This window comes from Peromyscus leucopus, chromosome 6, assembly GCF_004664715.2.
Source record: "Peromyscus leucopus breed LL Stock chromosome 6, UCI_PerLeu_2.1, whole genome shotgun sequence".
Lineage (NCBI taxonomy): Eukaryota > Metazoa > Chordata > Mammalia > Rodentia > Cricetidae > Peromyscus > Peromyscus leucopus.
The window spans coordinates 71,682,323-71,826,501 of NC_051068.1; the positions used below are offsets into that span (position 1 = coordinate 71,682,323).

General features: G+C 43.3%; 3 protein-coding genes and 1 long non-coding RNA gene across 4 annotated transcripts; 1 reads left to right on the plus strand and 3 right to left on the minus strand.

Annotated features, from left to right (window-relative positions):
• Positions 1–6,957: 6,957 nt before the first annotated feature.
• LOC119088201 lies at positions 6,958–78,935 on the plus strand. The gene is made up of 4 exons (XR_005091809.1): positions 6,958–7,287; positions 74,304–74,385; positions 77,776–77,989; positions 78,521–78,935. It is a non-coding gene; the product is annotated as an uncharacterized LOC119088201 (long non-coding RNA).
• Positions 78,936–79,262: 327 nt separating this feature from the next.
• LOC114680905 (olfactory receptor 5V1-like) lies at positions 79,263–80,285 on the minus strand. Its single transcript, XM_028854080.2, has one exon. It carries the CDS (start codon positions 80,220–80,222, stop codon positions 79,263–79,265), a length of 960 nt encoding a protein of 319 aa, XP_028709913.1. The 5' UTR covers positions 80,223–80,285.
• Positions 80,286–95,253: 14,968 nt separating this feature from the next.
• LOC114680904 (olfactory receptor 5V1-like) lies at positions 95,254–96,213 on the minus strand. Its single transcript, XM_028854079.1, has one exon. The coding sequence runs from the start codon at positions 96,211–96,213 to the stop codon at positions 95,254–95,256; it is 960 nt and encodes a 319-aa protein (XP_028709912.1).
• Positions 96,214–112,784: 16,571 nt separating this feature from the next.
• LOC114680903 (olfactory receptor-like protein COR9) lies at positions 112,785–114,792 on the minus strand. Its single transcript, XM_028854078.1, is given in 3 exon segments — positions 112,785–112,816; positions 114,097–114,609; positions 114,612–114,792. Coding segments are annotated over 3 exon segments (726 nt in total).
• Between the last annotated feature and the right edge of the window lie 29,387 nt (positions 114,793–144,179).

Consider the following 144,179-nt stretch of genomic DNA (forward strand, 5'->3'; position numbering starts at 1 on the left):
CTTAACCAATCCCAGGGGCTCAACAGTTGACTGAGTCCGGTTGATCTGGATTTTCCCCAGAAAGACAGCGCCACTGGGGAATAAGCTGAGGATGGAGCTAACTTGGCAGATTGCTTGCCTAGCAGCCAGGACGACCTGAGATCAAATGCTGGCATTGCATAAGCCAGGTAGATGATGCACACCTGTAACCCCAGCACTCCGGAGGTATGATCTGGAGTGCAAGGCCATTCTCTGCTACATAGGAAGCTTGACTTCAGCCTGAGATACCTGAAGCTCTGTCTCAGAAAACAAAAGACAGAAACGAGTAAGCGGAGAGCACAAGCTCACTGGAGGAGAGATCCTTCTTGTGAAATCCTTTCTTTCGCTCCACGTGGCTCCGTGGAGCTTCTCAGTAAAGACTGAACTGCGGCCCCCAACCTTTCCAGGCAAGCATTTGACAAGGGAAAGTGTATTCAGTGCTTGCTGAGTGTTGGAGGGGTCCAAGCTAATTGCTACTTTTCCTCACTGTTGCAACAAGATACCCCACAAAAGCTACTTTTTAAAAAAAAAAAAAAGAAAGGTTTATTTTGGCTCACGTCTGTGGTGGAGAGGAAGTTGTGTGAGGCTGCTGGTCACATGGCACCTGCAGATGGGAGGCAGAGAGAGATGGATGCTGCTGCTCAGCTCCTTTCTCCAGTCCGTGGAATGGTGCCACTCACATTTTGGGTGGGTCTTCCCCCTGGCATTGATTCAACCTAGCCATGCCCTCACAGATGTGCTAATAGAAGTTCGTGCTCTAGGAGATTCTACATCCTGTTGACAGTCCATGTGAAGCAGAACAGGGAAGTTGCTTCTGGAACTCCCTTCCAACGCCAGCGTCTTTGAAGGCCCTTACATAAGAGCATAGTATTTGCGTGTGAAGTATGCACACCCTGTTATATTTGTTGATTCCTCTCGAGATTATTTGTAACACCCAATACGAAGTAGATGCCACGCAAGTTGATGCTCTGCTGCATTATTTACGGAATACTGATGGAAGTCTGTGCATGTTCGGCACTGAGAGTTATTTTTCTCAATACATCTGAGTCACGAGTAGTTGAATCCATGAATAAGGACGCCTGGATCTCAAATTAACGAAGAATTGAAAGATATCTTAGTGTGGACCCAAGTGTATCGGAGATTTTTGTGGAGCAAATCTGTTCTAGTCAAATGGTTTGAAAGATTCAACTGGGACCAGGGAGATAGCTTCGTGTGTAAAGAGACTTGGCACTGTGTCTGACGACCTGAGTTTAAGCCCCAGAATCCACATGGTGGAAGGAGAGAAGTGGATCTCACAAGGTGTCCTCAGACCTCCTCACTCAAACTGTGACACACATGCACCCACATCCACACGCACACGCACACACACATACACACACACACAATAATAATAATAATAATAATAATAATAACGAATTGGCCCCCAGCAATCTCACTCTCTCTGAGAAGCTGCAAATGTTCTGACTTGGGACCAGTCAGATCTTTAACTGAGTTGAGTTGGGGCTGGAGAGATGGCTCAGCAGTCAAGAGTATTTCCTGCTCTCCCAAAGGACCAGAGTTCAATTGTTGGGTGGCTCACAATCACTTGTAACCCCAGCTCCAAAGGATCTAATACCCCTTTCCAAACTCCAATGGCATACACTCATGCATATACAGATTGACACACATGCAAATAAAAAGTAGTAATAATCTTTAAAAAAATGAATTAAGTTGTAGAAATGCTAATAACCATGGTCACATTAATCTAGTTCTTTTTTTTTTTTTTTTTTGGTGGGGCTGGGGGAGGGGTTGAGACAGGATTTCTCTCTGTAGCCCTGGTTGTCCTGGAACTTGCTTTGTAGACCAGGCTGGCCTTAACTCAGAGATCCACCTGCCTCTGTCTCCAGAGTACTGGGATTAAAGGCATGCATCACCACTGCCCAGCTTTGTCTAGTTCTCAGCAAAACACAAGAGATAAGAAGTTAGAGTCACCTTGATCAGAAACCCTCAAAAGTGTTTAGAGTTTAGGGAAGGTTGAAGAAAATGAAAAGGCCCCCAAAAAGTCAAGATTGGGAAAATGAGGGAATTTGATCGACTAGAGAAATTATTAAGCTGGGCATAAAGGAGAGCTGGAGTGTGGATGAAGAATGCATGCTCTTTGGTCCTTTGGCATCTATTGAGGGTGATGTGGCAAAAAGCATTCTGGCTGCCGATGTGTAGATCATTCCCATTACCTGGCAGCACTCATTCCACCTGCGAAGAACACTAAGCTGCTCCATGTTGTTGGTTGTTTTTGCTCTTTTGGGGGGCCCACCACCAAACTCCCAAATAAATCACACATGGAAGCTTATTCTTAATTATAAATGCCTGGCCTTAGCTTGGCTTGTTTCTTGCCAGCTTTTCTTATCTTAAATTATCCCATCTACCTTTTGCCTCTGGGCTTTCCCCATTCTCTTGCTTCTGTAAATCTTACTCTTACTCTGTGGCTTACTGTGTAGTTGGGTGGCTGGCCCCTAGAGTCCTCTTCCTTCTCTGGTTCCTTCTTTCCTTGATCTCCCAAATTTGCACACACACACACACACACACACACACACACACACATTCTCTCTGCTTGCCAGCACCGTCTATCCTTTCTCCTGCCTTGCTTTTGGCTGTTTAGTTCTTTATTAGACCATCAGGTGTTTTAGACAGGCACAGTAACACAGCTTCACAGAGTTAAACAAATGCAACATAAACAAAAGTAACAGCTTAAAACAATATTCTACAACAGCTCCCTTTCATAGAAGCTTGCTGAAGATAAGAACTCTTGAGTCCCCACTGAAGTGACACTTGTGTTCCCTCTCTCTCCACCAACACTCTGTCAGGTCACCCTGCAGCCAGGCCAGTGACCGATGGTTGGAACTGGAGGAAACAAAACCTCATTCCTTTGACTTCAACGAGGTCACATTTAGGATGATTTGAGCTTGAGAGCCCCTCCTGGGATGAGGATGGGGCTGGACCCTTGCCCACTCCTGTATCCCTTACTTCTACTTGCTCTGTCTGCGAGTGTCCCCCTAATAAATCACTGCTGAGTATCCCCAAGGCACTGCCGAATCAATCAGGCAGCCTCCTCCTCCCTGAGGCTTTTCTGGAATAGAGAGAGACAAGCCCGCAGGGATTTACAGTGTCCAGCAACAGCGGCTCAGACTGCAGGAAGGCACACTGTGCTCTGGGATGGGAGCGGTTCACTGTGTGCACGCTCCTTGGAGGTGAGAACTGAAGTGTGACTAGGCACTGGCTAGGGGAAGAGGTGAGGGAAAGGGTCCCCCGGGCAGAGGGAAAAGGACAAATGGAAGTCTAGATGGATGCTACGAAGGTACCGCCCTCAAATTGCATAATGAAGCTAAGGGTGGCCGTGGCAAGAAAAGAGAAGCTTAATGCTGTGAAGGTTACGAAAGGCTGAGGGACCCGTCACAAGCTTGCACTAGATCACCAAGCAAAGGAAACATAATGAAGAGTTTTAAGTGGACATTACACAATAAGACTTTAATTAAAAAAAAAAAAAAATCCCGGGTGTCATATGCAGAAAGGAGGCAAAAGTAAAGGCTGATGGAAGGATGCAGTCCTGGTTAATGTCCCCAGGGTGATGCCACGTTAAGAGCTACCGTATTGTCAGTAGAGAGAGACAGGCTAAATGTCAGCTCCGAGGCTGGCCAGCCTGCGCAAGCTCTCTCTAAACTTCAGCTCCCCTAACCATGAACGGGGTAACTAACAGAATCGCTAGGTCAGAACCAGAGCAGGTGTGAGCGCCAGAGGAGCCAGTGGGCAGAGGGCTTGGCTGTGTTTTCACAGCACTTGGCATGCCAGGGGCGCCGTCGTCGGAATGATGTCACCCATGTGATCTGAAGTTGAGCAACAGTTACGGAAATGGAAAACCGTAGACGGAGTCAGGGATTGTCAGAAGCGGAATTAAAAGGATTCGATGACTGGCTGAAGTGGAAATAGGGGCAAGAGAAGCATCAGGGATTTCTGTCTTGGCAGCAGATAAATTGAGACGTCGCGAGGAAGAAGTGAGGATGACTGACTTGGGTTTCTGACCTGTTGATGTTGAAGAGCCTGTGAGGTACCAAGGGTAGCACTGTCTGGCGAGTGACTGTGTGGTGTGAGCCCGGAAGTTCCAGAGGTCGGAGCAGGGCAGAGCGGGGAAGGATGGAGGAGAGAATCCACGCAGAGTGTCCTGAGCTCAGAAAGGACCAGCAGAGCTGCGTTAGACCCAGAGAGCAAAGGCCGTGATGGGATGAAACCCCCTGTCTCAGGAATTCAGCCTTGTTAGAAAACAGATAATTAGATTATTAGAATATGGTGGATATATTTGCACTGAAGCTATCCTGTGAATCACAGAAATTGAGGGAACCCAGGGTAGACAAGGACTCTGAAGATCAGAGATGAATAGAGATAGCCGGCAGGGTGGGGAGAGGCCAGGGAGAAAGGATGGACCAGCTGGGAGAGGGGAAAGGATGTCTTGCTTGCTTTTTTTTTTTTTTTTTTTGGTTTTTGAATTTACGAGCCAGGATCTTATTGTATAGCCCAGGTTTACCTTGAGCATGAAATCCCCCTGTCTCAGTGCAACTGGAAAGTACTTTTCTTTTTAAAGACGCTTAACCCAGAAACAAAATAATTGACTGTAACATCATAACATCAAGAGGAGGCCTGACTGTAACATCATAACGTCAGGAGGAGGCCGTAGTGCTGAGGGTTCTGTGCCTCTCAAGCTGTGCCACATGGAATCGTCAGAATTCCAAGGGGTCCTTATAATTGGAGGCCCCCTTAGTGGGGAGGGTGGAAACCAAGCAGATGCCTCACTAGACCGGAGTGGCTGACTTCCTTTGCAAATTGGGACTGTGTGCATGCTTTCTTTTAAAAGAGAGAGAGAGAGAAAGCTCTTGACTTGAGGTAAATGTAAAGGAAAAGAATCTGAGCCCAGAGATACCAAGTGACTTGGTGAAGGTGGTCCTGACAATTAGGGATCAAGCTGGGTCCACACTTAAGGTTCTGATCCTCAGGTCAGTACTCTTTCTTGCTGTGGCTGAGAATGTGTACTTTTAATTTATGTGGTTGATGTTTCTATCTTCAGATTTTTCTGAACTGTAGTAAAAGAGAGATATGTACTCGCCGGTGTCATAGAAGCAAAGATCTGTCATGGAACAGGAATTCAAATCATTATCCAATGACATCCTTTCCTCCTTTTGATTCCTTAACAAGCAGCAGCAGAAAGTTGACCCAGAGAGAAGCCCTTCAGGCTTGCTAACACCTAAGCTTGCCTTTATGTGGAGGGTCCTGTTTCATTACACTTGACCTAAGTCTGAACAGACACTACCACCTCATGCTGGAACACTCCACCACCATCTGCGTTAAAAGGGAATTAAAAAAAAAAAAAAAAACTCAACTCATACAGATTTAAATGAACATGTCTGAAAATTGATTTAACTCAATCAATGAGGGAACTAGGCAGATACTATAACTGATTCAAGGAAGAGCCAAAGAACAGACTCATTGACCATCAGAAATACTGAAGTGAATGTACACAAAAGGGCAAAACTGGTGTCTTCCACAGAGGCAGCCGATGGCCACTGTGCCACAAGGGGCAGGATCTGCATGTCTGCAGACAAGAATTATTCTGCAAAGTTATCAGTGATCTGCAATTTACGGAGTTGTAAAATAGCTCGTGTGGAAGCTAAATCAGATACCGTGGATAAAGCACACCCCGGACAGAGTACAGTTTCCCAAAGATGCACACATTTCTACCTGCACTGGCTAGGAAAGCAGAGCTGTACTTGACAGATGAAACAGGAGGCGCTCAGGCCCCCTTCCTGCAACATATACCAAGATATACAAAGCGTGCCCACGCAGATGTTACATACACTGTTCCAAATGAAGGTTTGATAAAACAGGACTCACTTTACTACATGTGATACTTTCTATTTTGTCCTTTTGTTAATGCTTAATTTGTTTGTTTGTTTGTTTTCTAGACAGGGTTTCTCTGTGTAGCCCTCGCTGTCCTGGAACTCACTCTGTAGCCCAGGCTGGCCTTGAACTCACTGCAATCCACCTGCCTCTGCCTCTTGAGTGTTGGGATTAGAGGTGGGCTCCACCAAGCCCAGCTTTTACTGCTCAAATTTTGTATCTACTAAAATTAATTTCATAAGTCATTGTAAATTTAAAAATATTTATCATGGTGTGTGTGGGGGGGTAGGCGTTCCTGTGAGTGCCAAAGCTGGTGTGTGGAGGTCAGAAGACAACATCTGGGAATTGGTTCTTCCTCCATGTGTTCTAGGGATTGAACTCGGGTCAGTTTGCTTAACAGGCAGCTTTACCCACTGGGCCATCTTGCCTGACCTAATTTTGTAACTCACCGATGCATTGCTACCCACTAATGATCAAGGGTTCTTGTTTGAAAGCAAGGGGCTAGATCAATGTTCCTCAATCTGTCTGCTGGGAAGCACCAGCTTTGAAATATTTTATCACTTCGAGTTTTTCATATACTGATTGATACTTTCTAAAACATAAAAATAAATTACTACAAAAATGAAGGGGAAAAGCTCCAACAGACTTACAAAATTTGAGTTCAATTTTTTTCTTCTTATTAGATCAACTAAACATAAAATTGGATGTAGAGGCAATGTGCAATGCCATATTTCCTTTTTTTTTTTTTTTTAAAGAAAAAGATTGATTTTATTTTAAATTGCAGGCGGGCATGCATGAGTGCAGGCACCCAAGGACGCCAGAGGCATCAGATCCCCTGGAGTTGCAGGTGTTTGTGAACTGCCTGATGTGGGTGCTCGGGACTAAACTTTAGTTCTCTGAAAGAGCAGTGTGTGCCTTTAACAGCTGGCTGCCTCTCCCGCCCCCGGCCCGCCGCCATATCTCATTTCTATTTGAATGTTTCCAAATGCCTATTCTCAGAGTCTGTATTTAGTTCCTCCCACACTGAAACGGTAGTAGATCCACTGCGCCTTGGACCACACTTTCAAGTATCCCTGGCTAGATGACCCCTAGGGCCCCAACCAATGCCGACAGTACAGGGGTGTTTCGTTTCCCAGTGAAGCCGCTTGCTCAGGCTACCTCAGTCACTGAGGGCTTATTGTGGCGTAACTGGGGGCGTTTGGAGGCACATCACTAGAGATCCCTGGTAGCAGTGGCATCTCAGTCAATGAAATGCCATGCGGGCACAGGATGCGTCTGACCCTGGGAACCGTCTTTCATCCCTGTGCGGTTTGCCTAAAGCATGGTCAGGCGGCTCTTCTTTTGCAGGTATGCCTGTGGAGGGGGGAGGGGCAGGGCAGAGGTTGACTTCAGGCGTCTTCCCTTGATCCACCCTGAACCTAGAACTCTTCCAGTTAACTAGACTGGCTAGCTAGCAAGCCCCAGGAGCTCTCCTGCTCCCATCTCCCCAGTGTTAAGGGCACAGGTGCCAGCAGCCATGCCTGGCTTGTGCGCATGTGCGTATAGGCAGCAGGGCCCATCTCAGCTGTCGGCGCCGCAAGCACTGTGCGAGCCCAGTCATCTCACCAGCCCCTCAAGCCGTCCTCCCGTGCTAACCCTCATGTGCCCAAGAGTATTGTTTCATCTGTCTGTTTCTCTCCCCTCTTCCCGTCTGTGAGAGGACGCCATTGCTTGCCTTAACCATCCCTGCCGATGTGCAGGTTGTGGTGTACAAGGGTTACCTGCTACCATTCAGATAGGATGCTTGCAGCCCAGGGGTTGACTGTGTGCCCAGCCGGAGGCTAGAGAGCAGGCTTGTGTGGGAGAGCAAGGGCCTCCTTCCTGCCGGGAACAACTGTGAGATTGTGCTGTCAGTACAGCGGACGATGGAAGGGAGCAGCCAGTGTGAGTCTGCCTTTGAAGAGAGCTTTTGGGGGAAAAAAAATGGGTCCAGAATACCGTTTGCAAGTCTCTATTTGCAAACTTTGACTACTCCCTGGAGATCACTCTCTGGGAGACCGAAGCTGTAAGGCTGGCTGCCACAGCACATGGGAAATGGAACCGTGGGGACATGCCCTCCCGACTCTAATTCTGTCTTAGAGTAAGACTAAAAGGGAGGTGTTGGAAAAACCTACCCAGAGCAACTGGGTGCCTTCGCCATTCTCTGAAGTCAGGGGAGCCTCGGTCTTTGTGAAGCTTCCTTCTGAAGGTATTTGCAAGCCTTCAAACTCTCTGTTAAACAGGAGGACTTTTTGTTTTGTTTTACGTATTATGTGGTGTGTACGTTTGCATGTGTGGGAGTGCATGTGCATGCATGTGGGGGCCTGAGGTTGATGGTGGGACTCATCCTCTATCATTCTTCCACCTTATTTATTGAGGGTCTCTCAGGCAAACTCGGTACTCAAGGGTATGAGCAGTCTTGCTGGCAGCTTGCTTGGGAGATCCTCTTGAGGATAGAATCGCAGCCAGACGGCTACAAACACCTGGCATTTCTGTGGGTCCTGGGGATCTGAACTCTGGTCCTCATGCTTGCAAAAACAACCACTTAACAACCGAGACATTCCACAGCCCAGGAGTTTTCACTGGGGCAGGGTAGCTTGGGCTCATAATCTAAGCGTGTGAGAGCAGGCAAGCCATCACCAGATCAAGACCAGCTGGGGGGAGGGGTACACAGGAAGTTCAAGGGTAGCCTGAGCTACAGTGAGTGTCCTCATTATCCACCTGGCAATGAAATAAAGCAGGATTTCAAAGGACTGACTACCAACTCAATGGGTAATAAAGGCTTATTGAGAGTCAACGATGGACAACAATTAATTTTCTCCTAAGACTGAGAGAGAGTCATTGCCCGCCGTCAGTCAGTCTTGAGTCTGGGAAAATGAACCATGTCCTACCCTGTAAGGGATGCTAGTCACAAACTAAGTTGTGACAAATTCTATACTGCTGGATTCTGTTGGTAATGCCTCTACTTCATCTCCGTTCATTTATTTCATTCCATACCAAAATGAACTGCTGTATTACTTGATGTTTAGACTTTCTAGGCTCATCCACATTTCCCATATATAAGATGTAATGTATATAAAGTACTTCATACAAGGCCTGCTGCATGGTGAGCACTCAGGAAGTGTTAACTCTGACATTCGTATATGTATATATATTAAACCTATGCTATCCGGATTGCACAAGTCAGCTTTCGTGCTTAGGGCTGTATTGATGCCTGTGTGGGTGTCAGGTGTTCTCATTATCCAATATGCTTCTGCTTTCCTAGTCGGCTCACCGAGGTGTTGTTTGCAGTGGTCTCTACTAGTCTTCAAGCTCACCGTGGAAGGTCTTTCATAGCCTCCCTACTGCCCTTACAGCTATTAGCAGCAATAACGTTTCCACATACGCTGGGCACCGGGCAGATGCTGCCGCCTGGCTGACGCGTTGGCTGACGATCACCTCCCCTCCATCCTACTCTAAGCTTTCATCATGGCAAACATGAGAAGCTCCTTTCCTACCTCTCCTGGTACCCAAAACAGTCTTGATCTCCCTGCCTCACTGCCTCGCCATCCCATTTCACCCTCTTCCTCTCTCTACACCGTTTCATTCCGTTCTCCTCCCCAGACTATCATTTTGTTTTTAAGCTCAGCACACAGACATTTGTCAGTTTTAGAAAATATCTCCCCCTTGCTTCTATACCTTAATTTAGCTGTGCCCATTTTCTGTGCTACCTACCGGTATAAATGAGGCGATAGTTCAAAGTGTGACATGTTAAAGATGAAAAGCCCCATTCAGGGTAATTGAACACACACTCTAGAAGGCAGGCGCTGACTCTGTGGAGAGAGACTTGCTTGGGGCCTCTTGTCTGTGACGCTGTGTTGAGGTAGAGGTTGTTCAAGGCACTCAGCAAGAGGAGTGAGTAGGCTGGGTGGGATGAAGCCATGGCCGTCTTGAAGAGAATGGTTCAGCTGAAACACACCTCTGGAGCTAATGAACTTCACAGGCCTGTGCCCTTCCTATATGCCTTAGTCTCCGTCGTGGATCAGACGCCTGGAGTGAGCTTTTCAAGTGACAGGCGTCGGCAGGGAAGTGCAGAGGAGATGAAGCTGATGTCACGCCAGCCCTCGGAGGGAAACAGGTTCCTCCAGCAGCCTCGGGGGTCACTTCCACTCTTGCAACGGTAAACCAAGTCTGCCCTAATTAGAGTATTTTGTTGTATTTTCATACATATAATAATCTAGTTTATCTGCAAGTGATTCATTTACAATTCAATGAAACAACCAAGGAGAATCAAACGTTAAAATAAACATGTGTTCAAATAAGATACACTGTGTATAATTAGACACAACACATAGGCCTGTCTTAGCGTTTCATTTGCATGATAATACAAATAGGTCATTTGAGGCTATGCCAAATATCAGAGATTAGCTGACCTCTGTGCTCCTGCCAAGCTGGAGAGGACGATTTTGTGATCTGAATGAAAAATGAAAAAAAAAAAAAAAAATTCAGTGTGCTATCCAAATGTTTACAAGAATCCAGCTGTTTGATGTCAGGTAGACAGAACACCCGGATAACTGACAGAGACGATGTTTCTGCATTGTGTAGATTTAGCCCGACACATAGCAAAGTTAAGTCACTTTCTCAGGATTCCTGACGAAATCTTCTTAGTATCCTGGCAGAAAAACTGCTTAGAGGTTTGCTGTTCGGGTGTCGCCAGCACAAATGCTTCGCTACTGCCCCAGACGTGAAAACCGCCCATTCATTTCTCTTCATTGTCCAGCTCTCTGCCTACCTCGCTGCCCACCACCCAGGGTCTGTGTTAACCTGAGCTGTGACCCATGACAAAGTGGACTCCTCCATCACACGACTGTGCCTTTGTCTTCGAAGCTGCTTCTGTTCACAGCAATCACTGCCTCTCTGGAACATCGCTATCTGGGCCAAGGGCTGGTCGGATCAAGATTCCTAGCCATCTTTAAAGGTTGATTGCAGTATAGGCAATCACGGCCACCATTCATCCTCCCATTATCATGGTCAATAATACAACTCATCTAGATTTGCCTGTGATTCACAGGCCTGGCTCAAGTGATGGATGCTGACCCCAAAGTCCTAGCCGCACACCCATAAATCTCAACGCTGTCCTTGACTTTGCAGCTGGAGCTACTATATGCAGAGCCTGTGATGTTTGCAAATCAGCCTCTTTGACTCAGCTTCTTCCGGTTGCCTTGAGGCCGGGAGAATCTACCAGTGCTTGATTGCGGCCTGTCTCCAGCCCCTCTGGTACCTCTCACCGCCCAGATGTCTTAAGCTTGACCGGTCAGCTTGAAATTGTACCTTCCTCTGTCCCTGGCTTCCTTGCTCCCCTCCCCTGCCCCCCAGCACCCAAAACCTCGTTCCCTTTTGCATTGCCTCCCTCGGGTTCCTGCTCAGGTTCTGTTGTTGACCCTCAGGCCCCTGCATCTACCCAGAGGCTACAGGTACAAAGGGCTCAGGTTCTAGAGCAAGCTCCCCAGCTGACACTGAGCACATTACAACACCTCTGGGGCGGCACTGTCCTAATCCTGATGTGATAGTATTGGACTAAATCAGGTCTGAGGTCCCCTCTAGTTCTAAAATCACATTATCTTCCGAATACCACGAGGCTGGCTGCCTTCCAAGGCACCAGTGCTTATCATTTTATCTAGTTATTATTCAGAGAGAGTTGGAGGGTGGGGTGAGGATGAAAAACCAAGGCACCAGGATTCGTGTCTTGAGAACTGAGAAAACTCGTCTGCTAACTTTCTCATCTTTCTGTGCCCCCTTTCTGTGCTGAATCTAAAACTCAGCTTAACCGTGTGCATTGTCACGGGGCTGTCACTTCCTCAAGTGCACAGTGAAGGGAGACACACAAGAAAAACCCTGCATGCTATACAAGCAAGGTGCTTTGAATCCAAGATGCAGTGAAAATAAAAGACTACCTGAACCCAGGAGCCAGAGGAGCGAGAGTGGACGGGTAAGACAGACCCGACTAGGGGAGGTGCCTGTGCTTAGGCGACCGCCAGGAAAGAGTCTTTATGCAGGTAGCACACAGTCAACCCTTCCTCTGGAATTTAAATATGCTAATTACACACGGACTAAGGAAGGAAGGGAGGAAGGGAAAAAGCAAGCAAGCAAGCTCTAGCTTAGTATGCAAACTGGAGAAGCTTCCAGAGTTGAGGTCTGCAGAGAAACACTCTTGTGTGGTACTGCACTTGTCCCTTCCTGGCTGGTCCAGCACAGATGATTTCAACTGCTTTCTCCCAACCCCTTAAGACAGGTTACATCAGGGTAATGAATAGTTAGTGAAGTTCTCCAGAATTCTCAAAGGGTATTAGTCTAGAAAGTAAAGAGAAGGGCATTTATATGCTCTCCTTATGTGAATAATTTAATGGTCCTTTTCTGTTTTGATTGTGGTTGTTATTATAATTTTAAACCACAGGCTGATTCAGTTGATTTACTCCTGGTAGTGATAAAAATATATATATCACTAGAGATGATCCCTGGTTTTGGCTTCTAAGCTCAGAAACAGTTCTGAATAAGCAACCCAGTTTCCAAGCTGAGTCATAAGATAGCAAATGAGTGTTGTGTGGGATTATACTGGTTAGGAAAGGAGCATCCATTGCTATTTAGAGTGGGCTGGAGTTGTCCTGCTTTGGCAAGATGGGCTGTCACTGCAGGAAGAGAGTGTGTCCAAGGAGGGTTGATTCATTCTCTTTTTTACCTAGTAACTCCTAGTTCTTTTTAAGGAATATTTGTTACTCATTCTTTGACAACTTCACACTTTTATACAGTGTGTCTGATATTCATCCCTAACTCCTCCCCCAGCCCCCTGAGGGCCTCTCAGAGCACCCCCTCCCACTTTCATGTCCTTTCTTTTCTTTATAATCTACTACTGAGTCCAATTAGTGTGGCCTATAGGGGGGCCATTCCACCAGAGCATGGAAAAATCTACCAGCAGCCTCCTTCTCTCACGAAGAAGATGGCTCCCTGTCCCCCAGGGGCTCCTCAGCCAGGGGTGCTGCCTCACAAGCCCTTCCTCTGTCTGTGCTAGAGTGTTCACTGACTTGGTCTTGTGCATTAACTGCTTTGCACTACTAAAGACGTTTCTCTGCTTAAGGTTGAGGCTAGCACTAATGTATACCCATGGACACACATATTTAGAAGGCAGTTTGACAACAAGTTCATTTCGCAAAAACAGCAGTGGCAGGTTCCCCGCTGGGGCCTATGTCCTCCCCAGTCATGTGGTGTTGACCAGGTTTGCAGCACCAGGCATGAATTCCTTCCTATGGAGCAGGTCTCAAATCCAATCAGAAAGTAGCTGGTTATCCCAAGAACAGTCATGCCACTATTGGAGCAGTGAGCACGCTCTGCCTTTTGTCCAGTAATTCTTTACTCTCAGATGAACTCCTGGGTTTTCTGTCTCCCCTTTTCACACTCAATTCAACTTTCCTCACCCAGCAGTCCATTGATAGAAAGTTTGCATTTCAAGACTGTCAGTGTTGGCCAGGAGGGTCTTATACCGACATATCCCGTAACCTAAAGTTTTTGTAATGACTTAAAAAGCAAGCGGGACAATTAAGGTAGATAGAATGTGGGCCTTACCCTTAGTGCAGAGACAGGCCCGAAGAGTTCTGCTGAACTTGTAGGTAGAACAGGTGGGAAGAACTGACCTTTAGGCCCAGATTGGATTAGACGATTGGAGAAGCTTAAGTATGGAAGGTTGCATGTAGAATGAGTGTAGTGTTTTGAAAGCAGTTGCTTATTGAGCCCCCCAGGGAATGGAACTAACAGAGAGTATGGAAGATGATGGTCTAAATCATTCCTGGATCAGAAAAGGACCTCAGAGTGAGAGAACAGGGCACAAATCTCAGTGGGAGTCACATCCTGGGACTTCATTTTGAATCCAGCAAGGAACAGAATATGTCCAGGAGGGTAACTAGGCAGACCACTTCCCACCAAGGGGAGGGCATTGAATGGAAAATCAATAAGTATGCCAAACACCATTAAAATGTCCACATGAGGGTCTGTAAATGAAATGAGCATAAGGAGGATAGATATCTGCTTCCAAGGATAAGATATGCCCATGTGGAAGACTTAAGTGTGAAATGGTTGTTAAAGGCAACAGGTGAAGACCTGCCTCAAAGCAGGTAGATTATAACATCATCAGGTGGATTATAGCACATAGTGAATGGGCAGATTCTTTAGACCTTGCCAAAGGCTCACCTACTTTCATTTGAATGAATGAGCCCCACTCACAGGGGAGGCACTGTGTAGAGAGAAAGTTGTCTAAATGGATCAAGCGGGGCCTAGAACTGAGCTTTGAGAGCAAAGTGTTGCTTGCTTTCTCAGGCTCTCTGTCTCTGTCTCTTTCTAGTGGCTGGTCTGTCTCTCTATGCTCTCCCGCCCCCGTGTGTGTGTGTGTGTGTGTGTGTGTGTGTGTGTGTGTGTGTGTGTGTATGTGGTGTGTCCAAAAGATGAAGAAAGATGTAGAGAAGCCAACACACAGTTACAGAGACATAGAAGAAGGCTGGCTAAGTAAACAGAAAGACTGTCCAGTGCACAGCCATTCACTGGATGAGTGAACAGCCAGTCCGAGGAGACTTCAGATAAGTGTGTGAGTGAGCCTGAGCCACCCACGGGGAAAAATTTAAATTAGGTCCAGCTAGGTTCTTTTTGCCTGCATAGACCCAGGCAAGGTGACTTCACTTCTCTGAGATTCCTTTGGTTTTAGGCAGGAAGAGCAGCCCTACTTTAGCAGGTGTGGTGAAGCCACAAAGGGATACCAGACATACAAAGATCCACCGGGAAGCCGTATTTAAAATCAATACTCAATAGATGCCAGTTGTCAATGACAGTTCGAGGTGCTTATGGCCTGTCGCCTTTTGCTGAAGAAGTGCTACAAATATTAGAATGTGAAGCTTCACGAGACACTGAAAGTGTGAAAAACATCATCTCTCTTTTAAGCATGGGATATCTTCGCAGCACGGACCAGGGTTTCGACAGAGGAATAATCAATGCTGTGAGAGGATCGGGGGAGGAGGAGGAGGAGGCGGCAAAGCCTTCAGAAGACTTCCCCCACCCCGCCTGTCTTCCCCACGCACCTTCAGCCAGATCTCCAGCTAGCAGGCTGCTTAGTTCTGCTCTCCTCTGCCTGAGCAGTCCAGACTTGGGCCGGCTTGGCTGGTGAGTTAGGAGGCAGTGTAACCTGGGGCATGCATTTCTCAAAGCATCAGGCAGTGTTAAGGAGGACGAGCTCTGATCTAACCCAACACTGGTTCCTTCTGAGACTAGCCTGTGGATATGACTCCCATTGGCAGTCTTTTCCCACCTTGTCTGTGGCAGTTTGGTAATAGTCTGGTGGTGAAATTTTCTCTCCCCCGGCATCTCTGCAACTGAGTTCCACGGCTCTTTCAAAACCCAGGCAGAGTCCAGAACCTCCAACGGCGTGCTGTCTCAGTGCTGCTGGAGTTCCCGGGCGTGCATGCCATCTCCTGCGAAAGTGGCCCGTCTGGGGGAGTCTTCTCTTTCACTTACCACTACTTTCAGCACCTGAGAAAGTAGAGGGGAACTATCGCTGTCACGAGATGTACACCCATGGACAAAACTATGCCTCATACAGTTCCATGGTTCTTTGAGAGAGAATGGGCTCCCAGTTGGTAGAATTGTTTGGGAAGGATTTGGAGGTGTGGCTTCATTGAAGGGGGGCGTGTCACTGAGAGTGGGCGTCGAGGTTTCAAAAGCCAAAGCCATTCCAGTCAGTGATCTTTGCCTCGTGCCTGTGAATCAAGATGTAAGCTCTCAGCTGTTGCTCCAGCACCATGTCTGCCTGCCTGCTGCCACGGTCTCAGCGGCTGTGACGGTCATGGACTCTAACATTCTTGAACTGTGAGCCCAAATTAAATGATTTCTCCTCTAAGTTACCTTGGTCATGGGGTTTTGTCACAGCAATTGAACAGTTGTGAAGACAGGGTTAGAAGGGTGCCAGCCAGCACACAGTAGGTACTCAGCAAGTGTGGGCACGTGTGGAAAAACAGGAGCTGACAAGCACAAGGATGCTGTAAGTACTAGGCTCCTGGCTCTCATGAGTCACTGGAACTTCCTCTTCACCTTTGGTCAAGTCCCCACGGCAGTAGGTCAGAAGCTGTTTGTATTACACAGCTCCGCAAAGTAGGGGCCGCTGTCCTTCCCTTTGCAAATCTGCTAGGCACTTCTCAGGAAACGTCTCCCTCCTACATGGAAGCCAGCCTGTCTTTTCCAATGGTGCGGTATGTTGGGTTTCTTAAAGATCTCCAACACGCAGAAGTCCTGGGTATGCTTGCCCCACCCTCTCCATACTGCCTCATCTCAGTTCCTTTAGTGCTTCTTGAGGCTCTTAAAACCCTCCATTTACATAATCCATTTGCTGCCGTCACGATTCCCGGCCTCAAATAACAACAGATACGATGAGGAGATGCCAGTGTTGGTGCGACCAATGTTTCCTGTCACTCTGGTTTCCATGCACCGACTCAGAAGTAGAGGCAACGGGTCACTGATACCACTCTCCCCACGTGCGGGTCATACGTGTTTTATTTCAGCTTGTCCTTCAGCAATCTTATGAAGACAGTACTAATGCTGTCCCCTAATCATAGCCAGTGAAATGAGGCCTGGAGAGACTGAGTGACCTGCTCAAGGTCACACTGAAAAGCGGCTAAGTCTGGATCTGAACTTGAAGTTGTCTGATGGCAGAACTTTATATTCCCAGCAAACCCAAAGCAAGCTCAGATCTGCACGTGGCATTTTCTCAGCAATCCCCTGGAGATGCATCCCTAATGACAGGTTTGAGTGTGATGATGATGATGATGTGTATGTAGCATTTATGGCATTCCATGACACACACATAGCAGTCATAGGCCAACCTTAAAAATACTCATTTACTATTTCTATTAAGTCTTTGAGAATTTCATGTGTGCATGATGTAGTTTGATCATATTCACATCTCATTCCTCCCCTAACTCTTCCTAGATCTACTCTTCACCATCAACTCCTGTTGGTTGTTTTATTACTCTTTACTCTTTGGGTGCCCCCACCCAGCTCCCAAATAAGTCACATGGAGTCTTATTCTTTCTTATGAATGTCTGGCCTTAGCTTGGCTTGTTTCTAGCCAGATTTTCTTAATGTAATTATCCTGTCCACCTTTTGCCTCTGGGCTTTTACCTTTCTCTATTTCTGCATATCTTTTCTTTCCTTCTTATTCTGTGTCTGGCTGTGTGACTGGGTGACTGGCCTCTTCTTTTCTCACTCCTTCATCTCTCTTGTTTTTCCTTCTATATATTCTCTCTGCCTGCCAGCCCTGCCTACCCTTTCTCCTCCCTAGCTATTGGCCGTTCAGTTCTTTATTAGACCATCAGGTGTTTTAGACAGACAAGGTGACACAGCTTCACAGAGTTAAACAAATGCAACGTAAAAGAATGTGACACATCTTCGCATCATTAAACCAATGTTCCACAGCGTAAACAAATGTAACACCTCTTAAAATAATGTTCCACAACAGACTCCTCCCAACCTCATGTCTAGAGGTCAACTTAACTTCTACCTTGTTGAGTGAGGCAAGGTCTCTCTTATCTCTGCTGTGCCTAGTACTCTAGGCTAGCAGGCCCATGGACTGATGTGTAAGCTTTATCACTAAATCCAGGATTTGAGACTGGGTCTCTATATGTAGCCCTGGCTATCCTAGAATTTCATATATAGAGAAGGCTAGCCTGGAGCTCACAGACACTCGAGTGCTTCTGACTCCAGAATGCTGTAATTAAAGGCCACTATGCCCAATCCTTTTTTCCTCCATGAGGATGTCTGTGGGATCAAACCTGGACTTCAGGCTTCCACAGCCAAGTACTTTTCCCACTGAGCCGTCTTGTACATTCATGAGCTACAGATTTACACTGTTTTCTGCTATGTAGCAATCGTTTTCATATGGAAATAACTATTTTGTTTTTCTTCTGTTATTTTTTTCCTTCATACATCCAATTTGCCCAGCTCCTATTTCCTGATTGCCTCCTGGGCTCTTGTTCTGTGCTAAGGCTATGGGAGTTTGTTCACATGGCATCTTCTAGAGCCCTGGGTCTTCGGTCTGCTCTCTCTCTTCTCATCTCTCGCCCTTCTTGACCTGATTCCCAAAGAAAACCAGATCAAGAAGTATTATCAGCATTCGGAATTTAAAATGTCTTAGAAGCTATGGACCAGGCTATTTCCTTTACCCACCAAGGCCTAGATCTACAGGGCTAACTGTTATCTTGTTCTAATTAAAACCCACTCTCCACTGCAGGCCACTTAGCCCAAGTCAGGTAACTCGTAGGTAATAAGTGATATTTGGTCCTTTATGCCCATCAGTGAGTCTGTAAAATACTTATCTCTTCAGGGTCTAATGAAGAGGAAACAAATGAATACACATGAAGTTTCATGCTAGGATTGTTGTTGTTTGAAATTTTACTTCAGCATGCTTTTCTCTAGTTATAAGCCACAATTGCTAAAAACTTGCTATAGTTATATTTGGTTTGGTCCTAAACATGACTTTTAAAAATGAACTTCTTCCCTGGGCACTGGTGGTGCACATCTTTAATCCCAGCACTTAGGAGGCAGAAGCAGGTGGATCTCTGTGAGTTCAAGGCCACCCTGGTCTACCGAGTGAGTTCCAGGACAGTTGGGACTACACAGAGAAATCCTGTCTCCCAAAAACAAACCAAACTGAAACAAACAAACAAACAAAAACAACAACAAAGAAGAGAACTTCTTTTGTTGATCTCAGGATGCCATTATGGAAGAAATTCTGTATAGCAATAAAAGCAAGCACTGTGGAGTCTTCCGCGCTTTCCCCTACAGGGAAAGGTTGGCCAGGTTGTGCTGTATATGTTCTCTTCCACCCCAGCTACTCTAAATGTCGGTCATAACTGCCCTCTGCTCCTACTGCTCTACACTGTAGGCAGTTGCAGGCCTGGCCTGGTCCTGCTCTTCTTCAGCTCTATGCCCTTGATCACTAACTAATACACCATATGTATTCCATACATATTTGTTACTAAGTGAATGGATAGGTCACAGACTTTTGTTCTTCCCTCTCTTGACTGTCCTTTATTATTATCACTACCAATTTACTTCTATTATTATCTATGTATGGATTCTGGACTAATTCACTCTTACCTTGAATCAGCCATTAAATCCAAAGCAAACGTGGAAAGCATCAAATGCAGCCAAGACTGACGGCTTCCATGGAGACCATCGGAAGGACCACATAAGCAAACATTAGCCAGAGTGTTCAGAACAACAGAGGCAGAAGGTAGTGTGAGGTGGACAGAGGATGGCAGAGGCCTAAGGAGCTCTCATGCTAGAGAGACAGGTAAAGGGGATGCTTCGGCAGGTCGGCTCTACAGGTACACACACCATATCTGAGTGGGACACTGACCTCAATGAGTCTCTGCTTTACCACCAGCAGAATGAGGATGATAAACTTTTCTCACGGGCTCTTGCAAGGACCAGGTGAGATCATTCCTGTCCAGTGCCTGGTGCAGAGGAGGGGTGTGGAAAGGCAGCATACACAATCATGTCGCCTGGAAATAATGACGGTTTTACCTCTTCTTTTTCAATTGTAGTGGTTTTATTTTCTTTTTCATATCCCATGGTTCTATAGAATGCAATGATGAACAGAAGTGGTAAGATTTGGTATCTTTCCACTTCCTGTCTTGTTCTGTGTGTGTGACATCTATTTTCAGAAGAGGGACATTCTTTGCATCTTCAGTTCTTAGCATAGGAATGGGTAGTGTTATCTCCATGTAGTGTTTGGACTAGAATAATCATATTTTTTGCTCTAGGTGGGTGCAATGTTTCTCTGAGAATATCCTGAAATGTTTCTCTGTGATGTCAAGACATCTGATCTCCTGAGGGGACTTGCCAGCTGGGAGGAAGGGCACCATGCCTCAGTGCAATCTTGTAAAGACCGAGCTGTCTCTCTTTGTCTGTGGGAATGTGTTTAAATTCTGGTTTATCAGGTATCTCTAAAAGCCATGTATCTCCTGAGGTTTGAACCTGAGGAAGTTTAGGAGCAGATGGTGGACCTGTGGTGACTTTTCCCCTCTTCTCCCTAAACACACACACACACACACGCACACGCACACGCACACCACACATGCAACCACACACACACACACACACACACACACACACACACACACACGATGCTACCACCTGGAGAGACTGCCAGAAACTGCCAGTCATACAAAGAGCAACAGGAGTCATTGCGTTATGCCCATCAACCTCATGATAAAAGGTTAATAGTACTTGTGCTTTAAGGACAAATATGACCCTTAAATATAAAATAATTGAAAGGAAATAAGATCATTCATTGAAACTCTACCTTCCACTCTCCTGAGCTTCGCTGAAATTACACAACCAGCCAAGCGGCAGACAGCCCCCCCCCACCCCCCAGTTGAATACTGTTCCCAGAAAAACTCCGCGCCTCTCTACTTTGCCCTGTGATTGGCTGCTTGTCTCCTGAGGGCCAAGAGCTTTGTAAGCAGCTGGTGCAAACGGATGCTTTTCTGAAATTAACCAGTTGATGAATGTCACAGGCATCAGGCTCCATTCCAGGGTTAGGCCGGGCTGTGCTCAGACTGCATGTTTCCCTGCGCGGCCTTCAGGGTGTGTGACTAATGAGGAGATGGATGGTCCAGTGTGGGTGAGGGGCAAGGAGGGTGGGAGGCAGTCCGAAGAACTGCTGGGTGTCTGCCCTGGGGGGCTGGTACTTCTCTGTTCATCTCTGTGCGTGCAGTCGCTGCCAGGCCTATCATTTCTGCATGTTCGTAAGAACAGCCCCAGTCAAGGGGATGGCATCTGTGGTTGGGGTGTGGGGCGGAGAATCTTCTGAACAGAAACTCGACCCTGTCTCGGGTGCTTGTTGACCATGTGAACTTGGGCCAATCGAGTTTCCGTTTCTTCACCTGTACCAGGAGACAGTAAGACTTGTGTCATGTGGCATTGGACACACGTACACGGAAAGCACTTTTTACATCACATGAAACACGCTGAGTGCTTAGTAAGTGTAGGTGGAATTTATTATTCTTCTCCATGGTGTTTGAAAGAGCCAAGAGGGCCAGCAGATTCCGTCTATCACAGAATAACCATCAAACAATCCCTAAACATTCTATTATTAGAGACTTATTCTTTGGATTCTTCTTTTGGCAAGTCTGCTTTGAAAAAAAAATAGATAAGGATTTGATAAATATCAAAGTATTAATAATAGATATTGGTAAACATTCTAAGATTTTTTTTTTGTCTTGGTTTGAAAGAGGCATATAGGGTTTTAAGACTATATCTTCGCTTTCACTGTGATTTTGTCCGAGGTTAGACCCAGGCTCAGATGCCAGTAAAACGTGTCTAATGTTTCTGGGCTGTACTGGTTAGTGTTTTGAACGAAATCTCCACTTGGAAGTGCTTCACAGCCCTGACTGAGTAGGACCTGACAGACCACCCACATGGGACCCGGAGGCTGGGCTGGTCCCAGCTCTGCTACCTACTGTGTGGCTCTGCTCTTTGGATTTCAGTTTCTTCACTTGCAAAATAAGAGGGTCTGCTCATTAGTGATGGACAAGCAGCAAACAGATGAACTTCTCTGGCCATCACGGAGAGTGAGGAAGATGAAGGATGAAAGAACAAAGAGCCAAGGCCAAAGCTGCCGAGGGGGAAGGGCAGGGACCAGTGGGTTTGTTTAGGAAGAGTAATTGCTACTTCCCAGAGGACCAGCACTTGGGAAGCTAGACTAAATATCTTGGAGGCTGCTTTGCGAATGGTACAGCCCACTCCAGGGTAGGCAAAACTGTACCGAAGCCTAAAGCAGCAAGGAGCAAGGTTCAGAGGCTGCTAAACAGCTTCCCAGAGAGGGGATTGGATTTCAAAGTCTGGGTTGCAGCCCTCGCCCGAGATGCACCTGTCAGTGCCTTTCCTGTGAACACAGGCTGACACCCCCCCCCAACACCTATTGACCATTAACTAATGGCCGGCAAAGCGGCCACCATGCGAGCGCTAACTATTCTGCTAAGAGTGTGCAATAAATTATGTTCTCCTTAGGACTCAGCATATCCTAGGGCCAACTGCTGATCTCTGCACAGCAGTCTCTTAAATATCTCCTTACAGTTCTGGCCACAAGGTTGTCTAGAAAATCCTCGAGGAGAGCAGTTAAGCGAAAGAGGAACAGATAGATCAACGTGAGCTTGGGAACAGCAACGGGCACTTACCGGTTGGTGGATAGACCCAGCCGCCCGTCTTTTTCCTTTGGCTGTGACCTTGCCTTGGCGCAGTGATACACATCCCCGAGTCTCTTTTCCAAGTGGATCCTTAAAGCGCTGCCTAATGGCAGGAACACAAGAGTCATGGGATCCGGAAACCCCGTTCCTCAGCAGCGGCTGCTTGCTGGCTGCGGGTTGTTGGACAGTCATACACTTCCGCACCACCCCCCCCGCCTGTGACGTATGCAAAGCCCTCTCAGTCTTCAGGTGAAGATGATTCAGAGTCACCCCCCAGAAAACACAGGCCCCGTGGAAGCCCCTCTGCTGGAGGCCTGGCCTGTTTTGCGTTGTTTCTAATATGGAATGGTTCTCACCACATAAGAATCATCCAGCGAACTTTTTAAAAAACACAGAGGACTGGGCTCCACTCCCAGGTAATCTTTTTTAATTGGTTTTTTTTTTGGGGGGGGGGGTGAAGTTGCGGTGGTGTGGGTCCTTTTCCAAAGTGCCCAGGTGAATCTAGTATGCAGCCAGGGTCTAGATCTACTAGGCTGGGGGCTTGGAGGCTCGGTTCTTTTGGATGAAAGAATGATGCTAATTAGGACTTCCTCTCCTCCTACCCCTTAGAGGAGCCTGCTTTACACGCATGGAAAGATGTTTCCCGTGTCGGGTTACACTCAGGTGCTGGCTATTTCTAGAACTGCGTCTGAACAGCATCTGGACATTCTTGTACAGAAGATGTGCGCATGCCTGACCTGCTGGTAGGCAGCGCCCCAGAAAGCCGGTGGAGGCGCAGAGCAGCTGCTGCGGGCGCACGCACCGGGCTAGTATCTTTAGGTGGCAGTCTGCCAGCCCGGGGGAGGCAGAGGGAGCTGGGATTCCCTGGTCTCCTTTACTCCTGCCAATTAGGTCAGGTCAGCCTCTGGCTGTGTTAAATGCTTCGGGAAGTTCCTGGAACCTTTCACCTTCTTTACCTCGCCGAGTCACTTTGGTCAGGGTTTTAAAAATAGAACTCAACGTGAAGCTAATTTCTAGAAGCTGCTGGTGGTGAGGAGAACTGCAGTTTCCGACTCTGGCTTCAGAAACCTTAGTTTTTGACCTTGCTTCCTTTCTGGAAGAGTTGGTTTTTAGAACTCAAACAGCCGAGAACAGAGAGATTCTTACCCACCAAATACATTGATACATTGGATACATTGTTACATTGGATACATTGATACACTGGACTCAGTACTGATGAACCCGTCAGTCCCCACCCACCCCTGGTCTCCTAACCCCACCCACAGGCCAGTGTGAGCAACCTCTGGGATGTCCCCAGGGCCCCAATGGGTATTCTCGGGGTTGCAGCAGCCGCTTAAGCGCTCTGGCGTCTGGGTAGCCTTCTTTCCGGTATTACCATGATACTTCCTGGTCCTCGCTTACATGTGGTGAGAGCCTCAGGCAAAGAAGACCAGCAGGCTAGCACTCAGGCTAGGCTGGCCTTGAACTCTGAGGTTGCCACTTAACTTTCTGAAAGGCCTTAGACAGATCATTTGACTTCTCTGAGGCTCAGTTTCCTCATCTCTGAGATGAGGCTAATGATGCTCGACAGAACAATAGTGAGGGTAGATGAGGAAGACGGAAAAAGTGACTGGGCACGGGCCGGTGGTTATTGCTGTGCCCTCCCATCAGACACCACCCTCTTTGTTTCTAATGGCGCCCAGTGGACATCCGCCAATGAGTAGTGGGTGAAAAGAAATAGTGGGGATACCAACCTAGACAGAGGCAAGAAAGCTACTTTCTTACCCTCGACTCCTTGTGGGATTAAAGATATATACCCTTCCTGTGATTGATTTGACGGCCTCTTCAAAACAATATGTACTTCCTGTCAGCTGTTCTTCAACATGTATCAAAGGGCATGGCCAGACAGAACCCTTGGGGTTCATTCTTGAAAGTCATTTCATGAAGTTGAGGTATGAGAGAGAGAGAGAGACAGACAGACAGACAGACAGACAGAGAGACAGAGACAGAGACAGAGACGGGGCCCCCCCCGCGTTGAAGGCCTGAACATTTGATGAGTGACCACGAGCTGCTGGGTCTCTCAACTATGCTACTTCCAACAGAACACAATACTGGCACAGTTGAAGTATTCATATCTCATAAGACAGTAAGGTTCAGAGAAATTAGGAAATTTGACCAGGGAATATAAGATGAGTTACAGCACATGGGATCCTTGGCTCCCAAGTTTCCAAGATATCACATTGGAACCCGAGTGAAAACTCTAGTGGAATTGTGACTTGGCCACGTAGTAGCAAAGGGGACATGGGGAACACCATGCCTGGGGAACACCATGCCACCCCCCGAAACTCCAGTTTCCTCAGCCTTAAAGGCCTGGTCGGACCCTAGACAAGGTCTGATCCGGGCTTCAGAGGGCCTCCGATTCCCTTGATTGCGAGTCTCTGCAGCCCTCTAGTGGTCCTTTGTGGGAACAGAGTGGCGCCTCTTTTGCTGTGAGGACACCTGAGACATAGATTTTTATCCGCCAAGATTTAAAAGTAAGCGTGACTTAGAGGAGCCTTCTGAACAGAGAGGCACTCATCAGCTCCCAGAGGCAGCACAGGTTTTATAACTTCCAGTCCTGTCTGTTCTGCGTTGTGCTGGAACTCTCACAAGCCTTGTAGAATAAAGGGCAAGAACTAAAATATATGAATGATAAAGGATTAGAACACTAAAATATTTCAAATTTAAACTAAAAAATTTAACTTAAAGCCAGTTCACAGCATGTGCCCACGCTTGACGTCAGTCCCTGGCTGTGCTGTGGCTCTGTACACGGCATCCCTGGCTCTCTCTCCTCTCTGCACCCCACATTCATCATCCATCAAATCCCGAGATCCGGACTCAGAACCTCACGAGGCTGAGATCTTACACATGTGCCCGGGCTGCTCCTTCTCTAGAACAGCATGTTCTCACCACCCTGATCTGCCCTTCATTTTATAATTCTTGCCAGTGGACCCAAGTCTTTCTGAGAGGCGAACGGGGAGTTTTAGGTAACGGTGTCTTGTGTTCTGAAGCAGAGTAAGGCAAATAAACATGGCCTTGGGAGCCGTCTACACACTGGCAGTCTCAGCTCTCCATCTTAGAGCTGGGACTCCAGTATCTCTCTGTCCACTTCCAAATGGAAGTGGACAGACTTCAGCCCTAACACGACCAAACGGAGATATGGATTGTCCATTCCTTCTAGGCATTTCCTTCCACCCTGCCTTTCTTGCTCTGCAAATGATAACACTATCTACCCCGTTGCTCGTGGAGTCCTGCTTGGTATCTTACTCCACACACGAATCTCCACAGCTGGCGCTGTAGTAACTACCCTGCATCCACTTACAGACACAGTCTATCTCAGGGCTGACAGTTCCCGCCATCTCCACCGTCTGATACAACACATCAACCTCACTCCAGCAGAGTTTTTCAGAGGTCTTGGACTTCTACACTTCATGCTGTGGGTCCTCAGAGTGGGCGTTCACAAGACCAGAGGAGACTTTGTTAGACCCTTGCTTAAAACTTTCTAGTGCTTTCTAGCCAGGCTTCTTCATCTTAACCCAGTTTTAAGTGGCTATTGTCTAAAGGATGGTGACATGCTGGTGAGATGTTGAGAAAGGAGAAGTCTCAGGATGGTATTGGTAGCATTGCAAATCAGCACAGTCAGAAAGTAACACAGACGCTCCTTAAAAACTAGAAACAGCAGCACTCGGGAGGCAGAGCCAGGCGGATCTCTGTGAGTTCGAGGCCAGCCTGGGCTACCAAGTGAGCTCCAGGAAAGGCGCAAAGCTACACAGAGAAACCCTGTCTCGAAAAACCAAAAAAAAAAAAAAAAAAAAAAAAAAAAAAAAAAAAAAAAAAACTAGAAACAGAACTACAATAAAATCAGTCGCGCATGGGGCTGGAGAGGGAGGAGGCTTAGGGGTTAAGAGCACTGGCTGCTCTTCCCAGAAGACCTTGGTTTAATTCCCAGCACCCACATAGCAGTTGACACCTGTCTGTAAGTCCAGTCCCAGGGGATCCAACACACACATGGTGTACAGTCACACATATAGGCAGGATATCCATTCACAAAAATTAAAAAAGGGTTCAAAGCAGCGCCACTACTGGGTATATAAACAAAGAGACTGAAATCAGTATGCTGAAGAGGCATATTCCCATGTTGACTGAGGCACTATTCACCACAGCTAAGAAATGCAAAAATCCTATCAGTAGGCAAATGGATTAGGAAAACCCATCATGTATGCACAATGGAATAGTGTTCAGCTGTAAAAAGAGTGAAAGCCTGTCTTTTGTGGCCAGGGGCCTAGATGACATTCTGTTATATGAAATAAGCAGAAAGACAAATACTTAACACTCCAAACTTACAGGTAGAAGCTTTGAAGAAGTTAGTTTTGCAGAAGTACAGACTGAACACAGCAGTTCTCAACCCGTGGGTCGCGACCCCCTTGGGGGTGGCATGTCAGATATTTACATTAGGTTTCATGGCAGTAGCAAAATTGCAGTCATGAAGTATCAATGAGAATAATTTTATGGTTTGGGGGTCACCAGGACATGAGGAACTGTATTGAGGGGTTGCAGCATTAGGAAGGCTGAGAACCACTGGTCTAGAACAACGGTTACCTGATGCTTAGAAGAACAAAGGAGGGCTGGGGGGTGATGAGGAATAAGATAGGATGAGGAAGTTTTAGGGCTTCATATTACCATGGGGTAGTCATAGTTAATAGTTAATTGTAAACTTCAAAATAATCAGAGAAGTGTTTGTCTGTTCTTGCCGCAGAGAGATGGTAAAAGTTAGTGGTGATCACGCTTAGGAGAATCACCCCAATCTGATCTTTACACACTGTGTGTTTTCACATCTGTATATATGTATGTTCATGTGCATATGTATATTCTGAAGTATCACATACCATAAATATGTATTATCATGTATCAATTAAAAATAAAAACGTTTTAAATTAGAGTCCTGATAGTGATGGCTTATAATCTTAGCTACTCAGGGATCTGAAGCAGGATTACACATTCGAGGCCTGTTTGGCTATAGAGCAAGTTCAAGGCCAGCCTGGGCAGTCTAGTGAAACCCTGTCTCAAAAGGAAAACTGTGGTGGTATTCTAATTGTACTGAAATGTGATTTTGATTGTATGTTAATAAATAAAGTTGCTGGGGGTCAGAGCTATTAGAGCCATAGCAAGAGTGTGGTGGTGGTGGTGGCGCATGCCTTTAATCCCAGCACTTGGTAGAAGAGCTAGGTAGATCTCTGTGTGTTCAGGGATACAGCCAGCATTGGAGACATATGCCTTTAAAACCTGGGGGGCTGTACATACAGACAGTGATGAGGCAGTCACGTGTTTGGGTTTGCAACCAATGAGAAGGCAGAACAAAAAGACTATGAAAAGACTTACACACAGGAAGTAGCTCTCTTTCGGGGAGCTAGGACCACCACAGGAGGAAGGGTGAGATCTTAGTTCTGAGCTCTGACCTCTCAGCTTTCTCTTTTATATTGGTTCTGTGTTTCTTATTTAATAAGACGATTGGTTACATCTACAGAAAACTGCAAGAAGGGCTGAGTGGGTGAGCACTTTACTAGTGTGGGTAGGGCCTTAGGCTCAACCCTTAGTACCCAAACCAGACATGCAAATGAGTAAAATCCCTGTGGTGATTTCTTTTGCCTTTGCAGAAATGGTTGTATCTCACCCTCGCTGATGATGCTTGGACACAGAATCCCCAGGTGCCCAAATTTCATCTATAAGATGATGTAATATTTGCATATAGTCCACAATATCTGCCTGTATACTTTAAATCAGCTTTAGATTGCTTATCATACCTACCATGATGTAAACACTACATAAATATTTGGTTCACTGCATTATTTAAGGAATGATAAGGGAAATCTCTGTACACGTCCAGAGTAGACTGAACTTTCCCACATCTTTTGATCTGAAGTTGGTTAAATCTGAGGGTGTAGAACCCACAATGGGGAGGCCGAACAGAATCAAATCATAGCTGTGATGAACAGGGGCCTCCCGGTCTGGCTGAGCACACTCCCTGGCCTCACTTCTCCTCAGAGTCCGCTCACCTCAGCGCTCACCTCAGCCTAGCATCTCCCCTTCGCCTTGTGCTGCTGGTTCTCCCTTGCTGAAATGGCCTTTCTCCAATTTCAACGCGGCTCCATGTCTCGATGTCAGCATGGCCTCCCTTAGTGTTTCCTCAGACTGGAAGCCTCTGATTCCTCATCTGAATGGATCTCAGCTGAACTGCTGCTAAAAGCCTAAAAGCTTAACCAGCATCTAATTCTTGGTTTTCACGCCTTATATACCTTTCTGTTTCCTGCCATCACTTCCTGGGATTAAAGGCGTGTGTCACCATGCCTGGCTGTTTCCAGTGTGGCTTTGAACTCACAGGGATCTCTGCCTCCAGAATGCTAGGATTAAAGGTGTGTGTGCCACCATTTTCTGGCCTCTATGTCTATCTAGTGGCTGTTCTGTTCTCTGACCCCAGGTAAGTTTATTAAGGTGCACAATATACTGGGGAACACAATATCACCACAGGGACTTTCTTGAACAGATTATTTAAAGCAGGAGGATCCACCCTCTGTCCGGGGGCACACCTTCTGGTACAAGGACAAAAAGCAACTTTGTTTTTTTGCCTGCTTGTCCTCAGTCTTGAGGGCAAGTTCACCTACCTTGCTACTGAGGCATTCCTTCACAGGCATTAGAACAAACTTCTTTGGGATTCTAGTGTAGACTGATGTCCCCATCTCGCCAGGATCCAAGTCTCCATCAGTTGGAACTGCTGAGACATCCAGTCTCATGGCCTGAACAACTAAGAGAGTCTCAATTCCTTCAGTGTGAGATAGCTATTGTTGGACTACCTGAGCTGATTTCTGTGAGCCAATGTAATAACCAACCCCTAATAACACACACACACACACACACACACACACACACACACACACACACACACACACACTGTTCATCCATCTTACCAGTTTTGTTCCTTTAGAGAACCCTGGTTAATCTTGATTGTCAAACTATAAAATGATTGCTTGACCCATCTAAAAATCAAATCTTTGGTTAAACAAGTTCTTTTTTAAAAATAAAAGAGATGGCTCGGCTGTTAAGGGCCAAGTTCACAATCAGAATGTCAATAAAAGAAAATTATTGGCGATGATAAGATGATGATCCAAACCCAAGTTCATTACACACAACTTCGCAAGATTAACGAGATGGTAGGCTCTGGTCAAGTCTCTTTGCCTTAGTGACTTTGCTAAAACAAAACAATATCTCAAGTTTGGAAGGTCCTGCTATCCCCTAGCCACCCGCAGCCATCCTGGACAATTCACTAGGTTCTTCAGCATTGCAGATGGTGGCAAGCCCTTGGGCCGTCTTTGGGCTCTTTGCAGACAAAGTTTCAAAAACATCAGAAAAGTTTCATGCTCTGAGCCCTGGCGAGAAAGGATTTGGCCATTCCTCTTTTCACAGAACTGCTAAAGGATTTATGTGACAGACAGGTGACCTTGCACACTGCAGTCTGTCTAGGGAGACACTCGATAATGATGTCATCTGGAAACCTGCAGGTCCCGGCATTTGACCACGACAAATAGGAAACCAAAGATGAGGGTTTCTAGTTTGTCATCTGTGCTGCCAAGACCAAGGGGTCTCTGGGAAGGTGGGAGATGGAATGAGCAGCCTGGAAGTCATGGAGCACTCTGGGGCTGGGAATGACAAGACCAGCAAGATGCAAACAGGGTTGACTTTACCACTCGTGACCTTGTTTTTACATATAGGCTTGCACTTCCTGTGTCTTTTTAATGTTCTTTTTAAAAATATTTATACATATTTTAGAAAATAATTTTTTTCACCAAGTGTAGTGGCACACACTTTTAATCCCAGCACTCAGGAGGCAGAGTCAGGCAGATCTCTGTGAGTTTGAGGCCAGCCTGGTCTACAGAGTGAGTTCCAGGACAGCCAGGGCTACATAGTGAGATACTGTCTTGAACAAACAAACAAACAAAAAAAAAAAGAGAGAGAGAAAGAGAGAGAGAGAGAAAGAGAGGAAGAAGGAGAATGAGAATGAGAAGGAAGAGGAGGAGGAGGAGAAGAGGAAGAAGATTTTTTCATATAATACATTCTGATTACAAATTCCCCTCCCCCAGTTCCTCCCAGATCCTCCATGTCCTTCCAATTCCATATCCTTTCTTTCTTTCTTCCTTCCTTCCTTCCTTCCTTTCTTTCTTCCTTCCTTCCTTCCTTCCTTCCTTCCTTCCTTCCTTCCTTCCTTCCTTCTTTCTTTCTTTCTTTCTTTCTTTCTTTCTTTCTTTCTTTCTCTCTCTCTCTTTAGAAAACAAACAGGCAGCAGGCACATACACACACACACACAAAATTGGAAACCATAATATATAAGCAAAAGACTGGTAAGACAAAAAATATGGTAAGCAATATGAGACAAAAGTCTACAAGAATACTACTGAGTTCAACATATGAACATCTCTGGGGGAGTGGAGAAAGGGAAGAGGTCCAGTTTTGTATTGGCCATCTACAGCTGGGTATGGGGGCCAGCCCTTAAGTGTGGTTAATACACTCAGTGAGAATCCATTGGAGAGGACTACATTTTCCTTTGCCAGCAGATGTCAGTTGGAGATTCCTTCTGGGTTAGGGGTGGGGATTTGTGTCTAATTCCCCATCTCAGTACTGGGACCCCATCTGGCATGGACCTGCGCAGGCCATGTGCATGCTGCCACAGTCTCTGTGAGTTCATCTGTGTGTCAGTCCTGCCCTGTCTGGAAGGTGCTGTCTCCTCGGTGTTATCCATCCCCTCAGGCTCTTCCAGTTTGTCTACTCCTCTTCTTCATAGTTCCCTGACCCTGAGGGGAGGGGTTTGATGGAGACACCCCATTTAGGACTGAGTGTCCCAAAGTCTCTCACTCTCTGCACATTGTCCAGTTGTGGGTCTCTGTATTAGTTCCCATCTACTGCAGGAGGAAGCTTCTCTGAGGATGGCTGAGAGAGACACTGGTCTATGCGTGTATCAGAATGTTGTTAGGAGTCATTGTATTGCTTCGTTCCTTTAGTGTTTGGTTTTCCCCTAGGTCTATGGCCTATCTGGTCTCGGGTTCACCTTGACAATCTTGCTGATATCTTCAGGTTCCATGTATCCTTTATTCCCTTTTCACTGTAGCTCGGTTGCAGAGTTAAGTTTATTATTATGAATAAAAACACACATTATATGCCGCATTAACTTAATGTGGCCAATTTAAATGGCCTTTGGTTCTATTTGTTGTGGATCTGGCTTTGTAGTTGCTCATATGGTCTATAAGCATTAGGAGCGGACTTTAAACCTAGTTAAAGATGGCTCTATTTGTGTAACTTTGTAATAAATGTTACCTAAGTGAATATTTTACATGTCATGTAATAGGTGTGAGAAACACTCCTTTGGATCAGATTTTCCCAGCGATGGTTCTGTGAAATGCTAGTCCCAAGAAATGGACAAGAAGGATGAAATACATTAATCAACCAGTAGGTTCTGGGAATGTGCTGGAGCTCCTTTGCAGGAATCTATAGTATAGTAACATATATGCATATAAGAACATCATTTAGTTTTACCTATAGCTTCCCACAATCATCTCTGTAAAACCACTTTTCATGGACGAATCACTAAGTCTTACGAAGTTCCAGAGAACATGATAAAGACAAGTTGCTGTAGACTAGAGACCAGTTAATTGTGCTTTCTTTGATGGACTTGAATATGGCTCTAGAAGATGAGAGATAGGAAAACATAGATTTTGTTGTTGTTGTTGTTGTTGTTGTTCTGCATCTCTATAAGGAATGTGGTGAGAAAGAAAGAGTTAGAGAGTGCATTGCAAGGGTCTGGAGTAGCACAGGATTACATTTGATCTGCAGCCAAATCTGAAGAAGATTATTATAAAAGAGAGACAAGGACAGGAATGATTTCTTCAGTGCGGTCCAAATGAGTGGGTTTCACTGAAAATTACCACAGAGCAGATTTTACTATACAGAAAGCAGAGCAAAGATGTTCAAAGATAAAATGGAGAGCCTTGGGATATAGCATTTACCCTGATGCTAGCAGGACCAAACCAAGGTGGGATGGTCATGCTGATGAAATTCAGGTTGTTAGTGAAGAGCTTGGACTGAATGATTTTTAAAATCTTGAATTTCTGTGAGCCCATATATATGTAGACATAAATATATAAAGAATAAGCTGGGTGTGGTGGCACACACCTTTAATCCCAGCACTCAAGTGTCAGAGGCAGGCAGATCTCTGTGAGTTAAAAGCCAGCCTGGTCTACAGAGTGAGTTCAAGGACAAGCCAAAGCTACATAGTGAGATCCTGTCTCAACAAACAACAAAGTATATAATTGTATTGTAGATGTAACCAACCGTCTTATTAAATAAGAAACACAGAACCAATGTAAAAGAGAAAGCCAAGAGGTCAGAGCTCAGAGCTAAAATCTTACCCTTCCTCCTGAGGTGCTCCTAGCTCCCCGAAAGAGACCTATTTCCTGTGTGTATGTCTTTAAATAGTCTTTCTGTTCTGCCTTCTCATTGGTTGTAAACCCAAACACATGACTGCCTTGTCACTGCCTGTAAGTACAGCCATCTAGGTCTTAAAGGTGTATGTCTCCAATGCTGGCTGTATCCCTGAACACACAGAGATCTATGGGATTAAAGGTGTGCGCCACCACCGCCACACTCTGTCTATGGCTCTAATAGCTCTGACCCCCGGGCAACTTTATTTATTAACATACAATTAAAATCACATTTCAGTACAAATAGAATACCACCATATCGTATACCCTCCAAGATAAAAACAACGAAGGATTACTAAGTGATACCATGTGCCAAGTACATTACACAAGTTAAAGTATTTAATTCTCACCCCCCCCACCATAACTCAGTGAGTGAAGTGCTTATCTTCCCCCATTTTATAAATGTGTATCTGTAGTGAAGATGCTGGTCATGCCCATCATGCCCATTGTAGACTAATACACACACAACACATACAACACACACACACACACACACACACACACACACACACACACACACATGCACACACACCACTCATGTGCTGCAGTGCCATCCAGATATACTTCATCTCTTCCCACTTACTTCCTTACTCTCCAAGATTGCTTAAAAACCTCAGTTCTCTCATCACAAACCTCCCCTCCATCCTTATTCCCAGCCAATACTGGAGATTCCTGCATCACAGAAAACTGAATTCATCAAAAGAACATCCCCGATACTCCCACCAGCTCTCACATACTCTTGTTACTCTGGTTGACAGGACTGTGCTCCCGACTGACGGAGCTTGTGCCTGTGTGCCTGATCTCACATCATCTGCTTGAGACTACCATTCCAGCATCATCCCATTCTTCACATTTCCTCACATTATCAATTTGTGTTGTTTTATCTTTAACACAGTGGCTGTGCCTTAACCTACCGCTGTTTCAGCCAGCAATCTCAACTCTGCAGTTACCAGCCAACTTCTCCAGCTGCCCTAGTGAGAATTCTGTTTCCACAGGCACAGGCTCTGTTGCTGCCACTAAAGGTAGCTTTAACTAAATCTCTATCGTTCTATTTATAAATAAGACTTGAGATTCAAAGGCTGGGGTGAAAACTTGCAATCTCAGAGAGGCTGAGTAGCAACTAGCTAACCTTCTTCCTTGCTGGCATCTCCCAAAAAGCACATCTTTCTGCTCCACCAAACAAAAAACACGAAAAACTGCACCACTTTGTTAACAGGCTTTCTTGGATTGCTAGACCCCAAATCATGACATGGAGACTTATTAATTATGAATGCTTGGCCTTACCTTAGGTCTTGTTTCTAGCTAGCTTAAAAAAAAAACCCTTAAACTAGCCCATTTCTATTAATCTGTGTGCTGCCTTGAGGCTCATTTACCTCATCTATGTACTGTCCAGCCTGATTTCCTACTTCCTTTGTGTCTGTCTGTCTGGCTCCCCTTTTCTCTCTGCCCACCAACCCCACCTATCCCCTCCTCTGCCTAGCTATTGGCCATTCAGCTTTTTATTAGACCAATCAGGTGCCTTAGGCAGGCAAGGTGAAACAGCAACACATCTATCTTTAATAGTTAAACAAATGCAGCATAAACAAAAGCAACACATCTTCACATAGTCAAACAATTATTCTTCCACACAAACAAATGCAACACATCTTTACACAGTTAAACACATGTTCTAAGCCTCAACACCACTCAAAATCCCTCCCTACTACCTCCGGTGCACCTCTCTCCCTCTTCCAGATGCCCTCTGATGCTCTATGATTACTTTCTGTCAACCAGTGGCTAACTCAGCCTCCTGACCAAAGTTAATTTTATTTAATGAACTCAAATGCTAATTCGGGGTTCACAGTGTGGTTGAATGTCCCCCAACACGTCTGTTTCTTGTGGCTAACCGTTTTCATCACATAAACACATGCCATTTCACCTGTGTTTCCAAATTGCTTAATCCTGTGTCCCCTCCAGGCCATGCTGTTCCCCTTTTCCCTCAAGAGCAAAGCTTAGCCAGTTTGCTCATTGTCAATGCTTCTAATCCTCTCTTCCACTCTCTATAGACCGATAAGTCAGGTTTTCACACCACACTACTCTACCCAAACTATTCTTGTCAAGATAGCCAGTGGCACTCACATAGTTAAACAGGACGATACTCACCTCCCTGGACCTACCTGGAGTGTTTGATATAATTGGTTATTTCATTTTTCTGGAAACATTCTTCGCTTGTGGCTTCCTGGCCCCACGTTCCTAGTGTTCTCCCCACCTCACTGGCTGCTACTTTTCAGTTACTTTGATTTCTTCTCTTCCCCTTCTCAATACCTCCTCCACCCCCTCTCTCCCCTCCCCCTCCCTTCCTCCCCCCTCTTCTTTCTCTTCTTCTCCCTCCCTGTTTGTCCATTACTGGAGAGTGAACCTAGGGAATCCCATGCAAAGAGGGCAAGCATTCTACCACCGAGATTCTCTCTCTCCTCCCTCTCCCTCTCTTCCTCCCTTCCTCTCTCTCTCTCTCTCTCTCTCTCTCTCTCTCTCTCTCTCTCTCTCTCTCTCACACACACACACACACACACACACACTTTTAATTTTGAGACAGGATCTCACTAAGTTGCCAGGATGGCCATGAAGTCCCTTTGAGTCCCAGGCTGACTTCAAACATTTGATCCTCCTGTCTCAGCCTCTTAAGTAGCTACAACTATAGGCTTGTGCCACTAGCCCAGCTTGAGTCTTACTCTTTTTCTTCTTTTTTTCTTACTAGTTGAAAAGAAACTTTATTGATTCACCTGGGGAAGACACATATGAGGATTGGTTGCTCAGTATCTTAAGCTTCCTCACATTTGCATAAATGTGCAAGATAACCCCAAGACCCAGTGGGGAATACACACACACACACACACACACACACACACACACACACACACACACACACACACGTTCTACACATATATGTGGAATAACAGAGTTTTCAAAAAGAAAGGTTTGGAAATACATCACCATCTGTTTTTGTTTTGTTTTGTTTTTAATGTGTGATGATTACTGACTAACTTGCAAGCATTTGGAAAAATGAATATTTTGAGATAATTGATAATTGAGGTAACCTGAATATTTACTACCTCCAAACTTGTTTATTTTGTATACTTTACAAAGTCCTAGGAAATAAATTAAATTTTTCCCTTTTTTAAATGTATTCTTTGTGTCTTTCCCATTCATTTCCCCATCCCTTCATACTCACCCTCTGCCCTTGCAAACTCTCCCCCCCAATAAAATAAAATAAAATAAAACTTAAAGAGAAAAAAGAAAAAAAAGAGAGCGAAGGGAAAAATCAGTCTCATCATGGAAGCTGTAGAGTGTGACACAGTGAGTCACACAGTGTACCCTTTTGTCCATTTATCTTTACTTGCAAATGTTCGTTGCATAGAGTCATTGGTCTGGTTGGAGGCCTCTGGTTTCTGCTGCACTATCGATGCTGGGCCCTCACTGGGACTCCTCTTGGTTATCCTGCTGTTGTATTGTGTTGTGGAGATCCTGCAGCTTTAGGTCTGCAAAACCAGTCCCTTCACGTGCTCCAGCAGATCACAAATGGGGTGGATGTTGGGATGGGCCAACACACAACCCTGGTTCTAGGCCTGGGTAGTTGCAGGGTTGGTCAGCCAGCCAGCTGTCTCTTGTCCTCACCACCACAGTGAGCTTTCCTGTATTACCTTGGTGAGTTCACCCCTTGCAGTGATAAGCAAGGGGCAGGGCCAGTTCTTCTGCTTTCACATCCTCAGGGTTGGTTCTCCACACCCACACCTTCAGGGCCAGCTCTGCTGTGTTGCCCAGGTGTGGTGTAGGGTCCACTCTCCTGAGTGCTGCAGCTGGTGAGGGGCAGGGCCAGCTCTCCCACCTGCCTCAGGTGTTGATGGGTAGCTTGGGGGTGGCGGGGGCACCTCTCTCCTGCTCATGCCATATGACAGATGAGTAATGGGAACAGCTCTCCCATGATCACAATATCAGTGCTGACTCACTCACACCTCTGCCAATGAGGTGGCTCTATTGTGCTGCTCACTCGAGGTGCAGGGCCTGCTTTCCTGAGAGTTGCGGCTGGTGGGGTCCTACTCTTCTTACACTATTTACTTTGAAGTGTTCCAAGGGCCTAGGTTTGGAATCACTTCTTCTTTTTTTTAATCTCATTTAGTCTTATAGTTTTAAAATATCACCTGTCTTAGGCATTATATTCATATATACAAATGGCTACTTAACTAGGCTTCAGCTCTCATGCAGTAGATGCTGTGTTAACTGGCCACGTCCCCCTTAGCACTGTCTAGGAATTGCCCTTAGCTGAAGAAATGCTACCCTGCTCAAGGTGACCTCCTTCCTTGAGGCGGCTCCTATCCAATGCTTCCTTAAGGTGGGAGGTCCAAGGCCAAGTCCCATTGCCTCATTAATAGACAACCGCTCAGACACATTGCACATCGCCCAGGATCGGTAGAAGTTTTTATCACGTAATGTTCATCCAGTCCCAGGAAACACGGGTCTCTGTCTCCGAGTCTGTTTCCTGGGGAACTTGACTCAAAATAAAATCTATCACTATCTGGGAGCCTGGGTCTGGGAAGGATCATGGAGATGGATCACTTGCACATTAGCTGGGACTGAAGTTATGTGCCCAGCTGGTACCTGGAGTGTTGGGAGCACTTGGCAGTAATTTTAAAAGCTGTCATCGTGGATTGTTCTGTGAGTGACTGAGCCGTGTGTTGAATAGACAGCACTACCTGGATATACAATAATTCATGCATTCATTTTTCTCTATAGATGTACATGGGATATGATTGCTTCTCAAAGCAGTCTTTCAAATGTGTACTTATGCTGTCACAGAACAAAGAAAATCACAAGATTGTATTTCTAGGGAAACAATGCTAAGTGTATAAATTCCCCTCTCTCACCATTTCCACAGGATATCTCCTGAGTAGTCAGTTATCACTTAATGTTGTCTGAAGGTAACCATTCCCCCTAAAGAGTTAAGGACAAGATGACTTTGGAGTTTGTCTTATAACTCAAGAGATTTTGTAAATATTTTTCTTTTCTGAATGAGCATTGCAAGAAAAATGAAAAATATGTCTGCAGAACACTTGCACACAAATATTTACAGCAGCATATTTTTAATAACTCTAAGCTGGAAATAACCCAAATTTCTATCATCAAAGTTAATGGATGGACATATTGTAGTGTATTTATACACCAGAATACTAGTCAGCGTTAAAAAAAAATGAACTATTGGTACATAGAAGCCTCAAAACATTTGCTCATATTTGGAAGTTCCATGTTTACATGTCCATCTTCATTAGATTGTGAAGATTAGGTAACTCTAAAGGGGGACCCGGGTGGAAAAGGGGCGGTTATGTCAAAACGACACGCAGCCTCCATGAGCAAGGACCATCTTTATTGTCATTAATTTTTCAAAACAGGATTTCTCTGTGTAACAGCCCTGGCTGTCCTGGAACTCACTCTGTAGTCCAGGCTGGCCTCGAACTCACAGAGATCCGCTTGCCTCTGCCTCCCAAGTGCTGGGATTAAAGGCGTGTGCCACCACCGCCCAGCTTTGAGGAAAAGGATTTTAGGTTGTGAGCTACTATGTGGGTCGCTGGGAATTGAACCTTGGTCCTTTGCAAGAGCAGCAAGTGTCCTAAACTGCTAAGTCCTCTCTCTAACCCCTATTTTTATTATCTCAATATTATATTAACAGGAACATTTTAAAGAATTTCTAAAAAAAAAAAAAAAAAGTATGGCCATCTTAACACAAAGGATTGGATTTCCTCTTAGAAAATAGAGCATCAGTGAACATGGATGAACAAGTATCTGTATTAGGATGTAGAGTCCTTTGGATATATGTCCAAGAGTGGTGCTGTGGATCTTGAGGCAGATCTATCCCCAGGTTCCTGAGGAACTGCCATATTGATTTCCATAGTGGCTGTACAAGTTTGCTCTCTCACCATCTCACCAGCAATGGATGAGTGTTCCCCTTGCTCCACATCCTCACCAGCATGAATTATTTATTTATTTTTTTTTATCTTGGCCATTCTAATTGGTATAAGGTGAAACACCTCAAAGTAGTTTTGATTTGTACTTCCATAAAGGTTGTTGAACATTTCTTTAAGTGTTTCTCAGTCATCTGAGACTCCTCTCTTGAGATCTGTACTGCATTTAAAAATTGGAGTCTTTGTTTTCTTGACGTCCAGTTTTTGGAGTTCTTTATATATTTTAGATATTATCTCCCTATCAGCTGTATAGTTGGTAAAAATCTTTTCCCATTCTGTAACCTGCCGTTCTGTCTAAACGACGGTGTCCTCTGACAGGCTTTTCAGTTTCATGTTGTCGTGAGTGCTCTGCTATCAGTGTTCTATTCAGGAAGTATTTTCCTCCGCCAGTGAGTTCAGGCCTATTCCCCACTGTCTCTTCTGTCTTTTTTATCATCAATTTTTTCACTTGCTTTTTATTTATTCTATGTGTCTTTTACATCATGTATCTCGATTCCATTCATTTCCCTGCCCCTTTGCATCCACTCTCTGCCCCTGCACACCCACTAACAAAACAAACTTTAAGAGAAAAAAGGAAAAATTAAGTATCTCATCATAGAAGCTTCAGTGTGGCACAGTGAGTCACATCGTAAATCCCGTTATCCATATATCTTTATTTGCAAGTGTTCATTGCAAGGAGTCATTGGTCTGGTTCGAGGCCTCTGGTTTTACTATGCTATGGATGCTGGGCTCTCACTAGGACTCTTCTTGGATATCCTGTTGTTGCCCTGTGTTGTGGAGATCCTGCAGCTTTGGGTCTGCGGGTCAGGTCCCTTCACGTGCTCCAACAGATCATAGATGGGATAGATGTTGGGGCTGGCCAAGTCATAACCCTGGTTCTGGGCCTGGGCAGCTATGGGTTGGTCTGTCTGCCAGTTCTCTCCTGTCCTCACCACCAGCGTGAGCTCTCCAGCATTGCCCAGGCTAATTCACCTCTTGCCGCAATGAGGGAGGGGTGGGGCCGTTTTCTCCTGTTTTTAAGATCCCAGGGTCAGCTCTCCCACACCTACACCATTGGGGCCAGCTCTATTGTGTGCTCAGGGGAGTTATAGAAGTCACTCTCCAGAGTGCTGCAGCTGGTGTGTGTGTGTGTGTGTGTGTGTGTGTGTGTGTGTGTGTGTGTGTGTGGTAGGGACAGCCCTTCGGCTGTTATGACCCCAGAACCAGCTTCTTCATCTGTCTCAGGCATTGATGGGTGAGAGGTGTGGGGGAGGGCATCTTTCCTCAGCCCATGCTACCACATGTCATATGAGTAATGGGGACAGCTCTCCTTTGCTCATAACGTTGGGGCTGGTTCACCCTCACCTCCGACCACTGGGCAGCTCTACTATGCTGCCTAGGTGAGAAGCAGGGACCGTTTCCTGAGTGTTGTAGTTGGTAAAGGGGAGGGCTAGCTCTCTGTTTGCAGGCAAGGAGTAATGGGGGCATCCAGCTCTCCCACACTTACAGCTTTGGGGCTGACTTACCCGTACCTGAGCCAACAGGGGTGGCTGCATTGTGTTGCTGAGGCTAGGTGCAGGGCCTGCTTTCCCGAGTGCTGCGTGCAGCTGGTGGGAATCGAGGACAGCTCTCCCACTTTTATGACCACAGGGCCAGATCTCTCACCTGCCTCAGATGTTGACTGCGGGCGGCAGGGGGCATCTTTCCCTCACCCATGCCTCCACAAGACAGACGAGAAATGGGGACAGCTCTCCCATATTCACAGCTTCGGGGATGGCTCACCCACACCTGCGCCAAAACAGGGTTGGCTCTATTGTGTTGTCCAGGTGAGGTGCAGGACCTGTTCTCCCAAGTGTTGCACTGGTGGAGGTCAGGGACAGCTCTCCTGCTCCTATGACAACAGGGGCAGCTCTCCCATCTTCCTCAGGTGTCCACTTCCTTTTCTATCACGTTCAGTGTATCTGGCCTTATGTGGAGGTCCTTGAACCATTTGGACTTGAGTTTTGGGCAGGGTGATAAGTATGGATCTATTTGCATTCTTCTATATGCAGCCATCCAGCTTGGCCAGCACCATTTGTTGAAGATACTGCCTTTTTTCTACTGTGTATTTCTGGCTTCTGTTTAAAAGTCAGCTGTCCACATGTGTGTGGACTAATGTCTGGGTCTTCAATTTGATTCCATTGATCAATGTGTCTGCTTTTGTGTCAATGTGATTTTATTACTATAGCGCTGTAGTACAGTTTGAGACTGGGGATGGTGAGGGCGCTAGCAGTTCTTTTATCATTCAGGATTGTTTTAGCTGTCTTGCTGTTTTGTTTTGTTTGTTTTTGTTCTTTGTTTCCGTGTGAAGGTGAAAAGTGTGCATTCAATTTCGGTAAAGAATTATATTGGAATTTTGGTGGGGATTGCATTGAATCTATAGATTGCTTTTGGTAGGGTGGCTATTTTTACTTTGTTAATCCTACTGATCCATGGGCGTGGGAGATCTTTCCATTCTTCAATTTCCTTCTTCAAAGACTTGAAGTTTTTATCATAGAAGTTTTTCACTTGCTTGGTTAGACTTACCTCAAGGCATTTTATATTAGTTAGGCTATTGTAAAGGTGTTGTTCCCCTGATTTCTTTCTCATTCCATTTGTCATTTGTATATAGAAGGGCTGGTGTATTATTTTTTAAATTAATCTTGTATCCAGTCACTTTGTTGAAAGTGTTTATCAGCTGTAGGAATTCCCTGGTGGAATTTTTGGATTAAACATATATACTTATTTATTATATCATCTGCAAATAATGATACTTTGACTTCTTCCTTTCCAATTTGTATCCCCTTGATCTCCTTTAGTTGTCTTATTGCTCTAGCTGGAACTTCAAGTACTATATTGAGTAGATACAGAGAGAGAGGACAACTTTGTCTTGTTCCTGGTTTTAGTGAAAATGCTTTGAGTTTCTCTCCATTTAATTTGATGTTGGCTATAGGCTTGCGGTATATTGCCTGTATTATGTTTAGATATGTCCCCTGTATCCCTGATTACTCCAGGACTTTTATCACAAACTGGTGTTGGATTTTGTAAAAGGCCTTTTCTGCATCTGATGAGATGATCATGTGTTTTTTTTTTCTTTCAGTTTGTTTATATGGTGGATTACATTTACTGATTTTCATATATTGAACCATCTCTGCATCTCTGGGATATAAAGTCTACTAGATAATGGTGGATGATCTTTTTGATGTAATTCTCGGATACAATTTGCAAATATTTTATTGAGTATTTTTGCGTCTTTGCTCCTAAGAAAAATTGGTTTGTAATTTTCTTTCTTTCTTGGGTCTTGTGTGGTTTAGGTATCAGGGTAATGTGGCCCTGTGAAAGAAATTCAACACTCTTCCTCCTGTTTCTATTTTGTAAATAATTTGAGGAGTATTGGCATTAATTCTTTTTGGAAAGTCTGGTAGAATTCTCTGTTAAATCCATCTGGCCCCAGACTTTTTCTCAGTTGGGAGATTTTTAGTGATTATTTCTATTTCACGAGGGGTTATAGGTCTGTTTAAATTGTGTGATGGCTATTATTGGTTGTCAGGTTGACCACATCTGGAACGAACTATACAATCCAGAAATGGAGGGCACACATGTGAGAGATTTTCTGCTTGGTTTGAAGTGGTGAATCCACTTCTAGTCCGGACCTTTGAGGAAGGAGGACACACATCTTTGATCTGGATCTTGAGGCAGGAAGACACACCTTTAATCTGGACCAGACCTTCTGCTGGAAGTCTATATAAGGATATAGAAGAAGAAAGCTATCCTCTTTGTCTGCTTGCCCTGACCTTGCTATCCATTCTCTCACTGGAATTAGAGCCTGTTCTTCAGGATTCCAGCACATTCTGAAGACCAGCTGAGACATCCAGCCTCGTAGACTGGATTCTTGGACTTTCTGTTCACAGTCATTTTTGGATTATCTGGCCTATTGTCTGTAAGTTATTCCAATAAATCCCCTTTAAATAGAGAGAGACATTCATTCTATAAATTCTGTTACTTTAAGAGAACCCCGACTAATACAAATTACTTATCTGATCTTTATTTAACTTTGGTAGGTGATATATATATATATATGTATATATATATATCATATATATATATATATATATATATATATATATATAAGAAAATTATCCCTTTCTTTTAGGTTTTCCAATTGGGTGGAGTACAGATTTTTAAAGTATGCCCTTATGAGTCTCTGGATTTCCTTGGCATTTGTTGTGATGCCCACCCCCCACACTTTTTAATCTCTAACTTTATTAATCTGGATTTTCTATTTTTTACTTAATTTGGCTCAGGGTTTATCTATCTTATTGATCATCTCAAAGAACTAACTCTTCCTTTCACTGATTCTTTGTATTTTTAACATTTTGTTGTTGTTATTTCTATTTCTTAAACTTCAGCCCTGAGTTTGATTATTTCTTGCCATCTATTCCTTTTGTATGTCATTTTTCTCTTTGTTCTAGAGCTTTCAGATGTGCCATTAAGTCACTAATTTAGATCTCTCCAATTCTTTTATGTAGGCACTTAGGGCCGTGAACTTGCCTCTGAGAACAGCCTTCATTTTATCCTGTAGGTTTGGGTATGTTGTGTTTTCATTTTCATTCAATTCTAAGAAGTTTTTTTTTTTTTTTTTTTTTTTTTTTAATTTCTGTCCTGACCCATTTTTCATTCAGTAGTGAGTTGCTCAGTTTCCATTAGTTTGTAAGCTTTCTGTTGTCTCTGTTATTGTTGAAATCCAGCTGTAATTCTTGGTCATCAGATAGGATGCAGGGTGTTATCTCAATTTTTTTTTTTTATATCTGTTGAGACTTGCTTTGTGTCCAAGTATGTGGTCAATTTTGGAGAAAGTTTCATGAGGCGCAGAGAAGAAGATACATTCTTTTATGTTTGAGTGAAATGTTCTATAACTATCCGCTAGGTCCATTGGATTTATAGTGTTTAGCTTGAGCATTTCTCTGTTTTTCTGTCTGGATGACCTGTCTGTTGGCCCGATTGGGGTATTGAAGTCACCCACTCTCAGTGTGTGTCTTGGTCATTGTTTCTATTGCTATGATGAAACAACACAACCAAGGCAACTCATGGAGGAAAGGACTTAATTGACTGACATTACACATCACAGTTCATCGCTGAAGGAAGTCAGGACAGGAACTCAAAAGGAACCTGGAGGCAGGAGCTGACGCAGAGGCCGTGGAGGGGTGGGTGCTGGCTTGTTCCTCAGGGTTTGCTCAGTCTGCTTTCTTATAGAACCCAGGACCAACCCACAGTGGAGAGCCCCGCCCCATTAGCCACTAATTAAGAAAATGCTGTACAGGCTTGCCTACAGCCGAACCTTATGGACACATTTTCTCAACTGAGGCTCCCTTCTCTCAGGTGACTTTAATGTGTGTCAAATTGACACAAGACTGTCCAACACAGGACATAAGGGTCAATGTATGACTTAAGATGTAGTAGTGTTTCTTTTATGAACTTGGGTGCCCTTGTGTTTGGTGCATAAATGCTTAGAATTGCATTATCTTCTGGGGTATTTTTCCCTTGAAGAGTATGTAGTGTCCTTCCCTCTCTCTTCTGATTAGTTTTGGTTTGAAGTCTATTTTGTCAGATATTAAAATAGCTACAGCAGCTTGTTTCTTAGGTCCTTTTTTTTTTTTTGAAATATCTTTCCATCCTTTTACTCAGAGATGATATTTATTCTTGGATTATTATGTGTTGTGGGGGTTTTCTTTTCTTGTCTTGTCTATTTGGTGTTCTGTATGCTTCTTTTACCTTAACAGAAGAATGGATCCTGTTTTCAAATCTAGTCTGTTAGTCTATGTCCTTTTTTTTTTTTTTTTTTTTTTTTTTTTAGAATTGAGATCATTGGTGTTAAGAGTTATCAATGAGCAGCATTTGTTGATTCCTGTTATTTTGTTATTATGGTGTGGAGTTCCCCCACCCTCCAACCCCCACTTTGATTTGCTGATCCGGGATTAGTTTTTGCTTGTGTTTTCTTAGGTATGGTTAACTTCCTAAGATGGAAATTTTCCTTCTAGTGCCTTCTATAGAGCTGGATTTGTGGACTGTCCTAGAACTAGCTCTGTAGGCCAGGCTGGCCTCAAACTCAGAGATCCACTTACCTCTGTCTCCTGAGTTCTGGGATTAAAAGGCATGTGCCACCATGCCTGGCTGTCAGATGTTATTCTAATGGGTCTGCCTTTATATGTTACTTGGTCTTTTTCCCTTGTAGCTTTTAATATTCTTTGTTCTGTATGCTTATTGTTTGGATTATTATGTGTTGTGGGGGGTTTTCTTTTCTTTTCTTGTCTATTTGGTGTTCTGTATGCTTCTTTTGCCTTAATAGGTACCTCCTTCTTTAGGTTAGGGAAATTTCCTTTTATTATTTTGTTGAGAATATTTTCTGTGCCTTTGACCTGGATTTCTTCTCCTTCCTCCATTCCTATTTGTATTAGTCAGGTTCTTTAGAGGACCAGAACTGATAGAATGAATATATATGGGATTATTAGAGTGGTTTACAATCTGTAGTCAAGTAGTCCAACAATGGCTGTCTGCCAATGGGAAATACTAGAATCCAGTAGTTTTTCAGTCCATGAGGTTGGATCTCTCAGTTGGTCATCACTGTATACCCAAATCCCAAAAAAGCAGGCTCTAATGCCAATGAAGGAATGGACTTGTCAGCAAGAGTAAGAGCAAGCAGGCAAAGAGCAAAAACTTCCTTCTTCCATTCCCCTATACAGGCTGCCACCAGAAGGTGTGGCTCATATTCAAGGTGGATCTTCCCACCTCAAAGGATTTAATTCACAAAATTCCAAGTGGTGCACCCAGCCACCAGGCTATTAGTTAATTCCAGATGTAGACAAACTGACACCAAGAATAGATTTAGTCTTCTCCACAGTGTCCCAGATTTCCTGGATGTTTTGTGCTTGGATATTTCAGATTGAACATTTTCTCCGACTGAGGTAATCATGTCTTCAATGTCTGAGGTTCTCTCTTCCATCTCTTGTACTCTGTGGTGAGGCTTCACGCTGAGGTTTTGCTTTGACTTCTGAAACTTTTCATTTCCTGTTTTACCTGTTTGGATTTTCTTTAGTGGTTCTATTTCTTGTTAAATTCTACCTCGTGTTTTGAATTGTTTTTCCTCATTTCATTCCACTGTTTGAATCTTCACAGACTTCATTAAGGGGATTCATATCTTATTTGAGGTACTTAAATATATTCATAATCACTATTTTGAAGTCCTTGTCTTGTGATTCAGCTATATTGCATTCCTTAGGGCTACTGTCATAGGGCTACTGGGTTCTAGTGGAGACATATTGCCTTGTGTGTTAATGTTTGTGTTTTGGTGCTGGTCTCTAGGCATCTGGGTTTGGAACAATTGTGATCTAGGTGCTGATAACTGGTCTCCTCTTTGTCAGTTGGGTGGTGTTTCTTGATTTCTATTGTCCTCTTGGGAATATGTGATGTCTGGGGGTTGCCTGGACTCAGTGCTTCTGAGCCCACGCCAGGTGTAGTCACTGGTTGTTCCGGGTAGAATGTTTTTCTAACTGGGGGCTAACATAAAGGAATGGGGATGGGCTAGAAGGGGTTAGTTGATGAGAGGGTCCACAGGAAGGAAGAAAGCTATGTCTGCAATGAAGTCTGTCAGAGTCCTCAGGGAGTAGAGTCAGAGGGAGAGAACAGGATCCTGCAAGTGGTCTGCTACAGGGCTGGGGATGAGACAGGGGAATTTGAAGTGGTGGACAGGAGGGAGAGTGGAGATGCCTTCTTGATTCCCAGGCCAGCATGGTCAGAGGGTTCCCTGGTAGAGAGTCCCTCTGGGTATTGGCAGCTGACACCCTGAAGCTGCATTTTTGCCTACCTGTGGGCATGGGAGCTTCCAAAGCAGAAGAAATCCACAATTTTGTCATTTACAGTGGCATATGTATCTCTAATATAGATATATTATGCATTTTATTTATTGATTTATTTGCATGATGTAGGTAGTGAAATGCATTCATCTTAAGTGTTCAGTTCAATAAATGTTGACAAAGTTAAAGGTGGCTGGCTACCTAGGGGAATGCCTGCCAAGGTCAAGGTGAAGATTTCTATGACTCAGAATTTCCCTCTTTGTCCCTTCAGTTCAAGTTCAACTGTTAACAACCTCCAGGAAACAGCCTTCTCCAGGCCCTGGAGCATGCATGGCCTTGACCCAGCCCAGCCCAGATGTACTCTTTTGTATCCAGCCTTGTTTTCCTCAACATGAAGACGCCAACAGTTTTTCATTGTTTGTTTTTGCTTTTTTTTTTTTTTAAAGTTGTAGTTTTTTTTTTCTTCAACAAGCAGTGCTGGGTGGACTGTAGTGTACTCACCACAGAAAGAAGCCCCAACCCCGACTTTGCCCGATGTTGAAGACTCAGTGTAAACTGTGTTGCGTTTATTCAGTTTTCTTTTTGATTTATGAATAACTTATTTATATGGTAATATACTTCTGTAGAATAGTGGGTATTTAACAAAAACATTTAACTTTTATGTGTGCATGCTGTATAGACTTTGTTTTTTTTTCTAGAGATGAAAAAATGCCATAAAGGAAATAAAAATTTCCTTGTAGGATGCTGCCAGCAGCAAACTTGAACTTACAGAATAAAAGATCGTACATTTAAAGCTAGAGCAACAGAAACGATTTCAATTAAAGCGCAGAGATTAGACAGGGAAGAAGCCACAACTTTAATAATGAGTGGGACACACTCGGTGACTAATACCACAGTAACTAGATTTTCGGAGAGGGGACGGATAAGAATGGTTAGCTTTTCAAATGCTCTGGAGGTCTAAGCCTGGAGCATGGGGCCATGAGGCAGCACATCACGTTGCTGGCAGCATCTTTTCTTAGAAAAATAAAAATGAAAGAAAACCCATTACATTACAAAAAGCATTAAAGTAACCTCAGAAAAAGATATATACAGAGGGACAAGGAGAAGGATCACTGATGGCTTCTTGTATCTAACCACGGGAGCCAGTTGACGATGGAGTGAGATTTAAGTCCTGGGGAAGTTGATTACACCATAACCAATGTACTTATTTTTCAAAAAGTGTACACATTGTATTGAAATCATTACTTGGGTGTTTTCTGTAGTGTATATATCATTAGCTTCTCAAAGACAGATCCTCCCATGTATACATAATTAATAGCTCCTTAAAATTCTTCCTTATTGGGCTGGAGAGAGATCTCAGCAGTTGGTGATTTTGCTACTTTTGCAGAGGACCTGGAGTTCTGTTCCCAGCACCCACATGGTGACTCACAACTGTCTGTAACTCAATTCCAGGGGACCCTATGCCCTCTTCTGGCCTCTGTGAGAACCAGGCGCGCATCAATGCATATACATACACACAGGCAAAACACTCCCACACATAAATCTTAAAAATATGAGTACATATTTTTGTTAGTCTCCTTTTTGCACTCTTCCCCATCTTCTATTTTAACTCTCTACAATATTGCTGATGATTTTTCTAGAATCTAGGGGTAATCTAGAACACTTTCATACAGATATAAACTGATGAATGTATTGATCTTTTAATCTATGGCTTCTGTATTCTCTCTTTCCCTTCCGTAGTGTTCCCTGAGCCTCGGGGTAGGTAGTATAGATATTCCATTTAAGGTTGGCACTCCACAGTTAATTGTCCTCAGCACTTTGACACATTTATAAACTACTACCAACTGCCAAAGGAGCTTCTTTTGGCCAAAGCTGACAGCAGCCCTAGTCTGTGCACACAAATGTAAATATCTCGATGTAAATATTTAGAAGGTAGTTTGATGAGCGCATCAAGTCCGTTCAGCAATACAACAGTAACTTTTCCATTAGGATCTATGGCCTCTCAGCCATGGGCTTTTGAACAGGTTGGCAGTACCAGGCATTAATTCCCTATTGGGGATCGGGTCTCGGGTCTCAAATTCTATCAGAAAGTGGTTGGTTGGCTACCGCCTAACATTCATGCTGCTCCTGCAGCAGGGGACATATCTTACCTTGCATGTTAGTAGCATGTAGGGTCCACATCTAAGTAAGACTGTTGATGACAGTTCATCGCCGCAGTCTACACAGTCAGCAGAAGGAAGCTTCCAGCTCAGTTCCAGTTTGTTTTTTCTCTGTCCTCCAGCCAGAGTATGTAGTGTCTGCAGCAATGGGGTCTTACAGCCTGGGTCTAGTGGGCAAACAACAAGAGTGGCAATGACCTGTGTAGTTTTTGCATGTTTGTTATTTTTTGAAAGATATTTAGATTTTTTCCCCTTGGATTTTCATTCAGTAGCTGTAGATCAATTTAATCCTTTCAAGGGCTGTGGTAATGATGATGTGGAGGAGTCTTTATGTTATGGCTCACTTAGTTTCCTTTCTAAAGGCATTTATTTTAGACAGGGTCTTGCTCTGTCTAGCCTTTAACTCACGCCCCTCCTTCCTCTGCCTCCTAGGTGCTGGGACTAAAGGTGTGCACCACACTGCACTTGTCATAAACATATGGTTATACTTGCATCTCCTTTGACTGTTTGGTGTACTGACTAATGTCTCTACAATGCAGAGGGTGTATATAGGAATGATCTCTGACTCTTGGGCTTACTTGGTATGTTGTTCAGACTTTCTTATTGCTGTGAACAAATACCTGGGAGAAACAACTTATTGAGGAAACAATTTCTTTTGTCTCATGGTTTCTGAGATTTTTAGTATGTAGTCCTTGGCTCCACAGATTCCAGATCAGAGGTGAGGCAGAGCATCATGACAGCAGGAGAATGTGACAGAGATTATACCCAACACAAGAGACTTCCCAGTGACCTAACCTCAGTGACCCATTTCTTCCAGCAAGCTCACATCTAAAGTTTCCAGACTCTCCAAAAACAGAGCCATCAGCTGGGGACCAGCCCTTCAATCCACGAGCCTTTTGGGGGCGGCACTTGATATTCAAGCCGTAACATTTGTCTTAGAGTTCTTCGCATCTGTGTGGAAGTTGCTCTTTCCAGAGGTTATTTTTGTCTCATTTCATGGGATTTCATCCTATGCACACATATCTTGGTATTTAGTCAAAGACTCCAGGGAATGCTTACATAAATTTCCGGAACTCTTTCTCTGTGTAGCTTCCTCCTCTCAGTCTTTCGTTTTCTTGACCCCCCCTGCACGTTCGTGTCTCCTCAGATGAATGAAATTACTGGGCTGTGTTTGGAGTCTATCTCCCCGCGACACACATGGGAAATTACATCGTAGTAGGGAAGCTTGAATGATAGGTCTTTATTATGGTTTTTCTTTTCTCAGCAATCACGGTTCTGTGCTGTCCAGTGTCTGAAGTGCTATTTCCTGTGTTTTCATAGATTTTAAAAAGCCATTTATGATTTCAGGCTCTCTTACTCTTCGTGGTTATAAGAAGGATTCCAGGGGTGTATATTTTGTTCTAGGAGACAGGAGATAGAGTTGCTATATACAGTGTTTTATTGGGGGAAGGAGGCGGAAGATGGGTGATGTTTTTAATTGATAGTTTCTTCTTAAACACTTGCCTACTGTATTTGCAAGTGTGTGTGTGTGTGTGTGTGTGTGTGTGTATGCAATTGAGTGCCTCTGTGCAAGTGTAGAGGCAAGGGGAGAGTGTCTTGATTGCTTGGAGCTTGAATGCAGGATGTCCAGCTTACTACGTGGATGCTGGGGTCTGAACTCTGACCCCATGGTTGCACTACAAGTGTTTTTAACTGCTCAGCCATCTCTCTAATGCACTGTATTTTTCTAAGGTTCATTTCTTTTAATTTTTAAAAAGTTTGACTGCTGTGTAGCAATTATACATTTTATGGGGTGTTAGTAATTTAATCCATATAATATGCACTGCAAATAATATGTACTGATGCAAATTGAGGTAAATAGCATTGTCGTTTTCTTACTATTTCTTATATTTATACTCTTCAACCTCCTTCCTTCCAGCTTTTCATAAAATGTGTGATGCGCTGTTGTAAACTAGTCACCCTTGGGGTGCTGAACACCAGAATATACTACTTCCCTCTAAATGTGCTTTGGTGGGACCTGGCTTTCAACTTCCCTCCCTTCACAGCTGCCAGTAATCACTATTCTACACTCAGATCAAATGTAACTTCAGTTATGGAAAACCACAAACGATTTGTGTACGAGTTCTTTCACTTAACATGATGCTCTCCAGTTCCATTCATAATTGTACATGAAGATGGGGACCTTAATAATGGCTCAGCCTGTGAAAACATGACAGTCAGGGAGTATTCAACCTCTAAACTGCTTCAGTTGTAAACGACATTTGAACAAAAAGTGTAAGAACTACTCGTGGGCTGGTGTGAGAGACTGGTATGAGGGCTGATGGGATTGATCTGAATGAGGTGCAAGTGGAGAAACTGAGTAATGTAACTACTCATCCTTCCTTGAGACAAAGGCTGTACAACCTGTGGCAATATGAGAGGAATCAGGCCCTGATGTGTTGGGATAATCTTTTTGTACACTGTGTAAAGATGTCTCTGTTCTTCCTCACCTGCCTAAGGCACCTTCTGATTGATTTGATTAAGAGCTGAATGGCCAATAACTAGGCAGGAGAGGATAGGCGGGACTTCTGGGCAGAGATAAGAACTCTGGGAAAGAATGTGAGGCGGAAGATTCACCAGCCAAAAAAAGAGGATAGGATGTATGGTGCTGAGGAGAGGTAATGAGCCATGTGGCAGAATATAGATTAATATAAATGGGTTGATTTCAGTTTTAAGAGCTAGTTGGAAACAAGCCTAAGCTAAGGCCAAGCTTTCCTAATTAGTAAAAAGTCTCTGTGTCATTATTCAAGAGCTAGCAATTTAAAGAAAGACCCATTATACTGATGGAATGGCTCATATGAGCCACCAGAGACTGAGTATTGCTGGCAAAGATCCCAAGACAGTAGGAGAGACCATCATTATTGAGGGAAACGGGGATGTGAGAGGCGGTGTTTGACTGATCTGATAGGATTATGCTCACAGAGAGTTAAGGAAGAGGTTAACTTAGCAATGTCTCCCAAGATGGTATAAAACTTTAGCAGTGTGTGGAACCCAGTGTGAGGTATGGTATTTATGAGACAGGAGAGACATTTACATATCCGAGTGACTTAGCCTGGCATGTAAATCAGGTTTGGAAGGGGTAAAGAAATCTAGATGAGATTTTTTTTTTAAGGGCAAAAAAGGGGGAGGGAGATCGTCTGCTCAGGTGGGGTGGCTAATCTTCCCTGTCAACTTGACACATCTGGAAAAAGGGGACCTCAGTTGAGATACTGCCTCCATCAGATTGGCTCTCGGTGGGCGTGTCTGTGGGGCATTTTCTTGAGGGATAACTGGTATAGGAGGTCCCAGCCCACTGCAGTACCATCCTTAAGCAGGTGGTCCTGGGCTGTCTAAGAAAGGTAGCTGAGTGTGACCCCGGGGGCAAACCAGGAGGCAGTCTTCCTCCACGGTTCTTGCCTGTTTCTGCTTGAGTTCCTCCTGCCCCGACTTCTCACTGTGATGGAAGGGGACCCGGAAGTGTAAGTCAAATACCGCTCCCACAAAAGTTGTTTTTGGTCACCGTGTTCACCACAGTAACAGGAAGCAAACGAGGACCCCAGGTCACCCCAAAGTGAATGTGGCAAGATTTGTGTCAAGTTGGCGTGAAAGGCAGCTGGGGAGCTGCCGGAAGGCTTTCAAACCTGAAGAACAGACCACATAGGCATAAAGGATAAGACGTCGAAGATGGGAAAGACTAAGCTTGTTCTGAGGGTGGACAGTTATCCCCGGAGAGTAAACTGTGTACATTTATCTCACGTAAAACAGTATGCCGGGAGTGGAAACTGTTCGGCCAGCCTGCTGCTCTGACTGCACCCGTGTGCTGCTGAGGAAGAGACTGTGGGATCGGTGCCCGCAGCAGTGCTGGCCCAGACCCGAGGCCCCGACAGCAGCCAGGTGGAGAGAGCCGTGGCACGGGCTGCGTGCCAGAGCTTGTCAGACCCGAGGAGCCAGCTCAGCGGCAGGCGCAAGCACAACCCGGCTCCACCTTGGACCTGGTCTGGGCCAAGCAGTTGGAGCTATCTCTGCTGAAGCCGGTGAGGTGGAAAGCGGCTCAGTGGGCCCCATGATAGTGCCCCAGGGGAAGAAGGGTGATGAAGCTCACGGGATTACAGAGAGCTGGATAAAGTGGTGCTTCCCATACACTCAACATAGCTCTTCCTTTTCCTGTGCGTGCTGAGTGCGTGCGTGCGTGCGTGCGTGCGTGTGGTGTGTGTGTGTGTGTTTACTCATGTGAATACTTGCGGAGGCCAGAGGAGAACGTTAGATACCCTGGAGCTGGAGTTACAGGCAGTTGTAAACTGTCCTCTGTGGGTACTGGAAACTGAACCCCCGTCCTCTGCAAGAGCACAAAGCACGTAAACGCAGAGTCGTCGCTTCAGATCCTCCACATTGCTCTTTTGAGGAAATAGTTGATGAAAGACGGAATCTTTTCTTGCTGTGTGGGCCCTTGCTAACAGTTTACTTTAGTGGCCCTTTAGCTGCTGATTCCTGAGATCAACCGAGTGTAGCGGCCTTTGGAGATCCTGCCCACTCTGTTTTAATACCGACCTCTGTCTTACAGACTTGTTTAAAAAAAAAAAAAAAAAAAAAAGCCTCCAGACCAAATAAAGCAGTAAAAACAATAAAAGTGGGGGTTTTGTTTGTTTGTTTGTTTGTTTCTTGGCTGTTAACTGAAAATCCCAGTGCCAGGGGTGAGTTACTTCCCTAAGAGTTGCTGGCCAGGGAGTCCCAGAGGACCCCAAAATGATACAGGTCATATCTGCTGCCCTTGATTGAATGCCAGAGCCAGGTGGTAGCACCTTCTGTTGAATGCACTACATGCTTTGGTTCAGAACATGGAGAAATCAAGCTGGGGTTGGTCTGTGAGCGTTCCCTTCCTGCTGGTGAGTTTTCACAGAGCTGGAAGGTGCCATGTGGGCTACTAGGGGAGAATTATCACACAGAGCCTTGCTTGGCTCTGGCCTCTGCATCCTGCGATGCTATCAACATGCCACACAGCTGTACCAGTGGGTGCAACCAGCAACGTTCTGATTAGATTGAAGGCCCGCTCCACGGGAGGGAATTCACATCTGGTCCTGTAAGCGCAGATAAAACCCTGTGGTGTAGAAAGCCATAGGCCCCAGTCGGGAAGCAACTGCTATTGTTTTGTTAAGTGGACGAGATGCACCTGTCAAATTGCCTTCTAAACCTTACACCCAGAGTACTGATGCTGGCCTTGGTTGTGGGGGAACACCTAACAGTGAGCTGTGATTGCTGATGGAGAGACTCCTAACTGGCTAACCTGCTGAAAACAAGGGATATATGGCTGCCAGGCTACCCAATACTCGAAGAAGGGCAAGGGAGACATCACCTCTCCCAAGGCTCAAGTGGGGAGGAAGCAGAAAGAACGCAAGAGATGGAGGAGAGTGGTGGAGTGTTGTGTGATGTGCTGTCCTCCAGATGTGCTATGATGCTGTCTTGGCATGGAGTTTAACTTGGATCAGTATCCATGAAAACCAGAGTAGAGCAATACATCAGTAGCCAGGCCTATGGAGATGGAGCTATTGACACTCCTTAATAGACTGAGGAGGGGAGGGTCATAAGACCCTCCTCTGGGTTCAAGCTATTGATCTCCCACTGCAAGCGATCTTGGGAGATGCTAGAGTACATAGTAAGTAGAAGGTTACTTGAAAGAAGGACTCCATAATACAGCTTCCATGAGAGCATCCTTGATGGGATGGGATTTTGCAGTAATGCAGCTGTTTTGGAGTCACCCATGTTCTGTAAGAAAGTCCAAATAAACTCATGGGTTAAAGTTGTACTGTGGAGAAGTTGTACTTGGGTCTGCAAATGCTGTCTCTTCTGGGATGAACAGACATTTGTTCACAGCTTCCCGGGGAAAGTTATTACATCAGCTAAGCTGGGGGCACACCAAGCACTGTTCCTAATGTTCACTCACAGCAGATGTACCTGGAAGCCCCAACCAGCAAGCTACTCCAAACACGCATGCCCCAGGACAACAGCGGAAGTAACGTGAGTGTGCAAGGCAATGCTCTACAAGGTGCTAATCCCATAGTAACAACTCACAGTGAGAATGCCTTAGGTTAAACTCTAACAGTTATAGATAGGCTCAAAGGATTCAAGGAGGAAGCCAATAAACGCCTGAGTAAATTCTAATGCACCACAGACAAACAGCTAACTGAAACAACAAAGTCAATTCAGGATATGAAAATTTACATTGATAAAAAGATAGAAATAATGAAGAAAACCAGACAAATGACATGGGAAATGGAAAGCTCAATAAGCCAAATAAAAATCCAGTGGAGAGGCTCACCAGCAGAATGGGCTGTGTGGAGACAGAATTTAAGGTAAGAGGAATTGGATCATTTAGTCAAAGTCAACAATGAATTAAAAAATTTTAAAACTAAATTTATTTATTAGTACGCGTGTGTGTTACTGCATTTGTGCCGTGGTATGAATGTGGTGGTCAGAGGACAGATTTCAGGAGTCATTCCTTCATGTGGACCCTGGGGATTAAGCAGATTGTCAGGCTTGGTGGCAAGTGCCTTTACACACCCTCCTACTAGCCCAAACTCTAATAAAATGTATCAATGGGACAAGTAAGATATTTAAGAAAACAAATCAGAAAGTTATCAGCAAAGAAGGGGATAAAAATATTTTCAGCTAAAGGCATTGAATATTTTCAATAAATTCATAGGAGAAAACTTTCAAACTCTAGGGAAAGAGAGATCGGACCAGGTACAACACACACACAAAACACCAGATCAACAGCAACAGAAGAGAAATTCCCCACATCATATTGTAGTTAAAACATTAATTACACAGAACAAAAAGTGTATTAAAAGCTGTAAGAGAGAAGGTCCAAGTCATATATAAAGGCAGGTGTTGTATGACAGACTTTTCTTGGGGAATGCAACATACATGTCTACCCACCCCAGATGGGGAGCCCAAAACAGACCACCAAAGTCCAATTTAGTGAACCAAGGAATTTTATTGGGGTTACTTACAAGAGCAGAAATGATTCAAAGACAGCTGCATCACCAGAGCTCACCCCAGAATGAGTGACAACTTGCAAAAGCTGGGGATGTGGAGCACAGTGCACAGCCTACAGGCAGCTCAGTAGGCTGGATAGTGTCCCTTGCAAGTGCCTCAGTTGGGCTAAACCATGCAGACATCTCGGCTGGTTTCTGCTTCTTCCAGGCAGCTGGTCTGGTATAAGAGTCTTCTTTGTAGCTTGACTTGTCTGAGAGTGACTCTCAGCAGTCTTTCTTAATTACTCTTAGGAGGGAGGGGCCTAGTGAATCTGGCCAGTTTCAGGGACTTCCTGAAGCTATTTTGAGTTGTTGATTTTCTGTTTTACCAAGCTTCCTTTGGAGATGGAATGTTTCCATGACAAAGGAGTCTGGAGAAATCCATTACCACTAAGCAAGCTCCACAGAGGATATGGGAAGAGCTGCTTTGGACTGAAGAAAAGATTAAACAGGTCTCAGAGACTTACTGAGGGAAAATAGAAGCTATAAGCAAATGAGGGTTCAGAAAGCAACAAGCACTATGAAATCAACAAAATGATGAGAATTAGTACACGCCTTTCAATAATAACTCTGAATATTAATTGTTTCAATTATCCAATTGAAGGATACAGAATAGCAGATTGGATAAGAGAACAGAATCATTCTTTGTGCTACACTCACCTTCAAGATGACACTAGAGCAGGATGAAAGAATGAATGAGCAAAGACATTCCTAGCAAATGAAACCAGAAAACAAGTGGCGCTCCCATTCCCCCATTTGTTCCAGTATCTAAAAAAACAGATGTCAAGCCAAAGTGGTGAGTTCATACTGATTGGGGAATTCTAAACATGTACACACTGAACACAGGTACACGAAATTTCATAAAACAAATACTACTAAATAGAAATTTAACCTCAGCACAGTAACAGTGAGTGACTTCAATACCCCACTCTCACCTCAATAGACTGGTGGTCCCAACGAAAAATAAACACAAACATCTAAGTTAAGTGACATCATAGATCAAATGGACCTATAAGGTATCTACAAAACAGCCCATCCTAACACTGCAGAATACATTCTTCTCAGCAGCCCCTGGGTCTGCACATAAAACAGATCATATACCAGGACACAAAGCAAGTTTAACAAATACAGGAAAGTTGAAATAATCTTTTGCATTCAATCTGACCACATGTGATATTGGTAGAAATTAATAGAAAGAGAAACTGGAGAACATAAACATAAATCTGTAGAAAGCAATGAGATGAAGCAGTAATAAAATAATCTCCCAATTAAAACAAGCTCAGGGCCAGATGGAGACAGTGAAAAATTCTACCAGATCTCAAAGTAGAACTCATGCTACTACTTATCAAATTATTATGTAAAATATAAAAGGAAGGAATGTTCCAAAACCAAAAAAAAAAAGGAAAGAAATAAGAGAAAAAGGGAAAGCAGGTAGATACAGAAAAAAAAAAGAAAAGAAAAGAAAAAAAGAAAATCATGGACCAAACTCTCCCATGAATACAGATGCAAAACTTCTCATTAAAACACTTGAAAATGAAGCTCAAAAACAAATTAAAAAGATCATACACCATTATCAAGTTGGCTTCATTCCAGAGATGCAGGGATGGCTCAATATACATAAATTTTTTAAAAATGTAATTCAACTCATCAATTGACTCAAGGACAGAAACCGCAAGATCATTACTATAGATGGAGAAAAAGCCTTTCATAAAGTCCAACATAATAAAAGCCTTGGAGAGACTGAGGACAGAAGGAACGTATCTCAACATAATGCAGGCTATACATGATAAACCTGCAGCCAACAGTATACTTAATGGAGAAAATCTCAAAGTATTCTTACTAATATCAGAAACAGGAAGGGTACTGCAGAGCTTTGCAAGAAAATGGCCTCCAAAGGGAGTGGCACTATTAGGAGGTGTGGCCTTGTTGGAGGAGGTGTGGTCTTGTTGGAGGAAGTGTGTCATTGTGGAGGCAGGCTTTGAGGTCTCATAGATGCTCAAGCCATGCCCAGTGTCTCAGTCCACATCCTCTTGTCTTTGGATCAAGATATAAGGACTCTCAGCTCTAGCACCATGTCTGCCTGCAAGCTGCCTTGCTTCCTGCCATGATGATAATGGACTAAACCTCTGAATTGTAAGCAAGCCACCCCAATTAAATGTTTTCCTTTATAAGAGTTACCATGGTCATGTTGTCTCTTCACAGCTATAGGAACCCTAACAAAGATAGCTACCCACCCTCTCCATTCCTATTTGATATGATAGAAGTTTTAGTTAAAACAGAAAGATGAAAGAAATAAAATCATACAAAAAGAAAATAAGTAAAAATGTTCTTATTTGCAGATGATATGATTCTATATATGAAAGACTCTAAAGCAGTGGTTTCTCAACCTTTCTAATGTTGTAACCCTCTAATACAGTTCCTCATTCTGTGGTGACCCCCAACCATAAAATTATCTTGGTTGCTACTTCCTAACTGTAATTTTGCTACTGTTATGAATCATAATGTACTTTTGGAAATAGAGGTTTGCTGAAGGGTCAAGACCCACGAGTTGAGAACTGATGCCCTAAAGACTCAGCTAGAAAACTCCTAGAGGTGGTAAATTAAGCTAAGTGACAGGATATAAAATTAACATACAAAAATCAGTAACCTTCCAAATGACAAACAAAATGTGAAAGAAATCAGGAAAGCAATCACAACAGCCTCAAAAATACTATGGAGTCAACGTAACTAAAGAAAACTTTCAAACACTGAGGAAAGAAGTTGAGAAAGACATTAGAAGTTGGAAAGACCTCCCATGCTCACAGATTGGAAGTTGTATATAATTAAAACAACCATGGGATTTCACTGAATCTACAGATTGCTTTTTGTAGGATGGAAACTTGTTGGGAAGAAAACTGGGTTCAGCGGGAGTGGAGAGGGGATAAGAGAGAGTGATGAGGGTAAATATGATCAAAGTATATTATGAACTTATGTGAAGTTGTCAAAGAACAAGTAAATAAATAAGACTTAGTTTTATTTACTGCTGTTTCATGGTCAGACCTAAAAAGAAATGGCTGCCTATAAGACGGTCTTAGCATTTTTCCCACTACGTTTTCCTTGAGGATTTTACCATTTTAGTCTTACATTTATGTTTTTGATCCATTTTTAGCTGCCTGGGTGAGAGAGAGACAGGGGTCATGCTTCAGCCTTGTGCTTATGAGTGCCCAGTTTCCCCAGCATCATTATTGAAGAGATTGCTGTTTCCGGTGCACATTTTTGTCATGAATCATTTCCTGTAGACATTTGGGTTTATTGCTTACATCTCTACTCTGTTTCAGCAGCCCGCATGCCTGGTTTTATGTAGTACAATCTGCATTATGTCTTTAAATAATGACCTATGATGCCTCCAGCTTTGTTCTTTTTGTCCAAGATTTCTTTGGCTACTTGGGATCTTTTGTGCTCTCCATAGTCTTTAGAATTTTTCTGCCCCCAGCTCTGCCTAATGTTTAGGTGTGGGTCTCTGCATCTGCTTCCATTAGCTACAGGAAAAAGCCTAACCCTGCTGAAGAGGGGGAGGAAGAATTGTAGGAGCCAGATGGGTCAATGGCACCAGGAGAACAGGACCTACAGAATCAACTAAGCAGGGCTCTAGAGACTCACAGAGACTGAAGAGACAGACAGGAAGTGGTATGGGTCTGTGCTGGGTCTTCTGCATACATGCTGTGGTTGTTTAGGGTGGGGTGTTTGTGGGACTCCTAAAAGTGGCTGTCTCTGACTCTTTTGCCTGCTCTTGGGATCCTTTTCCTCCTACTAGGTTACTTCATCCAGTTGATATGAGAATTTGTGCCTAGTCTTATTGCATCTTGTTATGCTGTGTTCATTGATCCCTGGGAAACCTGCTCTTTTCTAAAGGGAAAAGAGCAGTGGATCTGGGGGAAGGGTGGGGACTTGGAGGAGTGGAGGGAGGGGAGGCTGTGGTGGGGATGCATTGTATGAGAGATGAATAAATAAATAGATAATTTTTATTGGGGAAGAATTGTCATTGCCCCCCTGCCCCACAGGCCTGTGAAGAAGTCATTACTGTTGTGATGGAGATTGAATCGAATCTCCAATCCACATTGAGTAATATAGGAATTTTATCAATTTAATTCTTCCAATCCATGAACATAAGGCATTCTTTCCATGTTTTTTTTTCTTTTGAGTGTGTGTCTCTTTAAATGTTTTTTATTGGTATTTTTAAATTTCTTTTCAGAGTTCTTTCATTCCCTTAGTTAACTTCATTCTGTGTGTTTTATTTTATTTTGTAGCTGTTGTGAATGGAATGAATTCACTCTCTCAGTAAGCTCATTACTTGTACATATAAAAAGTAAACCTATGGATGTTTATATGTAGACATTTTAATCCTGTTTTATCCCGATCTACTGAACATGTTCACGGCTTCTCATGGTCTTCTGGTGGAGTTTTTAGTGTTTCTTAAGTATGTATATATCCAAATATATACTACTGCATTACTCATATGCAGACAGAGATAATTTGATTTTTTTCTCTTCCTATTTTTATTTCTTTTCTTCACCTAATTATTCAGGCAAAACTTCAAGTACTACACTGAACAAGACCAGTGACTGTGGGCAGCTTGTCTGGTTCTAGACCTTAGAGGAAATGCTGTCAGCTTTCTCCCATCCATCTTCATTTTGACTCTCTTGTGGAAGACAAATTGTAATCGAAAAGATTAGAGGCAGAAAAACCAGCACGAGGAGTCCTATAAAAACACTAAGCTAACAGCTACAGTATACATACAGAGGACCCTGTAGACACCTGTGTGGATCCTGTGCTTGTTGCTCCCACCCCTGTGAGCTCATATGCACCTTGCTTAGTTGATTCAGAGGGCCTTGTTCTCCTGGTGTCCTCCATCCACTCTGGCTTTTGCAATCTTTCTGCCCCCTCTTCCACTGGTTTCCCTGAGCTCTGAGGGGAGAGATTTGATGGAGAAATTCAGATTCTCTCTCTGCATAATGTTTAGCTGTAGGTCTCTACATCTGTTCCCATCTGCTGCTGGAGGAAGCCTCTCTGATGATGACTGGATATTTTCTTCTCTTTTCTCCCCTCCACCCCCTCTTTTTTTTGAACAGTGATGTTTGGTTCTATCCTAGGTCTCCAGGCTGTCTAGTCTCTGGTTCTTGGTTACCCAAGCAGTGTCACGTATAAATTCCAATTCCGGAAGTGGGGCTTAATTCAAATCAGATATCAGTTGGCTACTCCCACAAGTTTGTGCCACCTTTATCCTAGCACATTTTTGCAGGCAGGACAGATTTTAGGTCAAGAGTTTGTGGCTGGGTTGGTGTCCACGCTTCTCTTTTGGTAGCCAGCAGAGTAACTTCCTGCACCAAAGACACTAGGACATAGAAGTGAAGGCTTCCTGTAGGCACCAGCCCGCTTCTCCGTGTTCGATGAGTTGTGTGGGCATTGTTCTTGGCAACAGGGCACCTTCTGTCTGTTTGCAGAGAGCAGCCCTTTGTCTTAGAGTCAGCCTGGGTTGTTTGGGGATTTCTATGGGATCCCCTTGGCCAACAAGTCAATTGACTTCGACACAGACCCACCACTGGAAACTTGCCTATCTACAAGAGATGGTTAGTTGAGATTCTGTATCCCCTATTACCAGGAGTCCTCATTAGGATCATCTTTATAGATTCCAGGAAGCTTTCACTGAACTAGGTTTCCACACCTCCAAAAATGCCCCCCCCATCCAAAATGTTTCTCCCCACATTCTTCCTTTCCATTTCTTCCCATCTCCCACCCTGTTCCAGTCCTCATCCACCCCCAGTCCACCCCTATGTAAAATCTATTCTATTTCCCTTTCCCAGGGAGAATCATGTGTCCCCTGGGACCTCTTCCTTTTCACCTAACTTCTCTGGGTCTACGGATTGTAGCTTGGTTATCATTTACTTAACAGCTAATATCCACTTATAAGTGAATACATACTATATTTGACTTTCTGGGTCTGAGTCTGGGCAGGCAGATTGCTGAGTTTGAGGCCAGCCTGACCTACAGAATGAGTTCCAGGACAGCCAGGGCTGTATATAGAAACCTTGTCTCAAGAAAACCAAAACTAAAAAACCAACCAACCAACCAACCAATCAACCAAAAAAATCCCTAATATCATAGCACAAACATTTCCCTATAGATTTCCACATACTTGAATATATAATTTATAAATATGAAGGAAATACATACAAGATGTATCATTAATTCCATATTGTTGAAAAATTAGAGAAAATGCTGTTTATATTTTTGCTTTATAGAAGTGTTATAATGAGCATCTTTGATATAATTTTTGCAATCATCTGGTGATTTCTATGAGATAATGTTCAAACAGATTTCTTAAGAATTATTTTTGAAGAAACATTTTTTTCCAAATATTTTTATGGCCTTTGACTTTCTAAATAAAATAATTTCTCTTTTTAGAGTATGTAAGCTTTAGAAATTTTAGTCAACCAACTATCTTAGGCCAGCTTCTCTTGATACATTCCTCATTGGCATAGCTCATTAATCTAAATACCTTATGTGTCTTGAGGAAGTGAAGTCATCAAGATGGCTGCCAATGTTCCTTTTCATTCAGAACCAATGCTGGGCTGTTTCAGTGGGCTGCAGGGGGGGAGTGGGCTCTGGTGCCGGGGGGGGGGGGGATCTGAACCTGTTTATCGATCGATCTAAGATCCTGGACAAATGCCCTGTTCTCAACCTCAGTTAATCCACACAGATGATAAAGACCACCTCATGTGAGATTCTATTAGTCGAGGTAAGGACCTCTTGAAACACAACGCTCTCATTAGACCTGTCTTCACCAGCTCCGCTGTTAGCTCCCCACACCAAGTCTCTTTCACATGGACTGTGGACCATCAACTGTCCCCTTACTGTTGACTCCGTCCCTTACTCAGTGCATTCTCATCACAAACAAACGGCAACAGCCTGCTGTTTCCATTATTCACTCTTGTTCCTTTGCCATGCTTCCCCACACAAAGCTAAAACTCCTACACGTCCTACGGTCGCTTTTCACAATAAGCCCTGCCCAGGAAAACCCAAAGCTCTCAGCGACTTTACCTATGGCTGCTGGCCTCACCTTGAACGGTTCTATCCCCTGCTCACTCTACTGCAACCGCATCGACAGACTTGTTTCTCTCAAACATGTCATACCCAGTGAACCCAACCACTTATCCAATCAGCTAATTAACTTATATCCAAGTGAGCTGCATATTTAAATAAGCGGAGGGAGGACTGTAGTCATCTGGGAGAAGCATCGTGTTGCCAGTGAGGCCGCACACAGAACAAGCTTTAATTATGGCGGAGGGGAAGATGCTGAAATGTTGTCATCCTCTACCTAAAAGAAAACCTCCATCAAAGGGGTCAGTGCTGGTTTTGTGAGGCTGGGAAAGCAAGACATGAATAAACTGCTTGCTGGTGGCAACTGGTGAGCCCAGGAAACCCCGGGGGTTAACATAATGAATCTATTTTGATAGGCATATCAGGAAGTCTGTCTTCCCCTCCCTAAATTAAGATGAGGTTAAAGATATCCTTGACATCTTTACTCATGAAAATGATTCTACAGAAAGGGTCTTGGGGGCCAATGCTCAGGGAAGCTCATTGTGGGGGGGCCAAGGGCACCATGGCCAAGGATTCCTGGTAGAAATTTGAGTCATTTTTTTCTTTATTGAGTGATTTTTTTTCTTTATTAAGAACAGCACATATGTATGTTAAAACTGACATCTTTCTTATTAATTTTTATTTCATTTTTAAAATAATTAATTTTTTCTTTGACAGTTGCACATATGAATATAATACATTTTAATTACTCTTATCACCCACTCCCTTATCTCCCTTCTACCCTATTGATCCCCCAATTTCCCTGCAACTCCCTTTCTCACATTCATGTCCCTTTGTTTTGTTTAGTGACCCTTTGAGCTTAACCAGGCCTGTTTGTGTGAGCACAGGTTTGAACCGTCCATTGGAGCCTGGTGGGCTCACTGATGGATATACAACTAAAGACCCTGAATATCTCTCTCCCAGAACCTATCAGTAGTCAATAGTTCAGCAGGGAGGGGTAGGGTCACATGAGTCCCTTCCCTATCCAGGACTGACTGTTAACAAGTCCAGTCTTGTGTAACCCAAGTACAGGTAACCACAGCTATTGTGAGTTCATGATTACATTGACTGTGTCATGCCTAGAATATGGCATTTTGTAGGCCTTCTTCTGATCCTCTGGCTCTTACTTTCCCTTTGCCCTTTATTCTGTGATGTTGAATGAACCATAAAGGAAATGATATAAATGTCCTGTTTAGGGCAGAGCCCTTAAACATCACTTATTCTTGGTACCTAGGGCATCCATGAGTCACTGCCTTCACTGACATTCATGGGTAAGAGATATTTTTCTGATTAAGGCTGAGAGTAGCATTTCTCTATGGGTATACACATAATTATTTAGAAGGCAGTTTGACAGCATGTCAATTTAGCTAAACGACAGTGGTAAGTTCCCCACTTAGGGCCTATGACCTCCTAAGATATGGATTTGTGCCCAGGGTTGTGGTACTGGGGAGTAGGGATCAAAGCTAATCATAGGATTGTTGGTTACCTCTCTAACAGCTGTGCCACTATCATAGAGGTGACCCCATCCTGCTTGGCACGTTGATATTATACCTCATAGCGTTCACAGCTCAGTAGAGCTATTGATGCCTTTTCTTCTCTAGGAGCCTGCATAGTGCCTTCCAGAATGGTCTCAGCCAAAATCAACTTGTGGAGAAAGGGGTTCACTTCAGCTTAAATTTCCCGATCACAGTCCATCATGACAGAAAGTCAGGGAAGGAACTCAAGGCAGGAAGCTGAAGGCAGGAACTGAAGCAGATGCCATGGAGGATAGTTGCTTATGGGCTTGCACCCCATGGCTTTCTCAGTCTGCTTTCTTATATTTCTCAGAACCACCAGCCCAAGGGTGGCACCACCCACAGTGAGCTGGGCCCTCCCATGTCAATCATCAGTCAAGAAAATGCCACAAAGCCTTGCCCATAGGCCAGTCTGGTTGGGTATTTCTCAACTAAGGTTTTCTCTTCCCAAATAACTCTAGCTTGTGTCAAGTTAATGTAAGATTAGCCAGCACAATCACCATGGAAGCTAGACTGCAGAGAGAGAAAACTGACATATCTTTCAATAGTTTGAAGCAATGAACCTGTTTGTTGGGCCACTGGCCCATGGAGCACAGATAGACTGCAAAACATGTCCCCAGTGATATACATATATATATATATATATATATATATATATATATATGCAAGTATTTCTGATTGTGTGTTTGTAGTGGTGATGTGTGTGTGTGTGTGTGTGTGTGTGTGTGTGTGTGTGTGTGTGTGTGTTTTGGAGTGTTCTTTAGCTACTGTGTCTGAGAATATGTCTGCTTAGGTAACATAAAATCTGAGGTTAAATGATGTATAAAAATACCTCAGGTTACGGTCCAGTTGTGAATCAACAGTACAAACTAAAATACTGACATGTTCATAAATACTTAGAATGATGGTAGCATAAAATCTCTGTGACATTTGAATGTCCCCAAGGGATGTATGGCTGCTGAGGGGGAAAGGTGTTTAGGTCCTGAGTTGACTAAGAAACTCACCACCACTCACTTTCTCTTTGTCTCTGAAGGTTCCTACAAGGCTGTTGTGTGACAGCTACAGAAGTCTGTGGGAGGCTTGCACAGCTCGTTTCTGAGACATGAGATGTGGTGGTAGGGAGTCAACTGTCTTGGGGAGCTGTGGGAACTGAGCTGCACCCTTCTGTTTTGGACTAGGTCTTTAGAAGCAAGTAACTAAATTCTGTAACGAGAACCTTGGAGTATTCTCCAAATATTCAGGAAAATATTTTTTTCCTGAATATTTGGTTCAGGTTCTCCAAATATTCAGGAAAATATTTTTTCCTGCCTTTTTCATATCAGGTACTTGGGATTTTCATATAAGCCAGGACTGGATATGGGAATCGGTAGAACAGACTGTGGAACACCTTCAAAGGAACCAAGGACTAAGTCCCAAGTGACAGGATACTTACTAGGAAAGGAGGCCCGGAGAAAATACTCTGAGGCTGATCAGACATCAGGGTCACAGTCTGCTTTAATGATCTGATGAAATATGAGTTATTAAAATAACCTGATTACACATACAACATTTATACGCAATTTCAAGAATTAACGCCATGATTATAAAGCCCGTCAACTTTTATAGCAGTCAGTGGGTCTTAAGTTTAAAAATTCCTTTTTTAAAACCTAGAGTGTGGGTAGACTTATTACTATAATTGAAAGGAGCGATCTACTGTGTGGAGATAGAGGTTTTGGACCTTAGAGAATCCTTGCAGAAAAATTTCACAGTATGGGATTCATTTTTAGAGTAACCTGGGGTCCGCATGTGAGTCACAGTTTGTTGAGACAATTTGAACAGTCTATTAATAAGGAGATGTCATTAAGTGATGCATAAAATTATTGAGAAGGAACAGGCATTAGAATAAAGATAATGAATTACTTTGGGAAACTGAAGACGCTGTGAGTAATCTATGAGGAAGTACCCAGTTAGTACTAAAAATACAGTGCTGTGGTTCGGCTGTGATGTCTTTCCCACAAGCTCGTTCATGTGTTACAGGCTTGGTCCTCTCTGGGGTGCTGTTAGGGCAGGAACTGGAAGCTAGGTGGACCTAGCTGGAGAATGTAGGTCATTTAGAGGCATGTCTTTGAAGCATGTCTTGTCCCTGGCCTCTCCCCTTTGCTCCCTGCTTCCTGACCACCATGAAATGAACAACTTTATTCCACCATACCTTTCTGCCATGATGCTCTGCTTCACTGTGGCCCAGAAACAAAGAATCCAGATTACCATGGAACGTAAATCCTCACACTGTGTGCCAAAATGAATCTCCTTATTTTGAATTGTTTTTCTTAGGTGTTTGTCACAGCATTGACAAGTCTGAGTAACAAGGATTGGCACTTAGAAGAAAGAACGTAGACAACAGTTTAATCATCCTTGGCCTGAGGGTGGGAGCTGAAGCCACGGCTGTGTATCGGTTACTAGAGAGAGCAGGAGGAAGGAGAAGGAAGCTGACAGTGATCCCCCTCTCCAACTCCACTGCAGGCATATTGAACCTTGGACTTTGTGCATACCCGAGGAATACTCAACCACTGAGCTACATTTCTACCACTACATTTAATTTCTATTTTGAGATAGGGTCTCACTGAATTGCTTAGGCTGGACTTGAACCTGTAGCCCAGGTATGCCCCGAATTTGTGATCTTCCTGCCGTAGCCTCCTGAGTGGTGAGCCAGAACCAGCAGGCCCTGCTTTCTCACAGTTTCAAAAGGCAGAAAAACCTGGATGAGGATCACTGCGCAGAGGATCATTTCAGTCTTTACAGTCGGCATTAAGCTTTGAAATTCCCAAGGCTTAGATACTGATTTTCAGTTAGTCCACATTCAAAATCAGTTAGGAATCTGTGTGCCCTTGGGGATCTATATGTGCAACCAGAAGCTGATTTTTGTAGACTTTATCATCTCTGTTGGATGAATCTAATTCCTCCTGTTTCAGAAGCTCGTGTATTACTTTATTTCACAGTATAGAACTTGTACGTCCTAATTTGATCTGGGTGAACTTGTATAAAGAAATGAAGAAGTGACTTATATAAGGACCCCTCCACAGGGTTCTGAGACATTGCCTAGTTCTTGAATAACAAATTTTATAACATGGTCACAGATATCAAGGTGTCAAAGTTGATCATCTTCTGGAACTCACCACACTGTCCATTTTAAATGCCTTGATATGGAACCTGTGTTTGTTTAAAGATATAGGCTACATATAATGGCAGATTCATTGATAATGGTAATAAAGCTTTATGTAGCCTTTACAAGCATATTAATTAATCAATCTTTACAACTTCATGAGACAGATACTATTATGACCCCCATTTTATGTATGAGAAACATGAGACAGAGACATTGAATAAAGCACCCAAGTTCACACATTTATGAAGTGCCAGAGTTGAGATACAGGTCTAGATCTTCCAGCTCCATAGAGTTCCCTACAGAGCAGCAAGTCCACAAAGAAAATCTAAACGGTTCATTTAAAAACATGCATCCTGGAGTCAATCAGGATTTCTCAAATTCTGCTGAGTGTGATCACATATTTAGGTGATAAAAATAACACTTATCTAGTACTGGCTTTATTCTAATTGCTTCATATTTATTAGCTATTTGATCCTTGCAATGACTGCTGGGTAAGGGTATGTGCTACCAAGCGTGATGACCTAGGTTTAATCCCTAGGATTCCTGAAAAGGTGGAAGGAGAGAAAGAAAAAGCTCCTACAGATTTTTCTCTGACTTCCACATGTATACCTACACACATGCACATAGGATGAATTTATAAATAGATAAATGTAATACGACGTAACCCTTTATTGATTCTGAGGTGTCATGTTATTATTGTCTTCGTTTTAGAGATGAGGAATAGGTGGTTTAGAGGAGTTTATAATATCTGACTATAAAATGTCTTTAAAACACTTTAAAATAACGAGAGAAAATATGCAAAGGAAGCCACACATCTTGCTTTTTATTCTAAACATTAAAAATACATGATTATTAATAATAGGCAAACATAGCTTTCCATCAAGAATTCCAAATCTTAGAGCCCCAAGACTCTTGAAGTACTTGCTGTTCAACTGAAACTTAATACTAAAATTAAAATTAGGTGACTATTAAAGCTGAATTTATTTACCTAACTCTAATTTATTAGTGTTTTAAGTTAACATACGAAGTAGTGGGTTTCACTGCGGTATTTCCACACAGACTTTGTGCTGATTTCTCCATGGCTCTCAGACCCTGGGCTACCTCCTTCCCCGCCCCCTTCTCCCACCAACAGTCCCCCTCCTCGTGTGTCATACATTCCATTGCCCACTCCTCTTTCCCTTCCTTCCATCCCCATTTCTTTTTCTCTTCCTGCGGTCACCTTTCTAGTTCCATGACGTTATATATAAGCACACACACACAGAGATTAAAATCGAGGATCTGCATAAGAGGGAAGGATGCAGTATTTGTATTTCCAAGTCTGGCTCATTCCCCGAACACAACGGTCCAGCTCTATCCATTCTGCTACAAACGTCACAGCGTAAATTTTCTTTATGGCTGAGTAAAATTCCATTGTATATATGGACTTCATCTGTTGATGGATGGCTGAGATGGTTCCATTTCTTAGTTATTGGAAACACTGCAGCAATAAGCCTGGATGTGCAAGTATTTTTGTGGCACGCTGATTTAGAGTCCTTTGAGTAGTTAAAGGTGCATCATATGGTAGATCTATTCATAGTTTTACTTTTTTTTTTTTTTTTTTTTTGAGAAACCTCCATACTGATTCCATAGCGGCCGTGCCAACTTATACTCTCAGCAGCAGTAAACAAGGGTCCCTTTTTCTCTCCATCCTTTCTAGCATCTGTTACTAGTTTTTGTTTGCTTTTTGATGACTGACATTCTGACTGACCCATTCTAAGATGGAGTCTCAAAATGGTGTCAATGGGTGTTTTGCTTATGGCTAGAAATACTAAGTATCTTCTCACATATTTATCACTTTCTTTTGAGAACTTCCTGCCTGGGACTGGAAAGAAGGCTCAGCAGTTATGAGCACACACTGCCCTTGCAGAGGACCTGAATTCAGTTTCCAGCATCCATGTCTGGCTTCTCACCATCTCCTGTAACTCCAGCTGCAGGGGGATCTGACACCTCTGGCCTCCAAGGGCCCCCTGCATTCACATGCACCAAACTCCACATATACACTTAATTAACAATAAAATTTATTTTAAAATAACTTTCTGCTCAGTTCCCTAGAATATTTGTTGGGTGAAATGTAGTGTGTGTGTGTGTGTGTGTGTGTGTGTGTGTGTGTGTGTGTGTGTTTAATTTTTGGAGCAGGAAGCAGAAATGTGATGGCAGCCACCGTGTACGCTGGGGCTGGAGAGGCATACAAGTTGTGGAGACAGAGGCAGAAATGTGCTAAGAGGGTCTGAGGCTGGACTTCTTCATGCATGTATGGGAATAGATAGCCCTGAAGAAATCACTGCCTACGCTACCAACCTCACAGGAATGTAAAAATGAGCCGCTGACCTTGGCTATAGTCTTTACCTATGGGTGGAGCTGGGAAGACATTTCATCTTGTTCTTACTTCATATACACATGTGGGTGAAAGGACCAAGCAGACGCCATAACAGGCTGCTCAGTCTTCTCTCAGAGATTAGGCCTCAATTTTAGTTTCCTGAGACTTGAGCAAGCAGTTTCTGGGAGGGTCATGAACAAAAGACATAGTCCTTGCAGTAGCTCCCTTTCTGCACATACTCTGACTGCTCAAGGTTCAGCCAGTTGTTTACTGTCTGAGACCCCTTACTAACTTAGAGCTACGTGCATGAGTCCAGGACAGAGCCTGGGCCACTGAGTCAACCCACACAGTCAGTACATGCTAGGCCAGCCAGTCTCCATGGCAGCTCAAGGACAAAGCCTGGGACTTGTCCAGGCCTGCCGAAAAATGTTAACTGTAATCCCCAACTAACCCTAGCCAAGTAAAAGTTACTAACATGATTGCCACTCGAATAAACCAATCCTGAGTCTGTTCTTATTAGTTTGTAGACCTCAAGCTCCCCTTAAAAACCCTGCCCCATGGCTACTCAGGGTCTCTCCTGCTCTGCCGTTGCGTCAAACAGAGTCCTGAGTTAACTCGTAACAATATCAAGACTATTTACTTTTGCATCTGATTTGGTCTCTTGGTGGCCTTGGGGGACTCTGGGTATGCCCTGCCCCAGGACCTCCAAATTGTCTGTCCCTCAGCCTGAAGGAAAATAATAGGACAGTCTTGACTCTCAAAGACACAAAGAGACTCTGAAAGGACAGATGTTGGGGTAAATTGGAGAGTCACCTCTTAGCTGACTACTAAATCAGCTCTTCTTTCAACTTTGTTGAAAGCTAAATCTGTTTGAATTATTTTTACACCCCAAAGAATTTACGTCAGCAGTTGAGTGGCTTTTCTAACCTTAAGTATAATTGCTCTTTTTTATTGGGACCTGAGAGGTTTCGATGCCTTCAGCGAAACACTGGAGTGACAGTCAGAGAGGGCGAGAGTAGGTCTCAGACCTACGGAGGGGTCATTCACTGAGGAAGCTGTATTTCAAGTTGAGAACCATGTGGCACAAAGAATTCTCTTTGGCAATTTGGAGAATGCTGCAGGAGCACAGTGGGAGCAAGCTGGCATTTTCCTGGTGACCAGGGAACATAAGAAGCTTCATCTTTGCTGGACCGACCTCAATGGTCTGTGTTTGCCGTTGATGCCACTGCAGGGGCCTGTGCCAGGCTGAAGCCAGCTGAACATAGTTCTACCTTCTTTCTGATGTTGGTCTTGTCATTTGTGATTCCAAAGGCTGGACCCAACCAAGAGCTCTTGTGCAGTTTCCAGATTCTCAACCTTTATTGTCCCCAACCCGCTGAGTGACATCCGTAGGTTCCACCTGTGTAGAAGTCATGGGTAAGCAAAGAAAAGCTCTTCAAGTGTTGGTGGTTGGTGGCTTATTTCAGCATTTGATAACAGCCCGCCGATCGGCAGCAGGTGGTGCCCCCTAGTGTTGCAGTTCTTGTGTGCAGGCCTCGTAGGAAGTCAAGGTCACTGGTAGTTCCCAAGTCTCTGCTACTATGACTGTCAAGGCCACCAAGTTCCTGGGGTTTGGTGTATGTAAGACTTGGCCTCCATGATTCTTCTCCAGCTGTTAAAGCAGCCAGCTGCTTTACCACTCTGGCAGCCTCTCAGCCACTCCTCCATCTCTCTGCTGCTGCTGTTTCTTTGTGGTGTTACCTGCGCAGCCCACTCTACTAACGATCAGCAAGAAGCAACCACTTTAGAGAAGCCTTTTGTGAAGCCTAAGGTTGAAACACCAAGGAAACAGCGGAGGAGGGTGTCTTTAGGCCAGCTCACCAAGTGAGTCAAAAGGCCTGCAAGAATGCATGGGTAGAAAAAAAAGTGTTTGTAGTCATCACACCAAGTCTTCTGTGAAAGTAAAGTTTTGTGTTGAAAACAGTCCTAACATCGGCCCCTTTGCCCCAGCAATAGCAGACCCTTTGCTAGGCCACCAGGGGAATTTTCCCCTTTGGTTTGGATAAAAGTGTTTTCAGGGCAAGTCCAGCACAAGTGATCATGGCTGAGTCATCATTCTTGGGGTTCCAGAGTAAACAGTTGAGATCATCACACAACACCCCAAGACTTACAGGAAGTGTTCTGAGTGGCCGGTGCTGGTTGGAGGCTGGTTCAGCTGCCCTTGACTGACAGCCTGTAGCTAGAGTTTTCCTGCCTGGCCCACAGTCAGGACAAATCTCTGTCACCCGCCAGTCCCACAGCCGCTCAGACCCAACCAAGTAAACACAGAGACTTATATTGCTTACAAACTGTATGGCATGGCAGGCTTCTTGCTAACTGTTCTTATAGCTTAAATTAATCCATTTCCATAAATCTATACCTTGCCATGTGGCTGGTGGCTTACCGGCATCTTCACATGCTGCTTGTCCTGGCGGCAGTGACTCCTTCTGCCTTCCTGTTCTTTCTTTTCTCCTCTCTGTTAGTCCCACCTATACTTCCTGCCTAGCCACTGGCCAATCAGTGTTTTATTTATTGACCAATCAGAGAAACACATTTGCCATACGGAACATCCCACAGCAACAGCCATTTTACTCATTGTTGTAGAATATTATTTTAAGGTGTGTTACTTTTGTTTATGTTGCATTTGTTTAACTTTGTGAAGCTGTGTTACTGTGCCTGTCTAAAACACCTGATGATCTAATAAAGAACTGAACGGACAATAGCAAGTCAGGAGAAAGGAGAGGTGGGGCCGGCAGACAGAAAGAATATATAGAAGCAGAAATCTGAGAGAAAAAACAAAAGAAGTAGCCAGAGAAGGAGGAGGACCTAGGGGCCAGCCACCCAGCTACACAGCAAGCCATAGAGTAAAAGTAGGATTTATAGAAGTAAGAGAATGGGAAAAGCCCAGAGGCAAAAGGTAGACGGAATAATTTAAAATTAAGAAAAGCTGGCAAGAAACAAGCCAAGCTAAGGCCAGGCATTTACAATAAAAAATAAGCCTCCATGTGTGATTTATTTGGGAGCTGGATGGTGGGCCCCCCAAAAGAGCAAAAACAACCAACAACAGCTCAAGGCAGCAAGACAGAGCCCAACAGCTGCTAGTGAAGGAGTCAGGCTATCCCATGAGCTTAACGTCTTTGCTTATGTAAATGAACATGAATGCCAGAAGAATCCAAATTATTCATATGACAAGCTTGAAGAACTTATCATCTGTGCTGATGGAGCTTCTCATAGCAAATGTTGTTTTAACTAAGCATCTTTTTATTTTACCAATAAAGACTCAGGAGCCAGATGTTCAGGTGGAAACCTGCTAGCTCAGAGAGGCAGAGGAAGCCTCTGCAGTCACTTCAGAGAGAGAGCTTTCTCCTAACTCATCTGGAATAAAAACTCATCCAACCAATGTCCCTCCCTTCTACTTCTTGTACCTCTCTCTCCTCTACCTCCCAACTTACCGTCACTCTCTATGGTCACTTCCAGTCGACTGGTTGCTTGACCTATGGTTGATTTTATTTAAATAATGAAATCTTGGGATTTACAGTGTGATTAAACATCCCACAGCACTTCTCAACAAGCCAGGGAGAACTGGGTCCCTTCCATCTGCCTCATTCTGCTTCAGTAGGGCACAAAGTGGTGAGGAGGGTGCTAAATGCCAACTCATTATGATTGGTAGCATTTACTCCTTTGATTAATCAGCAGCCACACAAGTCCTTAGGCTCCAACTTACACTCACACTCAACAGTAACACAGTACTCCTGACTACTCAGGACACTCAACTGTCCCCCACCCAAAACACACCCTTTTTTCAAAATACTTCTGCATCTAGATCCTCTGTAACTGAAGACTTAACACAACTCATTGTTCACTGACACTCTTTCTAAAGAACAGTGAGAAAAAGAAAAGAGGGGCTATCTACTGACTTTGTGCACACAGAGGGCAAACAAGGAGGCCATTGCATATGGCGGCTATGGTCCTCACAACCATCTAATCCAATGCCCTCTTCTGGCTTTCCCAGGCACCAGGTATGCACAAGGTACACAGACATACAAACAGACAACACCCATACCCAGAAAATGAAAATAAATAAATCTTAAAATTTGAAAGTTTTGCCAGCCACTGTCTACTCAATTATGTACTCTGGAAGTGGGAAATGACCACAGGAAGAGTTCAAGGACCCACTGGGAATACCATGAAATGGACTGGAGATAGGCTTCCATGATCACCTCTCTTCCATGAACTCTTACTCACTGTGCTGAGTAGGGATGTTTTGGTTCACCTAGAATTCACATCCTTTCAGAGCCAACACCTAGCAGTTCTCCTCTTCACCCCAATCTCATTATTGTCTTTTCTCCAGATGTAGCTTTTCAAGAATGCCTGGGCTCCTCTCTCATACATTTGATTTCCACAGTCACATCTTCTGGCTCTTCACCCAGTAGGTGAGTAGATATTAAATCGTATATCCATTGTAACATTCAGTCTCCCCAAGCCTTTAAATCCTTCCTGTATGTGGAGCCAAGGTAGATCCAGAGCTTCTGATTCACACACTGTGGGAGACTTCCTGTCCATGTTTCTGCCAACCAGGGAAGCAAACTGTCAGAGCCTGCTCAGTTCTTGGAGATTATCAGTTATTTTTCTGTCACTGTGACATAAAACCACGGCCAGGGAAACCTATAGAAGAAAGTTTATTTGGGCTTCTAGTTCAGAAGCAACGATCTCTCACCATCACAGCTGGGAGGCACGGTGATGGGAGCAAAATGTTGAGCGCTCACATCTTGAACGGCAAGCATGAAGCAGACAGAGCACTAGGAATGATGTAAAGCTGTGAAAACTCAAAGCTCCACCCCCTCTCCACTGACATACTTTCTCAAGCAAGGCCACACCTCATATAATCCCAGCACTCGAGGGGGAGGCAGGAGGATTGTGAGTCCAAGCCCAGCCTGCCTACAGAATGCTTTGTAAAGCAGTCCCTCACCTTGTTCCACTGTCAACTGGCTTTGAGGAGCTTCCCTCTCCAGCGCAGTTGAGTGAGGGGTGTGGAAGTCCAGGCACTTGCTCATGCAGCTAACTTATGCCTTCGGCATCTTTTGAGCCTGGTCTTGGATGGGCCACTTCCACTCGGAAGTGCTGTTCTTCTCCTGTGGGTCTTGATAGGTCAAAGGATGCACAATTCTCATGGACAGCTCCAATATCAGTGCACCTAAGGGATATTTCTCCAAAGGCAAGGAGTTAATTTGAAGAAAAGAGCATGACTCTGTTCCAAATTCTGGAGGACCGGAACAATGATTATCTGACGGGGGACTCAGAGGCTTCTTATGGCTCTAGACGCTTTAGTCATCGTTGGACCTGTGAGTTCAGAAGGAGGACTAGCTGAGGGTGCCACTCTGTCATAATGATTTCTAGTCAACAAAATTAGGAGTTCTTCATATCATACATAACTGGTGATATTTTAGTTGCATTGTGATTTTAGATCTTCAGATGCCATACTATTTAGCCCCTACTAAATGTCTCTGCAGATTAAACTATTTGGATTCCTGCTCAGCCATGTGACCTCTTTCACTTTTAAATTCCATCGTCCCCAGTTGTCCGGTGTACAGTTCTCCTAGTCAAACCTGGACCATCTCAATCAGATCAGCTGCGCCTGCTTGTAAAACATCATCACAAACGGGCTCGCTGCCTTCGGACATTCCCCCAGAGAAAGAGAGTCGCTGAACCCTCGCCAAGAATTCAGCCACTTCTCCTGAGCAGCTCTTTGCAATTCTGCCCTAATAGCATATACTTTGGTGTCTTGAGCTCAAGTATAGAGACTTTGGGAGACGGGGGAAGGGAGTTCCATCTATGTGGCTATGGGAAGGACATCGTTCATGTCGAGGGAAGACTCTCCAGTGTGGTTGCTTTGGGGTAGCCCACACTTCTGTAAGCAAGTCCTCATCCGGCTTCTGTAAGTAAGTTCAATCAACTCATTGGTTGCCACCTCCCCCCCCCCCGGAGGAAAATTGAACTTTGGTTTGTTGTTGAGACCTTAAAGGGACAGAGTAGATGTTTCATAGTCCCCAGACCAGGAAGAAAAATTTCCCAACATCATCTCCTAGGCCGGGAGGACAGACAGAACAAACTGTACAGTGTGCCTGTACTCCCTTTATCAATGAGTTTTGTAGAAGGTTTGGCCAAGGGAATGTTCTCTGGCCCTTCCTTGACTGTTTTTGTGAAGCTAGAGTAAGAAAATTAAATAAAATGTATACCTACCATGATGAGCTGTACCCTTGAATTATGAACCAATAAAACCCCTTCTCCTTTAAGTGGCCCTTACCATGTGTTTTGTAAAGTAACTAAGACCATTTCACATCCCAACATGTTTTTCTAGTTATTCTTTTTATGTGTGTTTTGCTTGCATGTGTGCACATGTACCACATGAATGCCTTGTGCTGGAGGAGGTCAGAAGAGGGTATTGGATCCTCTGGAAGCAGAGCTATAGATGTTGTGAACCACCAAATGTGTGCTGGGAATTGAACCCAGGTCCCTCTGTAAGAGCAGTAAGTGCTCTTCACTGCCAAAATTTCTCTCCACCCCCACATTCCAACATCTTTATTTCCCTAGACCTTAGGATTCCATCGTTTATATAATATCAGAGATAATTTGGCATCTCACCCTTGTGAAAGTTATGCCATTACAGAGTCAATCAAAGAAACTCTTCAGGCCCTCCTTCCAAGCTGCTGGGGACATGTCTTTGGCTCTAGCGTTCCCACTGAGTGCCTCCATGTAAATGGATGGACAAGCAGTGCCTCTGATCTCTTTGGTCCAGCATCTGAAAAATCTGTTAGCATGCATACTATCAATGTTTCTACCCAAAATATGGAAGTCTTGACATTTTATTTTGAAATGAATCTGACAACCCTTCAGACTACACTTTGTGTTACTACCCATAATTTTATTTGTCTATATTATTTGTACAAAATAAACAGGTTTCACTCTGACATTTTCAAACACTATGCAATGTATTTTGATCACGATTACCCCACCAACCTTTCTTGTTCTCTTTCCTTCTTCTACTGGTCTCCTCTTTGCCAAATAGTCCCTCTTCTACTTTAATGTCATTAAAGAAAAAGTCTACATTCCACATACAAGAGAAAACTGGCATTTGTCTTTCTGAGTCTGGCTTATTTCTTAAATATGATGATCTCCGATTCCATCTTTTTAAAGCCTTTTCAGGCTTTATGAGGAAATTCTTGCCCCGTGTTGGGATGCCATATGAAGCATGACTCTAATTAGTCTTATCAATAAAAAACAGGAGTCAAATATCAAGCTAATAACTTGAAAGATCAGAGAAGCAAAGGAGCAGCCACCAGGGACTTCTTATCTCTCTGGATCCTCTGGCCGAATGGGGCCTGAGATCCTGACTCCATCCGCCTTATATTCCTGTCTCCACCTCCCAATTGTGCTGGGATTAAAGGTGTGAGCCTCCCAAGTGCTCGGATCAAAGGCATGAGCCACTACCGCCTGGCTCCTATGGTTAACTAGTAGCTACCTCCGCCCTCCAGGCAAGCTTTATTTTGTCAGAACACAAACAAAATATCATACAACAGATACAGGAGGGATTCATGGTTCAGCTATTCATCAGTCTATTAATACTTCTTTTTCCTCAGCCCAGCAGGTGGAACTGGCTGTTTTGAGTCATCTTACAGTTAATTTGTAAACCCTTACATATCATTTCAGATTCTACTTAGGTTGTAGGATTATTTCCATCAATAGACTCATGCTTGTGTGCATTCTAACCTCCCTGGTAGGAAATGAGCAAGCTATACATTAACCTGCTTTATTTTTTTTTCCAGAAGAAAACAGGGAAGGGGTATGCATCTGTCATTGTGGATGGAGCCACTGAAATATGAATTCCTTTCTGGCTCCTCTGGCCCCAGGTCATCAAGGACAATGGCAGAGGGCAAGTAGACAATGGAAGTTATCAAAAGATAGCAGACCTCCAGCTAAAGGGCAAGAGGAGATGTCAATCACATCATTAGAAGTCAAATCTGCCCACCTGGGGCCAAGGTAAGGCCCTCTGCACCAAGGAAGAAATTATTCTGTGAAACACACAGAGCCACCTGAGAGTGTTTTTCTGGCAGTTTATGTTTTGACCTGTGTCTTCAGTGAGTGCTCCTGAGCTAATGTATTGATCTTATGTTCCTCAAGCTCCTTTGCTTCAGCTTGTAGAGTGAATGGATCCAGCACCTGCTATCTTTACCAATGACTCTGCTTATGACTGGACCTTGGGACCATAAGAGACTCATTCATTTCCTCTGGAGAAGGGACTGCATTTAATTTTTCCTTGGGATTTAAATCACTTCCTGTTTGCAAAGGGCATAATAACATTTGCATTCCTATTAAAGACAAATATGGGCTTACGTTCTACAAGAGAGCAGAACTACTAATGATATTGCTCTTTTCAAGCTGTTGTTTTTCTGATCCATATAATAATGTAACCAATAGTACTGAATCCCTGTTCTTTGTGGCAGAGTATTACATACAATGTTTTCACTGTTCTAATGCTATTCAGTATGTTTATAATTTGCTTGCTTATAGGATACTCATGCATCAGATGACAATTAGATTCATCTACAACATCTTAAATCAAAACCACTCTGGATATCCTACATTTAGAAAATAAAAAAGGAGATGTTGGAACATGGTCCAAGAACGGAGTCATGTGAGAAGAATTCTGAGTGCTTGTGAGAAAACTCCAGTCTTGTGATCTCAGTTCCTTCAAAACACAGAATTAGTCTTGGAAGGTGTTTTTGTGTTCCTCCCAGGTGTAGTGGACAGGAGTGAGTACCTCAGATTATTCATTATAACAGGCTATTATTGTTTGTTTGTTTGTCGCTATGGAAAAACATGTTTTTGCCACATGCAGCTTGTTTTTTGTGATTGTACATTTTACTCATGTGATTCTTCTTAACGCTCAGAATATAAATTGTCTGATGCTCTGAATAAAGGCTACTTACTGCATCAGACTTTAGTCTGCCTCATTTATTGGCCCCATTCTCCCAGGTCCCACCACCTCTAGAACTGTGACACCCCTGAAGAATTTTCTTCAGGTGACTGTATGCCCCAGTTTGGAGACTACTGGTATGTCTGACACCTGGCCCATGGGGCATATGCATCCTAGGGTAGCTATGAATGAATGCAGTCAAACACAAAATCATAAACTCACTTAAATGTTCTGAGTTTTCTGTGATTTTCTTTTTGTAACTTGATGTGTGGCTCTGGACCATGAACTTTGTAAATGGCAATGTTGCATTACAGTAACAGAATGCTGGATTACCCTCTAGGCATTGCTATTGCCAGGAAACGCACACACTCCAGCCAGCTTCCTCAGGGCACCCTTGACATCCTTGTTTCTCAGGCTGTAGATGATGGGGTTCAACATGGGGGTCACAACACAGAAGAGCACAGACACCAGGATATCCATGTCCAGGGAGTAGCCTTCCCTGGGTCTGTCATAGTTGAAGTTGGCTGTTCCGTAAAAGACTACCACCACAGTGAGGTGGGAAGCACAGGTGGAGAAGGCCTTTCTCCTGCCCTGAGCAGAGGGGATCCTAAGGATGGCAGAGATGATGAGCATGTAGGAGCCTGCAGTGAACAGGCAGGGGCTCAGGCCGATGGTGGCACTGGCCACGTGGAGCACAGACTCATTGACAGAGGTGTCTGAGCATGAGAGCTTGAGGAGCAGTGGGATGTCACAGAGAAAGTGGCTGATCTGATTGGGTCCACACAGGGTGAGTGTAGCTGCCAGTGCTGTGTGAGTCACAGAATTCACCAAGCCACAGAGCCAGGACCCAGCCACCAAGTAGACACAGACCTTCACACTCATGAGAACCGGGTACTGAAGGGGGCGGCAAATGGCCACATAGCGGTCATAAGCCATTGCGGCCAACAAGAGACATTCAGTGCCAGCACATGTCACAAAGAAGAAGATCTGGGAGAGGCAGCCTTCATAGGAGATGGTCTTCTTCTCCCTGAAGAAGTTCACCAGCATGACCGGAATGGTGGTGGATGTGTAGCAGATGTCCAAGAAGCTCAGGTTGCTCAGGAAATAGTACATTGGAGTGTGGAGAGCAGGGCTGACCTTGGTGGCCAACATTATGAGTGTGTTCCCCAAGAGAGTTGTCAGGTAAATGGCCAGGAAGATCAGGAAGAAGAAGCCTTGTAGGCTGGAGTGGTTGGAAAATCCCAGGAAGATGAATTCTGTGACGTGTGTTTGGTTGCTCATTTCAAATGGAGTCATAGCTACAAGGAGAACAAAGGACCCAGAGTAAATGTGATGAAGGCACTGTTAGACGTGTTTCTGAACTACCAGAGCCATGTCCAGTAACATCAGGTATACAACAGTCTGGGCTATGGAGAGAGATTTCGAAGAGAGTATCCCCTGATTTCCCAGGGTTTTTTTTGCATGGCTGCCTATTGGTAAGAACAAATGCAGACTTGGGCAAAAATCTACAACAGATTGCTAACCTCTCTCTTTCCCTGGTCTGCCGTATCTCCTCCCAAACCAGAACATTGCTCTTAAATTCTTCTTTGCAGGTGTCTTACTTAAGTAATAAATTCTTAGTGTGAAAAATTAGGAATAACGAAGAATGTTGTAATGATAAGCATACCCACTCACGGGGTCCATGCTGCCTTTTAATGTATTCCTTTATAGTCTTTCTTCCTTTGTGTTAATCTTTTAATCTAACTATGCGCTTAAAATATCAGGAGCACAAACCCACAACGTTGCATTGTACTTCATAACACAAAAGAAATTTTATCTCCGCGCTGACTAAACACTCAGATGACTCCCTTCCTTCTGTTATAAATCTTGGGAGGAGAATGTGCACACAGAACATCTGGGAAAATTTCTCACTGCTTCTCCAGAAGGGAATTTTAAGTCAGGCTTTTAAATGAGTTGATGTCATTTTTCAATAGGAACTTTGATCTTTTCAGCATTTATAAGAAAACTTAACCAATTAAATTACTAACTTTCTCCGAGTTCTCTCCCACTCATCTCCAAGTCATTGTTGGAGGTGCCGATTTCTGCAGTCTTGGAGTGAGGAATTGTAAGGAATTGTGAGGAATTGTGGATTCCTGGTCTTGACGTGGCTTGAACTCCTCCCCCTGCTGTTTGGTGACCGTGGAGCAGCTCCGTCCCTCAGTCTGTCCACTGCATTGTGAACGGTGTCTGTTACGTAATTGTTGGGAAAAGAAACAGGACCTTATGTTAATAATCTGTGCTCTGGACATTACACTTGCTCAGTAGTCTTTATCAGGTTGGAAAGCCCCTCTTATGTGGGCTTTTTAAATAGTTTTGTGTGTTTGTGTGTTTTGGTGCTGGGGAATGAACTCAGAGTTTTGTTTTGTCCTCTACTCCTGAGACCATGTGCAGCCCCATATATTAATATGTTTTTTTTTTTATCATGAGTCCATATTTCATTTTCTAAAAACATTATCTAGATGCGCTGGGATGGCTTTGTATTTTTTCGTAGTGCATTAACATTATATGGATTGAATTTTGAATGTTGAACCAGCCTTGCATTCCAAGGCTTGATCTCAATGACTGTGATGCCATCCTTCCTATATGCTTCTAGATTAGATTTGCTAATAATTTGGTGAAGTACTTGTATTCATGAGAAATGGTACTGGTGCATGGTTTTCTTTTCTGTAATGTATTTGTTTAATTTTGTTATGAGGAAAATCTGCCCATACAAAATGTCTTAGAGAGCTTCTTTTGATTTTTTTTTTAGCAGAGATTACTTTTGGTATATGACTATTTAAATTCAGCAATGAAGCTATGTATGCTTGGCAGACATTGTTTTGGAAGGTTTTAAGCTTCAAATTCACATTTTCAGACATTCATAGAACTACATAGGCTATTTATTTCTTCTTGAGTGAGTCTGTGAGTGTTTCCTATGTTGAAGGGTGATGAGCACAGCATGGGTACCTACCTCTCCTCTTTTATTCCTGATGTTTATAATTTGTGTCTCAACCTTTTTAAATAATTTGGATAAATTACTCACTAATATTATTGATATTTTGAAGGAACTAGTTTATCTTTGATGATTTTTTTTGCTATTTAATTTTGTTGTTACTTCTCTATTGTCATTTCTTTGCTTTGATTTGCCTAAGTTTGTCTCTTTCTCTATGGCTTTCTGATTTTAGATACAGGTTTTTCTTTGTCTTTTTCAGTGCTGAGAATCAAACCCAGAGTCTTGCATATTCTAGTCAAGTGCTGTATCACTGGGCTACCTCACTAGTCCTTAAAAATTTTAAAGACAAGTTCTCACAGTATATCCTCAATATGCTATGTAGCCCAGGCAGGCCTTGAACTCTCAATCTTCTTGCCTCAGCCAATTCTGGGATTGTAAGTATGGAATTACATCATGTTTGGCTAAATATAAGCTTTCCTAACATCAATATTAAAGATATAAATTTAAAACCCGACTTTTTGACATGTTGGATTATTTTGCCTCTGTCCAAAATACATAAAAGTTTCCCTGAAGTGTTCTTGTTGCCTCACAAATTATTATAAAACATATTGTTTACTGTCTAAATACTCAGGAATTTCCAGCTCTCTTTCTTTTGTTGTTACCCTACAGTAGTTGAGGAGCTTCCTTTAACATTCCTTTTAGACTCTGCTAGTGGTACCCGATCTCAGTTTTGTCTGCCTAAGAGAATCCTGCCTCTTCCCGTTGCAGGCTATCTTTGGAGTTTGCAGGGCTATGGCAGCAGGCGCTTTGGGATGGCCATGGCATTGTCTTCTTGCTTACATATGCTTTTGATGAAGAGTTTGCTGTAATTCTTATGAACGGTTCTCTGTCGGTTATTTTTTTCTTCATTTACCTTTAAGATGTTCCTCTCCCTGCCCCGACTTTGAACATAATGTACTTAGCCTTTTGCTTTTGCAGTAATTTTGCTTGATGGTATCTGTCATTCATCTTGGAAAGTTCTCAGCCGTTATTTCTTCAAATACTTCTTATGCCATGTTCATCCTTCTCCTCCTTCTGAAATTATAATTCTGAGTGGTTTTGACAGCTTATTATCAGGCTGTGCCTTTTGTACATTCTGGTTTCAGTTTTTAACCTTTCCTTTGCACTTTGGTTCGGGTCATTTCTGTTGACCTGTCTCAAGTTTGCCATGCTTTCTCCCACTCTGCCAAACTTGCCAGTGCATCTGCTACTCTTGCTCCTGTGTCGCTGCTCTCCGTTGGATGTTTTTGAAATAGTTTTTTTTTATCTCTTTTGAAATTACCCATTTCATCTTAGATGCTCTTTGAGCTCTTAGATGCTCTTTAGCATTTCCATTAAAGTGATTAGTCTTTTAGCTATTGGTTGAAATTCTTTGTCAGATGGTTTGCAAATCTCTCATAGTTGAGTCTCGTTCTGATACATGTCTTGTCTCTTTAGACTATTTGCCTTGCTTTTAAAAAATATACCATAACTTTTGGGTTAAAGCTAGTCATACCGTAAAAGACAGATCCCAAGGTTACTGTTTTTGCTTGAAGATGCTCTTCCCTTTCGAGACATTTTTGATGAAGTTTAATCTAAACAGTAGCTGGGTTAATTTGAAGTTTGTTATTCCTGTAGTCCCTCTGAATATGTCACAAGCCTCAGCTGTAGTGACACTTCCCTCTTAGGGAATACACTAGTGTATCCATGTGTATTCTTCTGCTTGGATATTCTGGCTTTACAGTTCTCTAGAGATAATCTGTTTGGTAGACTTTTCCCAGGGTCCTGTTTTAGGTGAGTCTTAGCCTTGGATGCTTCATGGATACATAACCTTTGCAAGTGACCCTGTCCCTTCTCCAGCTCTAGCACTGTGCCCAGTGTGTGCCCCTCTCCTCCCGAAGGATTAGGTCTTGTCACCCACTCTGTGTCCTTCCCCACATGCAGTGCTTTTCACAGCACCTTAATGTGTCAATCTCTGTTACTCTTATCCTAAAGATTTTGTGTTTAGAAATATGAATCTGAAGTAGGGCTGGTAGGAGTCTTGCCTACAGCTGCTCTTTGCCTTTCAGCCTCTACAAGAAGCAGCACCTTGAAAGACATTCCCAGAATATCTCCCTGTCCTACCTGTGAGCATTTGGTAGAATTCATAGAGAAAAATTAAAAAGTACACACAAACCATCTCAGATGGCTCTCAAGGACTCCATGTTCTGACATTAATCTATATTTAGCCTAGCAATTAACCAATTATTCTTATTTGAGTCTTACTAGCTTTTGTGACATCTAGTTCTTCTGTTCTAGGTAAGATGTACATGGATGGGTTTGGTTGCTGTTGTCTCCCCAGATTTCAGTTTAGTATTTGCTTTGCAATCTCAATTCTCCAACTACAAGAAAAGATATTGATATGCATTTTCATCAGACTTTTTTGAGGTTGTTGTGATGATGGAAATGCCATTGTTTCTGGTTTTCCAAATCTCCACAGTAGAATCAAAGTTTATGTAATAATTTTTGGAAGTAACTTGGCAATTTCCAATAAATTATGAATATTGTTATTCTATAATGATTTCAGGCTTAGAGTAGTCTCAATAAAATGAATAGGTCACAAAAAAATTTGTATGACAACTTACAATAGCCCAAGAAAATGGTATGTCTATCAACAGAACAGACAACAAATTGTGGCATATCATAAAATAGAATAATGAATGCAATTTAAAAAACCACAAAATACCAAAACATTAATAACATTGTAAGCAGTTTTGTTGTAGGAAAGAAGTCAGGCATAAAAGAATAGCTACTATATTTTTCTTTTAAATGAAGCTCAAAAGTAGCTAGATCTAAGTTATGATGATCAAGTAAGAACAGTGATTATTTCGAAAACTTGAAAATGGTGTTATTTGGAAAAGAGAATGAAGGTCTTTTCTAGATTAAAAAATGTTCTGTATCTTAATTTTGGTGGTTTATATGCATAAAAATTTATCAATGTATGCTCTTATGTTTTTACTAAATAAAAAGTATAATTTAAAATTTCAAAATAAAATAAAGAATGAAATAAAAACAGAGGGCAATTTTCAATGCAGTTTTCCTCTCAAGATTTGTTGGACCCAGGCTTAGTTATTTTTTGAGGTTATTAACACTTCCCTTTCCCTTTTTTGGCATTATTGATTTCTTTTCTACCATAATTCAATACATAACATATTTTACAAATGACATCTACTTCTTTCCTGACAATGACCCATTTGGGGAATTGAATGTGATTGGTGGGCAAGTAGGACTTGGGTAACAAACGCAATCATATATGTTTGTGTGTGTGTGTGTGTGTGTGTGTGTGTGTGTGTGTGTGTGTGCCTGTGCAAATGCATATTGTGTGTATTTCATTGGTTGAGCAAGTCATGTCTGAGAACACTGGTCCATAGCTAAAGGGAGTTAAGCCGGCCTCCCAGGCGATAAGGTGGAAATCTCAAGGAAAACACTCTGGATCTAATCATCTGAGGCCAAGCAAATTCAAAGGACTTCTGTTGGCTTGACTGCTCCAGAAGTGAGGCCCTTGAGGTCTCTGAGACATCAGTGAACTTCTATGAGAACTGAGTTGCCTGTAGATTCTGGGTCTTGGAAGCCCCTGCCACTGTATGCCTCAGACATTGAGAGTCCTGCTAGTTTTCCAGGAGCTGGTAAGACAATCTAGCGGTTGCCATTAACATTTATATTCATTCTTAACAGCCCTGTGAGTTATCCGTAAGCAGAACCTCACTGGTGACCACCCGAGAGCAGGTGGCAGGAAACCAGCCTTGTGAGCATAGAAACAAAATGTGTGAAGCTCTGCCAGGCCTGCCTTTTTACACAAAGTTGACGGGTTACAAATCCAGCTCAATGCTTCTGCTCTAGGGACTCGGAGAGCAAGGTCCCTCTTGTATGGGCAGCTGAGCCATGTCTTTTTGGAAGCCAGGCTTCGGGGTAAGAATAGGCAGGAATGCAGAGTATCAACAACAGGGAACCCTAGACAAGTCTTTAGATGAGGGGAGACTGAGAGTGGGGGACACTTGCAGGGAAACATCTTGAGTTTTAGAAAATCATCAGCTTTGAGAACATGACAACAGACAGACCATCCTGCATGTCTAGAAAATTCATGAACATCCATTCATTAAATCTTGCATGAAATTGTGAAACCCAATGACCAGAGTCCCTCATGGTTCCAGTGCCTCAGATATGAACTGCTTTATTTAGTCCAAGAGAGTCTTCTGAATGCTAAAGCAAGAGCAAAATGAAATGGTCCATAACTTAAAGTATAGCATCTGGAAGCTCAGGGAAAAAGTAAAAACAAACTTGGAAGCACTGTAGAGTCCACGAGGATGTGGGGAAGACACCCATCAGCTTGGGACCACGCATTAAAACGGGCATCATGTGAGATGTAGTAGGTTTAGGAGGATACAGTAGATTAGATTTGAGTGACGCTGAATGCTAGTCGGTATGGGATAGTCACAAAAATGACTTCCAGACAGGCTAGAACTGCAGACGTAGGTTTGAGATGGATCATCTCAAAGACAACTGCCATGGCAGTGCGCGCTGTGAGAAGGGACAGCAGATGGAACAGTGGGAGAGAAAGGCGAAGAGGAGGACTGAGAGCTCAACATGTATAAGGTGTCCTGAGCACGTGCCGAGGAAGGACTAAAAATGCCAGCTTGTCTAGGTTGGCTGTTTGCATTGCGGTCTCTGAGCAGTGCCCCTAACTAAGGAGCGTGTCCCTTGTTAGCATTGACTTACGGTCGGTCAACACAGAAACTGCACTGGGACACGCACGTACTCCTATCCCTATGCCACACGTGTGCTTTCTACTGTCAGCTGCACAGACGGACTTCAGGTGACTGTAAAACCAGTGGCAGGCATTTATTTTGTTCACACATTCCATACAAAACAATACAGATATGATACCTTCCATTCCAGGAAGATGGCCCGATGCACACACTGAAAGAAATGTAAGTCCTTATCACATAGTCTCCCTCTGCATTTTACTAAGGGGAAATTGGTACCCGAGCTATGGAAATCTAAACTGAGAAAGTGGAAATAAACATTCAGGGTTCCAAAATTACATGTTTCTTTCTTTTGTTTGAGTTAAGTTCTCACTATGTAGAGAGGTCTGGCCCAGGACTTAGAGCCTTCTGCAGCTGCTTCTGGAGTTAGAAAACAGTTTCTGAAGTTGCACATCCTATCTACTGTAAAGTTCTTGGAAACTGCTAATTACATGCCATCAACTCCTGAGGAATACCTTCATGAAGCATTATTTATCTATATCTCCATATGGGCGTTTCCATCGATTTCATTAGCTAGTCTAATTTCTCCTGGGCCAGGGACGAGGTGCTGTAGGTGGTGACATCCACCTGGTTTCCTTATCCCTGATGCTGATTCTGTCAGCACAGGGCAACTAGGTTCAACTATCATCATCAAAATGTTAACACATGTCACCTCTTACACATAACACTCTGAGATGGTGCACAGTCAACCCTTGGAATTTACACGCTGCTGCACAGTGGTCAGGAACCTTGATGGTAAGCAGTCTGTTGTGTAACAGTGACCTTACATTCCACGGACACAGGGTGTGTATATATCATACAAAAGTGAATTTGAGAGTGAGTTTTCTTTTCTTTTCTTTTTTAAAAAAGATTTTTAATTTTTATTTTTGTGTGCGTTGATGTTTTTGCCTGCATGTATATCTGTGTGAGCTGCCATGTGGGTACTGGGAATTGAACCCAGGTCTTCTAGAAGAGCTGCCAGTGCTCTTAAGCACTCAGTTACCTCTCCAGCCCTGAGAATGAGTTTTGTTAAGGTGTTTCAGTATATGTAACTGCCTGGCTTTCAAAAAAGCCTTGTATAATAGTTTAAAAGAGGTATGTGTTTCTTAAAAAATTAAAATAGAATTTAGTATAACAATCCAATCAAAAGCTCAGTGTATTAATTTGAAAAGATATGTTTTTTCATGCCTGAATTTAGCCAGGATTTTCCATATTGAGTGAGAACAGAGAACACAGTAAATAATAATACTGTGCCTAAATGCCTGCATTGTGATAATCTTTCACATGACTCATATCTATGACTTGTACATGCTTTGAGTCCCTGGTTTTACAGAAGAACCTATGAGATGATGTACCATTTCCATTTTGCAAATGAAGAAACTGGGCTATAGAGTTTATTTCATAACAATCATGACTTATGACAATATTTTGCTATGGATAATGGTATATTTGTAAACTGTTTTGTAGTCTTCAAAGCCCAAGAATTCTTATCTTTGATTCTAAGAATTCAATGCACATGATTAATAGGCTAACACAGCTTTCATTAGAAATTCCAAGTCTCAGGGCCTTAAGGAGCTTAAAGTATTTAAATTTCAATAGAAAGTTGGCGCTGAAGTTAAGCATAATTTTCAAACCTAAATATAAACAAACTGTGGAAAATAAATAACCCTAGAGGTCTTAAAAGAGATTTTTTTTTTTTTTGCAATAAATGAAATTTTCTGTTGACTAACCTTAAGGGGTTCATTTCCCCAAAGGAAACAAATGGGCATGAATGAAACGAGAAATTGGTGACTGTGAAGCCCTTCCAGCACATTAAGGAAACATCTATTCACATTTGATTCCAATAGCACAAAGCAATGATTAAAAAATGTAAATCTAATTCTCATGTAGCCCAGTAAGTTTCTGACCTACTTAAAACACACACACACACACACACACCACCACCACCACCACCACCACCACCACCACCACCACCACTACCACTACCACCACCACCACTGCCACCCATACATACCAACTGATCTAATTGAAAACTTAAATGATTTCAAGTGCATGTAGCAAAGTATTCTATGGAATATGTGAGCTTGTTCTGTGTAGTTCATGGGTACCAAGGACCAGATGAAACCTTCAGAGATCCTATTGCAATGCTTGATCCTTGAATGTTCAGGTAAATCTCCTGCAGCTCTCGTGGGCTCTCAGGTGATGCTGATGTGCCTGGTCCAAGGACCACACATTAGTAGGTGAGCCTGGGCTGCTCCCCCTGACCGGCAGAGCTGCACCTACTAGTAACCAGTGGGTTAAGAGTCTGAGCTGCTGGGCGGTGGTGGCGCATGCCTTTAATCCCAGCACTCGGGAGGCAGAGCCAGGCAGATCTCTGTGAGTTTGAGGCCAGCCTGGGCTACCAAGTGAGTTCCAGGAAAGGCGTAAAACTACACAGAGAAACCCTGTCTTGAAAAACCAAAAAAAAAAAAAAAAAAAAAGAGTCTGAGCAAGTTCACAGCATCCCTCAAAAGCCTGTCCCAGCAGTTAATTCTCCCAGCACTTTCTACCTCATTTGTGCTTCTCCAGGTACTGGGGGAAAGGAAAACACATGACTATTTCCTTTGATATGTAAGAACCTTCAAGCTACAACATTCTTCAAATTACGAATTCTTATTTCTTTCAGCTCTTGCCCGCCATCTTTCCTTGATACCGACAAGTCTCAATTTAAATCTATTCAGCTCTGTTGTGGGGTCTAACACAGACCCATGCTACTATTATGAAGAAACTCGGGCTCAGCCCCTCATCCTAGACTTCATCTATGGGAAGATAAAACACAGCACGGGGCGTGAAGCTTGATGACATTTTGTGCAGTTTTAGCGCTATTGTCTGTTTATCTTTTGCTAGAGAGCCCCTACCTGACTACCGATAGGAACAGTGCATGGATCACCTGCCCTAAGGCCCACATCCCATCTCAAGTGCAAGCTCCTGGAGATTGTAACTTGGGTCTTTCAATTCCGTATGGAAAAGCCATAAAGGGCCTTATGTGAATGGATGCTCCACGAGTCTCGGTGAGTAAAGGAGAGCTATCCAGCACATTTATGAACTAGAGATCTCCAAAGGCTCTTAAGGGCAGCCTTGAGAGGGCACTAGAAGAGTTGGACAGGGATTTGACAAGGCTGGGGAACATTTCTGTTCAGCAGTTCTCATGCAAATATCCTCTAGACCCGAGGACTTAATGGCTGGTGTGGACATAAATGTGGCCCTCTGACCCTTTGGTCTGTGAAGGAAGGACTTGGGTCTATCCCTCCCAAGAGCAGTGGTCCCATTAGGGACTGTCTGCAGGCATTGACTCAGTTCCCAGCCGAAAGCAGCAACTCTGTTTCTTGCCTCCCCAACTGACAATCATCTCCAGGAGAAGTGATTGTGGATGAAATGATTTAAGAGTAACTCCAGCTGGGCAGTGGTGGTGCACACCTTTAATCCCAGCACTCGGGAGGCAAAGCCAGGCAGATCTCTGTGAGTTCGAGGCCAGCCTGGTCTACAGAGTGAGATCCGGGACAGGCACCAAAACTACACAGAGAAACCCTGTCTCAACAAACAAACAAACAAACAGAGTAACTGCAGATAGAAGTCATTTCTAACAGCAAGGATGTGGGGTGAAATCAGTCACTCAAGAGCTTGGGGCTTTCTGGCTGCTAATAAGCTGCTTGCCACCCATAGCCTAAGCATCACTGTGTTTCAACAAAAGATGAAACCTCTGAACAAATGAACCCAATGGCATTTTTGTAGACTTATGTCTCATTTTGATTTTTCCCCCTTGTCTTATTGGTCTTTTGTTTATATATATTGGTTCCTGTTTTTTGTAGGTGTGTGTTTCTTGTTTTTGTTTTGTTTTTTAAAGAGAGTGCGAGATAGAGGACATAGGGTTAGGTGAGTAGTGAAGTTGAGAGTGAGGAGGATCTGGGAGGAATTTGGGGAGGGGAAAACATGATCAAAATACACTGTATGAAAAAAAATTTCACTAAAAGGAAAAAACCTTTAGTTGGTGAATAGATACATCTCTAAAGCCATTCGTAGAAAGTTAATTAGATTTGCTTAAACAAACATCCTGCTTGCATATATTATCACACTGTACAGCGTCCTGGTGGAAATGTGTCCCTGTGCTTTCTCTATAGAAATTATTTCTTTCTGCCCTGCTTTTCAAAAGTGGAGGATAAACACTTAGCGCTCCATATTATTTACCACAAATAAATTTTCCACTCATACTATTTCACTTAAGGAATGTAAACATCCCTTGGGTTTTATACTAGATAATCTCTGAAGTAAATTCCACTCTGGTTTTATAAGCACCACTGCAGAAATTTATACATATACAGAAGGATATTTAAAATGTCATTACATAAACACCACCAAAATTGTAATGGAAATACATATAATAACCTACAATGTTTTCATAAGGGGTAGCTATATCCAGATACTTGAAGTCTTTTTCAATAGTGACTGTAAATAAAGAAACACACTTACTCTTGACTCTTACCAAAATCCTTAGATTTCTGACTTTGGTGTGGGGCTTGATGCTTTTCAAACTAGTACCTGCCTTGAAAATATATTCTTTGCTAAAATCTGACAGTTGACCTCCAAGCATCATGAAGGAGAGTCTTCATTCTGGAAACTTCACAGAGCACACACATCGCCTAACACAGGAGTTGGAAATCCTTTGCTTGCTTCACAGTTCATTTTTCCAGAATGGCCATTTATAAAGGGCCAACCTTTGGGGACCATCCCGTCTAATCTGCCTCCGAGCAGCTGTTCTGGGACTCCTTGCTGTGCAAGCACAGCTCAAGGGCAACAGCCTGAATAGAAATTGGAGAAACGAAGAGCAATTCTCTCTTGGATTCATTAAGGTCTTGGCAATCATCTTTCCCAAGTATGCAGTGAGGAGATCAGTTTCCTAGCTCTTTTGGGACATTGGTAAATGAAGTTCACTACCAGATTTTTGCTAAGAGGTGGTGGGCTGCTAAAACCATGAAGCTGACTTCCCTTTACGCTAGAGAAAGGATGTAAGTTCAAATGTGTACCGACTTAGACACTGGTCTGCAAACACAGTGCCGCAGTATGCCTGCAGTCTTAGAGCTATCTCATTCCTAGTTAGGACTGTTCACCTGGACACGCGTTTCCTTGCTTCTCTGCCGTTACCCACCATGACTTACAGTCCCTCTGTTTCTCATGACATGACGATGGTGTTACTTGCTGGGGAGTTTAGAGGAGAGAAAGGCAGAGCCATCAGCAGCTGGGTGAAACACCTGTGGAGAGAAAGAAGGTTTTAAGTCTTGTGGTATTTTACTGAACGAAAATAGAAATAAAAACATTAAGCCATGCCAAAAGTCAAGTCTCTAAAGCTCAACAATCTCATTACTAATGTGGTTTTTATACGTGTGGTAGTTCATCAGTAAAGGATGTATGCTGATTTTCCAGAAGACCTAACTCTGGTTCACAGCATCAAATTGGGTGGTTTATAGCTACCTGTAACCCAACTGCAAGGGGATCTGACAACTCTAGCCTCAGGGCCACCTTAACACACACACACACACACACACACACACACACACACACACACACACACTAATAATAATGATAATAATTAATAATAAATAATAAAAATGCTTCTTATTTGCAAAGTTGCTTTTTTTTAGGATAAACTCTATAAAATAAAGAACAAAACAAAATAATAAAACTACTTTAGGTTCATTGACCATTAGGGACTGCTCTTCCTCTGAGCTATAACCCCAACCTAATGTGGATGAAACTTGAAAACTTAATTCTAAGTGAAAGAAGTCAGATATTATTTCACTGCTAAGAAACATTCATGATAGGACTATCAACATACCCAGCACATAGACATAAGTTTTTCATGGCTGTACAATAAAGACTTCATGGAAACACAAATCAAAATTACATTTGTTATTTACATGTCACACCTACCACTGGTGGCAGCAAAACTGGGAAAATTGGAAAGAATTGTCATATAGAGTCTAGGAGAGAAAATGGTGCAAATATTCTAAAAGGACCAGAGGACACGGAGCTCAGGAGATATAAAACCTGTAAACTGTTGAACATAGGAGTTATAGTCTATCCTCATGGGCTAGCACAGCACAGTTTTCAAGATACACTCTATACAATGGCCATGGTTACAATCACAGCTGAAATGCTCCTGATTGTCTTAAATTAAGAACACTTCCAGAATGTGAAATACTAACTAGAATTCAGAGATGGAGACAGTGGATTAGGAGCTCCTATAATTTCCTTGTGCTTCTGGGAGTCTGAAAAAGACCATCAAGCAGTTGGAAAGGCCTAGAAGTACAACAGTGAATAAATGACAGAAACCAGACAAATCCAGAAAATATTCGAAGGACTCTAACATCAGGCACTAAACAGAATGGTGGGGGAGGGGAGAAACCCCTCGTAGGTGGGACTTTCCCTGGGGAGAAGAGGAATGCTTGGTGAGTTCTATAGACAGGCAGTTTGGCACTCTAAAAACCGTGGTTAAGGTGAGAGATCAAGATGGAGGAGATGACTCAGGGTGAAGGTGCTGGTGGCCAAGCCCGAAGAACTGATCTTCATCCCTGAGACCTGATGAAAGAAGGAGAAAAATCAACTTCTCTAAGTGTCCTCTGGCTGCCACACAAGCACGGTAGCAGGTGTGGGCCCCCAATAAACAAATTAACAAATAAAATAAATGTAAAGATATGAGAAACGAATGAGAATGTGCCTGCAGTCTCTAAAATAGACACGGCAGGAATAAAAGAAGAGCCCTCAATTCAGTCCAAAAAACGGCAATAAAAATTAGACCCAACTGTTTGTTCTTGTAAGAAACGCCCATGGACTGATGGGCAAAGATACACCAGATTGAAAGTGAAAGTAATAGTTCAAACCATCAGGAACCAAAAGTAAGGTGGGGTAGGATACTCATCTATCAGAGCAGACACAAAATGAAAATTAGTCGGAAGAGGTAAGGAAGGCCACTGTACAACAGCAAAGGGGAAAAAATCAGTAAGGTACAACAATTATATACATATATGTATATATGTACACACACACACACACACACACACACACACACACACACACACTCACACACACACTCCAAAGGTGGAGGTAGGAAGATCAGAAGTTCAAGATCATCCTTGGCTACATAGTGAGTTGAGGTTCATGAAACCCTATCTCAAGAAGAAATGAAAAAGAAAAAAAAGAAAGACAAGATCATAGAGGAGGTATATATGAGCAAGGTATGTTGCATACATGTATAAGAAGTCATAATGAAATACATTAGTTTGTATAATTAAAACATGCCAATAAAAGACTAACAAATACAAAGCCCAGTGCCAAGAATGGATTATCTTTTTTTGCAGTTATTGGCTAGTGATGTCCCATAGATCTCCGAACATTCTGGACTATTGCCAATGTTGTTGATCACTCTCCAGAGCTTGACAACAGGAACCATTGTAGAAGATACCATACACTTGAATCATAGAATGTAGAGGTATCAAGCTAGTGTCGAGCTGGAAACTTCATCCCTACTGGCCACCTTTAGCAATGCCAGAAGACGCTGTGCATCTAACTGTGAACCATGGGAGCTGTGAACACAACTTGCCTGGGAAAACATACCAACTGGTGCAAACAGGGCACAAATGCTATGGGAACAACCAAGCTATTTCTGCTAGGATTTAAGTCCTGTCCCACAAGTTAAAACCATTCACAGCATCACTACTGGGCTAAGAACCTGTGGCCAGGTTGGCCCTAGGCCCTAGGGGAGAACCTACTACTACTTGTCTGATACATGGAATATAGTATGAAACCACTTCTTAATTACTTACCATTAGAGTCATACATTAATGTCTCTCTCAACCCTCATCAGAAAAACCTCTCTTTTCAGTAGATTGTGAATAGTACAGAGACCCATAACTGGTCAAGGTGCAAAGAATTAAAGATTTTGGAATGCTCAACCTAAATGGCACATCTGTACCACATCTCCTCCTCCCAAAGCTCAGCGATCATTGCAGGAGAGGAGGCAGACATAAGAGTCAGAGGTGGTGGATGGAAACAGTGTCTTCCAGACATAGCTAGGAGCCTGCATTATAAACTCACAGTGGTTGTGCCAGCATGCACAAGATCTGTGCAAGCTCAACTCAGCCCAAATCCCAGCATGGAGAGGGAGGATAGTCATAAAGTCCTACCCTAGCCAAAGGAGCTATTGGCAACTGATAGCTTCCAGGAAGGAAAGCCAGTTTTCTTTAAGAATGCTGCCTTTGGTAAGACAAGCACATGCCAGTAGAAGGCCACCCATCTAAGAATATATGGGCAGCATAAATGGAACTTGATGAGTGTTTTTTAAAAAATTAGAAAAATAGAACAGGAAATTGGGTAGGCAGGGTGAAGGAATGTGTCTGGGAGGAAGTGGAAGAGGGGTGAATATGATCAAAACACATTGTATAAAATTATCAAAGAACTAAAAATGTGTTTTAATGTACTAGGCAAAAAAAAAAAAAAGGAAAGAAAGAAAAGACAGATAAACAGTCTAGTTGTTGGTCTCACTAGAGAAGCCATGTTTTCTAGTAAGCTTCCTCAGGGCACCCTTGACATCCTTGTTTCTCAGGCTGTAGATGATGGGGTTCAACATGGGGGTCACAACACAGAAGAGCACAGACACCAGGATATCCATGTCCAAGGAGTAGCCTTCCCTGGGTCTGTCATAGTTGAAGTTGGCTGTGCCAAAGAAAACCACCACCACAGTGAGGTGGGAAGCACAGGTGGAGAAGGCCTTTCTCCTGCCCTGAGCAGAGGGGATCCTAAGGATGGCAGAGATGATGAGCATGTAGGAGCCTGCAGTGAACAGGCAGGGGCTCAGGCCGATGGTGGCACTGGCCACGTGGAGCACAGACTCATTGACAGAGGTGTCTGAGCACGAGAGCTTGAGGAGCAGTGGGATGTCACAGAGAAAGTGGCTGATCTGATTGGGTCCACACAGGGTGAGTGTAGCTGCCAGTGCTGTGTGAGTCACAGAATTCACCAAGCCACAGAGCCAGGACTCAGCCACCAAGCAGACACAGACCTTCACACTCATGAGAACCGGATACTGAAGGGGGCGGCAAATGGCCACGTAGCGGTCATAAGCCATTGCGGCCAAAAGAACACCCTCTGTGCCAGCACATGTCACAAAGAAGAAGATCTGGGAGAGGCAGCCTTCATAGGAGATGGTCTTCTTCTCCCTGAAGAAGTTCACCAGCATGACTGGAATGGTGGTGGATGTGTAGCAGATGTCCAAGAAGCTCAGGTTGCTGAGGAAATAGTACATTGGAGTGTGAAGAGCAGGGCTGACCTTGGTGGCCAACATCATGAGCGTGTTCCCCAAGAGAGTTGTCAGGTAAATGGCCAGGAAGATCAGGAAGAAGATGCCTTGTAGGCTGGAGTGGTTGGAAAATCCCAGGAAGATGAATTCTGTGACGTGTGTTTGATTGCTCATTTCAAATGGAGTCATAGCTACAAGGAGAACAAAGGACCCAGAGTAAATGTGATGAAGGCACTGTTAAACATGTTTCTAAACTGCCAGAGCCATTTTCAATAAGGACTCATAAAGGAGTCTGGATGGTGGTTGCCTGTGGGGTTGGTTAGTCTTGAAGTGATCATTGTAAGAGGCCAAGCCAACTTCGCCCCGGAATGTCCCACAGACTTGTGTGACTGATGAGCGGTGAGACTTGATGGAAGCACACTGAAAGCCAACACAAATCCCCCAGTGAATGCACTGTTGTCAGCTCATTGTCTCTCGGTCTCAATACTACCCCTCTCTTATTACTGCCCTTTTTTGTAAACATCTCATTTTTCTCTAAAAGGCATGAATTTTCATTGCAAAAAAATAAAGAACATCACAAGAATCCAGTCATCTACAGACCAGTTTAGTGTTCTCCCTCAGTGCATTGCACTGTAGGGTCTTTTTTCTTCTATTTTACACATAAAGTTTTTTTTTTTTTTTTTTTTTTTTTTTTTTTTTTGTGTGTGTGTGTGTGTGTGTGTGTGTGCACGTGCGCGCATGTTTGTTAGTATGCACATGTACATATATTGTGCATGTACATGGAAGCCACATGCCAATCTTGGGTGTAGTTTCTTAAGAGCTATCCACCTTGTTTTTTGAGGCAGGATCTCTCACTGGGACCTTGGGTTGGCCAATTAGGCTGGACTGTGAGCACAAAGGAGCCTTCTGTGTCTGTTCACCCAGCACTGGTATTACAAGTTCATGCCAATGATCCCTGACTTTTAAGTGGCTGTGAGGGTTGAACCCTAGCTCTCAAGTCTGCGTGGCAAGTACTTTGCTACCTGAGTTCTATTCTCAGCCTTCATTTAAAGTCTTGATCTCAACTTAAAATTGTAAAATACTAACAGCACAATGTTTCAAAGTAGAAAGGATGAGATTAAAACTATCTCTAGTCACAGGTTATATGATTTTTATAGAGAAAATCTCTAGAAATTCACCAGAAGGTGGCCCAAACTAATAAACAAATTTAGACTGACATAATTTGATATGGGAGGCCTGGTACTCTTGAAAAGTGGTTCAGGGAAAACTGGCTGTCACCATGCAAAAGGACGAAGTGGGCCTTTACTTTATTCTACACACAAAAGTAACTCAAGATGGATCAAAGATCTGAACACCAGATATATGGGCAACAATAAAAGTGAATAAATTATATTGTTCATTGATTTAAGAGAGAACTGTGAAAAGATGCAATAAATGGACAAGGAGGTTTAAGTAGGAGAGGGATGGGCAGAGGAGGGGATTGTGTGATAATTAACACAAAGGATGTGTGAAAAAGCCATATAGAAAGCTATTATTCTATGAGTTTCCTACACACGCACGCACACACATACGCGCGCGCGCGCGCGCGCGCACACACACACACACACACACACACACACACACACACATGCTTAAATGAAAGTGTGTAATTTGAGAAGTCTATGCAGAGAAAAATGTTCCTCCCAGAAGGCCAAATAAGAAGCCCAGTCCTGGGTATGGAATACCTTCTCTCAAGTTGTTGGTTGTGGGTGTCCTGGAGACCCACAACACAATACAGTTATTGTCCTTGTTCTCAGTTGTTCACGAGAACTTGGTGGTAATGCTGTATTGCTGAAAACTCCGCACACTTTAGCCTCAGGACATGGAGAGATCAGGTTAGTACTGACCTGGAAGCTGCCTCTCTGCTAGCTCTCATAGTACTGGGAAGTGTTGTTTGGACTCTCGGGGGGGAAAAACGTCATCAACATTTTTACCCAGCAGTGAACTGTGTGAACTGTGATAAAGACCAGCTGGCAAGATACGCCCGTGGGTACAATAATGTCACGAATATTATGGGGGTAACCAGCTGGGTTCAGATTGGATGTAAGGCCTGCTCCACAGGACAAAACACACCTGGCTAAGAACCTATGGTTGGGGAGCTCATGGCCCCCACGGATGGACCTACTCCTATTCATGTACTAAATGTACGCAGTATAAACTGTCCTCTAAATTCATATCTCTCCCTACCCAGTAGTGCATCTCTCAGACTCGTAAGAGAAGTGTTCCTTTGTGCAGTGAATGGTGGTTAATGCAGAAACTCACAACTAATCAAAGTGTAGAGAATAAACGACCATGGCGTGATTAGCTATAAATGGGACATCTATACCACACCCACTCCCTAAGGCTCAGGGACCATCCCAGAAGAGGGGACAGAAAGATTGTAAGAGGTTGGAGAGGACTGGAGCAAAACAGTGTCTCCTGGACATGATGGGCTGGCTATGCTCATAAACACACAGCAGCTGTGGTTGCCTGTAGAAATCTGCACAGAATCAAGTCAATCAACATTCTAGCATGGAGTGAGGAGGGACTCCTGGGCTCCCCTAACTAAGGAGCTATTGACAAGCGGTGGTTTCTGGGTGATAGAGGGGTGTTTTGTTTGTTTTAAGAGAATCACCTCTTGTAGGTCAACCACACTCCCACATCCAGGAAGGAGTATGTTGTAGCTAGAGTTTTCCTGCCTTGCCCACAGTCAGGACAAATCTTTGTCACCCGCCAGTCCCACAGCCACTCAGACCCAACCAAGTAAACACAGAGACTTATATTGCATACAAACTTTATGGCCATGGCAGGCTTCTTGCTAACTGTTCTTATAGCTTAAATTAGTCCATTTCCATACATCTATACCTTGCCACGTGGCTGGTGGCTTACCGGCGTCTTCACATGCTGCTGGTCATGGCGGCAGCTGGCAGTGTCTCTCTGCCTCAGCCTTCTGCTTCCCATAATTCTCCTCTCTCCTTGTCCCACCTACTTCCTGCCTGGCCACTGGCCAATCAGTGTTTTATTTATTGACCAATCAGAGCAATTTGACATACAGACCATCCCACAACACTTAATGGCGCCCAACGTGGGGCAAGAGTTTCCACCTAAAACCTGAGAAAAGATTCTAAAACGGAACTAAAAACAGCTTCCTAATTGTCTCTCTCAAATGAGCAGCAGCTGCCGGTTTGAGTTATTGGCGGGTTCCTGGAGTGTGCGCTTGACCTGCAGTATGGCGGGAATGAGACCTCTGCAAGTGGCACATTAAGCTGCATGGTGGATTTAGCCTTTGCTAGTACAAAACAAAAAGAGGTTTCTGGGCTACAAGCTGCTTTGATAAGAAGCATAGACCCACTATTTCTGAGAATTGATGGCTCCCAAAGCTGGCGGAAAACGTACCACCACCATGTTGGGAAGCTGAAGTGGGCGGAGCCAGCAGCCACAGCACCTTTTCAGTCTTAGAAGGCTGCAGTTTAAAGCAATAGGCTCAATGTAATATAAAACATAAACCACATAAAGATGGCTACCACACAGAGAATCTGGATTATGTTCTCTTTGATATATGTAACTGAAGAAAAACATTTGATTGCAAAAGCTGTTGAGTTATGCCAAAATGTATATTTTAAAGGTACCTAAACTTCAAAATTTGGCTATAAGGATATGTTGCTTTGGAAAAGAGGCTCTGCTTTTCTTTCTACAGAAAGCGAGAGGCTATGGATTTGTTCCAGATTAAGATACATCAGGTTTGACCAGCCAAGACCACCTGAAAGGTCTTCGATGACACCATGGCCCAGATGATCCAACATCCAGAATCGTTTCAAGGCAACTGGCTCTGATGATACAGTCTCATGGACTACTCCATGATCCTAAAATTTTCTTTGTGTCCCCATAAGATACAGCGCCCCCCTCCAGCAGGAAGTAGTAAGAGAAGTTATGCCCAAATTCCCAAATATACCAAGCTGGCTTTGGAGATGTGTAAAAGTTAAAATCTTCCTTTTTAAAAAAAGAAAAGGGGAAGTGTTGTGGGATGGTCTGTATGTCAAATTGCTCTGATTGGTCAATAAATAAAACACTGATTGGCCAGTGGCCAGGCAGGAAGTAGGTGGGACAAGGAGAGAGGAGAATTATGGGAAGCAGAAGGCTGAGGCAGAGAGACACTGCCAGCTGCCGCCATGACCAGCAGCATGTGAAGACGCCGGTAAGCCACCAGCCACGTGGCAAGGTATAGATGTATGGAAATGGACTAATTTAAGCTATAAGAACAGTTAGCAAGAAGCCTGCCATGGCCATAAAGTTTGTATGCAATATAAGTCTCTGTGTTTACTTGGTTGGGTCTGAGTGGCTGTGGGACTGGCGGGTGACAAAGATTTGTCCTGACTGTGGGCAAGGCAGGAAAACTCTAGCTACAGTATGTGGTTATCACAAATTGGACTTGGTGGGTTGTTCAAAACAGAAGACATGAGGAGAGCAAGGGGAAACTTTAGTTGGAATGTTACAAACAAATAAGAGGACATGAAGTTGAAGTTGGGAGGGGCTGGGGAGGTAGAGGGTGCATCTTGGATGAGTTAGGGCAGGTGTAGGTTTAAAATGCCTTGCATAAAATTCTCAAAGAATTAATAAAATGTTATACTAAAGCAACAGTAAAATGATAACCCATAGAATGGAAGAAAATATTGGCATATCAGAGACCTTACAACTAATTAATATCCATTACATGTATAGCATGTATATACAAAAACAACAGTAATTTAAAACATGGGCAAAGGGATTGAATGGGCATTTTCCAAAGAAGAGAAGTAAATAAGCATTTGGGAAGGTTCACATTCATTATTAGGAAGCTGCACTCAAAACCATGTTGAGATACTACTTTTAACCTACTGGAATGACTAGAACACAGAAATGGAAAGTAACAAATGTTGCTGACAGTGCAGAGAGATTTGGAGGCTAATGTGCTAAGAGAATTAAATCCTTGTCAGCCATTGGCTGGAGCCTGCCCTGTAGGCTGGGGGTGGAAGCTTCCTCACAGCACAAGGCCAGTTTCATGAGTCCAGGCAAGAACGTTAATTCGTGATCATCAGGGGATGATCTCTCCTGGTACTTAGCAAACGTGAGAGTTTGCTAAGTCTTTCTCTTTGGCCAGGGGCAGGACCCACCAATCCCTTTGCAAATTGAAACAGGCCTCACTGTGTTCAGCTGAACATGAAGTCACGTGTTACACAAAGAAACCCCAAATCAAATCACTGCCAAGAGATCTTAAGAGGCCCACCAATCAAGACTTTCTCTCAAGATGGCCAGACTGAGCCCACCAGAATGATATGTGAATCCAGAGCTCAATTATTCATGCCTCACCACCTAGAATTCCACCAAGGAGTCATCTATGTGTCTTCTGCTGTGACTACAGGGACACAGCAGAGAACACTGTAGAGAAAAGTTCCAGTGGTTATGGTGCCGACACCCTTCAGTGGGAGGGGACTGAACAGATGGCATGGTAGGTAGGTAAAATTAATAGGCCACCTATCATGCCTGCATTTCCTGTGTCTCCTTCCTTTGTCGTCTTCAAAGACAGCAGCAGAGCATCTTCCAATGTGTTCAATGATTGATTTTTGGGTGGTTGGTAGTAAGCCAGTTTCCAATGTCTGTTCAACATATATGGTGTGCAATAACTGAAATATCACACAAGTGTTTAGTGATTGTGTGTTATTTAAAATATTTTTTTTCCGAAAATAGGCAAAACCATTCTGCGATGGTAAATGAACATACCATTTCTTCTTTGGATGACATTGATTGAAAGGCAAAAGGCACACTAGAAGAGTTTCTGAAGTGATGGGAAAGCTCTGTTTCTTGATTTGCATAGTGATTCCATGGGTTCAGACATTTGCAAAACATTGGTAGTTTGTGCATTTAGGCCTTTCCATACTGTTAGTCATGGTGGTATACACCTCCAGTCCTCACACTTGGGGAGAATCCAGGAGATCATGAGTTTGAAGCCAGTTTAGGATGCATAGAGAAAGAGTTCTCTCTCTCTCCTCTCTCTCTCTCCCTCTCCCTCCCTCTCTCTCTCTCTCCCCCTCTCCCTCTCCCTCTCCCCCTCCCCCTCTCCCTCTCCTCACTCTCTATCAGAATGGGCTGTACATAATATAGGAAAATTTCTACCTGCTGAACTTCAGACAAAGCGTGAATATCTAGAATATAGAAAGGACTGAAAAAAACTAAAGACCAAAGAAGAGAACCAAAGCAAACTGCCAATCAACTAATCAATGAACCAAACAGACAACTTTCAAGAGAATAAATGCAAATGGGCAATAAATATTTTTAAAGTATGCAGTATCTTTCACCATCATTCAAATGTAAATTCAGATGCTTTGGGATTCCATCTAACCCCAGTCAGAACATCCATCAGCAAGGAAACAGCAAGCCCGCTAAGGGAGAGATCATTGATTATTGACACACTCGCACTCACAAGGCCTCCAAGACAATGAAATACCTTGGAGTGAACCTAGCCGAGCAGGTGAAAGACCTCCACAGTGAAAACTTGAAATCTCTGAAGAAAGAGCTCGAGGAAGTCACTAAAAATGAAAAGACGTCCCATGCTCATGGACTGGTAGAATTGCTGTGAAAATGACCATTCTACCAAAGGGATTTACAGATTGTGCTGGCTAGTTTTATGTGAATGCAACACAAGCGAGGGTCATTGAGAGGAGGGAACCTCAACTGAGAAAATGCCTCCATAAGATCTGGCTGTATGACATTTCTTAGTGATTGGTGTAGGAGGGCACAGCCCATGGTGAATGATGCCATCCCTGGGCTGGTGATCTTGGATTCCAGGCTGACCAAGCCAGTAAGCAGCACCCCTCCATGGCTTCACATCAGCTCCTACTTCCAGGTTCCTGCCCTGTTTGAGTTCCTGCCCTGACTGTCTTCAATGATGGACTGTGATATGCACATGTAAGAGAAATAAACCCTTTCCTCCCCAAGTTGCTTTTGGTTATGGTGTTTCATCACAATGCTAGAAACCCCTAGTTAAGATAAGATTTAATGTGATTCCAATAAAAATCTCTACAATATTCTTCACAGGAAAAAAAAATCCTTAAAGTTCATATGGAACCACAAAAGACCCCAGATAGCCAAAGCAACCCTGAGCAAAGGAACCATTGCTGAAAGGATTCCTATTCCAGATTTCAAGATTTATTACGGAGCTATAGTAATGAAAACAGAACACTATTGACACAAAACCAGACATGCAAACTAGTACATTTTAAATACTTATACCCACAGATAGAAGTGTTAATATCTCACCCTTCACCAAATTAACTAACTCATTTTTACAACAAATAATGACTATTACAGAAAACCACAGATGGTCAAAATGTAGCAAACAACTCACTGTGGGTACCCAGCCCCCACTGATACATCTACACAACAACACAACCCTCTACGCCTAAGACTCAGGGAACATTGAGAAGGAGGGACACAAGATCATGAGAACCAGAAGACCAAGTCATCTGCTGTGAGACTGTGTCTTCTATACATGACAGACAGCTGCACCCAAGAAATCTCAGCAATGTGGTCCCCTAAACAAGACCTGAACAATGCCAACACCAGCTGACAAGCCAGCGCGGATGGAAGAACTCTGACAGGGCCTCACTCCTGGATAAAGAGCTACAAATGGAGGCGTTGGTGACTGCTGAGAGAATCAGTCTTCTCCAGGGATGAGACCCCTGACTGGCTATTCAATACCAAAGGGTCATCTGTAAAAACACAAACATATAGGCAACACTAAATGATGCCGGGTGGCGGCGGCGGCGGCGGCGGCGGCGGCGGCGGCGCACACCTTTAATCCCATCACTCAGATGGCAGAGGCAGGAGGATCTCTGTGAGTTCGAGGCCAGCCTGGTCTACAGAGTGAGTTCCAGGACAGTCAGGGCTACACAGAGAAACCCTGTCTCAAAAGAACCCCAAAACTGTAGATTTAATTCTTGGCACCAGAAACTTCTGAAAATAGATTTTTCCATTTTACTTTATATGAAATATATTTCATTTTTTTAAAAAAGAGGAAATTAAAAGCAAGAGGTATTTTTCTTGCAGTTTTCCTTTCGGGTTGATCAGATGCACCTCTAGACCAAGACCTCCCGAATATTTTCCATTTTCTTCATCTCCCCACTTCCTCTCCACAGGAACAGCTCCGTAGCTTACTCCCCGCTCCCGCCTCACGCCAAGACTACTGTGACTGTATTCCAATCACTTCCTTGCCCATTGTCTTGTCTTTCCATGTGTGTACAAACAAACCTTACTTTCCTCATGGTGATTAATTTGGAGACGTAACCCTCATCAGTAATTCCATGAGCCCTGGACTAACTCAGACACCACCCTCCTAATGCAGGCACGTGGTGCGGGTATTTTTACTGGGGACATTTGTGAGAAAATAGCAGGTTGGTGACCCAGGAAATACTAGCATCAGGAACCAGAAGTAAAATAGACAGCATGAGTTTGTCCAGTCAAAGGCAGGAGACTCTTTTGTCTTCAGGTTTATAGGAGAAAGATCCCAGGGGTCTCTGGGGTACTAGAGACCTTCTCTATGAGGTTTATAGGAGAAAGGTCCCAGGGGTCTCTGGGGTACTAGAGACCTTCTCTATGAGGTTTATAGGAGAAAGATCCCAGGGGTCTCTGGGGTACTAGAGACCTTCTCTATGAGGTTTATAGGAGAAAGGTCCCAGGGGTCTCTGGGGTACTAGAGACCTTCTCTATGAGGTTTATAGTAGAAAGATCCCAGGGGTCTCTGGGTACTAGAGACCTTCTCTATGAGGTTTATAGGAGAAAGATCCCAGGGGTCTCTGGGGTACTAGAGGCCTTCTCTATGAGGTTTATAGGAGAAAGGTCCCAGGGGTCTCTGGGGTACTAGAGGCCTTCTCTATGAGGTTTATAGGAGAAAGGTCCCAGGGGTCTCTGGGGTACTAGAGGCCTTCTCTATGAGGTGCTAGTGGAGCCCTGTTGCAGCCCCATCACTTATCTGCACCCCTGGTCCCTGGAGAGCCCTGTTCGTGGCAGTGGGCGGGCAGGTCAGCCTGACTGGTCACTATCAAATTCCATGGCTACTTCTAACAAGCCTGGTGAGTTTTGTTTCAAACACCATCTCCTTGGCTAGCCCTGAGGAGTGACCCAATGAACAAGGCAGGGATGAAAAGGCTGTGTCAGAACCACTCTGAGAGCAAGGTTCTTATAAAAACAAATAAATAATAACCCAGCAGAGACCTCTGAAAGTACTCCTTCTCAATCAAAAAGTGTCAGGAAAGGAGATGTTTGGCTGCCTGAAAGCCAGGCTCTGGCATGGTAATGGTATGATAGCCATGGAATGTCAGTTATGACCTGAGGACACTCTAGGTGAGAGCAACTTGGAGGGACCTGAGCTTGGTTTTTGGAAATCTTCAATTTTGGGAAATTGGCAGGAAACACAAATGTAGCCATGCACAGAGTCTTCCACGTGATTCTAAAAGGAACATGTAGTTGGGAAACCACCCCAGAGTACCTTGAGGTCTTTAAGCCAGAAATGCCTTTTGAGAACTCCGACATGGAATGGTCTGTAGTTGGAGCTATCAGGCTTTGGAGTTTGGAGAGGATCTCTGAAGCCATAGTTTGCAGAGGAGGAGCCAAGTTGGGACACTTTAAAGTCCGTGGGTGGTTCAGACATAGTGAGGCTACGGACTTGGCTTGGATAGGTTGAACCACTGGCAGCATCATTTATTAAAACAGAAATTAAAGGAGTGCAGCAGGTTTGGGGAGGGGAGAGAGTGGAGAGTTGGGTAATCCTGGATGTTAGGTACCTATGGGATATACACTCGGGTATCCCAATGGGCAGTGGATCACTCCCCACACACACCCCCACACACCCTACAACACTCAGGAGACATGCTAATTCTTTTCAGATGCAAACCTGAGAGTCATTGTCTTAAAGAGAACTATTAAAGCCATGGATTTACAAGACAGGGCAAAAAGAGGCGGCTAAGGTGAGAGCCTTCTAATTGGCTTAGTGGTAAGGATTAAGGCTCTAAGAGGCATGCCAGAAAGGCACACTCCGGGTAGGTGAGCTGTGGGCTTCCCCATAGAGCAGCAGGCTATTAGGATGGAGAACCATGCATCCTCTTGAAAAGCTCTACACAGGCTGTTTAATGCAAGTATCTTCTTCTTTGTTTTCTCTATCAGCTGCATAGCTAGATCTAAATTTCTTGGACTAGTGACATGCATTTTCTTTTCTTTTTCTTTCTTTTTTTTTTTTTTTTTTTTTTTTTTGGTTTTTTGAGACAGGGTTTCTCTGTGTAGCCATGGCTGTCCTGGAACTCACTTTCTAGAGCAGGCTGGCCTCAAACTCATAGAGATTCACCTGCCTCTGCCTCTCCAGTGCTGGGATTAAAGATGTGCACCACCACACCCAGCAACATGCATTTTCTTAACTGATAATATTGATAAATTCTCTACTCCCCTTTCGTAGATACATGTCAAGGGTTATTCATAGAAAGGAATGAAAAGCTTTGTGGAAGGTAGACTCATAAAGAGCAAGTAATATGTAATTTGTACATAACTAAATTGTGAAAGTGAATGCTTTTAATACTCAGAGATTAAAAAAACAAACAAACAACAACCAAACATGGCCTTCGAAGCTGCACACACTGCTTGTTTTAAATGCCTTCAAATACGTCTTGAAGGCAATCTTTGAGAAACATACCCACAAAGCATTTAATGTACACATTTATATACACGTACAGTAGACTCAGAAGCACAATGGTAGTGGTTTTTTCTTTAATCTGATTGGCTACTCTAATTTTTTGTGGATTGGGGACAACATGAGATGTGATATCCGCTGGATTTTCTACATTCCTCATGTTCATGTTGTTTGTGTGTGGAAATAGCAGTGAATTACCATCATCAAAAGCCCCTATGAAAAAGCTCCCCGTAAGCACTACAGTTTGTATGAGAACCTGGGGTCTTGAGCACGTCTTGGAAACCATATTCCATCCATCGCACATGGATAGATCTCCACCTGAAACCTTCTTCTAGCTGGTGCTGACCTTTCTCTCCCTAGTAGGTGAGGATAGATTCCATGGTAGATAATGAGTTTTCTTAGACTCAGTCTACACATGAAAAAAGGACAGCTTGACAGAAACCATGTTGAATTCAGTTCAAAAGAAGTGTGTTTTCCTTTGAATGTTAAAGTAGGTTCACTGCAAACCATCTAATCAAAACCACAAAATGAACTCAACAAACGAATGACAAAAACCTAGTTTAATTGGGATCTTCCAGACTGGGTAATGAGTAGGGACACATATTAGGTAACAGCACTAGCACTCAAGAAATGCTTTGTCAGCTAATCTTAGGTGTCTGTGTCCTTGAAGGAAACAGACCTGGCATAAAATAAGCCAAGGTAATTTGTTTAGTGATTAAATCCTGTGAGCACGAGGAAATGGCATATTCATTTATATAAGATTCTGTCATACAAATCAATAGTTTTAAATTTAATTTTCATGGCTCCAGGAAAATTGCTCCTCTACTTCACACACACACACACACACACACACACACACACACACACACACACTATTCAGGAGAGTTTTTCTAAAAGAAAATCTAGAAGAGTTTAGGTGTTTGAGGCCAAGTTGATTTATTGTCTTTAGCTATAAACTGCTTTCACCCTGACTCGGGTTACTGTTTGTACACCTTCCCATGACATGAGCAGGCGGGGCCAGGTGGAATATCCGAATGTCAGGCAGTCCGGTGTCTGTGAAACTTTATACGCAAATTCAGAACATCCCCATCAGGTGAGGTGGATGGAGGTCCCTCCCATCCCAGACAGTTTGATGGTCTGATGAGGAATTGGCCTTCTTGTTCTCATCTGAGCAGCTTCGGCCTCTTAACAAAATGTCTGATTTCTAGTGGAAGCCGCCGTAAAACAGGGCACTGATTCTCTCTCCTGCACTTGTAGCTGGTCCCCCATCTGCATCCCATTGCACATGTCCTGCTCATCAGGCGGTCTTTGTGATCACCCTCACTCATCGACACCCACTCAAACACGTAAATAGTGCTGTGTCTCCTGTTCGGTGTGTGACTCCCCATCACTTGTATGAATGTGCATGTGCAGATGACCAAATGAGACATTTACATAAAAGGTCTCAATCCTTTCCCTCATAGTCCCCTCCACAAGCCCCTCGACTGGCAGCCACAATGGTGTCACAGCATCGCGGGTACTTGGGGGAACTCTAATGCTGTACCAGATGCTGTGCTGGGTGTCTGTCTGGGTACCCATCACACCTTGACACACATGTGTAACGTTACACAAGGACAACTACTGGGGCTGGAATTTTATAGTGTCCGTCTGACTCTGAGGGTCGTAATCTCCCTAGTATGCTCTCCTGCTAAGAACATTTCATGGAAGAAGAAAATGGGAGGATGAAAGGGAAGGAGGCAGGAAGGAAGGGAGAGGGGGGAAGGAGGAGAGGAGGATGGAAATGCAAGAGGGAAAATACGGAAAAACCTGTAATTTTTCAAATTTTCTGAGAACTCAGTCAAATCATCATCTTCCCCCCCCCCCGCCCCAAACAATAACAGCAACAAACACAAACATAAATAAAGTTATTGGTAATAACTGTCAGTTTCCATATCTTAGAATTATAACTATAAAAGCAATTGAATGATTAGCAGTTGCACTTTCTATCAGTGGTCCCTATCTTAGGCAGTCCTGGTAGCAGACCACAGAGTGCTTGCTAGGCATGGGTTTCCTGAGTCCTCACCTCAGTCATGAAGACTGCTGGTTTTTAACCAGTGTCCTTAGTCTTAGGATTGAGAAGAGGGAGACTCTATGGAAAATGATATTTCTACACCAGCTCACAGTCTAGATAGTACAGAGCTAATATTCAGATTTACATTGGGGGACTTGGTGGTTAAGAGTACTTGCTGATCTTGCAGAGGACCAGAGTTCCCAGCACCCATGTGGAATAGCTCACAACCACTTGTAACTCCAGCTCTAGGAAATCTGACACCCACTTCTGGCCTCTGTGGGCATCCACTCATATGTGACATATACTCACATAGATACACAATACATATAAATGAAAATAAATCCTAAAACAACAACAACAACAACAAATTTGAGTCCCTTTTCTTGGATACATATGACAGAGTATGGAAGAAGTGGCTTGTAATGATCTCTTTGTGAGAGATCCCCTCAGGTCCTTGACCATCATAGAGTTGTATATTCTTGGTGGTACCTGATCTCCATGCCTACCTGAAGCTGCCCAGGATGCAAAGCCTGATGTACAAAGCCTATTAATTAACAACCCAAGTTGACCTTAAGACCCCCAGAAGCCAAACAGTGGATGGAAAGAATCCATCTCCGCAAACTGCCTCCCGACACACACACACACACACACACACACACACACACACACACACACACACACACACACTGTAATGTGTGCATGCACACACAGAGACAGAATTAATTAATTAGCTGTTAGTTAATTAAACTCTTTCACCAGACCCATGGAGGAACAAAGAGGTTGAAAGGAGACAACTGGTTTGAACTATAATGGTTAGCCCTGCTCAGCAGTTCTGGTTCAAAAACACTCGAGAAAGGTAATAGCTCTCGAACACATAATTTTGATGCCATGACCACTTGCCCTGTGAGATCTTACTGCTCACTCTCTATGAGCAAAGGTCTCACAGTGACCGTGTGACAGTGGCAGCCTTTTTCCAACCCCAAGCATCTCTTCTCTCTTTCCCAATCACCAAATCATCCCAGTAGACAAGTAATTGAGAAAATGAGAATAACCCAATCTATGAAATTCCTTCCTCAAGTGATGGAAGGCAAGAAAATAATTTGCAGACTGCAGAGCTTTATAAAGCAAACAAGCTGATGGCAGCATATCTTCTAAGGATCAGTGTGCTGTGAAATCAAGATAAGAGCCCTTGGCTGAGCGAACAAAAAGGTTTCTGATTACAAGTGTTATGCAAACTCAATTACATTTTATTTAAACAAATTTTTGTCTGCTCCTACTGTCAAAGCATAATGAATTAAAGGAGGAATGTGACCTTATGTTTCTTCCCTGAAAATTATAGCCAAAATTGTGCTTGTCAAATTCAAAGTAGGTCTAGTATTTTGTATTATACATTGTTTACTGTGAGTATATTTCCCACCATATTATCTCACTTAAGGAATTCAGGCATTCCTTAGGATAAAAAGTAAACAACTAATGTCATTTCAACTCTGACTTTATTATTGCTACTTTAGTAACTGATGCACATAAAAATGATCTTAAGGTTATTGGTATTACACAAATGTCATGAAAAGGATGATAAGAATATGTACCATGTTTCATAATTGAATTTTCAGGGTTGATGTCCTGAGCTGGGCAGAGTTTTTCTCATGTGTGATAGTTAATTAAAAAAACATCTGCTTACCACTGATACCTGTTGAAAGCCGTGTGTCTCTGGCTTTGGTGTGAGTGAGCTGCTGTGCCCTCCACAACATTGGGCTTTGGTAGAAGTGGTTGTTGACCTTCAAGCATCATGATGACCCGCCATCCTTGAGGTCTGCCTATTACATATTCATTGCTTCACAGAGGAGTCAAAGTCCATGATTTCTCTATATTTCACTTTTCTAGGATGGCAATTCATAAAGGTTCATGCACTGACCTTTAGGGAGTAGCCTAGCCAATCCCTTTCTCAGCAGCTGCCTATAATGCCTTAGCACACAAATACAAGGGCAAAAACAGCATAAATAGAAGCTGTAGAAATGAAGAACAATTAACTCTCCTGTGCATTCATTAAGGTCACAGAAAAAAAAAAATCTTTTCCCAACATGCAACAAGAACAGTTCCTATCTCTTTTGGGACATTTGTTAGTGAATTTCAGTCCTAAATGTATTGTTTGGATTTGTGGTGGCTAAAGCCTGAAGACTGTCTGTCCTCTTTCCCAGTGGGTATGCAAGCTTGCAGGCTTGTTTGATTGGATTCTCCAATGTACAAATGCCTGGTAGCCATGGCCAAGAGCTATGGGTCTAGACTTTATGCTATGAACCCTGCCAGTCGGGTATGCATATGAGCTGTAGTTCTAACAGCATAACTGCTTTCTTAGCTTTTAGTTAATCCTAGCAGGCTGCTTTTCCGGGTGGAAGGTTTCTGCTCCTTCTCAGCAGCACCCTTCTGTCTAATTCCTTGTCTTTTCATTGTTCGTAAAAGAGTATTGACACTGTTTGCTCTCGAAAAGTTTAAAGGAAGAAATCACAGCCACCAAAGGGCTCTATAGGACACAAATGGGGAGAGAGCTCTGAGTTTGAAAATATTGCAATGTTTTATTGCATCGTTTTAATTAATATATTAGACAGCATTAATCATCAGTGAAAGTTTATCTTCATGGTCAACGTGACTCGACTTGGAATCACCTAGGAGACACACCTCTGAGCTTGTCTGTGAGGAAGTTTCCAGAGAGGCTTGATGGAGGGCAGCACCGTGCCAAGGACGGCCGCTGTGTGACACTTCCTGAGAACAGACAAGAGGAGAGGGTGTCGCCCAGGTCTAAGCTGGTGAATCAGTGAATTTTTTAGGTGGGGCAGGGGAACTAGTCACAGCAGTCTGGGTGAGGAGTAAGTTACAGGGGCAGAACTTGTTCAAAGACAGCTGCAGCACCCAAGTCCACCCAGCATGGGTAGCGGCTCACAAAAGCTGGAGAACTGGAAAGCACTGCACAGCATGCAGGCAGATCAGCGGGTTACGGAGTGTGTGGTTAGGGTTGGTTTCTTGTTTTGTTTGCTTTTTGTGAACTTGACAAAAGCTACAGTTATCCAGGAAGAGGGAACCCCAACTGAGAAAATATGTCTATCAGATAGCCTGTAGGCATGTCTGTGGGACATTCTCTTGATCAATGATTAATGTGGGAGGGCCCAGCCTACTGGGATGGTGCCACACCTAGGTAGGTGGTCCTAAGTTGTATCACAAAGAAAGCTGAGCAAGCCATGAGAAGCAAGCTAGCAAACAGTGTTCCTTTATGGCCTCTACTTCTGTTCCTGCCTCTAGGTTCCTGCCTTGATATCACTTCATTGTAAACAATGATTGGAACATGTAAGTCAAATAAACCCTTTCCTCCCCAAGTTGCTTTTGATCATGGTGTTTTATCACAGCAATAAGAGGTGAACTCGGACAGAGAGTGTCTTTCTCGGGCACCTCATGGGAGCTGAGTCTCTCCTAAGCAGCCTGGCTGATTTCTGCTTCTTCCAGACAATTCTGGTCTGAGCCTCTCCAGAGACTCTCTCAGCAGTCTTTACAGATTACATACCCTTGGAGAGGGAGGAGGCCTGGTAAATCTGGTCTGTTTCAGGGATATCTTGAAGCTATTGAGTTGAGTACTTTCTGAGATGAAGAGTTTCTTGGGGATGGAGTGTTTCACCTTCCTTTAGCACACCCTGTGTTAGGGAGCTTCCCTCCAAGATGGAGGTTTATTTCAGAGGAAACTGCTGCACAATCACCAGGATCCCAGACTGAATAAAAAAGGGAAAAGGGGGGAGGCAGCTGAGCACCAGCATCAACCTTTCTCTGCTTCCAGACATTGCAGAGTGACCCCCTGCTTCATGTTTCTGTTGCTATGACTTTCATACCTTAACGGACAGTGTCCCTCAAACTTGAACCAAAAAGAAATATAGGTTTCCCTAAGTTGCTTGTTCAGGAATTTATTCACAGTGTAGCAACTAATACAATCTCTAAAGCTCACACAGTCTCAAACATGGGTTTTTCCACATCTGAAAGAGAAGCACAAAAGTGGTCCTCATTAAACACCTTGATAGATGCAAATGAAAGCAATCAGTTATCATGACCTGCACCACACACACACACACACACACACACACAAACACACACACACACACACACACACACACACACACAGTCACAAACTATCAATGAGGATGATGGAAAACTAGAAACTTTATTCACTGTTGACAGTAATGTAAAATTATGGGACCATCAGGGCTGGAGAGACAGTTCAGCTCCTAAAATCACAAGGACCATAGTTAAGATCCCAGTACCCACAAAGCAAGTGAGGCCCCATGAAACCCTGTAATCTGAGAGTCTAGTGACTGGGGCTCTGGAGCTTACTGGATTCTAGACTACCAAGACAGGAGCCCCAGGTCTGTGAAGGGCATTTCCTCAGAGGAACAGGTGGACGTTGATGGAGCAGGATTTGCTCTTTGGGGTTTTCCACACATGTACAGGTGTATCCATGTGTGTATACACACACACACAGAGAGAGAGAGAGAGAGAGAGAGAGAGAGAGAGAGAGAGAGAGAGAGAGAAAGAGAGAGAGAGAGAGAGAGAAGAGAGGAATAGATTCACATACACTCATACGCAAAGGAAGGAAGGGAAGAAAGAAAGAATTTGGAAAACAATTTGGTAGTTATTTGAAATATTGAGTACAGGGTTACCGCATGGCAATTCCTTTCCTAGATACAAGAGCAAACCCTCTAACACCCTGAACAGAAATAATCTGAACAATATTATTTATAATAGGAAGCAAGTGGGAACAATTCAAATGTCGGTTAACTGAAAAATGGCACAATACAGATGTACAACAGAATAGTGTTTGGCTTAAAGAGGAATGAAGTTCTGATATACATTACAACATGGGTAAAGCCTGAATACATTGTACCAAAGGTAAAATGCCAGACAGAACATGCCATATATTATATATTTACATTTACATTAAATGCTCAGAATAGGCAAATTCACAAAGACATAAAATAGATGAGCAGTTTCTCAAAGTTGAAGGTTTTTAGGAAACATAAAGTAATGACTAATGGCGTAAGGGTCTTTGGAGTCCAGTGTTGAAAACACTCCAAAACATCAGTTCATTGGAGATCCCAGTGTACATGAGATCAGTGTGTGGAATGTAACTGTTTGTCCTCGTGGGATGGGGCAGAACAGCTGTGAAGAGGGGCAAGGGGAGAAAGCACTGTAAATCAGCATCTGGAATGCTCCTCTTCTTCCACAGCCAACAATATTCTCAGAAAAAAAATTATCTCACCAGAGAATCCATGTTTTCCAGTAAACTTCCTCAGGTTGCCCTTTATATCCTTGTTTCTCAGGCTGTAGATGATGGGGTTCAACATGGGGGTCACTAAACAGAAGAGCACAGACACCACGATATCCATGTCCAGGGAGTAGCCTTCCCTGGGTCTGTCATAGTTGAAGTTGGCTGTTCCGTAAAAGACTACCACCACAGTGAGGTGGGAAGCACAGGTGGAGAAGGCCTTTCTCCTGCCCTGAGCAGAGGGGATCCTAAGGATGGCAGAGATGATGAGCATGTAGGAGCCTGCAGTGAACAAGCAGGGGCTCAGGCCGATGGTGGCACTGGCCACGTGGAGCACAGACTCATTGACAGAGGTGTCTGAGCATGAGAGCTTGAGGAGCAGTGGGATGTCACAGAGAAAGTGGCTGATCTGATTGGGTCCACACAGGGTGAGTGTGGCTGCCAGTGCGGTGTGAGTCACAGAATTCACCAAGCCACAGAGCCAGGACCCAGCCACCAAGCAGACACGACCTTCACACTCATGAGAACCGGATACTGAAGGGGGCGGCAAATGGCCACATTGTGGTTGTGAGCCACGGAAACCCACCAATGCTCACTGCTTCTATCACAAGCAAAAAGACACGGGAGACAAGGTCTTCTCAGGACCAGGTCTTCTTTTTCTAGCATTACCTTGACTATGGTATAGCTCATGTCTAAGACATTCAAGTTACAGGTGAAATAACACTTGGAATATATTGAAATAATACTTGGAGGGAAAGACTGACAATATTCACAGTTCCCAGAAAATTTGCCAGTTAAATGAATTGAAGACCAGGAAAATGGCTCCTGTACTTCAAGATGGCAGGAAATTCTATAAGCTTAATTTAGTCACTGTGTGAGTTTCCATTTCTTTGAATTCTGCCTCAAATTAAGTGATAATTTGGAAGTAAAAATTTAAAACAATAAGATAGGATGACTATTGTAGAATATTATTTTAAGAGGTGTTACATTTGTTTATGCTGTGGAACATTTGCTTTAATGATGCAAAGGTGTATTGCATTCTTTTATGTTGCATTTGTTTAACTCTGTGAAGCTGTGTTACTGTGCCTGTCTAAAACACGTGATTGGTCTAATAAAGAGCTGACTCGCCAATAGCAAGGCAGGAGAAAGGATAGGCAGGGCTGGCAGGCAGAGAGAATATATAGAAAATCTGGGAGGGAAAAAAAGGAAAGAACACAAGAACAAGAAGAGGAGGATGCTAGGGGCCAGCCACCCAGCTACACAGCCAGCCATGGAGTAAGAGTGAAAGTAAAATTATAGAAGTAAGAAAAGGAAAAGCCCAGAGGCAAAAGGTAGATGGGATAATTTAAAGTTAAGAAAAGCTGATAAGAAACAAGCCAAGCTAAGGCTGGGCATTTATAATTAAGAATAAGTCTCCGTGTGTGATTTATTTGGGAGCTGGGTGGCGGGCCCCCAAAGGAACAAAAATAACCAACATCAGTAGGTGGCAAACACCTAGAGAGCTGACTGATCCTTCATTTCTTGGATTAAGTAACATTCTCCAGATACTGTAGCTTGACTCTGAGAACAGAGTCATTCCTGTGGGGTCCCCTTTGTTGTCATGGTCCATGTGGCCGCCAGTCCACAAGGACGAAAGGGCAGAAGAGATGACAGACATCCTTGGATGGCCCATGAACACAATGGAGACAGCCCTCTGGGAGATGACTTCAGTGAATCAGCTCAGCTTTATTCCAGAGTATAGGGAAAATATATTATTGGGAAGCCTGGGGACAAACCCCAATTTGCATTAAGTGGCATGCTCCTGTCATAAGGCTTCGTCTGTGGCAGCGGGGTCCTATAGCAAAGCTCCTAGTACAAGTCTTAGGTGCCGTATGTGCAGCAGGGGAGGCTTCTAGTGGGAAACTGTGCCAAGGGCCACCCTAGAGATCAATTAGGCATCTAAGCACTCGTGTCCATGAACAAGCATGTACATTGTACCAAAAAACAGGTGTGGAGATCAGAGGGAAGCTTCTAGGAGTCAGCTCTTTTCTTCAGCTCTAGGTTCCGGTGATGAGTCTCTGGTCCTGTGGCTTGGTAGCAAAGGCCTCTACCCACTGAGCCAGCTGGCCAGCCAATACTACTTGATTTTGAAACAGTTTCGCTGAACTACAGCCACGCCCGTTCACTTGCTACATACTGTGACTGTTTTATGCCCCAATGGCAGTAATGAGCAGTTAAGAAAGGGATCAAAAAGCCCACAATAATCTAAAGTATTTATTTTCTCGCCCTTTACAGAGAAAAGTTCCCCAACTCTTTGTATAAGTAATTTGGGGGAGAGTTGTGACTTTGACAGTACTGTTTAATCTAATTTAAATTTCAAAACCATCATGTTGCCGCTTGTTAACCTTGACCTTGGCTGTTTACTTAGCTTCCAAGTTTGAGCTTTGTCATGTTCAAGATGAAATAATGGGGGAATTACAGACTTTTTGTGAAAATTAAGTTAAGAAACGAGTAACAGAGCAATGAAATGTTGGGAGGTGTTCCGTTGGGGAACACAGACGGTCTTAGGGTTCCTGTTGCTACCAGGAAACACTGTGACCGGAAAGCAAGTTGGGGAGGAAAGGATTTTTTTGGCTTACACTTCCACATCACAGTTCATCATCAACGGAAGTCAGGACAGGAACTCCAACACGGCAGGGACCTGGAGGCAGAAGCTGACGCAGAGGCCACGGGAGAGCGCTGCTTACTGGCTGGCTCAGCCTGCTTCCTTATAGAACCCAGGACCCCCAGCCCAGGGATGGCACCACCCACCATGGGCTGAGCTCTCCCCATGCATCACTAGTTAAGAAAATGACCTACAGCTGGACCTTCAGGAGTCGCTCTCAATTGAGGTTCCATCCTTTCTGATGACTCTAGCTTGTGTCAAGTTGACATAAGAGTAGCCAGCTCACACACTGTCCCCCCTTCCTGCCCGTGTTCTACTTCACGCTCCTTTTTGTGGTGTTCTTTCTCCAGCTTAACTCATGACTGTTTTAGACACCCCTACCGGCTCCACCCAGAAACAACCAGGACATAATCAAATGCACACATTTTTCTTTTTCATAAAACAAACACGCGTGAACAACCCTTACCTTCCGTCTTCTTGTGTCCTTGTTACGTATTCTGAACATATTGTTCTAGGATTCCAGTAAGGAAGGGAGGAAAGTGGATTTCATCACGGACAAGTTTTTTAGTAATTCGATTTCCTCTGAAAAAAATGGAAATATGACTCGGCAAGTCACACTGTAAAGTGTTTAATTAAATTAGGGCCAGTGCCTCTAAATTTCCTTCTCCCGACCTTCTCTCTCAGCTAGCAGCTGAACTTGACAGTGGCTGCCCCATTTCCTCTTGCCCTGCCTATAGCTAAAGCTTCAGCGAATGCTGTTGACTCACTCTCTCAAATATACTCCAACGTATGAGTTTATTCCTATTCCTGTGACCAAACACAAATAGAGTTTACCGGCTAGATCCTTCTCATTCTTCAAGTCTCAGCTTGAATGTCACTCTTTTGAGATTTTTAGGTTGCGTCACACAGGGTTACGTAAGGTCATATTCATGCAAGTGTACCCTGGACATTGGGCATGTCCCCATTCCCTGACCCTCTCTTGTCCACTCTCCCTCCCATTCGTCCCTTTGTTCTCTAGACACTGTCACTTCTGTTCTTATGCCGTGTGCACACACATGATTTTATGGCTTTATAAAGTTTAAGAACAGTAAGTGAGGGTGAATTAAATATTTGTTCTTCTGACACTGACTTAAATCACTTAATATGATTATTTCCAGTTGAATCCGTTCTCCTGGAAATGACAAAACTTCATTCCTCTTTATGGCTGAATATTCCACTGTGATTATGAACCACACTCAAATGTGTTTTTACTTGTGTGTGTATGTGTGTGAACTCTCGTGTGCATGTATTCACATGTGCCTGGGGAGACCAGAGGTCAATCTTGAGTGTCACTCTTCAGATATTACCCACCTTGTTTTTTTTGTTTGTTTTTCTCAAGATTTATTTTATGTATGTTGTGTTCTATCTGCATGTACACCTGCATGCCAGAAGAGGGCATCAGATCCCAGTATAGATGGCTGTAGAACTACCATGGGTTCCTGGGAATTGAACTCAGGACCTCTGGAAGAGCTGCCAATGCTCTTAACCTCTGAGCCATCTCTCCAGCCCCTAACCCTGTTTTTTTGACACAAATCTCTCAATGATTGTAGAGCTCACCAAGCAGACGAGGATGTTCTGCTAGTTAGTTCCAGAGCCCTGTCTCCGCCCCTCCGGCACACACCACATCCTCAACTTCTTTTCATAGAGTCTAGAGCTCCAGCTTGGGTCCTAAAACTTGTATGGCGAATACTTTACTGACTAAACCACCTCCCCAGCTTCAAGCCCTGTTTTCTTCATAGCTGGTTCTTTAAAGAGGATGTTCCAAGTAGCACTATGGTAAATGGTGATGCACTGTCTCTCTGTGCTGTGTTGACTTAGAGTCATTTGGGTAATGCCCAAGAATGATACAGCTTGATCTACATTTATTTCTTTGAGGAGTCTCCACATGGAGTTCCATAGTGGCTGGGCTTGTGTACGATCCCAGCGGCATGTGTCAAGGGTTCCCTTTGCCCACACCCTTTCCAGCACTTGTTTACTTGATGACTAGCATTCTGATGGGATGAGATGGAATCTTGGTGCCTTTTTATTGCGTTTCTTTAATGGCACTTGGCATCCAATCTCTTGAGAGCTGTCTGCTTTATTTATTGATTGGGTTCTTTGGTTTTTGGAGTTTAGTTGTTCTAGTTCTCTGTGTATTCTGAATATTGACCATCTGTTAGATTTTCCTCCATTCTGTAGCTGTCTCTTCATTCAATGGATTGTTTTTGGTTCATAAGCTTTTTAATTTCTTTTTTATTGGAAATAGATTTCTCTCATACAATATATTCTGATTACAGTTTCCCCTCCCCCAGCTCTTCACAGGTCCTCCTTACTTCTCCACCCACCCAAATCCACACCCTTTCTTTCTTCTCTCATTAGAATACAAACAGGCATCTAAAAATACTGACAAGATAAAATAAGAAAAAATGAAGGCAAACAGACCAGAATAAGACAAAACGAACAAACAAAAACAAAGAACCAAAGGAAAAACATACGAAACACATATAAACTCAGAGACACAGATGTTCGCACATACAGAAATGCCATAAAAACACAAAACAAAAAAGAAAAAACACAAAACAACAATAACAAAAAAAAAAAACGTAATATATACACAAAGGACCTGAAGGAAGGAACATCTGTGAGTGGTCTTCAGTTGGAGATAGCTTCTAGTTTAGAGACGAGGGTGCTTTTTAATTTCTTGAAATCCTGTTTGTCACCTGCTGGCACATCACCCTGAGTCACTGGGATCATTCAGAAAGTGTCTCTAAACCTTGAAGTATCTCCCTGAGTTTCCTTCTATCAGTTTTAGAGTTTCAGGTCTTGCATTAAAGTTTTGATCTGTGTAAGGTTTATTTTGTACAAAATGAGATTTAAGAATCGAGTTTCATTCTTCTTTTATTTTAAATATATTTTATTTTTATTTTCTGTCTGTGAATGTTTTGCCTGCAGAGGCCCATGGAGGTCAGAAGACCTCATCTGATTCCCTGAACCTGGATTTATGGATGCTGTGAGCCACCACTGGGTGCTGGAAACCAAACCCAGGTCCTCTGTAAGAGCATCAAGTGTTGTAAGCGTGGAGCACCTTTTCAGCCCCGTATTTCACTCTTCTCCATGTGGATAACTAGTTTTTCCAGAACCCTGTTTTGGAAGCTGCTGTCTTTTCTTCAATGTGTGTGTGTCTGTTTGGCATGTTTGACAGAAATCAGTGACTGAGGCTATGTGGGGTTATATTCATGCCTTCTTTTCTGTTCCATTGAGTTACATGTTTGCTTTCATGGGAGTACCAGGGGCTTTCATTACTATGGTTCTGTAGCAAGACTTGAACTCAAGTATGGGGCTCCTTCTGGCGCTGGGTTTTGTTGTGGCCACTCAGGATTGCATCTACAGCCTTTACTATGTTTTCCTCCCACTCCTAGCTTTTTCGGGGCTTTTATCATGAAGAGACATTGGATTTTGTCAAAAGCCTTTTCTGTATCTAATGAAATCATCATCCTTGAGTCCACTTATGTGAAATATTGCATGTATTGACTCGTGTACCTTTAATATGCCTGTGTCTGTGTAATGATGCCAAGTTGACCATGCTGAATTTTGAATACGTTCTTCACTTATGTATGCAGGTATTTGTAGCAGGTTTTTTCTCTCGGCCCACCAACTAGCTCCAAATCATGACATGGAAATTTTTTATTAGTTATGAACGTTTGGCCTAGCTTAGGCTCCTTTCTGGCTAATTTTTTTAACTTAAATTAATCTGTTTCTCCTTATCTACCTTTTGCCTCAGGGCTTTTTACCTTTCCTTCTTTCTGTATGTCTTACTTTCCTGCTTCCTCCAGTGTCTGATTTTTTAAACATTGCTTTAGTTTCATCACTGGCTATTGACTAAGTTGTTCATCTCATCTTGGTTTAGTTTTGTTAGCTCACATGAGTCTTGAAATCTATTCATTCCTTTTAGGTTTTCCAACTTTGTGAAATATATTTTTAAGAACTGTCCTAATGATTTATTGAATTTCATTGCTATCTATTGTAATGTTTTCCTTTCCATGTCTTAATGTTGTTAATTTGGGTCTTTTGTCTCTTTGGGTTGGTTGACTAAGAGTTTGTTCATTTTTATTACCTTTCCAAAGAATTAACTCTCTATTTCATTAATTTTTGGCATTGTTTTTTCATTTCCACTTCATTAATTTCTTCCCTGATCTTGTTCCTTTCTGTCCACTGGCTTTTAATTAATTAATTTCAAAAGCAGAGAGTGTGTCACAGCACATGTGTTGAGCTCAGAGGACACCTTAGGGAAGCTGGTTCTCTCCCTTCACCAAGTGGGTGCTGGGGAATTGAACTAAGATCACCAGGTTTGGTGGCAAGCACCTTTATCCACTGAGCCATAGCACTGGCCCAGGCTTCTGATCTTGAGTTTAGCTCATTGTTTTCCTTTGAGATCTTTCTATTTTTTTATGCATGTACTTGTAGCTATGCACACTTCTCTGATTTTTACTTTCACTCTGCCCATAGGTTTTCATATGCTGCGTTTTCATTTACATCAAATTCTAGAAAAAAATTTCATTTTGTTTTTGATTTCTTCAATGACTCATTCATCATTCAGTAATGTGTTGTTCAGTCTCCATGAGTTTGTGTGTGTTCCACAGTTTTTCTCACTGTTGATTTCTACCTGTATTCTAATGTGGTTAGATAGAGTTTGTATTTTTCCTTGTATTTATTCAGACTTGTTTTGTGTCCTGTTTATGACCTATTTTATAGAAAGTTCAAGCTTGCGGTGCTTGAGCAGACTCTTCTGCGAATCTATGCTAGGTCTATTTGATCTACAATGTAATTTAACTCAGATGTTTCTCTCTCTGTCTCGCTCTGTGTGTATGTGTGTGTGTGTGTGTGTGTGTGTGTGCATATGTGTGTGCTCTATGTGCATTTGCACATATGTGGCATGTGTGCATGCATGTGTACACACACACACACACACACACACACACACACACGAAGGTCAGAGGTTAACATTGGGTGTCTCTCCTCGATCACTCTCCCCCTTACACTTTGAGGTAGGGTCTCTCATGGGTGTCAGAACCCTGGTCCTCATGCTTGCCCAGCCTGGGCTTTCTCCACTGAGCCATCTCTCCAGCACTCCTGTTTGGTTTTTGTTGGTGGTGGGATAACCTAATAATAGAATATTAAAGTCACTCTATGTTACTGAGTTGGGATTAATCTATGTTTTTATGTTCAGTAGTAATGTTTGTCTTATGAAATCGAGTGTATCCGGGTTTGGAATTGTATGTTTAAAATTGTAATATCTTCTTAATGAATTGTTCCCTTAACCAGTATGAATGTTGTTGACCCCATGAATAACCTCATTCCCTGCCACCATGGTCACGTTGCTCATAGGCTCATTGGGTAGTGGCAGAGATGGCTGAATGACTGAGGAAAGAGATTGACTACTATCTGCAGAATGGATCACCATATCTGCTTAATTATCGAACTCTTCTGCTGATGTCACTTTAAAAATATTTACTTATTAGCTGGGCTGTGGTGGCGCATGCCTTTAGTCCCAGCACTTGGGAGGCAGAGGCAGGTGGATTTCTGTGAGTTCAAGGTCTACAAAGTGAGTTCCAGGGCAGGCAAGGCTACACAGAGAAACCCTGTCTTGAAAAACAACAACAACAACAAAATGTTTATTCAATGCACATGAGTGTTTTGCTCCCATGTATGTATATGTACTATGTGCATGCACAGTACTTGCAGATGTCAGAAGAGGGTTTTGGGTCCCCTGGAACTGCAGTTACAGATGGTTTTGAGCCACCATATGGGTGTTAAGAATAAATATTGGTCCCCTGGAGGAGTAATTAGTACTCTTAGACATCAAGACATCTCTCGGGCCCCATGAAGTAACTTTTTAATGAACACTTGTGTGGGGAAAATATCTTTATATCTTTGCCCATTTGGAGAGATCTATCCATATATTCCTTTTCCAAACATCTTTCTCACCAATTTTCTAATTATACCCTTTCCAATTCCCTGACTATCTAACCAAATCATGAGCTATGCCCCATACCAAAGGCCTTACATGAGTCAGATCATTATGAACATTACTGTGTTTATGCTGTCCATGATAGTAAGTATGTTTATCTTGTCTTTGGTGATTCGGTCCTTCCACTTGGCTCTAGCTGCCCTGGTATCCCATTCAACATATTGCTGTGGAATAATGCTTTTGTACACCATGAAGATTTGTTGCTGTGGCTGGTTTAATAAAGAAGCTGACTGGCCAGTAGCTGACAGGATACAGTTAGGCAGGAGAGCCAAACTGAGAATGATGGGAAGAAAAAGGGCAGAGTCAGAGGAGTTGCCAAGAGATGCAGAGGTCGCAAGATGTGCTGGAGGACAGATAAGGCTATGAGCCACATGGCAAAGCATAGATAAGAAATATGGAAATAATAAATAATTAAAATGTAAGAATTAGCTAGAAACACGCCTGAACTATTGGTTATGCATTTATAATTAATATTAAGTCTCCCTGTCCATTATGTGGAAACTGGCGGGTGGGAAACAAATGTCCACCTACAACATGTCATTTGAGCACCCACCTCTTTCACTGGAAGGGTTAGTGTACAGAGAAGAACAATGGCATAGACTGTTCCTGCAGATCCTCCAGACCCTCCTATTGTGGAGGATTAGGTTTTTACAAGGTAAATCTGCTCCAGCATTTCTATTTACCTGAGCCTTTGAATTCCTTCATCATCAGTAAGCCAAGGGCTATCAGGTAGGCCACTTTTGACTTCATCCAACTAACCAGATAAAACATTGTTAACATCTTACCAGATAAAACATTGTTAATATCTTTGAAAATGCTGTGAGCTACAATATTAAACCTAGAATCTGCTCAATGAGCCCATACCAGTAAACTCAGCCCAATCTAGGTTTTAAATTTTATTTATGTTTATTTATTTATTTATATTTTTTTATGAGTGCTCTGTCTGCATGCATGCCAAAGAGAGCTTCAGATCCCATTACTGATGGTTGTGAGCCATCATGTGGTTGCTGGGAATTGAACTCAAGACCTTTGGAAGAGCAGCCAGTGCTCTTAACCGCTGATCCATCTCTCTAGCCCACCCAATCTAGTTTTTTTTAATGTTCCTTCCACCATTATCCCACATCCTTAAATTCCATTTCCACACGTACTCACCATGCTTGTGCTTGAATGAATTAGAAAACTCAAGAAGTTCCCTAGGGGTGTGGCACACCTCCTCATGGTTCACACTATGCACCTCACCTCTAAGGGCCTGTTGAGTCTTCAATCTGGTTATAGCTTCAGAGGCAAAGATGGGTAGAGAGGCTGGGCCGTGAGTGACATCTGCATTTCCTTGTATGCCAGCTCCTTCAGGGAAGGTCATTGTCGGTTCTATAGAAAATGCAAGCTTAGAGGAAGAAGGGCTGGTACTGAGAGTGGCAGGGGTAGGGTGGGTGTGCATGCACGAGAGATCACTTCTGCAGGGAAGACAGACCCACCAGAACCTGGTAGTGTTATGCCCTTGACCTCATCACAGTCCTCCCACTCATCTCCACACTAAGTCATTTCCAACCAGTGCCCCATTTAAGCCAGTGACACCTCTTGAAACTGGGATTGTTTGTCAGCCAATCATATGCTAAGACTTTGGGGTTTGGATGTTGGCAACTTCAACTGGATGGCTGCAGGAGAGAAAATTCTCTCTTAAGACACACTCAGAAGCTTTTATGCTTTTTTTTTGTGAAAGACCCTAACCCTTCAGGCTTATACCCCCAAGCCTCAGGAAAAGAGAAACTTCAAGCACCAGGAAATGAGAAACTAAAAATCTAGTTCCAAGGGCAACCTGACTCAATTGTTATCTTATAGCTTTTGTGGGTTTTTCCTTTAAAAACCCCATGGGGCTGCAGTAAGATGTGGCTCTTGCTCTTAGGAGCAGAGTTTGCCCTTCTGTACAGAAGCTTCAATAAATCCTCGTGCTTTTGCATCAACTGGACTGGAGTCTGGGTTCTTGGGGCGCCCACTTGAGACCCTAAACTTTGGGGTCCAACATTTTGTACATTTGGTTCATAGAAATTTCATCTCTGGGTTCATTCTTTTCTTTGATACTGTCTTAGTTTGGTTTCTGATGCTTTGTTAAAACATTCTGTTCAAAAGCAACTTGGGGAGGAAAGGGCTTTTTACTGGCACACACAGAACATTACTGAGGAAAGCCCAGGCAGGAACTCAAGGCAGGAACCTGGAGGCAGGAACCTGGAGGCTGGAGCTGACTCAAAGGCCATGGAGGAGTGCTGCTTACTGAATTGTTCCTCTTGTCTTGCTCAGTTTCCTCCTTATATACGTTCCCACAATCATTAATGAAGAAAATGACCCACAGGCTAGCCTACAGGCCAGTTTGATGGAAGCACTTTCTCAATTGAGGTTCCCTCTTCTCACATGACTCTAGTTCATGTCAAGTTTACAAAAAACTAACCAACTCAGTTACTTTATCAGTTGTTGCAAGCAGCCAGCATCACTGTATGCTTTGCTTTCACACAAATGTCAAAAAGTTTCATATAGAGAGTCACTAATTTTTTTTTCTTCTTACAAGGGCTAAACCAGGAACATCAAATAAACTCATCTCCTGTCATTCTTTTTTAAACGTGTGTGTGTGTGTGTGTGTGTGTGTGTGTGTGTGTATCAACCAAATGCTAAAAGTCAGTGTCACATAGTAAGCTATTTGTCCTCCCTAGAAACAAGTAGAAAGGGTTACAAGCAGGATAAGAGCATACTACCCTCTTTGCCACCCAGCTGTTCAGAGATAGGCTAACTGCTGTCACATCTCACAGGTCACCTACTAACCAGGGCTATACTTCCCATCTGTTATCCACCTCAGGTTACATATTAGCCAGGCCCTTGTTGTCCGTAAGTCTCCATCTGACTTTTTATGTGAGAATGAGCTCTGGACTTTCCAAACAACCACTCTAGCCCGACTTGCAGAGTATCTTTCAGCCTAATCTAAGGACCTTAACCTACTTCCTCATGTGCATTATCTCTCATGGTCCAGACCTATTCCTAAGAGATCCTGAAAGAAGAAGATGCCTTGCTCCATCAGGTGGGATGTGGATCTACTCCAGTTCCTATGAATAGATAAAATAAATAAATAAAATCCAGTTTATTAATGCTGCTGTCAGCATTAATAAACCATTTGCCTGAAGAATGGACAGATGCTGTGTCTCTCTTTTGAACCACATCTCTTTCCTCTTCCTTCTCGAAAATCTAACAGTAAGCAATATTACTTGATTATCTAATACATCAACAGCACACGATTGACACAAAGCAAATCATTAGTGAAGGTCGGGAGAACAGGGAGGGAAGGGGGAGGTTCACAAATGAGGTCCTGATGAATGAGTGCCTTTGAGTAATGTAAGTGAAAAATCCAAGGTGGATTAAAACTCTAACACAAGATGAGAAAGAGTTAGGTCTTGAATAGAACTTAAATAGTTCACATCATGAGTTTGCTGTGCTCTCCATACTACTAGGGGGTCTAACAACTTTAGTTAGGCAAATTGGAGAGCCAACTCCAGATGCCACCAACCCCAGTAGAGAAATTTATCTTTACTCTTTAGTTTCTCTAGAACCACTCATGGTATTAGTCAGAGTTCTTTCGAGAAAAAGAACTAACAGGATGAGTATGTACACATATGTATTATCGAAGGGGACTTAGTGGGCTGGGTTTACACCACAGGGGCTGGGAACTCCAGCAATGGCCCTCTGCACGCTGGAAAGGCTGAGAACCAGCTATTCAGTCTGCCATGCTGAATGCTTTCACTACCAACTTGGTGCTGGAGGGTGGTAAGATTCCTGGAGACTTTCTGGTTATCCATCCTCAGTTGAAGGCTGAAGAAGATGCTTTCTGATGCCATTGACAGATGACAGCGGCACCAGGAAGACAGATGCATTCCCCAGGAGGAAGAAACGGTATGCAAGCAAGCCTTCTCTTTGGATCTTTACATCTGGACTGCTCCCAGGAGGTTTTGCTTATTCTAGGAGAGAGTCCTCTCTCCTGGGTAAATCCTTCCTAGAAATATTTTGAGACCTGCCCAAGGGCATGTCTTTGAAATGAGTCCAGGTGGAATCAATGTAACAATCAAGATTAAGCATTGCAGTCCATTAATATTCAAAGTTCTTATTGATGTACGAGTTCTTATCATTTTGTTGATTTTATAGTGTTTGGTTCTCCCTCTTCCTCCACTAGTCTTCTAGCATGTTCTTTCCTGTAGCCTCATAGATGAGTTGTTTGTTTTTTTTTTTTTAAATTCAGTCTGAATGTCTTCTATAGGGCTGGTTTAGTGCTCAGAAATTCCTTCAGTTGGATTTTGATTTAAAAAGGTTCTTTCTCCTTCAGTTATAGCAATAAGAATCTGTGTTGGCAGTTATTATCTTTCAGAATTTATAATCCACCATTCCACACTCCCTGGCTTCCAGGGTTCTCCTGAGAAACTTCAAAACTCTAACAGTTTGGCCTTTATGTATTATTGTTCACTTGCAGCCTCTGGCTTGTCCCTGCATGGTCCTGGAAGCCCTGTTCCCTCCCTCTCTCCCCCCAAACCCTACTGACTCAGAGAGTCTCCAAATGAAGGAAAGGTACCAAAAAGCTCAGTTCTGCACTCTTGGTGGCTATTAAAACTTCCTTCCCTGAAGTTGTGAGTGCCCAATTCCCCACCTAAGCATTCAGCCTGTGACCATACTTGGGCACAAACCCAATTTGTGGTAGACATGTTATCACCCCTCACCTACAGTCTATTAAATGTTGCTGCCCTGGCTCAGGTGCAGGGTTTCTCTGGCCTCTATCTCTGGGACAGGAGAACCTACCCAGGGGTTGCTTCTCTCAATAAATCTGCTGTTACACCTTTTCAGTGCAGCTTGATCTGGCTGACTGCATCAGCGGAGACAGTTATTATTGGGGAGGGGAGGGGAGAGACAGAAAACCTATTAGTTATTTGATATTTTAGTTATTTGATATTTTTCTCTTACTGCTTTCAACCTTTTCCTTTGTTCTCTGTGTTTAGTGTTAAATTATAACATGTTGGAGGGTCCCCCCCCCATGGTCATGTCTATGTAGTGTTCTATATACTTCCCAACCCAAGAATGGTTTGTCTTTCTCTAGTTTGGAGAAGTTTTCTGTTATAATTTTATTAAATCTGTGGTCTATGCCTTTAGCCTGATGTGGGTTTTTTTTCCCCCTTCTTATATCTCCATGGATTGCAAATTTGGTCTTTAGATGGTGTCCTATGGAACTCGTGTGTTCTGTTTATATTTTCTTGTTGTTTTATCTCTGTTGATGTCTCGATGTTCTTATTCCTCCATCTTGTCATCCAACCTTGACATTCTGTTTCCATTTGATCCAGTCTACAGGTGAGCTTTCCACTGAGTTTGTTCTTTGACTTACTATGTTTTCTCCATCTAAAATTTCAATTTAACTGCTTTCAGCTTTCCTATCTTTTTATTCCATTCCAGGTTTACAGCCTACATTGACTTTCTTATTCCATTCAGCTATTTGTATTCTCTTTTAGTTCATTTTGTTTAATTATTTGTATCTTCTTTGTTTTCATCAAATATTCTTATGCTTTTTCTTTTAATTTCTTTGTCTGGGATTTTTTCTAATTAACTCTCCTTGGGAGCCATTACTGTGAAAAATGGTACTTTTTGTGGGGCATACTAACTTGATTTTTCATGTTTCTTGCATTACTGAATTGATCCATACATCTACTATTTCATTAATTGGATTTGTATTAGCTATATTCATTTAATTAAAGTATTTACAACATTTAAGTTAAGGGGCAAAGTTGTGATAGTTTGTGTGTATAGCCCAGAAGTTAAGCCCCAAGTCCATATACTCAGGGCACCTAGTATGACCTTGGTATTACTCACACAATAGACTATTGACTGCAGAAGCAAATGCAGCCGATGGACAGGCCCACTGTGCTTAGGTCCTATTAGTCAGGTAAAGCAATGTTCTTGTTGACAGCAATAATTATTGGTGAACAAAAAAGCAAGGATAGTACAGTTTATAATAAGACAATAGTCACTAAGATTGTGATTAAAAGGGACATGGGCTGGGTAAGGATGGAGATTGGAATTAGACCAATTAAGAGAAGAAATCAAGATGAGAAAATTACCCAAGAAGAGAGAGTTGGGAGACTGTTATGGACCAAAGAATTTATTAATAAAGTTTCTTGAAGTCATATAGTTAAAAAGAAAAAACAAAAAGAATATGAGAAAGAAAGATAAAGGAAAAGAGGTAGGAATGAGAATTTTTGTCTGGATGATCTAGCTATTGATGAAAATATTGATATCACCTACTATTACTGTATCAGGACCTATCCATCTCTTGTTTTCCCATAATTTTCATTTTATGAAACTAAGTGTACTTGTGTTCACTGTTATAATTATTATCCATTGTTGGTATATTTCTCTTTTGTTCATCTGTAATGTCATCCTTTATCTCTTCAAAATAATTTTGGATTGAAGTCTGCTTTCTCTGATAAGAAAATGGCTATTTTCGTTGGGTGGTGGTGGCGGCGGCGGTGGTGGTGGCGGCGGCGGCGGCGGCGGCGGCGGCAGCGCACGCCTTTAATCCCAGCACTCGGGAGGCAGAGGCAGGTGGATCTCTGTGAGTTTGAGGCCAGCCTGGTCTACAGAGTGAGTTCAGGGAAAGGCGCAAAGCTACACAGAGAAAAACCCTGTCTCGAAAAACCAAAAAAAAAAAAAAAAAAAAAAAAAAAAGAAAGAAAAAGAAAAAGAAAAGAAAAAAGAAAAGAAAAGAAAATGGCTATTTTCATTTGCTCTGAGTGTCCATTTACTTGGTATACTGGTTACCACCCTAACACTTTCAGTCTGCGTGGACCTTTGTGTATCCCTCATCTCCTACAAGAAACAAATGGTTGACTTTTTTTTTTTTTTTTTTTTTTTTTTTTTTTTTGTATAAGCTAGTCTGCATCTTTTAAACAGAGTTGAGACCATATTTTAGGGTCATTATTGCGAGATGTTTACCGATTCCTGGAATTTTGTTGTTGTTGTTGTTGTTCTTTTCCTGGTTTGTAAGAATACTAGCGCCAGGCCCTGGTGGCACACGCCTTTAGTCCCAGCACTCGGGTGGCAGAGGCAGGCGGATCTCTGCGAGTTCAAGGCCAGCCTGGGCTACCAAGTGAGTTCCAGGAAAGGCGCAAAGCTACACAGAGAAACCCTGTCTCACCCCCCCCCCCTAAAAAAAGAATACTATTATACTATTCATAGGATTGGAGAGATGGCTCAGCAGTTAAGAGCACTGCTATTCTTCCAGAGGACCTGGGGTCATTTCCCAGCACCTACATGGCAGCTCACAACCCTGTAACTCCAGAATCCCACACACTCATGCAGACACACATACAGGCGAAACACCAATATAATAATAATAATAATAATAATAATAATAATAATATGTGGGGGGAAGGATACTGTTCGTTCTGCCCCTGGACACCTCTGATTCTTCCCTACCTCTTATTTGTTCATTCATGCATGAAATTCATTTTTTCTCTGTTCTTGTTTTGGTGAGTTTCTTCCTCTCTGTGTACAGAATTCCCTAGAGCATCTTCTATGATGCTAGATGAGAGGTCACAGATCATTCTAATTTGTAGTTTTCTTCAAAGGTCCTAGTTTATTCACCAATTTGAAAATATAATTTTTTCTGGGTATATAATTTTGTTGGTTGTTATGTATTTGCAAAGATTGATATCATAGCAATAGAGAGGTCTGGTGTGATTTGGATTTAAGCTAATCTGTAAAGAAATTGGCATTCGCCTCTAGCAGTTTTCAATTTTGTCCAGTTGTTGTATAGTCTTAGCATTTTGACTGTGGCGTGCCCTGGGGAATTTCTCCTTTGCTCATGTCACTAGGGGTTCTAAATGCTCCTTGTGTTTTCGAGTGCCTGTCTTTCCCTGGGTTTAGGAATCTACTCTTCTTACATTTATAATCAACCTAAACTGAATCCCTAATAGGAAAATCGAGGAGGAGCTGATTATAAACTACCTTGTTGAAAGGCAAAGGGTTTGAGACCTAATGCTTCTGATCTTTAATCCGTCGAAGTGTCGAGTCGCAGAGTGGTTGCTCCTATGGATCAGGCTGCTACTGGCGTACTGCATATCAGAGCATTTAATAGGTTCTAAAACCACAATATGTGGTTACGCTTTATATTATAAATACAGCTCCTGCCTCATTTCCTATCAGATTCGTAGGGTTGACTATTATAAATGAGTCCACAAGTTGTGAAAGTTCTTCCGACAATCGTAGCGAGCAAGGCTCCCGGTGCGGCTCCTCTGAGAAATGCTCTCTAATTATAGGACCATATGATTAGACTTTGAGCAAACATAGTAGGCGCCTTATAATTTAAAATTGTGGGATATACTACCGTCACGAGGAGATATTTCATATACAGTTGACATAGAGGATAAATCTTGAATCATCTCTAAACTTAGTACTCAGTGATTTTCAAGTTAATCTAGGCAAGTATATACATGTCCAAGACTCTGAATCATCAGTCTAACACATGTCACGTAAGTCAAAAATGCAACGGTGGCATACATATTGCGTTCATAGGGACATTACTCACTACTGAAAAGGTACGTTCATGCGATGTGAGAACCTATTAAACTCACCAGAAAAGCAACAGTATATAATTTAATAATCACTCAGGATTCCACTTACGTGTAAATTTAAATTTATTTTTTATAAAATTATTTTCTATATCACGATAGATAGTTGTGGTATTTTGCAATAAACTAGGACCCTCTCTGAATGAATACACTACAAATAGATCTCAATGAGTTCTCCTGTCTGACTCATGCCGTCCACTTTCTATAGCTAGTGTCTCGCCACAGTGTGCCACGATGCATGCAAGTTCATGTGTACAAGGTTAAAAGAATATATTATCTCGTTTAGATACACAGCGAATGGACAGTGTGCATAAAATACGTTAACAAAATCAAAGTATGTGAATAACAGCAATGAAGAATAAAATTCGAACGATTTTGCAAATGCTATTGTAATTTAGGTATAGATTTGTATATAGATGATAAGGTATGTTGGTGGAAATGGACCACAATAGCATGATGGGATAGTCTCACAAGTTATGAGAGGCCAATGCATATCTATACAGGACTGATATCATCCCCACGCTCTCGCTCTGTTACTTCCCCCATACTCTTACTTGTCATTTGTTAGCTCTTCCATCCTAGTGATTTGAATTGAGCTTTGTTGATAGAGTTGCCCTCCCTCAATCGCCACACATTATGAATTGTCATCTGGTGTTTGATCTATATGGGTGGCTAAGATTTGAGCTCTGTGAAAAGGCAGTGTTAATAGCAGTACATCCTTGGTCTAACAGAGAAAGGATCGTGAAGATAGACGAGTCGGTGATTCTTCCAGTGGAGGTTACAAAGACGGGGGAGATATGAGATAGATAGAAGAGAGCTTAGCTAATGTAGGTGCTGGGTAAATTATGTGACGCGCATAAGTGAGGTCTTTCCTTTTGGTTGGCAACGAAACCTCTATTAAGGCAAAGTGAAACGTATGACTAACAATAGTGTTATGTGCTATGTAGGCAGCTTCCCTACTATTGTACTGCTTCGAGGCAACGCATTCTAAGGTATACTATGAAATACACATTATAGTAGATGGAGGGGGAAAGATGTGGGAGGAGAATAGATGGCTTAATCTGCGTAGTTTCTCTTGATTGACAAATTGTGTTGAAATACATAGAATGAATAAATATATGTGCTAGGAGATGTGAGATAAATTAAAAATTAAGGGGGGGGAGTCAAGCTAATAATAACTAAAAATGTACTTAAGAGACACACTAGAGGACAGTAGCTAAGATAAAGGTCAATATGGAATATCTAAATCTTCTCTCTAGGATAAGTGTAGGGGACATATATTAGACGCACTTTATTTGTCAGTAACAGCAAATCGACAATAAAGATAAAGTGGCTCTTAATAACCTAACTTGTTATGCTTAAATTTAAGATTTTCATTTAAAATGGTGCAGGTGTTCAAAGCAGACGATAGAGATTAGTAGAACTGCGGTTTTTTTTTTTTTGTGTGAAGGACTAAATCAAAAATCGAAATCCACTAATTTCAATGTGTCTACAAGGATGCTTACATTAATATAAGGTATGCTGGGAGTAAAAACAAATGAAGAAAAGAGAGCAAGAGAAGGTGTATTAACTATTAGAATTAGAGCAAAAGATTGACAGAAATCATATCATAACAAAGACTTCAATTCTACTGATGTAGTTCAAGTAATGCTTAACAATACGCATGGCCTGAACTTCGCGAGGATCTACTGCCTCTGCCACCCGGAGTGCTGGGATTAATATTAGATTATCTGTATGATATAGTATCAGCTCAAGCAAAAGACAAGCGGAAAGCCTCGTATCATCAGCGCCCTAGTATTCTTTCATGGCAAGACGTACAGTCTACTGAGAATCCTCAAATGAATAGAAGTAATACATCATATATCACTAATATCCTTACTCATATGATGTCAATTGATAATATATTAATACCAATGGTAAACTTCGATAGTATATACCATATATCGCACATCAATATGACTAATGACGACAACACACTATAAAATTATCGAGGATCGTCAACAGGATCTGCATCGAATATTGGGTATATCACGGCAAAGAGATCAGTCTAACGAGATCAGAAGCGAATTTTTCTCAATATAATTCTTAGCTTTCTATATATGATCTAAATATAAAATATAAAACATATATGACAAAAGTGCAACCTCAGTCTCGGTAGTGGTTGGCAGAAGAGGAAGGCTCAGAGCGCGGAGTGTGTAGGTGGAAGATCGTTTCGATGGCATTCCACTAGTAGTGATTCACTACCCTGCAATTGGAATAGTAGATAGTATAACACGCGTGAGTTTGGAAAGGCAAAGTGTAATAAGGCGGGACACGCGAGAGAGTAAAGTATCTATTTGGCTGGGGAGAAGTCAGAGCAAATGATATAGATGAGGAGCTGAGTCACGAGACTTCTGCTCTCATGCCGCGTTTCATTTCGTTAGCGTACTACGCTCTTTGTCCTTGTTGTATCAGATGTCCGGTATATTTTTTTTCTTTTTTTTTTTTTTGGTTTTTCGGAGACCAGGTTTCTCTGTGTAGCGTTTGCGCCTGATCCCCCTGAATAGCACTCTGGTAGACCGAGCCCCTAGTGGCGCAGTGGTAGACGATCTCTATAGAAATGTAATTATGAGATACTACGAACAGTTACAGAAGAGCATGCCGACTGGCTCGAGTACCTCCCTGTCCTCTGGTATGCCCACTCCCTCACAGAGAGAGTTGCTTGCTGTTTACTGGTTAGGTTTGAGGAAATTCTGGCAGCTAAGATCGCATGCATCGGGCGGCGCGGTGCCAGCACGATTTGTCCTGCTGTGGGTCAGGTGGGCGAAAACTCTAGCTGGGGCCACATGAAGGCTCGAGCCGCAGCAACATAGCCCAGTAAGCAGCAGCACTCCTCCATGGCTCTCTGCTTCACTTCCTGCCCCAGATTCCCGCCCTGGCTTTCCTGTGATGTTAGACTGTGACCTGGAAATTGCAAACAGAAATAAACCCTTTCTTCTTCAAGTGGTTCAGTGTTTTTATTACATCAACAGAAAGTAATCAATACAGACTTTCTTCTATTTATTTATTTATTTTGGAGTTGTTTCTTTGTGTTTTAGAGAGGGTCTCTACATACTTTGGCTGCCTGGACACCTTCACTCTATGTAGAAACCAGGGTGGGACCTTTGAACTCACGAGATCTGCGTGGCCCTCTAGACTCCAGAGAGAGGGGGCGGGGGGGGCGGGTGGGAGAGGAGGGGCGGGGTAGGGGCCGCAGTGGGGTGGGGGGGGGCTGGGGAGAGGGGGCGAGGGGACGGAGGGGGGGGCGGATGAAACAGTTTTCTGTGCCACACCCACTCTACGCTATTAAAAATACAATGTCATTGAGAATATAATTCTATGTGAATTTGGTCCACAAAGTCTAGAAGATTAACATACAATTGGTAAAAAAAATCTTCAAAAGTCAAATACACTTTAGCCAAAGGATGTAGAACGTGAGTGAAAATGTAGTCAAACACCAAGAGAAATACACAACAATAATTGTGATAGTATTAGAGTGACCAATAATAAAACTAAAGCAAGCCCAGACCTAGCTACAAACACAAGTATCCTTAGCTTTGCACTTCTAGGAGGAATGAAAACAATATTAAAAGATAATTGAGGCAGATGATCATAGGAAGTAGAGAAGTATGGTAGACCATCAGGTCCAATCGCTGGATATACGCGTCAGATGTGTTATGGAGCATCCTATGATGATAAAATGTAAGAAATTAAATGTCAAATCGCAAAGTACTAGGTAAATATAACTCATCAACGCACCATAAACTGTACTCACATTCATATACTGGACGCTGGCTCTCCTCTCTCCCACCTTTACCTCCAATTTACTTGTACTTCTCATTGATTTCTCTTGACAAGATTTTTTGTGTTTAATACATTTTGCTGAACTTTGAGGTGATCTCATTTTACGAATAGAAGAAGACTTTTTTAATTATAGCGCTTTAATAGATAATCTATATGCTACATTGGTCTCGAGGTGCACAGTATCATAGTTCCAATTTTCATCAGACTGTACTCAGTAAATGGTGTGGCTCATGTCCACTCGATCATACTCATCCTATAATCTTGGGTAACACTTACAGCTCTACTACATCCTAAAATCTTCCGTGTGTTATGTTATTCTTTCTCAAATACGCTCTATATCTTGAATGAGGTGTGGGTTATCATAATTCCAATCGAGTATCCAAATGGCACTGTACATACTCGAAGTCCGCCATCTCAACTCTTTTCTTAAGTCACTAGAACTCGTAATATTCAAGTGGAGAACAATTGCTATGCATCCATGTGGTTTCCTCATATTAGATTGTACAGTTCTAGTACTAGAGGCGCCCCAGAGTAGGATATGATCAATGCACAAGATCAGTCCTCTTAGAGAATTATTAAACACAGTGTACTCAGCACGTGCTCAATTATTCTAAGCAAGTGTCAATTGTCTTAAGTACAAGACACAGACCCAAGATCACCCACTATTCTTGCTCTTTACAGTTCCTCTAGGTACAGCTAATACAGGATCCTGCACGTAAGACGACTGCTCGTGGAAATACAGTGGGACCTCGTCCATCGCGGGCAGTTTGTTTGCTTATCTAGTTGGCTTTGATGTGAGTCGTGTCATAGTCTCTTACATTTGTGTGAGTAAATCAGCATGTCTATTACTGGGGGGCAGAGATCAATACTCTCGTCCAGACTCCGTGACAACCTCCGATAGAGTCTATGAGGCTTTATCTCCATGTGTAGAAGGCGCTCATCTCACTACTTCTGGAGAAGGCAAGAAGCTCGATATTGCTCATCTAGGATATAAGGCGAACATCTTCTCTTCCATCGTGTCTCCCTGTCAATCGTGCATAAAATTTGTTTGTCACACACTCACAGTGGAGGTGTGAGTTATGTGCCATAGTCATACTCGTCTTGAAGTTTTACAGAGAAAGGATCCACGATTTATGATTCAGGAAACATAAAGAGGCAGAGAAGATGTAATAGAGACAAAAAGATTGGCTGAGATTTAATAGCAACGATTTATAACACGCCGACATTAACACTATTTAATCAGAAATGGTTTGAAGGACAGAGTTGGTAGGAGCCCAGCCTTCTCATACCACTTGTAAGCAGAGCTGTGTATGGAGATGAGGTAACTGATCTTTAGTTTTTCTCTAGCTCATGATCGAATGGTCAGATAACTTCAGACAAGGCTAGGATATGTTTTCGCAGAAGATGTCCCCAAATTCGCAGCTTGTCTCTCTCAGTAGCTCCTTACTACAATCACTTCCTTCTACTCCGAGACCTCACCTTGACCGTGCCAAATTCTCCAAAACAGAGCACACATCCAGCCACTAGGACAGGTCAAATTATCTATTTCGCTATTTAACAGTTGATAGGTCCTATTGCGAACCCCACTGGGCAGACAAAAGAAGATACCACACTTGAGACTATCCTCGATGATCAAATAAATAACACCTAAAGAGAAATACGAAAATAGCTGGAACTGGGTCTGAGTTTCTCACTTGTCTGTAATTTAGCATGGGTATACTTTACAGGCTAATATCCACCTGTGAGGTTTATCATACCATGTTTGTCTAGATAAAGTTCTTAGGTGGGCTGGTATTAGGCCTCAAGCTGTACGCGGTATGGATGTTATATACTTAGAGTATTATATATAATCGCTTTGATCTGCGAAAAGCTCTTGACAGGGCAGCTCCGCTCTAGATCATCTTGAGTTTTTCATGTGATGGCAGCTGGGATAAGACATAATCTTTAGTAAGCCATTTTCTGCAAATAGAGTAACTCAAAACACTGCCAGTGTGGATCACCCCAGCTACGTACCACGCTGTGTGACAGAACCTTGGGGAAATCTAAGTAAGTGGGGGATGCAACAGATCTGGAGTCATAGAATGGCATTCTTCCACTAGTAGGATATTAGGAGGCAAGCGCTCCGCAGTAGGCATGAAGGGGTATGTGGGAGCAAGGAATAAAAGCACCAATCTCCGGGCCGCACACATCTTTGAGAACACATTTGTGTCGCCTGCAGCACTGTCAAAGAATGGGTACAGACTCACGAGGAGGAACGATAATAAGTATTGAGATGAGATGCGGAAAACTTAGGACGCGAACGCTCGGAGTTCAGCCATGTAACGCACTGAACATAATCCAGAACTTGTGCATCCACATGAGACTACCAAAGTTTGTGGACGGAGACATTCACCCCTGACCACTGCCTGGAGAGTGCGTAGGATCACGAAAGGGCCATGATAGAAGATAAGGCCCAGGAGGAAGATACAAAGGATAGATAAAACACACAACTACCCATGAAAAAATCAAGAGAAAACTAAAAAAGAGACAATATAAGAAAGGATCATGCAAGAATGAGAATGTCTCTTAATAATATAGAAAATTCTTATTACACTAGAAGAACGTTGCCTTCGCAACTAGAGACACAGACTAGTTCACTCGCATTATCGATTGCGTGGCCTAGGCGTAATTGGGTATAGTTATCATAATTCAAGAGAGCGAAACTCTTCTCCACAACACTGACTGCGAAACTAGATAGCTATAGAACCCGACATGTACCCACAGCCAAACATCAGGTGAGAAGCTTGGGCGCATCCCGTTGCTGGAGAGGGGGAGGACGGAGGATCGACTGACTGTTCAAACCAAGTGAGTGACTCATGGGCACCAAAGGAAAACCCACTAGTAATTCAAACCAGCTATAAAATCCCTCGGCCTAGGCATGGAAAGGCGCCTCACAGAGAGAGGATAAATGGTTGAAAGTAGTAAGTGAACCTGAGAAAAACAACTATCAGAGAGTAGACTGACATAGCGGATACTGACCTATGGCACCGGTTTCTGCACATGGTTCTCGATGTGGTGTCTCTCGGCACCTTCACCCAACTCACGTTGACGATAAGCCTAGAGGGCTTGTCATATACTGGCACTGTACTCTCCGCCTGATGCAGTCAGCTTGCTCTCTATGAGACAATCAAGCCTTTCCTCCTACTGCTTTGCCGAAAAGGTGTAATCACTCACAGAAGACTTAATAGTGGAGTTATTGGAGGTGCGCCAGACTAACTCTCTGCACTTGATACCCTCGCGCGCATATAGTCTGGATGATTCATCTCCATCTGAGGTCCCAGAGGCCATCCCATATTTTGGTAAGAAGAGGGAACCAGGAAAGAGAGCAACGCGGGAGCTGGGACCTAGATGGCGGAAAGGGGAGGGAAGAGTATAGGTATGGGAGGTAGAGAATTTGGAGCGAGATGGATGAGGGCAGTAGGAATGGAAGGAGACATGCTGTGGGTTACGCGACAAGATGTAAGGACGCCGAATAAATATTGTAGTGATTTCATTAAAAACACGGAAGTATGGGCTCACAGGACAAGTCAAAGGAAATATGCTTAGCTGGATTAGTGTAGGGGAATTGGACCAATGTTCACCTAATGCTTCTCAGTGGGACGGAAGTTTTAAATTAGCACCACAGAGTGACCATTGACCTGATGATATTGAGATTTGGTTGATCTCCTCAGGGTTCCCACTACTCTATCGTGCGGACAATGAGTACGCTCTTGCTCGGTGCAGTACGCAGTCTAGGAGTCTGTTTACTGGTCAGGGAGACGCAAAGAGCGGCGGTGTGTGAGTAGGACAAGGTGGAGCTACTTTCCTCTCTCGCGAATAATTGGACGGAGGAATAGGGGCTAGCCTAGGTGACAAGGACACATCAGGACATACGGCCACGCAGGCTAGGGGCTGCTCAGGTCCATCTAAAGTGACAATGGTCCTCTAAGTACCATGTGTGAACACATAGAGAGAAGCTCGACCTTGTCATTAAGACGTCTTATAGAGAAGTATATGTAGAAAGCTTTTCTTGTTGAATGGCCTGTTCAAGGCATGTCATACGGACTGTAACAGACAGGAGTTGATAGACGTGTGTGGTCGTGATGAGTGAGTCAATCAAAGTTGCGCGATAGGAAATAGGTGATGATATGAGTGACTGTTGACAGCGCGAGGGACAGTGTGGACTTGGGGGTACTTATCGCATCATGGAGGGCGTCACTATACGACTTGGAGAGCGTTGAAAACCATACACGCAAGCCCTTTTCATCTTGTAGATTTAAAATATTTTCAGAAACAACACATAAGCACGCAATCTTTGGTAGGCATATGATTTTTCTGATGCTCATATAACTAAGCAGACTGCATAACTTCCTATCGGTAAAGCACGTGATTCAGCACTGATATCATGTAAAAAAAAAAACAAAACAAAACAACTCATCTTGAGGTCTACAAGGAAAGACATGTCTAGAAGCACTAGTGGAGAAGAGAGCAGAAACAAACTACATAAAGATACCATGAAAAGAATTACCAACTCGACAAAGTTAGGATTCCAAAGAACTGTGCGTTAAATTTCTAATCAGGTCTTCGCACACTTCTCTGAGTGTTGAGCATCGGACCCATGCAGCCATGCAGGTATGAGCAGAGCGTGCCTTGTTCTTGCAGGATTGTACTAACCAATGTTGATTCTCTCACCTGTGTATCTTCACCGATTTCAAGAAAGAAAACTTTATCGACCGGGCTCTGTCTTGAGCGTTAGCTTGCAAAATTCATGCCCCTGTAACCTGACTAATTTGATATTTTTGGTAAGGAAATATACACAAATTAATATGGACGGTACTATTTCATAAGCCACAGGAGCAAAGAAGAGACTGGAAACTGCCTAAGTGACGTACGTAGACTCAAGTCTAATAGACCTCCTGGGAGATAGGTCGCCAAGCTACCTTTACAAGATGCTGCCTACAATGAGAGCAAGGCTGCTTGACATGCAGAAAGGATACCTCAGATTGGGTCATTTCATTCCATTTAATATACTCCTGGGGAGAAAATGGCACAACTTCTTCCTGGTGACGGGACAGGCAGCTGATCATGCTCAGTCAATCGAGATAAATCAGAAGAATCATTGCTTCTAAGAGCAGCCCGTGTCAAGCTAGAGAGGGGCAGGATAGAACGAGGAGAGAGAAAGCACGGATCGAGCAGCGAGAGAAGAAGGAGTACGATAATACTCACCGACCGAGAGCTACACACCCAGGGAGGGGATGGATGGGTGGTTTCAGATTTAACATTTGTGGCTTACAAACAACCCAGTACCCAGTAGAGGTCAAATTAGACATAATTAACCCCAGTTTGCAAATAAGGCAGCCTGGGCTTCGAGTAGTTAGTCAACAAGTTAACAGTTCCACAAGCATCAACTAACAGAGCCGCATTTTCCTGCCACGCTGCGCCTTTTTTGTTCTTTGAGATAGGGTCTCACTACAAAACCCAGGTTAGCTTAAAATTCCTTATGGGTAGCCTAGAATAACACTTCCACTGCCCCAGCCTTCCCAGTGCTGGGATCACAGTAGCTGAGTTTAAAGCGTGCTTTTTATCCTCTTTCTCAACCTCCGGGCTTAGCAGGCCGACCGGCTAGATACTCATCACCAACACTTAGAGGAAGCATAGGCGGATGGAATGAAACAGGATTCGACAGCTTAGACAACTGAATTATACGTGTTTCCTTGGAGAAGTCAAGGTGTCCCGGATAAGGCAGAGGTTAAACAGAGGCAGAAAGAAGCTTGGTGTGATGGTGCCAGTGCTGGTGTGACGGGACTCCTGGGTGGACACAGTGCTGGTGTGACGGGACTCCCAAGTGGGAACAGTGCTGGTGTGACGGGACTCCCCAGTGGGTACAGTGCTGGTGTGACGGGACTCCCCGGTGGGTACAGTGCTGGTGTGACGGGACTCCCGCGTGGGAACAGTGCTGGTGTGCCGGGACTCCCCGGTGGGTACAGTGCTGGTGTGACGGGACTACCGAGTGGGAACAGTGCTGGTGTGACAGGACTCCCCAGTGGGTACAGTGCTGGTGTGACGGGACTCCCGCGTGGGTACAGTGCTGGTGAATCTTTATTGTTAACTTGGCACAAACCTAGAGTCACTTGGAAAGAAGACCCCTCCACTGAAGAACTGCCTGATCAGATTGTCCTGTGGGCCTGTGTATCAGAGGTTTCCCAGTGATGACTGATGTGGGCAGGCTCAACCCACCTCAGGTGGCACCTTCTTTAGGCAGGTGGACCTGGGCTGTATAAAAACACTAGCTAGCGATGAGACAGGAAGCTGGCCCGTAAGCCATATTTCCTCCATGGTTTCTGCTTCAGCTCCTGTGTGAATTCCTGCCCTAACTTCCTTTCACAAGCGACTGTGACTGGAAAGTGGTAGGTGACATAAACCTTCTCTCCCAGTTGGTTTTGGTCATGGTGTTTATCCCAGCATCAGACAGGAAGATAGGACAAATTCTAAAGAAGGAAGTAAAGGTGCCGTCAAGATAGAAGTCAGAGAAGGAAGCTCCAGCACAATGCACTCTGCTAAGGTTTCTGCATGGAGTCGATCCCCTGTGTAAATGGTACACCAGATGCCTTAAGAGGCTGGCCTCATCATCGTCAGCCTGGATCTCCTCCCATCAAAGGTTTTCAAAGACCACAGTGCTTTCCATGAAACATCGGGAGAAATAGAATTCTTTGTAAATGAATGGATTTTGAAAACATCCCAAAGTTATTGGCTTTGGAATACACTCAGCGAGGGACATGAGCAATGAGGTTGGGTAATAACACTGTGTGGGCATCTCCAGCTCTGAGAGTTGAGCTATTGTGTGCCTGGAAAATTGGCTTGAATGGAAAGAGGGCCAAAGCCAGACTCTCTGTGAGACCTCCTAATTGGGCTTGTAGCATCAACTTCCCATCATCCCCTTCCCATAGTGACCCAGATGCTGGGTGGATTTTCTGGAAGGGGGTGGATGTCTCATGATTCCCTTCGATGGAGTGAATAATTAAAAGTGGAGAGTGGTATGTCAGTGTGTCTTTGAAGGATGTAATTAGGTAATATCATGCAAAAAGGAAACCCATCAAGTTAATAAAATGCAGATGAGAAGGAGCAGCAGCTCTGCTCATCTGCGTCATCTCATTTACAGATTTTCAGATGAAACAATAGAGATAAACCGAGAAGTCACGCTCATCAGAATTGCTGCACGAGTCTGACCTCTGGCCATCAATCAAAGGGAACATTTCCTACTGAAAGTCTGTCTTCGCTGTACTTGATCTGAAACAGAGAAAGGAGAATAAAGGTGACATGCTGAATGCATTTGAGGTACATTTTGATTATATCTGTAGTTCCCAAACTTTCCTAACTCATAAGCTATTTGAGAATATTTGAACATATGGTCCAACCACACCTGAATTCTCCTGCCTACAAAGATGTCGAGAAAAAAATATTTCTATTGCCCCTTCTGGAGCCATCTTAATTACAGGGACAGACTAGGTTTCAAATCATTGATGACTATACCACGGATAACTTGACCAAATGCCTTGAAAAACATTTGTCCATTTCCTTTTGGCTATTGAATCGATTCTTTTGAGTTTCAAAAGTTGCCTTCTTCCTCTGTGGCAGGGGTAAGAGGAGGAGGAGGGGGAGGAGCAGAAGAATGAGGAGGAGGAGCAGAGGGAGGAGGAGCAGGAAAAGGAAGAGGAGAAGATGAGGAGGAGCAGCTTTTCAGATTTCACAAAGCTAAAAGAAGTGAGTTTTGTGGGCTCATTTATTAGCAGTCTGTTCCAGAGCATCTTGCTGGACACAGACATGATGACATTCTCTGCTAGAATTCTGGAGTCAGGACTAAGTACAGTCAGGGGAATGTGAGGGTAGGATGGATTTCCACAGAAAACAGGTACACACAACAGGACAGACTGGCCAGGGGTAGGGACAGCTACCTGGGAGAGGTGGGGGAGGAAAGGAAGCCACCGAGGGAGACAAGCAGGGTACTGTAGTCCACTGGAGGCTTTTTCTTGATATCATGCATCATTTGAAGACATAGGTTTGAGTTATATTGTGTGGTTATATTTATTTATCACACACACACACACACACACACACACACACACACACACACCCTGTAACTTGCAGCACGTGGAGACCAGAAAACAACTTGCAGGAGTCAGGTCTCATCTTCCACCATGAGGGTCCCAGGGACCAAACCCGGGTCATCAGGCTTGGCTGCAGGTGCCTTAACTTAATGTCCCTGGCTCTGTGTGACATTCTCTCATTGCCCACAGCCAACAACCGTGCTCCCCTGGAACTTCTGATGCCCTGGAGCCTGCATCGTTTAATCACCAGTTTCTGGAATATACCAGAAGCTAAGTGAGTCGGTGAGGTTCCTTGAAAATCAGCCCTCTTCTAGCTTGTTAGTATTCTATTGTAACTTACCCCAGTTTCTGTGGGTTGACAAAAGTCCAGATTTGCCTATATACATGTGGAATAAAAACCTTCCCAAGAATTGTTAAGAATATTTATTGCCTGGCCTTTTAGAACCTGGACCAGCCAGACTTCTGGCCTGGGTAGAGCCTGGGGAATACCATGTCACATCACTCAACAGGATGCACAGTAGAAACAAACACTTTTCCATTTTTTTCCACAGGATCATAACTAGAAAGCTATTTACTTGTGTAAGCAGTTGTTTTGGATACTGACTGACATTTACACACATCAAAAACAAATCAATAAACATCATCACCACATAAGATATATAGATATCAATTGAAATAACACTCAGAGAAAGATTTTCCGTAGAGTAATAGCATGTTAAAGGTTAGCAGGACAGCGGGACTCTGCACCCCATGGAAAGCGGTCTGTTTAGTCAAGGAAATTGGAACAAGATTGTCAAAGC

Coding starts and splice junctions, on each gene's coding strand:
- LOC114680905 (XM_028854080.2), bottom strand. CDS start 80,222: ATGACTCCATTTGAAATGAGCAACCAAACACACGTCACAGAATTCATC.
- LOC114680904 (XM_028854079.1), bottom strand. CDS start 96,213: ATGACTCCATTTGAAATGAGCAATCAAACACACGTCACAGAATTCATC.